This window comes from Xenopus laevis, chromosome 3S (assembly GCF_017654675.1).
Source record: "Xenopus laevis strain J_2021 chromosome 3S, Xenopus_laevis_v10.1, whole genome shotgun sequence".
Classification (NCBI taxonomy): domain Eukaryota; kingdom Metazoa; phylum Chordata; class Amphibia; order Anura; family Pipidae; genus Xenopus; species Xenopus laevis.
Genome location: NC_054376.1, coordinates 20,673,903 through 20,818,081, shown reverse-complemented (window position 1 = coordinate 20,818,081; position 144,179 = coordinate 20,673,903). Strand labels below are relative to the sequence as shown.

The window sequence follows — 144,179 nt, the reverse complement described above, 5'->3', positions numbered from 1 at the left end:
AGGAGCAGTGGCCAGCTCTATGTTGTAGCTCCCACCCTTCCCAGCTTTAGTCAGGTGTCTAATAAAAGGGCAGCCAAGTTTGGGAGTTTTACTTTGAAAGCAGCAAGTAAGTTGCAGATAAAACCTAGTCCCTTTTGTAAAATGTATAATGAAGCAATAGAATTCTTAATGAATCAGATGAAAATTGAGTTTAGGACTGGCCAGATATGGGATGACTTTGATGTAGTTGGCCAGCTTAAATATATTGCAATATATGGACAAACAATCCCTGTTTTGTTTAAAGGGTAAGACATTTTTTAGTAGCAGTATGCACAAAATGTCTGTTTATTAGTCAAAAATGAGAACTTCTTAGTTCTTATTTTTGAATAATAAACACCGTTATTTCTTTGTAAGACTTGTGAGTGCAAGCCTCCTTCTGGTATATACTTATCTTTTTGGGCTTTATTTGCACCCAGGCAACTTACACCTCCAGGGCCGGACTGGGAGTAAAAAGTAGCCCGGGCAAAAACATCAAAGCAGCCCACGTGTAAAGTTATGATCATCTTGTACACATCCACTCATTTATTGGGATAAAACTGCAAAGAATTATGTGCATAAAGGGCTGCCTTTCTCACTTAAGTGTAATACATGTAAAATATGTTAAATATTCTGCAGCCTTGTGTCTTTATATGGTACAGAACCCCTTCTAATATCCTTATTATACTGTAGGGTATCTGTTACTATAGGCACCATCTCTCCCTACTATACCTGCTATCCCACAGTCACACTCCCTTCCCAGAGACTATTATCCACTGTTACTATAGGCACATCTCTCCCTACTATACCTGCTATCCCACAGTCACACTCCCTTCCCAGAGACTATTATCCACTGTTACTATAGGCACATCTCTCCCTACTATACCTGCTATCCCACAGTCACACTCCCTTCCCAGAGACTATTATCCACTGTTAATATAGGCACCATCTCTCCCTACTATACCTGCTATCCCACAGTCACACTCCCTTCCCAGAGACTATTATCCACTGTTACTATAGGCACATCTCTCCCTACTATACCTGCTATCCCACAGTCACACTCCCTTCCCAGAGACTATTATCCACTGTTACTATAGACACATCTCTCCCTACTATACCTGCTATCCCACAGTCACACTCCCTTCCCAGAGACTATTATCCACTGTTACTATAGGCACCATCTCTCCCTACTATACCTGCTATCCCACAGTCACACTCCCTTCCCAGAGACTATTATCCCACTGTTACTATAGACACCATCTCTCCCTACTATACCTGCTATCCCACAGTCACACTCCCTTCCCAGAGACTATTATCCACTGTTACTATAGACACATCTCTCCCTACTATACCTGCTATCCCACAGTCACACTCCCTTCCCAGAGACTATTATCCACTGTTACTATAGACACCATCTCTCCCTACTATACCTGCTATCCCACAGTCACACTCCCTTCCCAGGGACTATTATCCCACTGTTACTATAGACACCATCTCTCCCTACTATACCTGCTATCCCACAGTCACACTCCCTTCCCAGAGAGTATTATCCACTGTTACTATAGACACATCTCTCCCTACTATACCTGCTATCCCACAGTCACACTCCCTTCCCAGAGACTATTATCCACTGTTACTATAGGCACCATCTCTCCCTACTATACCTGCTATCCCACAGTCACACTCCCTTCCCAGAGACTATTATCCACTGTTACTATAGACACCATCTCTCCCTACTATACCTGCTATCCCACAGTCACACTCCCTTCCCAGAGACTATTATCCACTGTTACTATAGACACCATCTCTCCCTACTATACCTACTATCCCACAGTCACACTCCCTTCCCAGAGACTATTATCCCACTGTTACTATAGACACATCTCTCCCTACTATACCTGCTATCCCACAGTTACACTCCCTTCCCAGAGACTATTATCCACTGTTACTATAGGCACCATCTCTCCCTACTATACCTGCTATCCCACAGTCACACTCCCTTCCCAGAGACTATTATCCACTGTTACTATAGGCACCATCTCTCCCTACTATACCTGCTATCCCACAGTCACACTCCCTTCCCAGAGACTATTATCCCACTGTTACTATAGGCACCATCTCTCCCTACTATACCTGCTATCCCACAGTCACACTCCCTTCCCAGAGACTATTATCCACTGTTACTATAGACACCATCTCTCCCTACTATACCTGCTATCCCACAGTCACACTCCCTTCCCAGAGACTATTATCCACTGTTACTATAGGTACCATCTCTCCCTACTATACCTGCTATCCCACAGTCACACTCCCTTCCCAGAGACTATTATCCACTGTTACTATAGACACATCTCTCCCTACTATACCTGCTATCCCACAGTCACACTCCCTTCCCAGAGACTATTATCCACTGTTACTATAGGCACCATCTCTCCCTACTATACCTGCTATCCCACAGTCACACTCCCTCCCCAGAGACTATTATCCCACTGTTACTATAGGCACCATCTCTCCCTACTATACCTGCTATCCCACAGTCACACTCCCTTCCCAGAGACTATTATCCACTGTTACTATAGGCACAATTTCTCCCTGTTATAGAGAAAAATGCAGGCTTCTGTCATGGCCTTTCTCCTCCAGTAACTCTCCCCAAACTCAATGTGGCACATTCCCCCTAGCTGATTTTCACATGCCCAGGGGAACATTATGCCAGTAGCTTGCTATTAATCCCTCACCTAGGTACCTGAAGGCCCCACAAAGCTTGTTCCCATAGTGCTTATTGCTCTCCCTCCATCCTGGCCATTGCTACCAGGGAGGCCAGGATGTGTCCTGGGTGAAGGTGGACAGCCCCTAGTAGGATCTGCGGAAACGGGGGCCTCACTGTGCAGTTGTAAAAAGCCTGAGCTAAGCAGCATCTGTTAGCCTCCCCCCCACACTTAACTAAAACCTGCTCCTTTGCTGTTATTTCACATTTTATTTTTTTCTCTGGCCTAGGACAGTAAAGTTATTTTGTTCCCATAGATTTAACTGACAGATGGCACTGGCATACTAGCAGAACCTTTCTGAATCACATCCAGCTTTGAATACCGAGAAATCAATATTATCTGTACAGGCACAGAATTGTTCTATTAACTTAATGCAACTGCCATTTTATTTCATTAATAACAAGCAATATAAGGTTAAATAAGCATTGATTTTACAAGATGGACCACTGTTAATAAAGTTATTGGTTGCACCTCCCAATAGAATCTTTGGCTGGATCCCCAGACTGAACTTATGTGGCTTTTATTATTGTGCTCTGATTTCCCCAATAGAACTGACTGTACAATGGAAATGATTCTATGCATAGCTTTATTACTAAAACTGGATTTAATGTACATGGTTACAGTTAAAATAAAAGGTAATGCCAGACACTGGTTGCTCTTCAGATAAGAAATATAAATACTGTGGGGCCTTACTTACACCAACGTGTACTCCATTCTGAGCTGCTGGGACACACACAGCACGGCAGCAGCAGCAGCGTGAGACCAGAGAGGAGTGGGAGGGGCAGAGCCATGAGAGAGATTGGATGGCGCAGCGGTCCTAGAGCCCATCGGCTGAATTGAAAGAGCTTCTGCGCAATCAATGCTGTTTTCCAGGTAAGGAGCGGCCCACTTAAATAAAATATAGAGCGGCCCCTAGGGCAAATGCCCGAAGAGACAGATTCTCAGTCCGGGCCTGTACACCTCTACATGAATTGTGCCGCCATCCAGACAGCAATATATATATATATATATACATATATATAGAGGTCACTAGGCTACATATATATTTGCAATAATTGCCCACTAGCCAAAGGGATGATTTCTCTACTTTATACTCAACTGCTCGAAGTTACTCTTTCTTCACAACCTGCATATTGTGCAGCATGGGAACGGGATTTGTTGATTCCATTACAAGGAGATGGCTGGCGTAAGATTTGGGCATCCACCAAAGGAGTCTCTGAAAATGTGGCGACTAAGGAGTTATCTTATAAACTTCTTACTAGATGGTACATGACCCCACAAAGGAAACACAAAATCTCTGCAGTACACTCCCCTTTGTGCTTTAGAGGTTGTCCAGACATTGGTACTTTAGTACATGTTTGGTGGGATTGCCCTATTGCACAAGCTCACTGGATTACAGTACATTTGTTGCTACAAGAGATGTTTTCGGTTTCATTTCCATTGAACCCCTGGGAACTGCTACATAATTCTCCAATCACGGATTTAAAAAAACGGTCCAGGCAGTTAGCTAAGCATGTTTTTTCAGCTGCTAAATGGAGTTTGGCTATTAGTTGGTTGTCCCCAACCATAACATGGCAACAGACTTTGCACAAAATACAGGCTATCTATATTATGGAAAAACTTTCAGCTCGTATTCAGGGAACCTTGGACAGCTTTTTGGAAATTTGGGCCCCGTGGATTGGCTATGTGGCAAGCAAACAGCTCCTTTTATAGCATTGTATGCATATTGTGTCTGTGACAGATATTTTGTGTACATCACTGTGTTTTCTGTTGCATACGTGGGGGACCCTACTCTCTGAACTCTTTCTCTCTTTCCTATTCCTCTTTCGACTTGTTTTATTTATTTTTTTTCTTTTCTTCTCTAATTGGAGATTATTGTGGCATTGTTTAATCTCATGTTCATTATGTGATAATTTATGTCATTCTTATTGTATTGCGTACAATATTATGTGATGCAATGTCCACTGTGTAATTGTGCACTGTTTTGCTTTGTTTATTTTTTTTTGTTTTGTAAAACTAATAAAAAATTTCTGAGTAAAAAAAAAAAAAAAAGATATGTGGAAAACATTGGGGATCGGGAGGAAGTTGAAGACGAAAAGCCACTGGATTGATAACTTCAACAATGGGAAAGGGACCAAAAACTTTAGGACCCAATTTGGGAGATGGTTTTTTGAGATGAATATTCCTTGTGGAAAGCCAGCCTTTATCTCCAATAGAATATCGTGGAAGGGATTTATGGGTTTTTTTATAAGCAAAAGTCTTTTGTGACAAAGAACTTCTTTCCAGATTTTGTTTTGTAGCATGCCAGATGGCCGACATATGGGCTACTTGGTCATTGGCTGCAGGTACGTCAGAAAGAAGAATGTCCTGGAGAAAAGCCAAAGGATGTTGACCGTATACATAAAGGAATGGTGAAATCCTGGAAGAAGTGTGAGTAGAATTGTTACAAGCGAATTCAGCCCAGGGAAGGAGGTCAGACCAATTTCTTGACATAACGAGATATGAAATCTCAAAAAATTTTCCAGTCACTGATTTACAAGTTCTGCAGCTCCAATCGACTGAGGATGGTAAGCGGAGGAAAAGTGAAGAGAGATGTCCAGAAATTGAAACGGGAGAAGAAGAGTGCCCAATGGGCCTGCCACGGATTCAATTGGCGGAGAGCTTGGATATACTCCACATTCCTATGAAAAGTAACAATCATAACAGGGATAGTAGATCCTTCCAATAGATGTCTCCATTCTTCCAAAGCCAATTTTACAGCAAGTAACTCCAATTTACCAATATCATAGTTCTGTTCAGGAGGGGTAAATTTCTTGGAGAAGAATGCACACGGATGAAGTTTCTCGTCACAACTTTGCCTCTGAGATAAAACAGCCCCAGCACCGAAGTCAGACGCAAACAATCCAATGACAAAAGGCACGAGAGGATCAGGGTGTCTGAGAACAGAAGGGAGACAAATAACTGCTTAAATGACTCAAAGGCATCTAAGGCATCAGACGACCAACAATTGGGCTTCCCTCATTTTCGAATAAGAGCCAGGATAGAAGTGATCCGAGCAGAGAATCCCTTATAATGAATTGTCTATAGTAATTGGCGAATACGATGAATCTCTGTATGGCCTTAGTACTGGTGGGAAGAGGTCAGTTCTGAATTGGCGCTGCCTTCCCAGGATCCATTTCAAACCCTTCCTGCGAGATTATGTATCTCAGAAAGGGAATCTTGGGAACTTCAAATGTACATTTCTCCAATTTGGCATACAGAGTGTTTTCCCTTAACCAAGATAGAACTTTTCAGACATGAAGTTTATGCTCATATAAATTTTTAGAGAATACCATCCCAATAAACTATAACACTTCTACCCAATACATTTTGGAAAATGTCATTCACAAATTCCTGGAAGAGGGCTGGTGCATTACAGAGGCTAAAGAACATCACCAAATACTCATATTGGCCACCACCGCACAGCAGAATCGAGGCATGAACTTTAACCACTCCAGAAGGTAGGTGAAGCTGTGCAGGAAGCAGAAATATGTTACATAGTTACAAAGTTAAATCGGCTTGAAAAAAGAAAAAGTTCATCAAGTTCAACTCCTCTAAATGAAAACCCAGCATCCATATATATAACCCTCCATACTTTTTACACATAAATTATATATACCCATATCTAAACTAACTATAATATCACAATAGCCTTTGATATTATGTCTGTCCAAGAAATCATCCAAGCCACTCTTAAAGGCATTAACAAAATCAGCCATCACAACATCACCCGGCAATGCATTCCAGAACCTCACTGTCCTCACTTTGAAGAACCCCCTACGTTGCTTCAAATGAAAGTTCTTTTTTTCTAGTCTGAAGGGATGGCCTCTGGTATGGTGATAATCTTTATGGGTATTGCTATTTGTTTATAATGTCCTCTAATGTACTTGTAAAGTGTAATCATGTCCCCTCGCAAATGCTTTTTTTCAAGAGAAAACAACCACAACCATGACAGTCTACCATCATAATTTAAGTCTTCCATCCCTCTAACCAGTTTAGTAGCAAGTCTCTGCACTCTCTCCAGCTCATTTATATCCTTCTTAAGGACTGGAGTCCAAAACTGCACTGCATACTCCAGATGAGTCCTTACCTATAAAGAGGCATAATTATGTTTTCATCCTTTGAGTTTATTTATGCAAGACAGAACTTTATTTGCTTTAGTAGCCACAGAATGGCTCTGCCTAGAATTAGACAACTGTTAACTACAAAAACCCCTAGATCCTTCTCATTTAAGGAAACTCCCAACACATTGCCATTTAGTGTATAACTTGCATTCATATTATTTTATTATTATTTTTTATGTGAAAAAGAATCAATGCTGCCTAGGTAAGCTTCCCCCAACTTACCTAGGCGTTGGCGTTTCCCGGTTTCAATGGGCGAAATGAGCCTTGCCACGCAAAGTCCAGCAGAGCGTCTATGGGGTTCCGAAAGATGGGCTCCTCCCACTTGCATAGGTTCCTCTGAGGAGATTGTGTGGGAGGATTAGGAAGAAAAGGTCGCTGGAAGTGAGGAGCCAATATCAGTTGAAACGTCTTTCCCCTTTCCTTATCAGACTGGTGCTCCCATAAACATGTGTTAACCTTGATTACGAGAGTGATTAAATCTTCCAATTGCTCAGGAAGTTCTCTAGATCACCAGATCATCCTTCATTCTATTAGACAGTCCTTGATAGAATGCAGCCGTGTGTGCCTCCTTATTCCAGTTAGTCTCCACTGCCCTTGGCGAATGTGTAGCAGACGAGAGGAAGCAGTAGGGACTTGTCCAGGAGCATCGAAGACTATCCGAAAAGACCTTCGCGTCATGAACAATTGGTAAATTCTTCTCCCAATAGGGGGATGCCCACTCCAGTGCCTTGCCCTACAATCGTGAGATGACATAACCCACCATAACTTGTTTCAAAGCGTAATGAGAGGGTTGCAGTTCAAATTGGATAAGGCATTGATTAACAAATTCATGGCACGACTAGGGGTCACCACTGATGCGCGAAGGAGGATGAATTTGATGTTCATTCATTGAGCTGTGAAGCGGCCGTAGTAGGAGGCACTAGTGGGGCAGGAGAGCCAGATAATTTTGATATCAGTGTGTCAATCACCTGCCTAATACAAGCCTGCTGGGCCTCGTAGGTCTCCATATGGGAAGCCATATTATGAAGCACCTTTATGATGTCAGACTGGACTTCCTCGGAAGGGTCCATGGCCCGAAAATACTGTCAGGGCCAACGGCTCCAGAATGGTAGTGGGGACCAAGGAGGAAGCTAGTAGTGACAAAGTCTGAGTGCGAGGTATCCAAGGGGTTAAGAAAGTTCAAGGTAGGCAATAAGGTCAATCCAGGCAGAAGAGATTTGTAGTCAGGAAACAAGCTGAGGTCAGGATCAGGGGATCAGTATCAGAAGCAGTATAACAGCACACCCAGGAACATACAAAGTGAGTCCTATTTTCGGCCAAGCAACCTGGCACTCCGGCGTTCTTTTAAATTCAAATTTAGCGCCACTTACAGATGCGCCATCTCACGCTGACGTCACGTCGCTGCGCATTGGCGCGTGTGGCTCATGGGCGCCACCATCTTCTCCGTGGGGGCGCTGATGGATGCTCCCCACAATAGTACATGTCCAGCTTTAATCCTTATACAAACTGGGGTTTATAATGAAGGCTTGGGGATGCTAAGCCAGAAGTAGCGTTGCATCTCTACTTAGGGTAGCTAGAGACAACCTGTATTGCTGCAGCCACGATGGATAGACTCAGGGGCAATCCGTGGGCTGCTGCCACCTGAGGCAGCAACCCCGATGCCGCCACCCTCTCATGCTCTGTGCTTAAAAGTTTAGTGTCGGAGCGGGTCAAAAGGGGCTGCATTGCTTGCACAACAAAAGCATACTGCTCTTTCTGCACTAGCAGAGCAGGAGGCGGCTTTTTGCAGCCCCTTGTAACTGGCCATTCACTGCCGCCTTGCCGCATGGCAGGAACAGCCCTGGATAGACTACTAGAAAAGAAAGTTTGGTGCAACTTGTATTGGCCACCAGTAGTTTATTCATCATCATCATCATTTATTTATATAGTGCTGTCAAGATACGCAGTGCTTTACTGCAGTTATAGCAAACAGGGAATAAATGGTGGATAACAAACGAGGATTATAGAGTACAATAGGGTTAGAAGGACCTAGAGATTAGAGTTTACAAACTAAAAGGTTAGGGTACAATTGAGACATTAGGATTATATAAACCCTTTGTCATTTTTGATACAGCAATGATTATTAAAGGTACATCGAAAAAGCCTCTTTAAACAGATGGGTCTTTAAGGAGCGCTTGAAAGTTTGGAAAGAAGGAGAAAGTCTGACAGCTTGTGGCAGAGAGTTTCAGAGAAAAGCAGAAGCCCGAGAGAAATCTTGTAGACGAGAATGGGCAGAAGTGATCAGAGGAGAAGTGAGGCGAAGATCAGAAGCAGAGCGTAGGTTTCGTGAAGGAGTGTATTTGGAGATTAGAGATGAAATATAGGGAGGGGTTGCATTATTAATGGCCTTAAATGTGAGTGTAAATAATTTGAATTTGATTCTAGAAGAGATTGGGAGCCAGTGAAGGGACATACATATAGGAGCAGCTGATGTTGAGCGGCGAGCTAGATGAATGAGTCTAGCGGCCTCGTTTAGAACAGATTGGAGTTGTGAAAGGTGATTTGTTGGGATACCTGTGAGCAGGCCCGGACTGGCAATTGGCCTGTTCGGGCATTTTCCCGACGGGCCGCTCTTTATTTAGTGTCAGTGGGCTGCTGCTCCTGATTGATCCAGCGGGCTCTAGGACCGCTCCTCCATCCTTTTTCACACTGTGGCTCTGCCCCTCCCACTCCTCTCTGCTGGGACGCTGCTGCCTCTGCCGGCTGTTTGTATGTCCCAGCACTCTCAGCATGAGCATGGAAGCCGGATGAATAGGAGATACTGCAGCTGCTGCCCTGCCTGCCTGTGCTGAGCCTGCACATAATGCTCCCTGCCTGTGAACACACCACATCAGTTACAGTAACATCAGGTTGGTGTGGATTTCTGTAGAGCAGGCAAAATCACTATGGTGTAGGAAGAGTCAACTGTGCTGAAAGTATCAGGTACTGACTAAATCTGTCTTTTTTTAAAATTTAACCTGGACTGTCTGTTTGTTTTCAACAATTTTTTTTTTTATAACAATGAATAAAATAGTAAAAAAAATGTTTTGTTGTCCAATGTATCCGTGTTACTAGGGTGGGCCCTGCTGGCCCAGACCCAGTCCGTTCACTTCCCCCTTACCTCCCAGACCCTGGTCGCACCGGCAAAAGGTAGGTACACCCGGTGGGGCCCCTGCCAGCCCAGACCCACTCCCTGTACTTACTCCTAACCTCCCGGACCCCAGTCGCGCAAGGAAAAGGTGTGCACACTCACAGAGCTGGTTTCCCGGCAGATTGGACTTAGCGGCTGGGGGGCCCCTCAGTCCAACGCTGCTTGGCCCAGTCATGGTTCTTGTGCCGTACAGTGGACAGCCCACTATATTTATCAAGGAATATAAAGGCACAAGGCTACAGAATCTTAAACATATTTTACAAGGCAGCTCTTTACGCACATATTTTTTTTGCAGTTTTACCCCAATATATGAGTGGATGTGTACAAAAACCATTACAAGTGGGCTGCTTTGATTTTTTTTGCCCGGGCTGCTTTTTACCCCCAGTCCGACCCTGCCTGTGAGGAGTAAGTTGCAGTAATCAAGGCGGGAGATTATGAGAGACTGAATCAGTGTTTTAGTTGATTCTGAACTTAGATATGGTCGTATTCGAGCAATGTTGCGCAGAATACGGCAAGATTTTGCAAGTGTTTGAATGTGTGGTGAAAAAGACAGATGAGAGTCTAAGATAGTTTATTGTTTTTGGTTGAACAGAATTTATCTCTGCCAAATAGTTGCCACTACAAGACCAAGCCACATATAGTCATATGCACTCCACAGAACAGTGCTACAGCCCACTGCAATTGTCACACAAATGTATTATTCACCTGCCATTTATATGGGGCTTATAAATCAATTCATGCCTGGGAGCTGTGCTGTTGTGCTGTTTTGCCCCCACAGCTCTGCCTTTCCCTAGGACAGCTGAACCATTTATTAATGAAACGCCTAAGTAAAACTTTACAAGATATTTTGTTTTATTACTTTATTTGGCTTTTTTAATAATATACTTTTAGTATCTGTTCTGGGAGTCCTATTACTGTAGCCAAGTGTAAAGAAGGACATTTTTAACTGCCGAGTTATGGCCACCCTGACATTTTCTAAATTAGGTTGACCTAGAATTCTGACACCAACCTATAGCTGAAAGGCTGCAGGATTTGAGAGTTATAGTGAACTGAACTATGTTATGTTTTGGTAGCCGAGGATTAGTAGAGTGCTTTATTAGCAGGCTCATGCAGCCATTACACAACAGTAAGCAACTCTAACACCACAAGCTGTATAGAAAGTATGCACAGTATGAGTCTTGCGCACAGTGACATCTACAGGCCATTTGTAGAAACACCACATATTCCCCCTATAGTAGGAAAGCATTTGGACAACTATAATAAACAGCAACAAATAAACAATACTATACATTCTTTACATCACAAAGTCCTTGGTCCATGCAGGTAGTTTTCTGATTCTCTCAGTACGCCTTATAGGCTCACTTTCTTCAGGCCTATTGCAGTTGACATCAGGAGTAGGAAAATGTCCTTCATCAAATGGAGCTTCTCCAAAGCCATATCTAACAGGAGCAAGATGACTTGCATTCCATATGCATATATCAGACAGTTCATATATGTATGGTCCTCGCTGGCATCTCACTTCAAGTGGTGTAGTACATTTAGATTGTCCTTGTTTTAGTATTCCTGGTTTCTTAATTTTGACTAAAGATCCAGGCTGAAAATGCACTTCTCTTGCACCACAAGAACATCTTTAGCAGAACTACGGCAGATCTTATCAAAATGTCCTACTTTTTTGTGGCACTGCACAGCTTTTGCAGGATATGTAGCATAATTTGCAGTGTGTTGTGTTGAACCACAGCAAAAGCAGTATCTTTTATTTGTATTGGCTGCACAGTTTTGCAGTGAATCCCTTTCATTAGCACTGTATTTTGCCTATGACTATGCATTATTAGGTCACAGTGCTGAATTCATAGTCTGTACATTCCCAGCAGTTTCCTGACTGAGAGTTTTAGCCTCTGCCACTGCCGTTTCAATTTGGCTAGCAACTGTAATAGCCTTTGCAAGGGTTAAATCTTGCTCCAGGAGCAGTCTCTCTCTAATGCGAGGTGAGTTTGTTTTTTCCACTATTTGATCTCTTAGCATTTCATCTGTTCTCACAGGTAGCAACCAGCTCTCTCAAAGCTGCTACAAATTGTTCTGTGGATTTGCCATTACATTGTCCACGTTGGCGGAATATATATCTTTCAGCAACAACAATTTACTTTTGGCACGAAAAAGTTCTTTATAGCAGTAAGAGCAGTTTCATAAGTATCATCAGCTAATGGTAAAAAGTCTTGCGTACAGTGACATCTACAGACCATTTGTAAAAAAACCACAAACTAAAAAGGGTGAAAGGCAGATCAGAGAAAGTAAAGGGAATTGCAAAATGTCTCTGAAAACATTAATTTATTTATTTATTTATGTGTTTTATTGTTGTTGTAGATGTATTATATTTATGATTCACACAGTGTTTTCTTCAGCAGTGCAGTTTTGGACGAAGTGCAACTAAATTGTTTAGAGGGATGGAAGACTTAAATTATGAGGGTAGAATGTCAAGGTTGGGGTTGTTTTCTCTGGAAAAAAGGTGCTTGCGAGGGGAAATGATTACACTTTACAAGTACATTAGAGGACATTATAGACAAATAGCAGGGGACCTTTTTACCCATAAAGAGGATCACCGTACCAGAGGCCACCCCTAGACTAGAAGAAAAGAGCTTTCATTTGAAGCAATGTAGGGGGTTCTTCACAGTCAGGACAGTGAGGTTGCGGAATGCACTGCCGGGTAATGCTGTGATGGCTGATTCAGTTAATGCCTTTAAAAATGGCTTGGATGATTTTTTGGACAGACATAATATCAAAGGCTATTGTGATACTAAACTCTATAGTTAGTATAGGTATGGTTATATATAATTTATGTGAAAATAGGGAGGGGTGTGTGTGTGTGTATGGATGCTGGGTTTTCATTTGGAGGGGTTGAACTTGATGTATTTTGTCTTTTTTCAACCCAATTTAACTATGTAATTATGTAACTATGAGTTCTAAGGGGCATTATACACAGAATTGGCTCTGTATTTATTCATATTCTAAGGTATAATACAATAAATACATTGAATTGGCACTTAATTTCTCATATGCTCTAATGCCATTATGCATGGAATTGGTATTGTATTTTTTCTGCTATGTGCCATAGGTATAATATTCAATATATGGTTTTGATGGTCTTATTCCTAAAGTTTAAAGGGGTTGTTCGCATTTAAATTAACTTTTAGTATGATGTAGAGTGATAGTGATATTCTGAGACAATTTGCAGTTGATTTTGATTTTTTATTATTAATAGTTTTTAACCTTTTCCCTGCCAACAACGTAGCTCCTACGTTCTTTTAAAAAAAAGCTTTAAGTGCCAAGAACATAGGAGCTATGTTCTTTACTAAAACATTGCTCTCTCTGCACGTACGGCAAAATCAGCATACAGAGAGGAGCTATGAGCGGCAGAACCCCCTAGGTAACGAGCTTACCTGCAGCAGATTGCAGATCCTCTCCTCCACTACGCCACAGAAGCAACAGAGACGCACCAACGACTTCCTTGTCGCAGGACCTGGACCTCACGTGTTCCAGCGCCGCCCACGCACTTCCTGCTGCACTGCACTGCGATCCTGGACCCTCCGTCACTGAAAAGGACCCCCCTTCATCTAGATTCGGTAAGTGCCCCCTTTTTTTTTACTTATTTACAGACATTTACAAGCATTTACATATACTCAGTACACATACTAGTAAAAGTTTTTTGTTTTTTTTTTGCTTTTTTGCTTTTCTGATTTTTTTGATTTTTCACACTCTTGCACTTATTTACACACTCACATACACATATGCACAAATGTATACACTTTTTATCCACAAACACCCACTTATAGGGGTTTTTTTTACTTTTTTTTTTTTTTTAGTTTTTAATCTTCTCTCTTGTTATTTCCCTAAAAACTTTAGATTTCACAGCATGACTACTGGATCAAGCATTCTGACCACTAACCACGCTGTCGGATCAGTTATTTTGTTATTTCGTTGATTTTCCTGGTATAGCTATGCAGATTGGGCATCAAACAGTTCAGTAGACCTTTGGCGTCAATATTTAGGGTGCTTTCCAATTGTATGTAAGAAATTGGGTGAGATAAATGCGATCAACTGCAATATTTGTAGGCGATTTCCAGAAATATCATAAAAACCACTGCCTTTATCGTTGCTTTGCAGTATGTACATTTGGAGTAGAGAGACAGTTTTAGCAAATTTTTATTTGGCAGAAGGTGTACTTTCCAAAAATATATGGTTTTGGGGGGTCTTTGTACTGTTAGGGGGTCTTACCACCAGGCCCGCCATTAGAAATTACGGGGCCCCGTACAACAACATTTTTGGGGCGCCAGGGCCCCCCTTACAAGTTAAAAAAAATTGGGGCTCCAAAGAATATTTTTTAAAAAAACATTGGTGGCGGGGGCATATAGAGGGGCATTGAGGCTGTCAAGGATGGTTCAGCTCTTTCGAAAGTGCCGGGCCCCCCTTCAGGCCCAGGACACTCGTATCCAAAACATTGGTGGCGGGGGCATATAGAATATGAACATAATACATTGGTGGCCAGGGGTTTAAAAAAAATAAAAAACACACAAATTGGTATTCAGTAGAATTGAACTTGTGGCTTCAGGACTTCAACTACGCCTCCTTTTGTGAATTTGGGTCTTTACGTCTCTACAGGACTTCAATTTCGGCTGTTTTCGTGACTTTGAGTCTTTTTGCAGCTTCGGGAGGTTGGCTTTGGCTATTTTCGTGGCTTCGGGTCTTTTCGTCACTCCGGGACTTCGGCTGTTCAGCTTTTCGGCCCCTCCGCATTGAGGCTGTTTGGGACTTCGGAAATGGCTGCAGGCTTTGGCCCTGTCAAGGGTGGTTCAGCTCTTTCGAAAGTGCAGCGGTGCCGGGCCCCCCTTCAAACTGTTCAGCGGACCCCAGACTTTCATTTTTATCTTGTTTTATCTTGGTATATAATGATATGTGGGAGATAAGATGCTTCAGAGTTGCAAAATTTAGGTGATTTTCAGAAATGTCATAAAAAATTGCCAAATTTAGGAAAGCTTTGCGGCTTGGTACTTTGGAGTAGAAAGACGTGCATACCCATTTTAGATTCATCAGAATGTGTACTTTCCAAAAATATATGGTTTTCTGGGGTGAACATACATTTTTGTACTTTTCCCCTTGAAAAATGTTGTAAATGTGCTGATTTTGCAGTATTTGGAATATTATTCAAATTACAGGAGAGTGATTGCTCACCAAAATTAATTACACCTCAAAGGAGATGTTGACGATTAATATAATAGATCTGTCACTTAAATTAAATTGTTTTAACAGAAACCAAATCTGGGGATACTGAGCAAAGCAACCCATCTATTGCCCACTGGTCAGCAGATTCACTCAACCGCCCAGTAAACACTGCCTAGATGTACTCTGCTCGGATGCGGGAACGCACCAGCACCCGGAACAAAGCCTCTACCTGTAGAGGATTCCCATCTTCCAAACATTGCATTCTAGACTTATGAATGGCTAGTTTGGCTAAAGCTAGGAGCAAGTTGAAGAGAAGGTCTTTCTCTCGATTGTCCCGGGATACTGGGCGTCCAAAAATAAAAACGTGAGGGAAAAAATTTAACCAGAACTGCAGGTGAAGTTTCCTCAAAAGAGCCAAAAGAGGTTGCAGTCTGGCACATGAAAAATAAGCATGAAACACGGACTCCCCTTTGCCACAGAATGGGCAAGCAGCTGAGGAGTCTGTAAAATGGACCAAGTACTCTCCTGTGCTCAAAGCACCATGGAGCACTCTCCAACTCAAGTCTCCAGTGGTTCTGGGCACAAGGCTGGAATAAAGGGCTTGCCTCCAGATGGTATCATAGCGAGAGACAAGAGCAAGAAAGTGTACAATGTGGAGCATGAGGGAGTACAATAGCTTCCTTGTCATATCATAAAAGCACTTCAAGGTAAAATTCTCCAACTGGCTCAAGTTGGGGGAAGGAGGTGTGTCAGGGGATTGACGGGTCTTGGGTGCTATTATTATGGCTGGAGGTGGAGAGTTCCAGGGTGGATGTGGTTCTCCACCACGTAAAACCCATTAATAAATGTGTGAGAGTCAGGAGAGAGGTTATTCTTGATCTCCTGGAGCAGACGATGTGGAATCCAAGTGGTGAGGTACCCCATGCGTGGCATAACTGCCTGAGCTTCCACCCAATCTAACCTCTCTAAATCCAGGAGATCCTCAACTCTGGTTAGCTGAGCCCTGCAAAGGCGGTGGCAGATGCTGGTGGACTCCAACATCCTAGTCTTCAAAGATGGATTGTAAAGTAGGGGCTCAGTTAGAATGTCCTCTCCCTTAATGCCTCCTTGCCTTAGAACAGTTACCATGCTCCAGGTCTTTAGAGTCTCTTGGTAGTAAGCCGGCAATGGTGAGAAGCTTCTTAAGAATCCTTCAGGTTCGATGACAAACAATTGCCGGTCATACACCATGTTGCGTACCTGATGATAAAAGCTGGATGCTAGGGTACACCACTGTGGAGAAGGCTCTGCATACAAGTATCTCTGTATCTGCTGAAGATGGAAAGTATGTACTTGAGAGCGTATGCATACAACTCCCTGTCCTCCCTCTCTCAAGGGTAGGCTTGAAACACCTGCAGAGACCCAGTGCTTTCACATCCAGAGAAAGTTCAGCAACCTTCTCTGGATTTTAGCAATGAATTCTTGGGTTGGGCTAAGACATGTCAGCCTATACCAGAGTTGAGAGGCCAACATCTGGTTAATCACCAAAGCCCTCCCCCCTCATAGAAATCATTTTAGCAAGACCCTTCCACTTTCCCAGGCGGGTAATAACATGCTCCTCGAGTTCAATGAAATTCTGTGGAACAGGACGCTCTTCAGCTGACAGAAAGACACCTAAATATTTGATGACTTTAGAAGGCAAAGAATCTACATGTAGAGGACCTTCCAGAAGGCCTGAGCTCTTGGTCCAGTTGATCCGAGCTGATGAGGCAGCAGTGTAAATCTCTTGGCATTCTTGTGCTCGCTCAAGATCAACTAGGTCCTGGGCTCAAGGATGACATTATCAGCATATGCTGAAAGAACTACCCTCATGTTAGGTTCCCTAAGCACCAGTCCTGTAAGCCTCTTCCTTAGTAGACACAGGAAAGGCTCAATGGCCAGTGCATACAGCTGTCCCGACAAAGGACATCCTTGTCGAACTCCTCGTTTGAAGGCCAGAGGTGCAGTCAGAGACCAGTTGATTTTAAATAGACACTCTGCAGAGGCGTACAGTGTTTTCAGATAGCTCACAAACTGTGGGCCAAAGCAAAAGGCTTGCAGAGTGCCTAAAAGCTATTGGTGATCTACTCTGTCAAATGCCTTCTCTTGATCCAGGGAGAGGAAGCGAGAGAGAGACCAGCCTTCCGGACAAAATGTAGTAAATCCAGAACCAGAAAGACATTGTCAAAAATTGTCCGGCCTGGGACTGTATAGGACTGGTCAGGATGAACCACCTCTACCAGCACAGACTTGAGCCTGAGTGATATAGCTTTGGCTACAATTTTATAGTTTGTGCTGAGCAATGAGACCGGTCACCAATTCTTAATAAGGCGGAGATCCCCCTTCTTAGGTAGCAGTGATAACACTGCTCGACGACAAGAAAGTGACATCTCACCAGTCTTAAGGGCCTCTTTTAGAACCCTATTGAAATTATGTCCCAGAGTATCCCAGTAGAACTGGAAGAACTCCACAGTCAATCCATCCAGCCCTGGAGATTTATTATGATGCATTAAGTGGAGTGCTTGAGAGAGTTCATTCAGAGTGATTGTTTTTTCCAACCTCTCTCTTCTCCCCTCGCTGACCACTGGAAGCCCATTCCATAACTCCCTGCAGACATCTGGAGAGATGGGATCCGGAGAAAAAAGGTTCTGATAGAAGGACCGGGCTCTGTCCCGGATAGCCTCCGGATCTTCAAGGGGGGTGCCATCCTCCGTAAGAAGGCATGTTATTTGTTTTCGATTCCCCTTCTTCTTCTCCAGAGCATATAAGAATCGTGAGCCACAATCCATATCACAGAGTAACTGCATGCGGCTTTGTACATAAGCACCACGAGCCTGTCGCTGTTCCATGTTACGCAGAGCAGGGCCGGAACTAGGGGTAGGCAGAGTAGGCGGTTGCCTAGGGTGCCATCAGTGATGGGCGCATTTTAAAGAGGATTTTTTGTTTTTGTTTTTAATTTCGTTTTAATTGCTTATTTAAAATTTATTTATATAATCATAGCACTCAGAGTCGGAATCCACATCCCACCTCACCTCCCTCGCCTTATCCCTCTTGCCGGCAAGTACTAGACAGCTGCTTCTGTCCAGTGGAGCAGACGACGTCCGTACGCATGTCACTAATGTCAATGACGCGGTGATGCCATTGGGTTTTCTCTGACGTAGCTGACGAACAGTTCACGCAAAAGAACTCTTTCTCCTGTCATTTCCCGCGAGCGGCTTGTCCGTAGAGGTTTGTTTGAGAAGGGATAGGCCCGGGCTGGAGCAGGGCATTTAATATTTGTTATTGGAGTGGTTGCTGGTTTGTGCAGTGGAAGGCGGTTGTGGGGACAGGTATGGGTTGATGCCTTTGCGCTTTATTCCTGCCGTTATGTTTAAATGGTTGGTGCCATTGTTCTGCTGATAGTAACACTTGGTTTTCTCTGGTTATACACACACACAAAGGGGTCTCTATTATATCAACATACAGAGTATGATTCTATAAGTCCTTCCAAATCCCTCTGTTGCCAGCAAATGCCCAACAGCAAGGGGTTAAAAGGGTTGTACCTTTAAATTAAAGGGGAACTATCGTGAAATGAAAATTTAAAATAAGCTTCCTCATACTGAAATAAGAAACAAAATACAATCAATTAAATATTCTGTACCGTTTCTGAAATAATCAAGTTTATCTTCACTATTTCTCTCTCAGCATCTGTTTCTCTCAGATATTCATTGACAGTTAGATCTAATATATCTTATAGGGGGGCTCCTTTCCTAGCAGATGTATGAAAGCTTACCAGGGCTGGAAATAGGGGTAGGCAGAGTAGGCGGTTGCCTAAGGCGCCATCATTGAGGGGCGCATTTTAAAACGAAATTTTTTTTTGTTTTTCATTTTGTTTTATTTTTTAAGTGCTTATTTATTTATATAATAATGCCACTTATCGCCTCACCTCCCTCACCTTATACCTCTTGCTGGCAAGTGCTAGACAGCTTAAGAGCTGCTTCTGTCCGGTGTGGTGGAGCAGCGCAATGTGCGTACACATGTCACTGACGTCAATGAGGCACCAGAGAGAGGCAGAGAGCTGTCGGCCTGGCGTGTTGGTGTGGCTCAGTGCTCGCAGCCTTGCACAGTTGCACTGAAGAATCACATTAAATATATTCTTTCTGTACTGTGAAGCTTCCTGCTGGCACAGCCAGGTACAAATTTGGGGGTCATATTTTTATATTTTTTAATGTTGCTGCTGGGCTGGCAGTGTGATTTTGATTTATTGGGGTGGGGGCAGTATGATTTGATTTATTTATGGCTGCTGCTGCTGGCACAGGTAAAGATTGGGGGGCAATATAATGACTGCTGGGCTTGTGTGCCAGGTACAGGGGGCAGTATGATGGATGGCTGTTGGGCTTGCTGGCAGAGGTACGGGGGGGCTGTATGATGGATTCTTTATTTAAATAACATCATGGTAAGGTGAGAAATGGCAATGCTCGACGGGGGGCGCGGATTCAAGCTCTCCTAGGGTGCCAAACTACCTTGACCCGGCCCTGACGCAGAGTCTCTTTGTTTTCTACATATTCACACTGTATGGCTTGGTCTTCAGAGCCTGACAGCCCTTGCTCAAGATCAAGCACCTCCCTATTCAGAGCCTCAATCTCTGCATTTTTCTGTCTGCTCAAACATTTTGTATACTCTTGACACAAGAGCTTTAGGTGAACCTTGCCTACATCCCACCATTGACTTAGTGTGGCAAATTCATCCTGATAACCCTTCCAGTCTGTCCAGATTTCCCGGACTGCCTTTGCAAATCCTTTGTCCTTTAATAAGCTGTTGTTAAAGTGCCAATAGGCTGCTTTGGGCAGAGATGGTGCAACTGCCACTATCAAAGAAGCACAATTGTGGTCCGAGAAAGGTGCCAAGCTAATATTACTGGACCAAACTCGTGACATAATATGGCTTGATATATAAAGCCTATCAATCCGGGACTGAGACACACGGCCATCCCTCACCCTAGCATAGGTGAAAGCATCTGTTTCTGGGTGTTGTTCTCTCCAGATGTTTACCAAGGACAAATGGGCAATGAGTTCCCGCAAAGCTAATTCAGATCCATCCCTTTTCTGGGGAACATTTCGGTCCCGAGCCTCAAGGGTGTAATTGAAATCACCCCCCTATAATCACAGCTTCATCTGAGTCAATTGTCTCCATATAGGCTGATAAACTTTCAAAAAAATGCTTTCTCCCTGGTCCAGTAGTTGGGGCATACAAGTTTATCAGATTGTATATTCCACTAGACTCCCGGACCCGGAGATGTAACAGACGGCCTGGGATGACAGAATTAATGCTCAGTACCTCTGTCTGGAAGGATTCTGAGAACAAGGCCACCACCCCACATGACGTCCATGTGAGGTGATTAAAAAACACTCTGCCCTTCCATTCCAGATGCCAGGTCGCTTCAAGCTCCTGAGTGATATGGGTCTCTTGAAGGAAACTCACAGAGTACACTCCTTGGCGAAGAAAGGAGAGTACTTGAAACATTCGAAAAGGCTCCCGACAGCCATTTGTATTAAGAGTACATTATTGTGTGTTAGTAAATGCTTTAGCCCTCACAGAGGTCTGGTGAAACAAACACTTTTTGTTGAACTTAACAACACGGAGATATTCTGCAGTTCCATAGTTTTTGGCCTCTTTTATGGCCTTGATGTATTGTCTCACAGAACTGATCACCAAAGTCAAATCCTGCCACTTCTCTAGAGCCATATGTAGTTTCTTCTCCAATTTAACACCAAGGTGCTCTCAAGAAACATCTTGAGTTCATCAGCCGGGATGATTGGTGTAGAAGGATTTAGGACAACTGTGTGAAAATAGTGAAATACCCTGAGGCACTAAACCCTGAGGCTGGTTTTAGTTCCCAAAGCTCAAAACCTCAGGAACACTTATGGCCCACTCTGCAGGGGTCTCATTAGGTGTCCCTTTATACTCCAGGGGAAGATCCTCTGTTGGAGACAGATGCAGCACCTCTTATTCTGTGGGGAGACCCATAATCCCCTGTTCAAGTTTCTCCAGACCATTTATCTCATCTTCCCCAACTGGGTCTATAAGTGCATGGTCTGGCACCAGTTGACTGCATCCAACAATTGGACCAGACAATATCACTGCATGAGGAGCAGATGTTTTGCTGGCCTTTTTGCCCTTGGATGAGGGTGCTCCATCATTGACCACTGAAACCCATTCCTCAGGTATCAGCCAGTTGGATTTAAATTCCCTCTTTTTCTTGTCATTTGAAGAGGAAATGCTACCCTCTCTGCTCCCACCACGACAGGTGTTACAACCCCTGGCATCCCCACACCCTTTGGAGTGCTCATAACAGGGTTAAGTTGGTTTTTGGCAAGAACAACTGCAGCACTGGGGGATGCATTGACATTCCTTCCCCCCTTCTCTTTTGCTGAAGTTGAAATGCAGGCTGCAGCCTTAGATAACTTGAGTAAAGAAGGAGGAGGTTTGGAGGTTTCAGAGGTGTTTTGTGTAACAACCACCTTGAGGTTCTTTACTGAAGGGGATTTCTCCTTTGAGGAGCCTGCAGCAATAGCTGTAGCAGGGTATGATGTTGCATTAGAGGTACTGGGGGCAGGAACAGGGACATCTAACCCCATGCTTCCTTGTAAGCTGCTCTACCCCAGCATTGATTTGGATAGGGTTGTTGCCGGTAGCTACTGCCTGTGCAAATGTTTTTGCAGGGGTCACATTGGCTGCAACAGCAGAAATAGAAACAGTGGAGCTTTTTGACAAAGGCTGTGATTGGTGTTTTTTAGCAGAGCTACAGCCGGGTCTTTCAGCTCCTTTCCTTTAGGAGCCTGAGGTATTTTTTTTATAATTTTGTTTTTTATTCTCTCCCATTATTAACAAAACAATCCACAAAAAAGGAAGCTTAATTCTATTAATCAACAAAATGTAAATGCAACAATGAGAGCAGGGCCGGACTGGGGGTAAAAAGCAGCCCGGGCAAAAAAATCAAAGCAGCCCACACATAAACATGCAATGGTTTTATACACATCCACTCATTGGTAAAACTGCAACCAATAATGTGTATAAAGTGCTGTCTTTCTAACTTAAAGGAAAACCAAACCCTTGCTAATAAAAACCCCTATCCCCAAAGATCCCCCTTTCCTGCTCCCCCCCAGCCTAGGTGGTACCTTTGGTAAATGTCCCTAACTCTTTACTTACCCCTTGGTGCAGATTCAGGGCATCAGAGTTCACGGGCGCCATCTTTTTCTCTTCGGGAAGAGAGTGGCATAATGGTACATGCGCAGTTGGAGCAATCTTCTGTTTCACGACAAGTGCGCATGCGCCGAAAGTCACGGAAATTGCCAAATCGCCGGAAGACCCGTAGATTACGGAAGAGAAGAAGACGGAGCCTGTGAACTCTGATGCCCTGAATCTGCACCAAGGGCTAAGTAAAGAGTTAGGTTAGGGACCTTTACCAAAGGTACCACCTAGACTGGTACTTTTTTTTCTATCTCTAAAATGACTCTAAATAGTGCATAGAATAATATACCTTTCTCTCTCAGTTCAGCTGATTCTTGCTCTAGGGTGAAGCCCTATGAAAGTAGTCGGAGAGGAGCCAGCTGCACGGACACCTACGATTAACAGTAAAGCAGGAGCCACTGTGCAGGAGCATTTTTTTTAAGCTTGATCCTGTCAGTCTACCGGACTCGGACTCACTGCGCAGCAAGAAGAGGATTATCAGGAAAAGCTCTTTAAGACTTCTCCAGCTCATTATATGTCTTTAACCGGTTGCTGATCATTAACTACTTGCAAACTCTACCAAACTAGTCAAAATTCTTTTTTTAAGCAGCTTCTATTAGTGTGTGTGACTAGCTTTGAATTGTATATTCCTTCTTTCACATGCTCTGTTTAGTTAAAATCTCCTTACAATCCAAAGCCAGGCACATTTCGAATTCGGGCAATACTGTGTTAATTTTCAGAGCAGCAGCGCATTCCAGGAGGCAGACCAGAAGTTATGAGGGGGGAGCATTGACCTGGCCAGCAACTATCTTCCTTCAAAGACAGAGCAGCCTGTGCAGGAAGAAAAGAAGGAAGTTATTTCGAGTAGCGTGTCTCCTACACGGTATGCGCGTCTGTTAGTGTTTGCGCGCTCCCAGGGAGTGAATGGATCCTCACAACTGCTTCCTCCGACGCACCGTGACACAGTTTTCCACGCCCCCTCTTCTCTGGACGGTGGAGGCATCCCTGGGTTAAGGTGTCAGCCACGTCCATTTGCGTGTATGCAGGATTACTCACGGGCAAGTGCAGCGCAGTTTCTAATTAGTATTAACTATCCGGTGCGGCCCACATGAATGAAATATAGAGCGGCCCCTCGGGCATTTGCCCGACCAGAGACATTGCCAGTCCGGGCCTGAATGAGAGACTTAATGTGAACAAGTGCCTGGGAGTTGCACTGCTACTAGAAAATATTTTTTCTTAAATCCTTCTCCCTATAGCTTTCTCTCCTTACAAAACAAGGATAAGAATAAAAGCACACACACAATCTGTGCAAATAGTGATAGATTTCAGCTGAAACTAAATAAAAAGACAAGTGAAACTGACACCCAGGTGCGGGGGAGGGGATCTGTCAGTGAGTTTATAGCCCACAGGAAGTGAAGGAAACTGGTCTGGCAATCACTCACCTTCTGGGTCAAAATAAAAATCGATTTTAAATAAAGTAAATCAACTCAAAACTCCCCAAAATGCACACACCAAGTAGCTAACACTTTCACACACCAAATGAGAACAAAAAATCCTGCCTTAAGGTGGCCATACACGGGCCGATAAAAGCTGCCAACAGACCGAGTCGGCAGCTTATTGGCCCGTCTACGGGGCCCCCCGACTGGCTTCCCCGATCGAGATCTGGCCGAAAGTCGGCCAGATCTCGATCGGATGGGACAAAAAATCCTGTTGGATCGCGGCCGCATCTGTTCATTGATGTAATCCGACCTCCCGTTCCCATTCGTTAGGATCCTATCGTTGGGCCCTAGGGCCCACAATCGGATCAGCCAGATATTGACCACCTCAAGGTGGGCATATCGGAGAGAGATCCGCTCGTTTGGCGCCATCGCCAAACCAGTGGATCTCTCCGTGTATGGCCACCTTTAGACAGGGATTTCTCTGCTTAATTTGGAATCAAATTTTTGTGGCTTCTCCAGTATTTGGAATTCCAGAACTGATAACTCGTATGGGGTGTCTTCGTTCTGGGGCCCCTATACACCACATACTTAGGTGTATTGGGCATCAAACTGTTCAGCGGACCCTGGGCTTTCATATTTAGGGTGTTTTATCTTGGTATATAATGATATGTGGGAGATACGATGCTTCAGAGTTGCAATATTGAGGTGATTTTCGGTAAATGTCATAAAAATTGTGAATTGTAGGAAAGCTTTGCGGCTTGATCCTTTTGAGTAGAAAGACTTGCATAGCCATTTTAGATTCGTCAGAATGTGTACTTTCCAAAAGTATATGGTTTTCTGGGGTGAACATACATTTTTGTACTTTTGCCCCTTGAAAACTGCTGTAAATGTGCTGATTTTGCAGTATTTGGAATTCCAGAACTGATAACTTGTATGGGGTGTCTTCGTTCTGGGGCCCTTATATGTCACATACCTATGCATATTGGGCATCAAACTGTTCATCGGACCCGGGCTTTCATATTTAAGGTGCTTTATCTTGGTATATAATGATATGTAGGAGATACAATGCTGTAGACTGGACACTTTGAGGTAATTTTTCAAAAATGTAACACATTTTTATAAAAACTGCTAAATTTAGGAAAGAATTGAACTTGGTAGTTTGCAGTACAAATATATATTTACCCATTCTGAACTCGTTAGAAACTGTTCTTTCCAATAAGGTATAGTTTTTTTAGGGTAAACCTACTGTTAGTGGAATGTTTGGCCTTGAAATCAGATGTATGCAGTTTTGTGGAGCTGTGCTTTGGAAATTTGGTAGTTTACTGCTTCAGAGTTTTTGATCTATAGAAGTGAGAAATCTCCATAAAACTATATATATATGGTGAGGGGTCAACACTTTCTACACGTCACATGGATGTTCTAATCAGGGGTGAGGGGTTAACACTTTCTACACGTCATTTCACATTGGTGAGGTCACTGGAGGTTCGCGCCAATACTGTGTATTTATTTTGGTTGTTGTATTTGTTTTTTGTGCTTTGAGAAAAGCTGCAGCAGCAGCCAAAACGTCAGTATGTGCCATTATAAGACCTGAGTAGTGGTTTTTTGGACTTTGGACTTTGGACTTTCGTGAGTGCCAATATTTCTATGTATATATATATATATATATATACATATATATATATATAGATATAGATATATATAGATATATATATGGTATTGGCACTTTCAGGAGACACAGAACTTTCAAAATCTGCCATGTTCTCGTGCTTAAAATAAATTATGCTTCTGATATATGCGTTTGTATCATGTGAAAATGTTTTTTTTTTTGGATTTAAAAACTGGCCACCCCAAGGCCAGCTCCGCTCATTGCACCCCTCCTGCCCCATCCCAGCAACGTCCCCTTACTCTTACCCCTGCCCTGCACCATCCCCTTGTTCTTTCTCCCACCTTTTGCCAGTGCTGTCCCCTTCCTCTTACCCCTGCCCTGTGCCATCCCCTTCCACACCCCTTCCTAGCACCATCCCCTTCCTCTTACCCCTGCCCTGCACCATTCCCTTCTTCTTCACCACCCTTTCCCACCTCCTTGCCTTTCCTCTTACCCCTGCCCTGCACTGTCCCCATCTTCTTCCCCCCACCCTTTCCAAGTGCTGTACCCTTCCTCTTACTCCTGCCCTGCACCGTCCCCTTCCAAACCCCCTGCCCTTTCCCAGTACCATCCCCTTCCTCTTACCCCTGACCTACATGGCCAGTGACGGACTGGCCCTTCGGGATACCAACAAAACTCCCGGTGGGCCCAGGGATCACTAGGTTTGATATGCGCTTCCGTTTATAGAATATAACGGAATATAAAAATATATAAAAAATATACATTGCCAGTGAATTTGTAATACCAGCCCAGGCCTTGGCAGGTGTTTTACCAGCTAGGCCAGTAAAATACTGTCCTGATGGCAACCCTATCCGAACCCCTCCAAAACTGCCCAGTAACCGTGTCACTTTCCAGTAAGGCTCCATCCCTTTTGGAGGTCAATGAAATAGAAAACTATACCTTCATAACATATACTTAACCAACAGACAATTGATATCATGTCACGTAGGAAATGAAGATTTCACTGGAGAGCTTTTTTAGTGAAACAGTGAAGACGTTTATTCAAGATGCATTAAAGCACTACATGTTTCGGACCTCTGGGGTCCTTCTTCTGGTGCAGTTACAACACACTGAGTGAATGGGGCCTTTTAAAGCCCACAAACCCATCCCACAACCATCATGTGATCAAACAATTTCAATTAGAACATGGATACTACCAATTAGGTCTATCCTAAAAACTGACCTTCAGTACACATTTAGTTTAAACAGTGTAACAGTGTAAATAAAGTATCTCCTACCATCTGGTTGTTAGTAGTTCACAGTTTATCAGTCCATTTGTATTGATTTGACCAGATGGTAGTGAAGTCTGCAACAAATGTAACAATTAGTGGATCATATTTTAAGATGCAACAATAAACTTATAAAAAACACTTAAGGCTCCAAGCTTCATTCATTCCTTTTGGCTGTATTGTGTTTAATAGTTCAATCCATTTGGCTTCCTGTTGCAAAAGCATAGTTTTCCTGTCGCCCCCTCTACTGGGCATATTAACCTTCTGTAGCACCATCCATTTCAAACTTGTCGAGCTGTGTCTTTCATTAAAGAAATGTCTGCCAACTGGTGTGTGCGTTTTACTATTGTTAGGGTCAAAAGAGGTTATTGATCTTTTGTGTTCCCCTATCCTGACTTTGACTGCCCGTGTCGTTTGCCCTACATATAGTTTGCCACATGGGCATTTCAGGGCATAAATAACATAGTCAGAATTACATGTGTGGTATTGTTTGATAGGGACTTTATTTCCTTGGTATGGATGTGTAATATAATCTCCTTTTATTATAGAATTACATTTCCAGCAATTTAGACATGGGAAGGTCCCATTTTTTGGTTTACTCAAGTACCTGGTTTTATTGTTATGGTCAGGTGTGTTCAGTTCTGCCCTTACTAAAGAATTGGCAATGTTTTTACCTCTCTTATATGAGAATATGGGACGATCTTTGAACAGTTTTCCAAAGGTATGGTCCTGTCCTAACAAGGACCAATGTTTTTTGATGATGTATTCAATTTTTCTACTTAAAGGACCATATTCTGTAACAAATGGGATCCTGTTTTTGGTGTTTCTCTCTTTTGTGTTCAGCAAAAGGCTCTCACGTGGCTGTAAAAGGACCTCATCCCTTGTTTTAGTTAGTGTTTTTGTCATAGCCACGATCTACAAATTTTTTTATAAGGGTATTGGATGCTTCCAAATATTTAGTGTCGTCAGAGGAAATTCTTCTTACCCGTAAAAATTGTCCCTTGGGTATACCTCTCATTGTATTTGGGGTGTGGAAGCTGTCATGTAGTAGGATGTTATTTCTTTCGAGTGGTTTACTGTAAAGTTCAGTGGTTAATTCCCCTTTCTCAATATTGATCTTAACATCAAGATAATTAATGCTCTTGGGACCGTGTTCAGCTGTGAATTTAATAGTATGGTGCTGTGTGTTTATAAAGGATAGGAAGGATTCCAGTTCCTCTATGGTTGAGTCCCAAATTAAGAAGATGTCGTCCACAAATCGAAAGTAACAGGCAATTTTGTTACTGTATAGGGGATTCTGGAGAATGAGTTTTTGTTCAATGGCATTCATAAAGATATTAGCATAACTTGGAGCTAAATGTGTACTGAAGGTCAGTTTTTAGGATAGACCTAATTGGTAGTATCCATGTTCTAATTGAAATTATAACTTATATACTTGGCCTGAAGATGGAGCTAGTATACAATTGTTTGATCACATGATGGTTGTGGGATGGGTTTGTGGGCTTTAAAAGGCCCCATTCACTCAGTGTGTTGTAACTGCACCAGAAGAAGGACCCCAGAGGTCCGAAACATGTAGTGCTTTAATGCATCTTGAATAAACGTCTTCACTGTTTCACTAAAAAAGCTCTCCAGTGAAATCTTCATTTCCTACATGATATCGCTTTTCTGGACGTGGCAAACCCAGATCACTGTTGGATTGAGCTATCACTGACTGATACGGTTTGTGGCAACAAGTTATTTGTATTTTTTGATATCATGTCACCTAGCATATAGTCTTACCATACTGGCACATACATATCTTTTTCACCTTGAGCCACCATATTGTATCAGTCACTGATCATGTGACAAGATATAATGCAGGTTATTTCTGTAACAGGAAGAAGTGCATCAGTAAAAGACAGAGCTCTGTCATATATGCATATATGTGTGCCCTTGGTTTGTGTGTGAGCACAGTGCCTCATACAGAGACATCAACCCAATAGGAGGCTTAAGCCTGCACAACAAGCAGTGTATTCCACAACCTCACTGCCATTTAAAATTAAATTCAGTCCCTCAAGTCCAAAGGGGTGGCCTCTAGTTCTTTGTCCTTTCTAAGTGAAAGAAGAGCACCCCCATCAGTCTATAATGTCCTCCAATGTCTTTGTAAAAAGTCATGTAGGGACTTTATTCCAGAGACAACAATCCCAATCTGCAAACACTGATACATTACTTACAATACCCTAAGTCATTAATAAACAAGTTAAATAAAAGTGGACCCATATAAACAAATATGTTTCAGAACAGCATGTGCAGAACTCCCAATGAATTTCAGTTAGGCAGCGTTCATACCCTTCAGGGCAGTTAAGTGCAAGCTCTGTTGGTTTCCTTCAGAGGTGTTATTAATAAATTAAACTGGCAGTTCTGAAGGTTTTGAAGTTAAGATTTTAAGATTGGCAGGTGGTCAATATGAAGATCAGAATCCCACCCCACTTATTGTTATGGAATTTGCTTCAGCCAGAGAGCTATGATCAAAACTTCATTATAATGCTCTAGCAAAGGCCTTGTTGCTAGGTCAGTTAGCCTAGCAACATGATAGCAGTTTAAAACGGCAAATTGGAAAGCTGCCAAACAAAAAAAAATTTATGAGTTGGACGTGCATAATTATAATAAGCAAGTCAGCTCCAGGCTGATGTATTTAAATATTCACACCAATCACACTCAGCTCCAGGCTTAAATAAATAAATCACACAAGCACAATCGGGTCCCAGCATAGCTGAACCCATACGGGGAGGCACATTTATCAAGGGTCAAATTTCAAATTCATGTGAGCTTTTTAAAAACTCCCATAAACTCAAATTCGACCAATTGAAATTTATCAATTTCAAGGTAGAAAACAGTATATTTTAATTACTCTAAAGAACATCATGAAAGGGGCCATGTCTGCACGAATATACTGTATAAAAAGGTGCATGCAGAGGCGGAAGTAGGGCAGTAGAAGGCTGCGGGCAGGGAGTATGGAGTCTAAATTTCAGCCTGAACCCTACCACAGTACGAGGACGTACTATGGAAGTCGGCCTGAACCCGCACGACCCGCAGCCTTCGGGCTGGCCTGCACATCACTATTTGGGATTATCCACTGGCACACAGTAGCCTCATAGCATAACACATAACACAAAGATGAGACTGGAAGACTCTTTTATGACTGTCGTTAAACGTGCAAAGTGTCACATTTGGACTGAAATAACCATGTTTTTTTACCCACAGAATTCTAGCTTAATAGGGTTTCTGCTAGGTAGCATCTAGCACAACATGTACCAGTTATTAAAATTGTAACAAAACCTGTAAGAAAAACAAGGTGACATTTGTGCGCAAATATAATTGCATAATGGTGCATTATAGTACCATAGTAAGTTAGGTTTAAAAAAGACACACGTACATCAAGTTCAGCCTATGAACTCTATTTTAACCTGCCTAACTGCTAGTTGATCCAGAGGAAGGCAAAAAATCCCATCTGAAGCCTCTCTAATTTGCTTCAGACGGGGACAAAATTCCTTCCTGATTTCAAAATGGAAATCGGACTAGTCCCTGGATCAACTTGTACTGAGCTTCCATAACCCTGTATTTCCTCACTTGCTAAAAAGCCATCCAACCCCTTTTTAAAATGATCTAATATATCAGCCTGTATGACTGATTTAGGGGGAGAATTCAACATCTTCGCAGCTCTCACTGTAAAAAACCCCTTCCGAATATATAGGCGGAACCTTTTTCTAATAATCAGAATGGGTGACCTTGTGTCAGCTGGAAAGACCTACTGGTAAATAAAGCATAAGTGAGATTATTATATGATCCCCTGATATATTTATACATAATTATCATATCACCCCTTAAGCGCCTCTTCTCCAGCATGAACATCCCCAATTTGGCCAGTCTTTCCTCATAGCTAAGATTTTCCATACCTTTTACCAGCTTAGTCGCCCTTCTCTGGACCGTCTCTAATTCAGTAATGTCCTGTTTGAGCCCTGGAGACCAAAACTGCAAGGCATATTCTAGATGGGGCCTTACCAGTGCTCTATAAAGTGGAAGAATGACCCCCTTCTCCTGTGAATCTATGCCCCTTAATACAGCTCAAGACCTTATTTGCCCTTGATGCTGCTGACTGGCATGGCTTGCTACAGCCAAGTTTATTATCTACAAAGACTCCAATGTCCTTTTTCATAATGGATTTGCCTAGTGCAGTCCCGTTAAGGGTATAAGTGGCTTGGATATTTTTACATCCCAGGTGCATGACTACATTTATCAACATTGAATCTCATTTGCCACTTAGCTGCCCAGTTTGACAGTTTATCAAGATCCTGTTGCAAGGACACCACATCCTAGCTGGAATTAATTGGGCTGGATAGTTTTGTGTCATCTGCAAACACTGATACATTACTTACAATACCCTCCCCTAAGTCATTAATAAACAAGTTAAATAAAAGTGGACCCAATACCGAGCCCTGAGGGACCCCACTAAGAACCTTACTCCAAGCAGAGAATGTATCATTACTTATCATGTGCTGGATGTTACTTAGCACCACTATTAAGCCTATAAATGAATCCGGATCATATAAATGAGTTAAAGAAAGACGCAGGCCTATATGAATTAAGGCATCATTTAATCAGTCTGGATATTATATTAACACATATATACAAAAATAAGATCTGGCAGTTGTCCTACAACCCCTGGCTTTTACAACTCCCCCCACGCAGATAAAACAAAACAAGAAACTACATTTATCCCCATATAAACAAATATGTTTCAGAACAGCGTGTGCAGTACTCCCAATGAATTTCAGTTAGGCAGCCTTCATAGCCTACAGGGCAGTTAAGTGCAAGCTCTGTTGGTTTCCTTCAAAGGTGTTAGGAATACATGAAACTGGCAGTTCTGAAGATTTTGAAGTGATTTTAAGCTTGGCAGGTGGTCAACATGAAGATCAGAATCCCACCCCACTCATTATTATGGGATTTGCCTGCACCTGACTATTAATAAATTGGGTGCAATTCCTGCCTGCTGGTGCATCAACTGCCCACTGAGCTAGAAATTGCTAGGAATCTTCCCCAGATCAGTAAGGAAGGCTAGATTGTTTTACTGTTATTTAAATTCCTGCCCTCTCCTGTACAGCATTATGAATTCAGAGATCCTGGTTATTGTTCTCAAGGACCTGCACTTTTTCTCATAAATGCAGGCAGCTATGTGCATGGGGGGTCACACTTGAGACCCCTAGCTTGCGCATCATTATATTATTAGGAGAAACATGTCATTTTTTTATAAATAACATGTTAAAATCTTTAAAAAGTGGGTGTGGACTTAAGTGGGTGGAGCCATATTTTTCCTCGCCACCCCACTCCTTAGCATTCCCCTTTTTATTTGCTTCAGTCAGAGAGCTATGATCAAAACTTCATTATAATGCTCTAGCAAAGGCCTTGTTGCTAGGTCAGTTAGCCTAGCAACAGGATAGCAGTTTAAAACGGCAAATTGGAAAGCTGCCAAACAAACAAAAATTATCTAAAAAAAACCCAGAAAAACTGCAAAACCCCTTAGAATCTCATTGGTTGCATTATTTGTGAGTTTGACGTGCATAATTATAATAAGCAAGTCAGCTCCAGGCTGATGTATTTAAATATTCACACCAATCACCATCAGCTCCAGGCTTAAATAAATAAATAAATCACACAAGCACAATCAGGTCCCAGCATAGCTGAACCCATACAGGGAGGCACATTTATCAAGAGTCAAATTTCAAATTCATTTGAGCTTTTTAAAAACTCCCATAAACTCGAAATTTATCAATAAAATCTAATTTTTTAAAGTCGGGTGAATAGAATCGACCTGCAACCTTGAATCAAATTTGATTCAAATTTCAAAAACTCGATTCAGGAAGGCTACAAACAACTCCAAATTGATCCCTGGATGTCTCCCATTGATTTAAACAGCAATTAGTCTTTAGTTTTAGGAGGTGGTGAATCGTTGAATTTGAATTCTTATAGGGCCAGAGTATGATAAATCTCAAAGATCGAATTCGATTTTTTTTAAAAAAACTCGAATCGAATTTGAATAACTGCCTGGTCTCTAATGACAGTTTTGACCATAAAAAACTCCAAAATTTGAATTTTGAATTTGACCCTTGATTAATCTGCCCCATAGTATTCATATGCCCATTAGAGTGTCAGTTCCTATGCAAAAGGAAATCTTCATTCAGGAAGTCCCTGATGATCCTGTTGACTTCCTGTGGTCTGTCCTGTTGCAGCCAATGGCTGGCGTTGGCTATGATTTCTGCTCTGAACGGTGCATGGACATACTGCTGCATCTCTGGCACCATTGCAGCCTCCAGAAATGCGTCGTGTTCCCCCCATAGAAGCAGAGTTGGAACAAGGACATCCTGGGCCTTCAACGGGAAAAATCTGCAGAATTAAAAGAACAGAAAAAAAGAAGACAATTTGCAAGTTGTTTAGACTTCCGGGGGGGGGGGGGGGTTGCTGTACTTTAACAATATATAGAGGTTGTCTACTTGCCCTTGCCTGGTCTATATCATACTTACAGCTCATTTAAAATTCACTTCCCTTTTTATTGGGCCGCCAGATGCTTTTTGGATACTCAAGGTCAAAAGGCTACTAAATGTGCACTCCATGAAAATGAGAGAAGGATCCACTTTTGTGCCATAGTAGGTGGTCCCAGGGATTAACCCCTTCCACATTGCCTTACTTTAAATATATGACTAATGCAGTGCTTTCTATTTTCTCACTGAGCACCAAAGACCACCCACCCAAGTGCCAGATGCCTTTGTACTTTGGGCTCTTTTCTGTATCCAGTCTCTCCATTCACTCCCAGCCCTTCCACAGCCCCCCTCCCTGTGCTTTTGTCTCCTGTCATTCCTTTCCTAATGGACCTTGGAAAGTCTGTAGGGCACAAAATTATCTGTAGTACAAAGTGCAGAGAGTCCCATATTTTACAGCATAGGAGGAAAAACCTGACAAGAATCAAATCCACCTTAACTAAGACTTGAATAACACAGTGACATGTTGTGCCCCATAACTGCTATATTGTTTACTAATTAAAATCCTGTCTAGTACTGGTTGTGGTGATCAAACTGCACTTGACTTGTGGTTGGAATTATTGCCCTAAAAAGCACCTGTTTTTGGGTTGTAATTGAAAGTAAAACAAAGCTCAAATGTGAGATTCTTCAAAAAAATGATATATACTGAGATTGGTAAAAGTAAAAAAACATTTATTATATAACACTGATCAGTGGAAACCAAGAGAGCTGCAAAGCAGGAAGTAGTGTTCTGTTATGTTAGACATCCAGTCACTCCAGCATTTATACATTAAATTTTTGGCTAATTAACTATATTAGAAACATGTTTTATTTTGCAGAGCCTATCTATTTACCCAGTTTTTATACTGAACAATTCCTTTAAGCTGGGCATACACTGCTCTGCTCATTTGGTAAGCTTGGGCTCCATGACAAATAGTCAGATTATAATGAGGGCCGACAGAGACCCTGTTGGATAGAACTGCACAGGGCCGGACCAAGGCAGTTTGGCACCCTAGGCAAGAGCTTGAATCAGCGCCCCCCGTCGAGCATTGCCATTTCCCACCTTACCATGATGATATTTAAATAAAGAATCCATCATACAGCCCCCCGTACCTCTGCCAGCAAGCCCAGCAGCCATCCATCATACTGCCCCCTGTACCCGGCACACAAGCCCAGCAGTCATTATATTGCCCCCAAGCTTTACCTGTGCCAGCAGCAGCAGCCATAAATAAATCAACTCATACTGCCCCCACCCCAAGTATCTATGTACCTGTGCCAGCCCAGCAGCAACATTAAAAAATATAAAAATATGACCCCCAAATCTGTACCTGGCTGTGCCAGCAGGAAGCTTCACAGTACAGAAAGAATATCTTTAATGTGATTCTTCAATGCAACTGTACAAGGCTGCGAGCACTGAGCCACACCAACGCGCCAGGCCGAAAGCTCTCTGCCTCCCTCTGGTGCGTCATTGACATCATCATCGACATCAGTGACATGTGTACGCACATTGCGCTGCTCCACCACACCAGACAGAAGCAGCTCTTAAGCTGTCTAGCACTTGCCAGCAAGAGGTATAAGGTGAGGGAGGTGAGGCGATAGGTGGCATTATTATATAAATAAATAAGCACTTAAAAACAAAACAAAAAAAAATTTCGCTTTAAAATGCGCCCCTCAATGATGGAGCCTTAGGCAACCGCCTACTCTGCCTACCCCTAGTTCCGGCCCTGGTAAGCTTTCATACATCTGCTAGGAAAGGAGCCCCCCTATAAGATATATTAGATCTAACTGTCAATGAATATCTGACACCCAACTGCTGCATGAAGACAGAATGAAGAGAAACAGATGCTGAGAGAGAAATAGTGAAGATAAACTTGATTGTTTCAGAAACGGTACAGAATATTTAATTGATTGTATTTTGTTTCTTATTTCAGTATGAGGAAGCTTATATTAAATTTTCATTTCACGATAGTTCCCCTTTAATTTAAAGGTACAACCCTTTTAACCCCTTGCTGTTGGGCATTTGCTGGCAGCAGAGGGAGTTGGAAGGACTTATAGAATCATACGCTGCATGTTGATATAATAGAGACCCCTTTGTGTGTGTGTGTTTATTAGTATTTGTGGGGGTCGCTTACCAACCCCTCTGTTACAGAGAAACCAAGTGTTACTATCAGCAGAACAATGGCACCAACCATTTAAACATAACGGCAGGAATAGAGCGCAAAGGCATCAACCCATACCTGTCCCCGCAGCCGCCTTCCACTGCACAAACCCGCAACCACTCCAATAACAAATATTAAATGCCCTGCTCCAGCCCCGGGCCTATCCCTTCTCAAACAAACCTCTACGGACAAGCCGCTCGTGGGAAATGACAGGAGAAAGAGTTCTTTTGCGTGAACTGTTTGTCAGCTACGTCAGAGAAAACCCAATGGCATCACCGCGTCATTGACATTAGTGACATGCGTACGGACGTCGTCTGCTCCACTGGACAGAAGCAGCTGTCTAGTACTTGCCGGCAAGAGGGATAAGGCGAGGGAGGTGAGGTGGGAGGTGGATTCTGCCAGACTCTGAGTGCCATGATTATATAAATAAATTTTAAACAAGCGATTAAAAAAACCAAAATGAAAAACCAAAAAAAATCCTCTTTAAAATGCGCCCATCACTGATGGCGCCCTAGGCAACCGCCTACTCTGCCTACCCCTAGTTCCAGCCCTGGAACTGCTTGAGTGTACTAGTGTAGTCCTTGTCTGATATGCCGGATAGATATCTAGCCAGATGTTGGGGTGTTGAAACGCCCCCGTACACAAGCCAATGAACTGCTTACAACAAAAATAGTAGCACTTCTCAACAGGTAAAGCTACATCCATGAGAGTCAATTGTTAGTACACTAAGGGGGTTATTTATTAAAATACGAATGACAAAAACCCCAAAAAATTGTTTTTTTACTGTAAAATACAATTTTTTTCTAAAAAAAAACAACACATTTTTAGGGATTTATTATATCATGAGGATGGAAAAGGAAGATTTTAGTACTTACCGTTAAATCCTTTTCTCTCATCCTATAATGGAGGACACAGGCACCATGGGGATGAAGAGACTGCAGTTTAGAGAGCGGACAATAAGATGTTAACGGTAACTCCTCCTCTTGCTCTGAGCTTCATTCCCTGCCTCCTCCTACCATATCCAGTTTCTCACCGAAGAAGGAGTAAGCTCACCCAGATAACCCAAAACAGAGGAGTCTCCCCACCCCATAACCAAAACTATTCTAACTAGAAAAAAACGCCAACGTGGAGAATTGTAACATACTTGGGCACCCTAGGATGGCCCAACCTTGGTAAACCAACCTTTGTATATCATCTAACAGGGAGGGAAGGCCTGTGTCCCCCAATATAGGATGAGAGAAAAGCATTCAACTATGAGTACTAAAATCTTCCTTTCTCTTACTTAAATTGGGGGACACAGGCACCATGGGGATGTCCCAAAGCAACACCTGAGGGCGGGACTTGTATCTCTTGTCAGGTGCTCAGTCTGTAACACCTTCCTGTTGGAGACTGTAGAAGCGTGTGGTGAAAGTGTGTAGGGAGTACCAGGTAGCGGCTCGACACACACCTGCTCGGCCGAGGCTTGATGTCGAACTGCCCAGGAGGTACTGATTGAGCGTGTAGCGTGAGCTTGGACTCGAAAGGTAGGCAGTCTGCCTTTCACTGTATAGTCTCGGATGATGGTGGAACGAATCCATTCGGCTATGGTTGACTTAGTGGCTCTCGTAGTGCCGGCGCCCAAGGCAACCCGGCCGACTACATCGCCCCTTCTGAAGGGTGCGCGTGCTCTAGGGAGCTGAAGAGCACAAGTTGAGCTTCCGTGCGCACATGCGCAGAAGAGCGCACACGTCTAGGAAGTGCTGATTGCTCTCACAGGCGGGGAAAGAAGCGTCTTACTAGGGGTAAGGTGGCAAAAGAGGTACGGTGCCTGGCGCCCTCCCACATTTGCGCCCTAGGCACGTGCCTCTTCTGCCTACCCCTAGTTCCGGCTCTGGGCTCTCGTACCTCTTTTTTGGCCTTCTGGAAGAATGAAAAGTGATTTTGTTTTTCTGATCAATTTAGTAGCCTCCAAGTAGGACTTGATTGCACGTACCACGTCCAATTTGTTTAGACACCTCTCTAGTGGATTCTTCGGCTCTCGGCATAGTGATGGGACCATCGGATATTGATTGACTTGGAATTGTGATACTACCTTAGGAAGAAACTCCGGTGTCGGTCTGAGAATCACTTTATCATAATGGATAATGATGACTGGCATGATAGTGCCGCCAGTTCTGAAATTCTGCAGGCCGATGTAATTGCCAAAAGGAACACTACATTTCCTGTCAGTATGGCTAGTGGAATAGAATCCAGTGGTTCATAAGGTTCTTCTTGTAGGACTGAGAGAACCAAGTTCAGGTCCCATGGGGGAACAGGATACTTATATGGGGGAACTAGTCTAGTCGCCCCCTGTAGAAAAGTCTTAATATAGTTGCTCATCGCCAGATTTTCCTGAAAGAGTATGGAAAGTGCTGATACTTGTCCTTTCAGAGAGCTCAATGCTATCCCCTGGGTGAGACCATCCTGGAGAAAGGAGAGAATGTCTCCCTCCCCTGCCGTCTGCAGATTTGTATTTCTGGCTTCGCACCATCCGATAAACGGTTTCCACACACTGTGGTAAATCTTTGCCGATACTGGCTTTCGCGCTCGTAGCATGGTAGGGATTGCCTCCTTGGGGGCTTCAGATGCCTCCAGTATTAGGGCCTCAAGAGCCACACCATTAAAGCCCCGGTACAGTTAGGCCCATAAATCTTTGGACAGAGACAACTTTTTTCTAATTTTGGTTCTATATATTACCACAATGAATTTTAAATGAACCAAATCAGATGCAGTTGAACTGCAGACTTTCATCTTTAATTCAGTGGGTTGAACAAAAAGATTGCATAAAAATGTGAGGAACTAAAGCCTTTTTTTTAACACAATCACTTCATTTCAGGGGCTCAAAAGCAATTGGACAATTGATTCAAAGGCTATTTTATAGGCAGGTGTGGGCAATTCCTTCATTATGTCATTATCAATGAAGCAGATAAAAGCCCTGGAGTTGATTTGAGGGGGGTGCTTGTATGTGGAAGATTTTGCTGTGAACAGACAACATGTGGTCAAAGGAAGTCTCCATGCAGGTGAAACAAGCCATCATTGAGCTGCAAAAACCCATCCAAGAAAATGCTACAATATTAAGAGTGGCAAAATCTACAGTTTGGTACATCCTGAGAAAGAAAGCTCTGATAAACTCAGCAACGTAAAAAGACCTCGACGTCCACAGAAGACAACAGTGGTTGATGATCGCAGAATCATTTCCATGGTAAAGAAAAACCCCTTCACAACAGCCAAACAAGTGAACAACACTCTCCAGGAGGTAGGCGTATCGATATACAAGCCTTCCATAAAGTGAAGACTGCATGAAAGTAAATACAGAGGGCGCACTGCAAGGTGCAAGCAACTCATAAGCATCAAGAATAGAAAGGCTAGACTTGAATTTGCTAAAAAAAAAAACCCATCTAAAAAAGCCAGCAGAGTTTTGGAAAAACATACTTTGGACAGATGAAACCAAGATCAACCTCTACCAGAATTATGGCAAGAAAAAAAGAGAAGAGTGGAACAGCTCATGATCCAAAGCATGCCACATCATATGTAAAACATGGTGGAGGCAGTGTGATGGCTTGGGTGTGCATGGCTGCCAGTAGCACTGGGACACTAGTGTATCGATGATGTGACACAGGCTGTCCTTTGTCAAATCATCGATAAAAACTAGTGTCCCAGTGCCAAATGAAGCAGCCGAATGAATTCTGAGGTGTTCAGAGACAATACTGTCTGCTAAATCCAGCTGATCCAGTCAAATTGATTGGGAGGCGTTTCATAATACAGATGGACAATGACCCAAAACATACAGCCAAAGCAACCCAGGAGTTTATTAAAGCGAGGAAGTGGAATATTCTTAAATGGCCAAGTCAGTCACCTGATCTGAACCCAATTGAGAATGCATTTCACTTGTTGAAGACTAAGCTTTGAACAGAAAGGCCCACAAACAAACAGCAACAGCTGCAGTAAAGGCCTGGCAGAGCATTAAAAAGGAGGAAACCCAGAATCTGGTGATGTCCATGAGTTCAACACTTCTGGCTGTCATTGCCAGTAAAGGGTTTTCAACCAAGTATTAGAAATGGACATTTTATTTTCAGTTTTTTAATTCATCCAATTGCTTTTGAGTCCCACTGTGGCAATGTACAGAACAAAAATTAGAAAAAAAGTCTCTGTCCAAAGATTTATAGGCCTAACTGTATGTGAATTCGGGTGGACAATCGGTCCTTGTGTGAGTAGGTCTTCTCTCAATGGCAGCCTTTGTCGCCATGTCTACTATCTCTGCAAACCACGCTCTGCGGGGCCACAAGGATGGTTATCTTCTTGGTGACCCGTGGTAGAAGACCCAAGGGTGGAAAGAAGTAGGCTAGGGAGAATATCCAAGGAATCACTAGGGCGTCTACTGCTTGTGGGTCGACACTTCTTGCTACGAACCTTGGAACCTTTTGGTTGTATTGAGATACCATCAAGTCCACCTCTGGGAGGCCTCATTTGTTCACTATAATTTGGAACACGTCTGGGTGTAGGCTCCATTCTCCTTGATCTAGTGTTTCTTTGCTCAGATAATCCGCTATCCAGTTGTCTACTCCTGGCAGATATAGGGCTGATATCGCTGCAACTTTTTTTTCTGCCCACGTTAGGATTCCTTTTGCTTCTGCCAGCTTGACTTCTGGTGCCTCCTTAGTGGGTTATGTAGGCTACTGCTGTCACATTGCCTGATTGTATCAGCACTGGTCTTCCTTGTAAAAGAGCTGTCCAATGTTCTAGTGAGATTGATCGGGAGACATTTCTCCAATTGTTTCCAAAGGCCTTGGACTGTTTTCTGGTTCAGCACTCCTCCCAAGCCATGTAGACTGGCATCTGTTGTTACCACCGTCCATGAGTGGTTGGGAAATGGTTTTCTGTGCTGGGATCAGATTGGATTTGTGGTAGTTGATTAACCACCCCAAGTGAATCAGTGTCTGTAGCACCTGAGATGTGCAGCTGTTGGCTATCTCTAATGAAGGGGCGTTCACTAGAATTTCGTCCAAATAGGTGATAACCCTTATGCCCCTCAATCCCAGTTCCGATAATGCTGCCACCATTACCTTTGTGAAGATGCGGGGCGCTGACGATAGGCCAAACTGCCAGTGGTTCCCTGCTACATAGAACCTCAGGAATCTGTGGTGATTTGGGTGAATGGGGATGTGCAGGTATACATACTTTATGTCTATCACCGTCACCATTTTATGGTCCTCCATGGACATCAGCACTGATTGGATTGATTCCATCTTGAAGTGGTAAGTTTTGACGAAAAGGTTGAGGGTCTTAAGGTCTAGCACCGGTCTGTAGGAACGGTAATTCTTGGATACGATGAAAAAGTTTGAATAATACCCTTTCCTTCTGTCTGACCTTGGGACGGGTTGGATGACCTCTGCATTTGATAGGTCTTGGACGACTCCTAGGAAAACCAACAGAAAAGGCCGTAAGCTGGGGATGGGGGGTTGGAAAAATCCTTACCAGTTCAGACAGAGTGCTTGTGCCCAGAAAAGGAACGTTCCCTGTGTATCAGGTGTGTCAGGCTTTGCCTGCAGCCTCCATAGAGCTGGAAGGCATCTCTTTCTTTTTTTTTTATTAAAGTTGCTGAAAACTATCTGGCTGATGAGGCATGATCTCCATCGAAGTTCAGATCAATTGCTCCTGCCACCAATTTTCTGTGTCTTCTTCTGAGGACACAAAGAAACTGGAGATGGTAGGAGGAGGCAGGGTATGAAGCCCAGAGCAGGAGGGGGAGTCACCGTTAACATCTTTGTGTCTACTCTCCAAGCTGCAGGATCTTCATCCCCATGGTACCTGTGTCCCCCAATTTAGATGAGACAAAAGTCAGAATCTGAAAATTCGGCATCTCAGACCTTCCGAAGCTATATATAAGTCAAAGGGAGAAGTCCCAAAGATATCTTGATCTGCACTGATCTTCCAATAATCCAAAGATTTTGTGGTTTTCGGCCAAAAATTTGTTTTCGGGGGAAAAATCTGAAAAATTTGTACAATTCGTTTTTTTTCACTATTTTTTCTGGGGTTTTTTGTACAAAGAAAATTTTCGGGAAACTGTATTGATAAATAAGAAAAAAAACCTGTGCGCATTTGGTCAGAGTAGTTTTCAGAAAATATTGACTTTGACGTCAGGTTTGGTTACCTGACAGCACATATGGTGCTTCTCCCTCACCGTGGGCCATGGCCCTTAAAGGTATCTTAAAATCCCCCTGCCGTGAGATTGCTTTCAGATTATGAGTGACAGACCCAATTTCACTTTTCACCTGCAGGTTGATCCCCTGAATGGAGCACACCCGTTATTGACATCATTCTGTATCATACCAGTCTCAATCAACTGCAGGGGACCATTCTAAACCTTATTCAAAATCTCAAATGGGCAACACTGTATCCCCTGCTGGGAAAATCTTCTCATCTAATTCAATGGATAACAGTTAACCTCTCTCATCCAGAGCAGTGTAAAAAGGAAAGTATTGTACAAGGCTCTCCTGCGGCTAATAAACTTTTGTCCATGGGTAATGGAAGTGTACAGCCCCACCTGCTATACACTGGATGAAGCCCGGGGGGGGGGGAATTACAAAATACAATCTCCATGGGCATCATGTGTGGACCTGCTGCTCTCACCCAAAAAGGTTCCTGTAGTAGTTAAGTGGAGGTGTCAGGGCTCCTTTCTGGGATGGGTAGTATACATAGGACTCTATCTCTTCATTACTCAGCTTGCACTCCACATTCTGTATCCCAAGAGTGGCATCCGTCATTGGTTTCCTTATGTGCTGCAAGGAGATTGGAAGAACATATTAATGTATGGCTATGACTGCAATTAGATAGCCAGGTATTAGCACAGAACAAATAAGGCATAAATGACACTATCCTGCACACATAATCCCTTGCCTCCGGAAATAAAACCAACCTAATGAAAAGATCGTTATTTAAAAATGAGGTGGGTTGGAAGTTCAGGTGGTCCTTAAACTCTTATGGATCATAATATAGGTAGCACTTTGTATATGGACAATGTATAATTGTTTGGTACAATATCCCTTTAAACTGGGATGCCAGTAGCACGATAAAGGGGAACTATGGCAAAAATTAAAATTTTATATAAGCTTCATCATACTGAAATAAAAAAACGTACTAAATTCTGCACCATTTCTGAAATGATTAATTAATCTTCACTCCCTACTACCATAGCATTTTGTCTCTCTCCATGCAGGTGTCAGGACTCAGATTTGACTGACAGTTAGGTACAGCCTTTGGGGAGGGGACACCCTTTGTCGAGATATATTTGAGGAAACATTTTCAAAATAACTAACTAACTGAAATCCAGTCTCTCTACGTGCAAGGTTTGTGCTGGAGACATATATTGTGTTAGATGTCACTAGATGTCCCCCAAAAGATTTATAAGATCGGTCAATCAAAATCAGACTCTGATTCCTGGTTTTCACAATAGACCTCAATAAAACATTGCCTTCTAGTGGTCAAAACAAGTGTCATACGACTGGTATACTCCTTACCTCAAAATCTCGCAAAGAGAGAAGGATTTCAGGAATTATGGGGAGCTGGAAGAGGAAGACATAACGGGAGGAGAACAGCTGAGAAGGATGAGAGAGCACATAATCTGAGAAGAGAAGAACAATCCATTATTAAATGTCAATAGTAGAACAGACTTTCACTTACAGCCCACAACATTCTATACCCTTGTACTAGATGGCACTACCGGACTTACATTGCTTCTTGTAAAATCTTATTTTAGTGATCCCCAATCTGTGGCTTTCTAGTTTGGAACCAAGTTTTGGTTGCATAAAAATCAGGTGTACTGCCAAACAGACCCTCCTGTTGGCCTATCAAACCACTTATTTTGCACCCCCAGGGACATTTCCATGCTTGTGTTGCTCCCCAACTCTTTTTACATCTGAATGTTGCTCAGTAATAAAAGATTGAGGATCCTGTCTTAGCTTAAGTAGCAACTACTTTGTTTAGAAGACAAGTTAAAGTTCAAACTCAATCAGATTTTCTTGTTCCAGGTGCCAATATTACTACAAAGACTATTAAAGGAGAACTAAAGCTTAACTAAATAAGTAGGCTATAAATGTTGTATATTATGGTTTGAGCTTCTGTACCAGCCCACAGCAACCGCAGAACTTTAGCAGTAAAGATCTGTGTCTCCATAGATGCCCCAGTAGCTCCCCATCTTATTTTCTGCTGATTCACTGCACATGCTCTGTGCTGCTGTCCCTTACTGAGCTTAGGGACTCACTCACAATATACAGTACACATTATAAGGCTGATTAGTAATTAATACAGATAATTACTACATGGCAGCACAGAAACCAGTGCAATTAGCATCAGAATTTAATAATCAGCCCTGTAGCATCAGCTTATATTACAAACAAACCTCATTTTCAGCATGATCATTTGTGACATCCCTTAGCTTTTTAACAGCTGCTCAGAGCACACTGAGCATGTGAGTGTCACAGACACTTTCCAAGATGGTGACCCCCTGCGACAAGTTTAAAGTCCTGGATCATTGCTGAAGAAGCTGACACTTTAGGCTGGTGCAATAAGTTCTGTATATAAATATGGCATTTTTAACCATATTCATTTCTGTCCTATAAAAGTGGTAGCTAAGTCTGAGAGGATGCTCTGTGTTCTAGGATTAGGAGTATTTTAAGGCAGTGCATGTCCTAGTGCTACCCTGTGTATTGTATGGGTCATAGGATCACCATGGAAAGCCGAAGGATGAGGTGCATTCATGACGATGAGGTGGGTGACCATATCACGGTGTCGAACAGCAAAAGTCCAAGCTAAAGTGCCTCCCCAGTCGTGGCCAACCAGCACGCAGCATGAGTAACCTGAATTTAAAAGCAGAGTATTATAAACAGTCCTTTACAATGTGATATGTGTGCCAGCACCAAGCACCCAATCTGTCTACTGGGAATGTGTGTAGTCACTCTGTGTTCAGGCATGAAATACACCCGGTCAATGTTCCAGACAAATTACCCACCAGCCTAACTCCATCTGTCAGCTGCAGTCATGTGACTTTAAAGGAATTGTTCGATGTAAAAACAAGAAACTGGGTAAATAGATAGGCTGTGCAAAATAAAAAATGTTTCTAATATAGTCAAAAATGTAATATATAAAGGCTGGGGTGACGGGATGTGAAACAAAACAGAACAGAACACTACTTCCTGCTTTGCAGCTCTCTTTGTTTCCACTGATTGCTTACCAGGAAGTAACCAATCAGTGACTTGAGGGGGGGGGCACATGGGTCATAACTGTTTTGAATCTGAGCTGCATGCTGAGGGCCAATTGCAAACTCACTGAACATTTATGTCCCATGTGGCCCCTTAAAGTCACTGACTAACTAAGAGTTAGAGAGCTGAAAGCATTTTGGATAACTAAATATATTAGAAACATTTTTTATTTTGCAAAATCTATCTATTTACCCAGTTTTTATTTTTACACTGAACTGTTCCTTTAAGGCTGCTGCATACACTCTCATTCAGGGGCAGGAGCATGGGGAGACAAAGCAATGAGGAGAACATCATAACACTCACATATCTATGTATTTAGCAAATGAAACTCCCACCACCAGTAGCTGCAGCCCCTGTAAATATGCCGCTGGCAGTCACTCTCATGTGATAGGCTGCTCTAGCACACCTACTTCACTACTTACATCCCACAATGAAATAATATGAAGTCTGGTTCTACCATTGCTGCAGCACCTTGTTAAATGAGTGCCAGAAGCTGACCATAGGGAATCCTTACCAAGTCCTCTGATAAGTTCCTTTAAGTCTTGAAGTAGGATCTCCATTTTGTAATCTTCCAGCCTGGAGGGGGCGTCGGATCCTCCAAATCCCCTGAGGTCTATGGCGACTGTCCGATATGCATTAGAGAACTCATCCAGCTGGTACCTCCAAGAGTACCTTTCCCACATGAAAGGAGCGATAATAATATTAAAGGAGAACTACAGCCTAACTAAAAAAGTAGGGCAGAAATGTTGTGCTTGTGTACCAGCCCAACGCAACCACAGCCCTTTAGCAAGGAAGATCTGTGTCTCCAAAGATGCCCCAGTAGCTCTCCATCTTATTTTCTGCTGATTCACTGCACATGCTCTGTGCTGCTGTCACTTACTGAGCAAAATATACTGTATATATAGAATATTAATATCACAATATAGTAGGGATGCACCAAATCCAGGATTTGGTTCGGGATTCCGCCAGGATTCGGCCTTTTTCAGCAGGATTCGGCCAAATCCTTCTGCATGGCTGAACCGAATCCTAATTTGCATATGCAAATTAGGGCTGGGGAGGGAAATTGCGTGACTTCTTGTCACAAAACAAGGAAGTAAAAAGTGTTTTCCCTTTTCCACCCCTAATTTACATATGCAAATTAGGATTTGGATTTGGTTCGGTATTCGGCCGAATCTTTTCAGAAGGATTCGGGGGTTCGGCCGAATCCAAAATAGTGGATTCGGTGCATACCTACAATATAACATAGTAACATAGTAAGTTAGGTTGAAGAAAAGACACACATACATTAAGTTCAAACATTTAACTTTTATAACCTGCCTAACTGCCAGTTGATCCAGAGGAAGGCAAAAAAAAGAAAACATCTGAAGTCTTTCCAATTTGCCTCAGAGGAAGGCAAAAAATCCCATCTGAAGCCTCTCTAATTTGCTTCAGACGGGGACAAAATTCCTTCCTGATTTCAAAATGGAAATCTGACTAGTCCCTGGATCAACTTGTACTATGACTTCCATAACCCTTTATTCCCTCATTGCTAAAAAGCTAACCAACCCTTTCTTAAAGCTATATAATGTATCAGCCAGTACAACTGATTCAGGGAGAGAATTCCACATTTTCACAGCTATCACTGTAAAAAAAACCTGAATATTTAGGTGGAACCACTTTTCTTCTAAACGAAATGGTTGACCTTGTGTCAGCTGGAAAGACCTACTGGTAAATAAATATGATTATCATATCACCCCTTCTCCAGTGTGAACAACCCCAACTTGGCCAGTCTTTCCTCATAGCGAAGATTTTCCATACCTTTTACCAGTTTAATTGCCTTCTCTGTACCCTCTCTAGTACAATAATGTCCTGTTTGAGGGCTGGAGACCAAAACTGTACACTATATTCTAGATGGGGCCTTACCCGTGCTCTATACAGTGGAAGAATGACCCCTTCCTGCCGTGAATCCATGCCCCTTTTAATACAGCTCAAGACCTTATTTGCCCTTGATGCTGACTGACATTGCTGACTGACATTGACTGACATGACCTATCCTTCATAAAGCCATGCTAATTGCTGCTTATGATACCATTTACTAGGACAAAATTTTGAGTGTGTTCCCTTAACAAGCCTTCAAATAATTTGCCCACCACAGATGTCAAACTTACTGGTCTATAATTGCTAGGCTGAGATCCGAATCCCTTTTTAATTATTAGAATCAGCTTTTCTCCAATCCATAGATACCATCCCAGATGAAAGCGAATCTGAGAAAATAGGGGCCGGTCTAAAACTGAACTTAGTTGTCTTAGAACCAGGGGGTGTATGCCATCTAGCCCTGATGCCTAGTTTACATTTTTATTAAGGCATTTTGAATCATATCCTGAGTCAGCCACTGAGTACATTGAGCTGAGCCATCAGTGCAGCTATGAAGTGAAAAAAGGGGGGTTGTGGGTGCACTCCTAAGGCCATATAAAAACATATTTAAGTACAAAAATCCCCTTTCTAAATAATTCAATGAATATGCAAGTGCATGTATTTAAAAAAGAAAAACAGGGTTTTTTGTTACAAAGTTATGATCATAAAGTTGATAAGCCACCATACCAAGTCAGGGTAAACCCCATACGGTGGTCCCTAACTTGTTTACTCAAAATATAAAAGGTCATATACCTCTCTGCTTAACAGCATTACTTGGAGTAAAAATCTCCTGAGGCTTGGTTTCAATCTGTGGACTAGATCCTCCCCCGCCACCTGTGTATGCGGCTTTTAAAAGAGAGACTGCCCAAACCAACGCCCATTTTTAAAAAAAATGTGATAATGAAGAGACTATAATAAAGGCAAAGTAAAGTTGTGTATATATATATATATATATATAGGTGCACACTTGTGCGTGTATGTGTGTGATTATAGGTATAAGTACAGGTGTGGGTATAGATGTGAACAGAAATGAAAAAGGAAAAGCATACATGCACTTGCCTATTCATTGAATCATTTAGACAGGGGATTATTGTGCTTAAATATGTTTTTATATGGCCTTAGGAGTGCACCCACAACCCGAACTTACGGTCACGTCTTTCTGAGTTCCCGGGTGAACCACTCTGCTCTTGGGAACTAGCTATGCAGTTGCACTAAGTTCTGGACAGGTTCCCTGGTCCCAGTTATGCATGCCCAAAGGGACTTACAGCTAGAGTTGCCACATGGCCAGTAAAAATAACGGTTGATCCCGTTAGGGAAAAAAAGATAAATATAAAGGAAGGTCGGTATTAATATACAGCTTTACTTTGCGTTTATTATAGTCTCTTCATTATCAAATTTTTTTTAAAAATGGGCATTGGTTTGGGCAGTCTCCCTTTTAAAAGCCGCATATGCAGGTGACGGGGGAGGATCTAGTCCACAAATTGAAACCAAGCTTCAGGAGATTTTTACTCCAAGTAATGCTGTTAAGCAGAGAGGTATATGACCTTTTATATTTTGATTACAGGTAAACAAGTTAAGCCACCATACCACGTCAAGGTAAACCCCCATACGGTGGTCCCTATCAACTTTATGATCATAAACCCTGTTTTTCTTTTTAAATACATGCACTTGCATTTTCATTGCATTATTTAGACAGGGGATTATTGTACTTAAATATGTTCTTATATGGCCTTAGGAGTGCACCCACAACCCCCCTTTTTTGTACTTCAGCTATGAAGTGAGTCTGGGAACTCAGACTCCTCTATTGTATACACTGAATAAAAGAATTGATTTAGCACATTTGCCTTTTCTGTATATGTTACAACCATATAACGCTGATTAGTAATTAATACAGATAATTACAGCACATAAACCAGTGCAATTAGCATCAAAATTAAATGATCAGCCTTGTAGCATCAGCTTATATTACAGGCCAACCTCATTTTCTGCTTGATAATTTGCAACGACCCTTAAGCTTAGCTTCTCAACAGCTGCTCAGAGCCCACTGAGCATGTGAGTGTCACAGACACTTTCCAAGATGGTGACCCTCTGTTACAAGTTTTAAGTCCTGGATCATTGCTGCTATTAGGAAGCTGAAACTTTAGGCCGGTGCAGTATATAAAATATGACATTTTTAGCCATATTCATTTTTAAGGTTTAGTTCTCCTTTAAAGACTATTTACTTATTGACAGAAATAATAGTGACTGTATTGAAAATAGACTATTGAAAAGTAGAAAGGCACAATATGAGTCTTCATATCCAGGCCCGGACTGGCAATCTGTGGGTTCTGGCAAATGCCAGAGGGGCTGCTGTATAGTTCCATAGAAAGTTACCATATAGTGGGCTGGTAGGAAGCTGTTTTGGGCTGGTAGGGGGCTGTTTGGGCCTCTGTGTACTTGGAATGGCAGGGCCTATTTTGACTCCCAGTCCAGGCCTGTTCATCTAAAATCAAGGAATGACTTATGTTACGTTTCTCAGGGCACATGTGCTGTTTACCTGCATTTGTAGTAGTTTCTGAGATATTAGCAGTTTTACACTCCTAATACCAGGCTTTTTGCTCATTAGCTCTCTTTAAAGGGCAGAGTGTCAAAACTGCTAACTGGCTGTGCCCTTCCTGGAATCAGTTAACCCTAAGGTGGTGACCACTAAAAGGTAATGTATATTGCAAAAGTGCTCAGAGAACCAGTCTGCGTAAGATCATATCAGTTCATTTCTGGGGTTAAAATAGGACTTGAAGGGGTGGTTCAACTTTAAGTTTACCTTTAGTATGTTATAGAATGGACATTTCTAAGCAACTTTTCCACTGATCTTCATTATTTATTTTTTATAGTTTTTTAATGATTTGTCTTCTTTTCTGGCTCTTTCCAGCTTTCAAATGAGGGGTCACTGAACCCACCTGAAAACAAATACTATGTAAATCTACAAATGTATTGTTATTGCTAATTTTTATTTCTTCTCTTTCTATTCAAGTCTTCTCCAATTCACATGCCAGTCCCTTATTCAAATCAATGCATGGTTGCTAGGGTAATTTGAACCTTTGCAACCAAATTGCTGAAATTGCTGGAGAACTACTGAATAAAAAGCTAAATAACTCAAAAACCACAAATAATAAAAAATGAAAACCAACTATAAATTATTTCAGAATATCCCTCTCTACATCATACTAACATTTAATTCCAATGTGAACAACCACTTTAACCTTCCTACAATTCTATCCCTGGCAGAGCACCTCATTAATAGACTGTCTTTACTCTGAAGCCCAGTTCCCCTTATAGAAACCTCCTGGGTAGCCCCACTGTAAACTGTAACTGTACAGCAGGTAAATAAAGCAATGTTAAATTACCAGTTCTCAGGGAAGCCATGAAGGAGCAACATTAAGGGGTTCCTCTTATCTCCTGAAGCAACATAATGGAAGCGAATTCCAGAATCCTATAGGAGATAAAAAGAGCTACAAATAACCAGTGGAAAACCAGTGATTCCATTCACTACAGCAGCCGTATTCTCACACACTGGCCTTAAACAGGTAGATCTGCTCATTTTTAGCAAGGTACCCAGAGAAGCAAATATTTGCCAAAATGGTGGGTGGGACAAAAAGGGCTGATTCAACCTTGGGCCAACCCAACAATCAGATCATGGGGGCCATGTGCAATTCTTTGGGAAAGGACCATATCCACTGTATAATGAGGTCCTCACCCAACAGCATTTAGTCTTCCTGATGAATACGAGTTCCGGACAGATATTGGTGGAGGGGGGAAGCATTTTAGGTCCATGAATAGACCAACAACCTGCTGGCAAGACTAGCCCATTAGCAACCTGGGTACGGTCAAATCTTCCTAGCCTTGAACATTAAAGTCAGGGCTAGTTATAGGGTATTTGCCCTGGGCTCCCAGTATCACAGGAGAGAAAATAGCGTGGGAACAGAGTAATAATTTGAACAGACGTTGGATACTTTTTACTTACGAATCAAAGTAGCAACCAATCAGTCACCCTTAAAGGACCAGTAACATAAAAAAATGTTTAAAAAATTTTTTTGTACTTAACGAAAAAAAACACATCAAGACACTTTTAACTTTATTAAGAATTAACTTACCGATTCTCCGCTTGCGTTCCTCTTCAAAAACGGCGACAGGGCGACTATCCATCGTGCAACGGTCGATTTCTCCTCCCTGGCTATCTCCTATAGAAGGCAGGCAGGAGAAATTGATTGCCGAACGATGGATCGTCGCCCTGTCGTCGTTTCTGAAGAGGAGCGCAAGTGGAGAATTGGTACGTTTATTTCTTAATAAAGACTTTGCGAATTTAAATTCCACACAGAAATTAGAGCGCTCACCTGTTACTCCACAGACCTTTTCAGGTGTCTGGTGCTAAACAGCACATAAGGCCCCCTGCTAACAGCCAGCACAGTTACAACAAAGTTCAAAGTTGCTGTAGCACACAAATCCGTTTTAGTGATGCAAAAAGTGATTTTTATTGGCTCATTGCAGACTTCAAAACATGGCAACGTTTCGGGCCACACAGGGCCCTTTATCAAGCCTTTGCAAATTTAAATGTGACTTGGTGGTTTTTTTTCGTTATGTAGAAACGATTTTTTAAAAAAAAAACAAAAAAAAACTTTTGATGTCACTGGTTTTAAGCCTCCTGATGGTGGGTTTCAAGTTGGACATCCCTGATTTATGTAAATTCCCCAATTAGATAGGAGGCTCCCATTCCCTTGTTATGAGGGCATTTATTTACTAACTCCAGGCTTGATTATGGTCCGTGGTTTCAATATTAATGAGCATAGCAGGGGCCATTTTTCCACCCTGGGTAGTAACCCATAGCATCCAATCAATTGTTAGCTTTTTCAGCCAGCTGGAGGAAGAATAGTGAAAGCAAAAATCTGATTGGTTACTATGGGTTACTGTCCAGGTGCAACTTTGACCAGTGCTGGTAAAGAAGCCCCAGTAACTCTGACATTTCTACTAAGCATTTGGCATCATGGGTCTTATTCCAAGAATAACTCAATTATCTGAGCCTCCCCTCTCTACTAGGCATCCATACCTTTATCCTGATGTATCCGTGCTGCCCATGAACGTTGTTTGTCAGACATGGAGGAGCAGCCTGGCGGGGTCCCCAGCAAAATGCGCTAAGTGGGCCCCGAGTCAGTAGCCGTAAGGCATCAGGCAGATAGGAGACAGCTGCCAGCAGCGCTGCGAAATATACCAGGACCCAGAACAAGACTCCAGTCACCCGCAAGGCAGTCCTTGTCACGATCAGGAGAAGGCGGGACAGATAAAGCTGCATGGCTTCACCTCCAAGTTCTCCACATGGACCTGGAGAGAAAGAGTTACATTTGTTAGAATGTCTTGGCCTTTGCATGACAAAATCAGTATATGGATGTAAATCATTCGCCATTGTATTTCTGTATTCCTAAATAGAATGATGTCCATAGGCACAAAGCACCAGAATGCCCTGCAGAACAATGATTTCATTGCAGTTGAACGGACTGTGCATTTAACCATAGTTTTCCACACTGCAACGTCAACAACTCTACATCTTTTGCTGAACTATTCCATCCATCATTAATCCTGGAGCAGCTGGAGCTTGTAGTTCCAGCTGGTGGGAAAAATCACATGTAAAGCAAATGATCTCATGATCTGCACAAGATTAAGGGCATTATTAGCAATACACATACAGTCAATCCCATACAGGATTAGAAAGCCTGAAGCTATGCACAGGTTAGACTCTTTCCTCCACCAATACATCACCTGTTACCGCCTCTCCTTCAGCACAGAGGACAACAAACAATCTCCGCCCCGTGTCCTTTCTTTCGAGTGTTATCATTGGCCAAACGTAGTGTCTGTCCGTCATGTATAACGCATTCCCGCATTCCATTGGCTCTTTTATATACCCCATCACGTTTGTTTGAGCTCCATAGGTGTCAGCGCTAGGTCGCGCAGTAGAGTAAAGTTCACATGTGGGGGGGGGTCAAGCGAATCAGAAGCTGATTGGCTTGAAGGCGGGGGTCAGGCTTTTTGTTCGAATATACGGGCTTAGCATTGATTGACAGCAAGAGTAGCCTATGAAAAGACTTTATTTTTCCGGTAACATCCCTTGGGAATACTAACCAATCCGGCACTTCTCAGAGCTACTTAGATTGGCTATTGTTTTTTTATTTGCTATCTTCGTATTTAGATATTTTACTTTGATGTTGTTATAGCTAGTACCAGTAAAAGACTACATACTTGTCAATGCTATGTGAATTGTGCACAAATGACTAGGGAGGCTGCCTATTGCCTATTAGCTGTGCTCAATATTAAACAATTAGTACTTCGTCTGCGGGATAGCAGGTATAGTAGGGACGGGAGAGATGATGCCTGTAGTAGCAGTGGGATAGTAGTCTCTCTGGGATGGGACTGTGACTGTGGAATAGCAGGTAAAATAGGAAGAGATGATGCTTATATAGTAACAGTGGAATGATAGTCTTTGGGAAGGGACCATGGCTGTTGGATAGCAGGTAAAGTCGGGAGAGATGGTGCCTATAGTAACAGTGGGATAATAGTCTCTGGGAAGGGAGTGTGACTGTGGGATAGCAGGTAAACAGGGCCGGGCCAGGGTAGTTTGGCACCCTAGGCAAGAGCTTGAATCAGCGCCCCCTGTCGAGCATTGCCATTTCCCACCTTACCATGACGATATTTAAATAAAGAATCCATCATACAGCCCCCCTGTACCTCTGCCAGCAAGCCCAGCAGCCATCCATCATACTGCCCCCTGTACCTGGCACACAAGCCCAGCAGTCATTATATTGCCCCCAATCTTTACCTGTGCCAGCTGCAGCAGCCATAAATAAATCAAATCATACTGCCCCACCCCAAGTATCTATGTACCTGCCCAGCAGCAACATTAAAAAATATAAAAATATGACCCCCAAATCTGTACCTGGCTGTGCCAGCAGGAAGCTTCACAGTACAGAAAGAATATCTTTAATGTGATTCTTCAATGCAACTGTGCAAGGCTGCGAGCACTGAGCCACACCAACACGCCAGGCCAACAGCTCTCTGCCTCTCTCTGGTGCGTCATTGACGTCAGTGACATGTGTACGCACATTGCGCTGCTCCACCACACCGGACAGAAGCAGCTCTTAAGCTGTCTAGCACTTGCCAGCAAGAGGTATAAGGTGAGGGAGGTGAGGCTATAGGTGGCATTATTATATATATAAATAAGCACTCAAAAAACAAAACAAAATGAAAAACAAAAAAAATTTTTGCTTTAAAATGCGCCCCTCAATGATGGCGCCTTAGGCAACCGCCTACTCTGCCAACCCCTAGTTCTGGCCCTGGTAAGCTTTAATACATCTGCTAGGAAAGGAGCCCCCTATAAGATATATTAGATCTAACTGTCAATGAATATCTGACACCCAACTGCTGCATGAAGACAGAATGAAGAGAAACAGATGCTGAGAGAGAAATAGTGAAGATAAACTTGAATATTTCAGAAACGGTACAGAATATTTAATTGATTGTATTTCGTTTCTTATTTCAGTATGAGGAAGCTTATATTAAATTTTCATTTCACGATAGTTCCCCTTTAATTTAAAGGTACAACCCTTTTAACCCCTTGTTGTTGGGCATTTGCTGGCAGCAGAGGGAGTTGGAAGGACTTATAGAATCATACGCTGTATGTTGATATAATAGAGACCCCTTTGTGTGTGTGTTTATTAGCATTTGTGGGGGTCACTTACCAACCCCTCAGTTACAGAGAAACCAAGTGTTACTATCAGCAGAACAATGGCACCAACCATTTAAACATAACGGCAGGAATAAAGCGCAAAGGCATCAACCCATACCTGTCCCCGCAGCCGCCTTCCACTGCACAAACCCGCAACCACTCCAATAACAAATATTAAATGCCTTGCTCCAGCCCCGGGCCTATCCCTTCTCAAACAAACCTCTACGGACAAGCCGCTCGCGGGAAATGACAGGAGAAAGAGTTCTTTTGCGTGAACTGTTCGTCAGCTATGTCAGAGAAAACCCAATGGCATCACCGCGTCATTGACATTAGTGACATGCGTACGGACATCATCTGCTCCACTGGACAGAAGCAGCTGTCTAGTACTTGCCGGCAAGAGGGATAAGACGAGGGAGGTGAGGTGGGAGGTAGATTCCGCCCGACTCTGAGTGCCATGATTATATAAATAAATTTTAAATAAGCGATTAAAAAAAACAAAATGAAAAACAAAAAAAAAAATCCTCTTTAAAATGCACCCATCACTGGTGGCACCCTAGGCAACCGCCTACTCTGCCTACCCCTAGTTCCGGCCCTGCAGGTAAAGTAGGAAGAGATGGTGCCTATAGTAACAGTGGGATAATAGTCTCTGGGAAGGGACTGTGGGATAACAGGTATAGTAGGGGGAGATGGTGCCTGGGAAGGGAGTGTGGCTGTGGGATAGCAGGTATAGTAGGGAGAGACGGTGCCTATAGTAGCAGTTGAGATAATAGTCTCTGGGAAGGGACTGTGGCTGTGGGGAAGCAGGTATAGTAGGGAGAGATGGTGCCTATAGTAACAGTGGGATAATAGTCTCTGGAAAGGGATTGTGGCTGTGGGATAGCAGGTATAGTAGGGAGAGATGGTGCCTAAAGTAACAGTGGGATAATAGTCTCTAGGAAGGGACTATGGCTGTCGGATAGCAGGTATAGTAGGGAGAGATGGTGCCTATAGGGAAGGGACTATGGCTGTCGGATAGCAGGTATAGTAGGGAGAGATGGTGCCTCTGGGAAGGGAGTGTGGCTGTGGGATAGCAGGTATAGTAGGGAGAGACTGTGCCTATAGTAGCAGTTGACATAATAGTCTCTGGGAAGGGACTGTGGCTGTGGGGAAGCAGGTATAGTAGGGAGAGATGGTGCCTATAGTAACAGTGGGATAATAGTAGCAGGAAGGGAAGGGACTGTGGCTGTGGGATAGCAGGTATAGTAGGGAGAGATGGTGCCTAAAGTAACAGTGGGATAATAGTCTCTAGGAAGGGACTATGGCTGTCGGATAGCAGGTATAGTAGGGAGAGATGGTGCCTATAGTAACAGTGGGATAATAGTCACTGGGAAGGGACTGTGACTGTGGGATAGCAGGTATAGTAGGGAGAGATGGAGCCTTTAGTAATATTGGGATAATAGTCTCTGGGAAGGGAGTGTGGCTGTGGGATAGCAGGTATAGTAGGGAGAGATGGTGCCTATAGTAACAGTGGGGATAATAGTCTCTGGGAAGTGGCTGTGACTCTGCCCCCCCCTGGCTTACCTATTCCTTTGTGCGGCTGCGACAGGGGATCAGGGAGGGAGGTAAGGTTTTTTCCCGTGCCCCGTCGGCCCAGTCCACCTCTGGAGGAGTATACCCCCTTTGTTTCAGTTGAGTGCAACGAATAAGGCTCAAGCTGAATATTTAGTTTAGTAAAACAAAACAGAGTGAAGAGGGGGTTGTTTTACAGAGCTCACTATCTTACTTAGCTGATTACAGAGGAGATAGTAAGTGTGAAAGGAAAACAATGCTCTAGTACTGCTACATAATAAAAATAACTGGATTTTTCTGATACCACAGAAATAAAGGGGTGGTTCACCTTTAAGGTAACTTGTATTATGTCATATAACGGCCAATTCTTTGCAACTTTTCAATTGGTTTTCATTATTTAATTTTTTATAGTTTTATAGTTATTTGCCTTTTTCTTCTGACTCTTTGCAGCTTTCAAGTGGGCGTCACTGATTCCCTTCTAAAAAAAAAGCTCTGTAAGGCTAAAAATGTATTGTTATTGTTACTTTTTTTATTACTGATCCTTCTATACAGGCCCTCTCCTATTCATACTCCAATCTCTTATTCAAATCAATGCATAGGTGCTAGGGTAATTTGGACCCTAGGTATCAGATTGCTAAAGATGCAAATTGAAGAGTTGCTGATTAAAATGCTAAATAACTAAAAAACCTTCAATAATAAAAAATTAAAACAAAATGCAAATTGTCTCAATATCAATCTCTCCATCATCATAAAAGTTATCTCAAAGGTGAACAATACCTTTACGGAGTCTGTGGGGGTGGGTATAATACTAAAGGTGGTCTGGGCATTTACCCTAAATCTCCATGCATGGGAATGAGTAGCGACAGTATCTTTTCAACAATATTCTCTTCTTATGTATCCTGCAGGGCAACAACCCTTTTCCAAAGGCCACAGACAAAGAAGCGCCAGAGGATCTAGTGTCCAGGGAAAATATTCCTGTAAAGGATGCCCATTCAAATGATGGAGGAGACTGCCAGGTGCCAGTGCAACAGCACAGCGATAAGGAAAAAAAACTGTAGCAGGACCTTATATGTCTCTGCACACATAGTGATGAAGATGACAGTGATGAAGTAGCTGCACGATTACTGTGTAGCCACAGATTGGTGTGTGGATTAAGGCTCTATCACAGTCGATATCCAGCACACTTCAATACACTCCAAGTCATTAACTCTTCAGGGTGCACGCAACAAACGTATGTTCACCTCCACATACCTCCAATTCAAGTGTATATAAATTGCAGCACTCCAGGTTTTTCCATTAAAACCGCTTTTATTTCAATATAGCATAGCGACGTTTCGGATACAAATGATCCTTTATCAAGCTAACAAAAACATCACCATAACTTCCTTATATACCCAAAACCTCTAGTGGCCATCACCCAGAATTACACATATTTGGCAGAACAGTATCTAACCCACATTACATTGAGCAGGGTTGTATTTTACATACATTGTATCACATCAAGAGTTTAAACAATGTTATTAAAAATTGTATCATATCACTTATCTATCTTGTTTCATGTCTTGTTCATTATCTCCCCTCAGTAGATCCTGCTGATGTTCTATAGAAGGTAAAGGGTACACAGTAATTATGAGCAATTAAAAACAGAGAATAAAAACTTTTTGTTATTTTTAAATATATAATAAAAACTTATTAAAAACAACTATCAAATCTATATCACTGCACTTAATTCATATTCCTTGTTCATGCCTCTAGGGGTCATAGTATCCAATCTACGGATCCAGCCTGCTTCACATTTAAGTAGTAGTTTAACTCTATCTCCCCCTCTTCTAGGTCTAGGGATATGTTGTAAAACCTGAAAGCGTAATTGGGAGACAGAATGACCAGCTTCAACAAAGTGTTCTGCTACAGGGCTTTGTCGTACCCCTCTCCTAATATCAGATTTATGTTCACCCAATCTGTCCTTAAGTTGTCTGGTCGTCTGTCCCACATGCATAAGTCCACAAGGACATTTTAAAGCATACACCACATATGTGGAAAGACAGGTATGATACCCCTTTATCTTAATAGCCGTACCTCTATGTGGATGATAAATCGTATCCCCTTTTAGACAACTATTACAGTGTTTGCATGACAAACACGGAAATGTACCGTTTTTTTGGGCCCCAATAGTATCCTGTCGCATAGTTTATCCTTTTGTCCTGATGCTTACCCAAATTTCCTTGAAATTGACTTAGAGCTGGCACGGTTTTTTAGGCTGATTAAGCTAAAAGCCTTCTTTAGGACCCAACCAAGTATACAAAATACAAAGGAATTGGTGGACAATGAGAATACCTATGAAAACACCTTTACTCTATCTATGGTGGATTTACACTTGAAAAGTGATTTTACACCTAATAAGAACTCTAAAGGCATTGATACTTATATAAATATGGTGAAAAGTGATATTAATAATCTGAAATTACAATATGAACAAGGGGGTTTCAAATGCAATACCTTGAATTTAACTAAAAGTGAGAATCTAGCCCTAAGAAAATTACAGGAAAACAAAAATATTATAATCAAGCCAGCAGATAAGGGAGGGGCAGTAGTGGTAATGGATAAAATGTATTATATTGATACTATTAAAGGCATGTTAGCTGACGACAGCACATATATTCCATTACACTCTGATCCCCTCCCTTGTATTCAAAAGGTGATTCAACGTTTATTAGGAGAAGCACTGGACAATAGGGTAATAGAACCGAAATTGGCAAAATTTTTAAAGCAATCCAATCCGGTGACTCCGGTGTTGTACACTTTGCCAAAAATCCACAAAAATGTACAGCGTCCACCGGGACGCCCGATTGTGGCAGGTGTACAATCGGTGTTTAATCCTATAGCTATATTTCTAGATAGGATTTTACGCCCTTATGTGGAAAAACAAACATCTTTTATCCTAGATACTTCTGACTTTTTGAATAAGCTGAGGAGCTTGGGAAAGATAGGTGAGGAGACATATCTGGTTACACTAGATATAGAGAGCCTCTATACTAATATACCTCACGAAGGAGGCTTGGAGGCTGTAAAATATTGTATTGAGAATGATCCATGTTGGGATGGTGCACAAAGAAGGTTTATCATTAATATGCTTAGTATTATACTCGAAAGGAATTATTTTCTATTTCAGGACACTTTCTACGAACAACGATGCGGTACCGCGATGGGATCGAATGTGGCCCCCACATATGCTAATATATTTGTCAATTTATTTGAGGAAACTTTTGTCTATAAAAATTCAATATTTCAGCGATACTGTAAAGTATGGTATCGCTATATAGACGATATATTTATGCTGTGGGAAGGGCCACATTCGATCCTCATGGATTTTATGATGAATTGAATAGCTATTTACCAGCCTTGAAATTTACCATACAGTCGGATTTTTTAAGTATAAATTTTTTGGATGTCCTGATTTATAAGCAGGAGGGGGGACTAGCAACAGACCTATATGTAAAACCAACCGACAAAAACACCTTGTTACTGTATTCTTCATTTCATCCACCCCATATCAAACGATCGGTACCAAAATCGCAATTTTCGCAAGTTAAACGAATTGTATCAGAGAAATCAAAGGTAACAGAGAGGTTGGATGAAATGGAGAATAAATTTGTGGCCCGAGGTTACCCTAGAAAAACCCTTGATAAATATAAGAGGGATGTGATGTCCGGACAGGTGAATAAAAATAAGAAAAATAAGAAAACAAAGAAGGATGATAGGCTAACTTTTATTAGTGGTTATAACAAGTCTATCTAGACAGATTGGTAAAATTGTCTGTAATCACTGGAGAATATTGGGAGTGGAATTTTCAGGTCTGAGCCCCTTCGATAGGCCGCCAAGGATTGCGTACAAAAAGGCCCAATCAATAAGGGATAGGCTGGTCAAAGCTGATCCAGAAAAAACTATGCGACAGGATACTATTGGGGCCCAAAAAAACGGTACATTTCCGTGTTTGTCATGCAAACACTGTAATAGTTGTCTAAAAGGGGATACGATTTATCATCCACATAGAGGTACGGCTATTAAGATAAAGGGGTATCATACCTGTCTTTCCACATATGTGGTGTATGCTTTAAAATGTCCTTGTGGACTTATGTATGTGGGACAGACGACCAGACAACTTAAGGACAGAGTGGGTGAACATAAATCTGATATTAGGAGAGGGGTACGACAAAGCCCTGTAGCAGAACACTTTGTTGAAGCTGGTCATTCTGTCTCCCAATTACGCTTTCAGGTTTTACAACATATCCCTAGACCTAGAAGAGGGGGAGATAGAGTTAAACTACTACTTAAATGTGAAGCAGGCTGGATCCGTAGATTGGATACTATGACCCCTAGAGGCATGAACAAGGAATATGAATTAAGTGCAGTGATATAGATTTGATAGTTGTTTTTAATAAGTTTTTATTATATATTTAAAAATAACAAAAAGTTTTTATTCTCTGTTTTTAATTGCTCATAATTACTGTGTACCCTTTACCTTCTATAGAACATCAGCAGGATCTACTGAGGGTGAAACAAGATAGATAAGTGATATGATACACAATTTTTAATAACATTGTTTAAACTCTTGATGTGATACAATGTATGTAAAATACAACCCTGCTCAATGTAATGTGGGTTAGATACTGTTCTGCCAAATATGTGTAATTCTGGGTGATGGCCACTAGAGGTTTTGGGTATATAAGGAAGTTATGGTGATGTCTTTGTTAGCTTGATAAAGGATCATTTGTATCCGAAACGTCGCTATGCTATATTGAAATAAAAGCGGTTTTAATGGAAAAACCTGGAGTGCTGCAATTTATATACACTTGGATTAAGGCTCTAGCCATTAAATCTTCTACAGCCAACGGTCTCTTCTGTCTCAACACACAGCCCTCATGAAGGACGAGTACGGTTTCCTTCCCAGCCTTTTGTAAAGAAGGTTTACCAATAAGCAAATCTGCTGCTTGGTTTAGAACAAGGTGCTTGCAATCATGCATCAGGGACTTCAGAGGCTTATTTCTCTAATAAACTGGTGAACCCAAGAGAACATGGGGAAATGGCAGCCTGTTTGACTGAGACACTTTTAAACTATAGAAGTTCAATATAAGCAATGGAGAAATTACAGACCTACAGCTTCAACCTCTCCTATTATCAGTTATCATAAGACAATGGGAGATTTAACTGAAGGTGGCTATACACAACAAGATCCACTCGCTTGGTGGTCACCAAACAAGCGGATCTTTCCCTGATATGCCCAACGGCAGGTCGATATCAGGTTAATCCCTAAGGCCAAACGATCGAATTGTACAAAGGAAATTGGTGCCGATGTGATCCTCGATTGAAGGAAAAATCAAACCTGCCCAATCAATATCAGGCCGATTTTTGGCCAGAATCGATCAGGGAGACCCGTCTCACGCCCGACACACGCACCAATATAGGCAGCTTTAATCTGCCCCTGTATGGCCACCTTTACATCTGCCCAATCGTCCTACTGGCTTGTCATCCATGACATTATGTTGACATCCATTGTTGCTACTGCCATTGTTTTCTAACACAGACACAGTAGTGAAGGCCCCAATCGGGATGTCTCCTATATAGTAGGTTGGTGGGCCCGTTTATTTTACGTTCTAGAATTCTGTATCTGTTAAAAATATGAATTTGTGTAAATATTTGTGATTTTATTTGCATTTCCTGATCCTCACATGGAAGTGGTCACTCATGGATTAAACCCCGTTGACATGAGAGGACAGGAAGTAGCAAGCTAATAAAACTCCCCCCCAATACTCCCACCTTGTCTTTTTTAATCCTGTTGTTGTGAGGCAGGAGTGTCTTCAGATTATACCAGCAGCTGCCTCCATTGCTGAAGTCCTTGTGCAAAGCTGATTGTAACTGGTCCTAGGAGCCCATGGTGACCAGGGCATTCAGTGCTATCACACTTGGGCTTGCCACCTTTTCTGGAAAAAAATACTGGCATTCCTATATATTTATCTTTTTCCCCTATTTATAACATTGGGATCAACCATTATTTTTACTGGCAACCCTAGCTGTAAGTCCCTTTGGGCATGCATAACTGGGACCAGGGAACCTGTCCAGAACTTGGCGCCTACTAGCTATACAACTGCATAGCTAGTTCCGGAGAGCAGAGCGGTTCACGCTGGAACTCAGGAAGACGTGACCCTAACTCCGGGTTTGGGAGCCGGAAGTCATTTAAACTGAAACCGCGTGTAGCTCAGATGCTGCAGATAGTGTCTTCTCTGCTCTAGCCAGTGTTGGGATATGACGAAAAAAAGGAGGGTTGTGGGTGCACTCCTAAGGCCATATAAAAACATATTTACGTACAATAATCCCCTGTCTAAATGATTCAATGAATATGCATATGCATGTATGCTTTTCCATTTCTGTTCACATCTATACCCACACCTGTACTTATACCTATAATCACACACATACACGCACAAGTGTGCACCTATATATACAACTTTACTTTGCCTTTATTATAGTCTGTTCATTATCACATTTTTTTTTAAAATGGGCGTTGGTTTGGGCAGTCTCTCTTTTAAAAACCGCATATTCAGGTGGCGGGGGAGGATCTAGTCCACAGATTGAAACCAAACTTCAGGAGATTTTACTCCAAGTAATGCTGTTAAGCAGAGAGGTATATGACCTTTTAAATTTTGATCACAAGTAAACAAGTTAGGGACCACCGTATGGGGTTTACCTTGATGTGGTGTGGTGGCTTATTAACTTTATGATCATAACTTTGTAACAAAAACCCTGTTTTTCTTTTCTTTTTTAAATACATGCACTTACATATACATTGGCTTGTATTACTTTGGCTCTCATGTTTCATGCCATTCATACTGTGATTTATATAGCAGCCATGAGTTCCCACAGAAGGTCACATTCCTCGCACAGGGGGTGAGTGTTGGTTTTCCTGTGCATATGTTATATTTTGTTTGGAGGCTTATCCTTATTTTACTAAGGACACACAAATGAAGTGAAATACTGGGAAGAAGCCCCAAAGGTTGATGCGGCTATAACGAGAGTTGCACGCAGAACTACGTTCCCTGTTGATGAAGGTATATAGCTTAGGGACGTGATGGAAAGAAGGCAGGATAATACTTTGAAGAAAGCAAAAGTATGGGATTAACGGTTACTGCAAGAAGATCTTTATGGGTCAAACATTAGCAAGCAGATAATCCAATCAAACACAATCTCTGCAAACTTCCATTTCGCACAATCTTCCTGTTTCGAAAATTGTATCCCTTTCGTTCCTTCAAAAGAGATGACAAAAACAACATAAAAAAACATGGAGTTACGCTGGCCCAATCTGTGTCAATGGGAGGAAGGCTATCAACTTTTTAACAGGTTTGGACTAGTACTACATCAGACAAATGGGTAATGAAGATTATTTCGGGGGCATACTCTTGGAATTCAAGCATCCACCAAGAGAATTTCTTCATAGAATCAACTTCTCCAAAAAATCCAAAGATAAAGTCACAGTTGAAGAAAATATTAAAAGACTTACAAGAAAAACAAATTATAGAGAAGCTTGAAAAGCCTCAACCTTTCACCTCATGGCTACAGCAAAAAATACAAAAGTAAACAATTTCTGCTCCAGATTCCTACAGAAAGGAGCTCTGTTTGTGGATGCCTTCTCAAAAATATAGAGTTTTCCTCTGGTTTTTAGCTTCCTTCCTATTCTGTAATTGAGAAAGTGCTAAAGAAGATCCACCAGGACAATGTGGATGTGATCATTGTATTACCGTGGTGGCTGAGGGGACCGTGGTTTCCTCAATTGCTCATAATAGCGATGGCTCAACCTATCAAACTACCTATGATTCCCAATCTCATATCTCAAGGACCTCTCCTACACCCCAACCTGCAAAAACTAGCTTTGACTTCTTGGATGTTGAAAGTCAGATGATGAAACAGAAGGGCCTCTCAGATAATGTAATTGACACACTTCTGGCTTCCAAGAACCTCTACATTCAATACATATTATAGAATATGGAATATATGGTGCAGTACTCATGAGGGTAACTTTCTTAATCCGACATCAGAAACCATAATATAATTTCTTCAACAAGGATTGGAGAAAGGGGTAAATTTAAACACTCTCAAAAGTCATATTTCAGCTTTGTTTGCTCTTTCCTCGGTTCGATGGGCAAGTCACCCTCTGGTAATAGATTTATTCAAGCTGCCCAACACCTTAAACCATTTATCAGAGACAAAATACATCCTTGGGACCTGCCTCTAGTCCTTAAAGCACTAATGTTGGATTCATTTCAGCCTATTGAAGATATTCCATCAAAGGAACAGTAATGTCAAAAAATAAAAGTGTTTTAAAGTAATGAAAATATAATGCAGTGTTGCCCTGCACTGGTAAAACTGCTGTTTGCTTAAGAAACACTACTATTGTTTATAATTAAGCTGCTGTGTAGCAATGGGGGCAGCCATTCAAAGGAGAAAAGGCTCAGGTTACACAGCAGATAGCAAATAAGCTCTGTCTGTCTAATGGTGTTGTTATCTTTTATCCATTAGTTAACCTGTGCCATATAGCCATTTTTCAATTGCTGCCATGCGGCACAGCAGCTTGTTTATATGAACTATAGTAGTGTTTCTGAAGTAAACAGGTCAGTGTTACCAGTGCAGGGCAACATTATATGATATTTTCATTACTTTAAAACACTTACATATTTTGGTGTTACTGTTTCTTTAAACTTCTTAACCTTGAAAATTGTATTCTTAATGGCTATAACATCAGCTAAAGGAGTTGGTGAGCTCCAAACTCTTTCCATATCAGAAAAACATCTCTCTATATTTCTGGATAAGGCAATTTTAGAACTGAGTAACAATTTCCTTCCCAAAGTCGTATCTAACTTCCACATTAGTCAATTAGTAGTGTTACCTACGTTCTAAACTAATTCTCAAAATGAGGAGACACTTTTATGGCTTATGCTTAAGTTATCTTGGATGTAGTGTGTCTTAAATGCTACCTTAAAGGGATACTGTCATGGGAAAAAACATTTTTTGTAAAATGAATCCGTTAATAGTGCTGTGTCAGCAGAATTCTGCAGTGAAATCCATTTCTCAAAAGAGCAAACAGATTTTTTTATATTTAACTTTGAAATCTGACATGGGGCTAGACATATTGTCAATTTCCCAGCTGCCCCAAGTCATGTGACTTGTGCTCTGCTAAACTTCAATCACTCTTTACTGCTGTACTGCAAGTTGGAGTGATATCACCCCCTCCCTTTTTCCCTCCAGCAGCCAAACAAAAGAACAATGGGAAGGTAACCAGTTAACAGCTCCCTAGCACAAGATAACAGCTGCCTGGTAGATCTAAGAACAGCAGTCAATAGTAAAAACCCATGTCCCACTGAGACACATTCAGTTACACTGAGAAGAAAAAAACAGCAGCCTGCCAGAAAGCATTTCTCTCCTAAAGTGCAGGCACAAGTCACATGACTGGGGGCAGCTGGGAAATTGACAAAATGTCTAGCCCCATGTCAGATTTCAAAATTGAATATAAAAAAATCGGTTTGCTCTTTTGAGAAATGGATTTCACTGCAGAATTCTGCTGACACAGCACTATTAACTGATTCATTTTGAAAAAATTTTTTTTCCCATGACAGTATCCCTTTAAGAGAACAGAAAACTTCAGAAGCACTTTACGCACTTTTTGTATTTCAGGAGTGAAAAAGGGTAAAAAAAAAAAAAAGTCTCCAAAAACTTCTTGGCTAAATGGATTTAAGATTGCATCAGCTTACTCTCTAAGTGCTATGGTTAGTCCTCAAGTTCTAAGGGCTCACTCTACCAGAGCGGTGTAAGTGTCCTGGGCATTCAGGGTTCAGGCTACTCAAGAAGAAATCTGCAAAGCAGCTGCTTGGTCCTCATTCAATACTTTTATATCACATTATAAAGTTGATGTATTTTCGGCAGCACTGGCTAATTTTGGACAGTCCTGGAAGATGTGTCAGCTGTCTAATACATTTTTTGCATTAATCCGTCCCTTGTGTTTTGCTTGATATGTCCCATGAATGACACTGCCATGAGGATCAGGAAAATTGAAAATTTAAATTCATACTTACTGTTATTTTCCTTTCCTGAGATTTCCCTCCCTAAGTAGTTCCTTCAACTGTATAACAGACGAGGTGGTGGTGGGGGGGGGGTTATTAGCTTGCTACTTCCTGTCCTCTCGTCAACGGGGTTTAACCCATGAGTGACAACTGCCATGTTACGTCTCAGCAGGGGCGCGCCGCCAATGAGGCGAGCTGAGCCGCTCGCCTAAGTGGCAGCGCCTGAAAGGATTCCAGGGGCGGCAAAAAGCCGCTCCTGCACCTTTAAGAGACGAATTTCCGGTTTTTGAACCAGAAATTCGGCTGTACTATTGCGAGAGAGCGCAATTGCGCTCTCCGCAATAGTATTTCTGCCTCCCCTCCCGACACGTAAGTTGGTGAGGGGGGGCGGCATTGCAGGAGCCGCCTCAGGCGGCTCCTTAGTCAGAATCGGTGCTGCGTCTCAGGAAAGGAAAATTACAGTAAGTATGAAATTAAATTTTCAATTATTTGCTTTCTTAGGAATAAAATAATGTGTTACAGAGCAAATAGAGTGGCCTCTCAGTTGTCCTTGTATAAATGGGAAATTTCATTACATAGTTGCACGGGATCCATGTTGAAACGCCTAATAATGGCACTGGCGTATCAACAAGGCAACCAAAGACCAGCTTTCTGCTCTGCACTCTCCAAAATGTATTTTCTTTCTCCCCTCATACTTTTTCAGAGAAAACCATAGGGTCACACTACCTTTGGTAATGGTTTTATAGTAGTTGGTTTGGGGGGAGCACCGATTTATCCATGAATTTGTTTGCGTTTTTTAGTAATATCCCATTAAAAAAAATATGATCAGAATATTTTTAACCCCCCAAAAAAACTGTTTTACAAGAAAGCACAAAGAAAAAAAAGTTTATTACAAGTAAAATGTCACTGTTTTAGAGTAAAAATTCTATTTATTTCTTAAATTCACAGACAGTCTTTATAAGAACATGGTAATACAAGCCTGTGATACATTTGTGGTTTGATATAAATTTGGTATTTTTTTCTTATTTTTTTTTTTATCTGTTTAGTGATGCTCTGCAGGTTCTGTTAGCCAACCAAGTAATAATCGAGTGGCGATAACCTGGCCAGTGACAAACACTGTACCGAATATCTAACCTTAAGGCTACGGTTATTTAATTCAGGAGGCAAAAATGTCTGACACTGAACCAAATGCCATCTGAGAACTACACTCTTGTTTTTCAATATATCCCTTTTGATAGATCTGATAGATATCACCTATTAAGCAAGGAACATTCTATGTGTTTGATTTGTGGGAATGTAATATGTAAATATCTTACCTGTTACTGAATGAAATCACCCATTAACCAAAGAATATTCTACCTTTTTGAAGTGGGGGATGTAATATGTAAAGTTCTACCTGTTTTTGATTGATTTCACCCATTAATAAGAGATGGTTCTTCATGTTTGATGTACGAGATTTCATGATCACCCATTAACAAGAGAAGGTTCTACCTGTTTGATATACGAGATCTGATGAATATCACCCATTAACAAGAGAAGGTTCTACCTGTTTGATGTGAGATCTGATTAATGTCACCCATTAGCAAGAGTTGGTTCTACATGTTTGTTGTATGTGATCTGATGAATATCGCCTATTAACAAGAGAAGGTTCTACATGTTTGATGTGAGATCTGATGAATATCACCCATTAACAAGAGCAGGTTCTACCGGTTTGAATATGCTGGAAAATGGTAAGTTAGTTCAGATGTATACATCTGACCCAGAACCTAATGCCCTCTGAGAAATCTACTATTTTTCTTAAACTATACTGTTTGATGTATATGATTGGACATCACCTATTAACCAGAGGTTAGTCCTGTTTGATGTTTTTGGAAATGGTTCTTTAAGCACAAAAAAAGTTTCCCCATTTATATCTCAAAGAAATCCAGTAATTTGCTTTTCTGCTGATAAGTTCATCCATTATAGGGCAGATGGGCCAAGTCTTCACACAGTATATCAAATACAGAATAGATGTGTATAACACTGTCAAAGCTTTCTCTCTCATCTGCTCTAGAACATTTTTGTTCACTGGTGAGGTCAGAATTCTGGGATGTTGGTCTCCTCTATTATGCTTATCACAGCAAGCTTGGTGGCCAGCTGAGAAAGAACATGGATGGAGCAACAGCCACCGTTGTACCACCAATAGGATAGAGGGTGATTAACGAATATAATCACTCTTAATAATAGAAGTAAATGCTTTAAAAAGTTCTTTGGTTTCTGGCCTGTTGTGTCAGAGAGGTTGTTACAGACACCACTAACTTTTCTATTACTAAAGAAAGTTATTGATGGAGCTGAATTAAAATATCATTGGAACCAAAGCTTGAAACTTCTCTAGTTGAAAAATGCCACTTAGGATCAGTTATGGCATCAAAAAAGAAATTAAGATTTTCCTTCATAATATTGCCATGGGTTTAAGAGAAGTTCTATTTGATGAAATACAGCCATGATTGCTCCGCCTGTAGTGGGAGGAGTTATGGTTTCTGTAATGAGGAATTATGCTCTTCCAAACCAGCAGGAAAGATGTAAAAGGGGCCAGCTATAGCTAACAGCCGTTTTAAATGCATAATTTTTCATGCCACGTCTGACCCTAAACATTTCTGTATATAATCTTTAAATAAATGCACTTCCAAGGCAAAGTGTAGCACTGCTGCAAGCTCTCCTAAGCAAGCTACCTTTCACTTGAGTCTAGGAGATCGTTGACAAGGCAAACAGTCAACGCAACTTGAAAGGTTGACAGTTTGCAAATCCTATGTACAAAGCTGGGCAGGCTCACTTTTGTCAGTCACCCATTAAGGGTTTCCTGATTTTTTAAGAAATGAAAAGTTATACTGTGTAGAATGAATTTAAATATTAATGCTGTTGTATGCAATGCTGCTGTACATATGGTGGTGTGATTGATGCATGGTAACCCTCACTAATAACACTGATATCTGAGGTCTCTCATACACGTAAAACTGGAAAATGAAATGCGAGTACTTTGCCTAAACATGTGTAGGCCTTCCTTTTGCAGCTGGCCTAATGAATGAGTTGCCAGGGTGCGGGCCTCTTACTCAGGGCCAGCGGATCTGAACCTTATTAGATCTGGGTATAAATTGCTCTAAAGGTGGCCACACACTACACCTGGAAAAGATCATTCGTTTCAATGCACACGTATAGAGCTGAATCGTCAGATATACAGGAAGAAACAATAGAATTCTACCTGTATCTGATGATTCAGCACTAATAATGGCCAATATTCATGTGCCTTCAAAGGCACCAAATTAAAATTTTCCAGCTGTCCTGATCAATGAGCCAACCAATATCCAAGTCTTCTGCCAATATTGGTTGGCTGGTCCCCTACCATACACGCACCGAATATTGTACGGAAATTTGTTTCATACGATAGGTACCTGTATGGCAAACTTTAAGCTTTGATTCCCAGATCACAAGGGTCAAAAACATTTGGGGTTCTGCATGTCTTTCATGTCGGAGGAGCCAATTAAGCATAAACCTGTGTATTCTGCATGTATTTATATAGATGTATGGAGGAAAGGGGTCTCCTGTGCAACCAATCTCCAGTTTGACTGCAATGCTTGATTCATTGAGCCCTATTCTATAGGGAAATGGATTGGATTATTGCCATTACTGTTCTTCTAAAGCCCTTGCGGGGGACACACATATTCCGTCACTATCCATACAAATGTTTAAAGTCTTAATGGTGAGGAGGGGGAATATGGTTCCTGCAGAGCATCACTGTTCCACCTAGAAAATACTGCAGAAATATCAATCCCTGATGCCTTTCTCTCTTTTCGAAAGTCTTTGCAGAGAAAATCACCACCACACCCAACACATGAAGGAGTCAGCCGCTCCGATACAAAGAGGGAATTAAGGGGGCCCTTGGGAGTTTTAACTAAAACATAAAATAAAAATGCAACCAAGGTAAAATAAAATGAAAATATAATAAAAAAAGACTTTATTGCATGAAATCAGTTACAACACAGACTTCCGTGCCTGTTACTCAGGGAAAGGGGGCGGGGACGGGAGAGACAGGCCACTAGCTAAAAATAAAAAATAAAGGATTGGGGGAGGGGTCGTTGGAGTGGGGGGAGGATGGAAAAAGTTTATGGCACAAAGGATTTGTTTTAGTTTTTTTTGTTTTTTTTATCTTTAAACAGTTCAAATTATATATATATTCATATATAAAAAACAAAAAAACAAAACAAAATGAAACCGGAGGATAAAATTACAGAGAGACTAGAGAGGGCAATAAGGACCGTTAGAACAGAAAGTAAATTTTGTTTCAAATTAATGGGGCTTGAACCCAAAATCATGACAAAGAACACGCCCCCCCCCCCCCAACACACAATCTACACTACAAATAGGGATAGTGCAACCGCTCACACCTTACTGCGGCTCTCGGGATGAGGGGGGTTCAGGGAGACTGCGGAGTATTGGGGGTGTGTGCAGAAAATTGCACTAAATCAAGCTGCAGTGTGCTGGCTGTAGGCAAGCAAATTGTGGCCACATCATTGGATTCAATGGTAGCATGATCTGTGGCCAATGAATCTGTATCTGCTGGTAGCCAATGAATGAGCAGAGCAGTCTCCTCTGGATACACGGGTCACACACCTACTGTATATTGCAATGATGTCCACAGATATGCAGAGAACCCAAACCAACCGCTCTGAACTGGAAAACACATGGAAAAGTGGAGTTCCATGGAGCACATGATCATGCACGATATCCTGATTCGCAAAGCAACACAGACACGTGTAAAATAAATCTGTAAAGATACATGCAGGTATATGATCTTCCATGTCCATGAAAGGGCATGTACACATCGCCACCATACATATATATGCATGTCACTAGCATGTGCATGTATGTGCTGCGAGAGAAAGGATAACATGTGTGTCTGTAGATCTAGCTTGCATAGTCAGTTATAAAACTCCTGCTGTGTTACACGTGCCGTCAGGACATGTCAAGAACATACAAGACATAAAAACAAACATTAATGGCAAGCACATAGAAATGCACTAAAAACATTATGTGCACGGGGCTAGGGGAGGAAATTGCGCGTTTGCATTCATTGTATGTACATGTCAGTTATGGGCAAAGCCGGCACAGAACTACATGCGTAACGGGAAATGGGTGTGGCTTACCACTGAAGATGATGACACAGTGCACTTTCCACACTGCCGTCCTAAAGTGCACTTGTAAAACGCATGTTGGCCGCAATTCCCCCTGAGCACGTGTGAAACAACCTCCAGTCAGAAGTGCATTCAATTCCTTGCCGATGCATTCTGTAAGCGTACGTCCGGAGCATTCAGGGGATTGCACACAAATAGCTCAAGTGAACACTTAGATGCTGCACACAGATTAGAATGTGAAGGATAAATGTTGCTCTGCATACTCACTGCTCTGCAGGTCTTCACGTATTCATAAATCGCACTACATCCAATAATTAATACAATTAATTTCTGAACAGGGGTCAGAAGCAGCTAGTTAAAAACATGGTTGCAGATGCTCCAGCAAACACTGCATTAGCAAAGCTTTCCAGATTCGTGATTATAATATGAACACACAGAGCAAAGTTCTGCAGCCACACCACACCCCCATCCCAAGACACTCCGTCATTATTTGTCTAGCACCCCCATCCATCTCATAATACCAGAGCACCCAATAATACAGAGGAAGGGGGGGTTGGTGGGAAACAGATTCACAATGCCCCCACTTGAGAGTCTCTGGTCTTTCACATGTTACTGCACAATGATTGGAGACAGGGGAAGGGGGGTATCATCCCTATTTTCCACTACCGCTTTTGGAGACTCTGCATCTCGACATACAGTGGGGGGCTGGGATAAAAATACAGAAAGGGGGGTAAAATTCTGAATCTCTAGTGGGGTGTTGCCCCATGCTTCTTAAAGGTGACATTAAAAAAAAAAACATGTGATACGGTGGGTAAGGGGGGAGGAGCTGCCGGGAGTACAGTGGTGAAGGAGGTGGTGGTGTTGGTGAAGAGGCTGGAGTCTTAGGAGAACAGGTTCTGTTCAAATATCTCCATCAGTTCACTCTGAAAATTCATATCTATAGAGGGGGCCATCTGTGTGGGGAAAAGGGGAGAATTAGTGATTCAGGCAAAAGTAATCAACTAAAAACATGGGTGAGACTCAGGACATAACGATACCCACCGCCTGCCTTCGTCTCCTCTCCTGTTCCCGCTTTCTAGCCATTTCTCGCTGATCCATCATTGGCTGAGAGCTTTGTGCAGGTGAAGGAGCAGTAGGGAGGTTGCTTTGCACATGTTGTTGTTGTTGTTGCTGTTCTTGCCGCCTGCGTGCCTCTTCGTGGGCTTTCCTAGCCTGATCCTGCACTTCATCATCTTCCCGGGTCCTACTGCACAGATGTTGTAGGTTTCAACCACTAACAATGTTCTATAAGCAATACTACTATATACACAACCATGTCATGGACCCCCACCCTGCTTCCCAGTCCTCTCTGCTCTTAAAGGAGATGGAAAGCTACCAAAGCAGTTTATTGCCAATAGATGAGCCACAATAGTGCAAGCTATAACATTATTTACTCTGCAGAATGCTTTTCCATACAGCTCTAGAAGCTCTGTTTGTTTAGGATAGCAGCTACCATATTAGCTTGCTGTGACATCACTTCCTGCCTGAGTCTCTCCCTGCTTACTCATAGCTATGAGCTCAGATTACAGCAGAGAGAGGAGGAGGGAGAGGAGCACTGAGCATGCTCAAGCCGAAGCCCTGGAGGTTTATGCTGAAAACAGGAAGTCTTATACAGAAGCCCATGTGTACACAATAGAAGGAAGGAAATGCTGTGTTTCTTTTGACAGAGGACTCAGAGCAGCATTAATTTGAGGGTTTACTGGTATATTGATACAGACCTTTTTGATAAAGCTTACAAAGTTTTAGCCTTTCCTTCTCCTTTAATAAAGACAATACCTCATTCTATCTTGCTCCCTGCGCACTCTCTCTGCTTGCTCGGCCTGAAGTTTGAGGGCCCTCTCACGTTCCTCTTTCTCACGGGCCTGCCTCCGGAACAGTTCAAAACTGTCACTTGTTGACTTGCCGGCAGAAGTTGGGGTCACTGGTGGCTTCTGCATCAGACCTGCCCACGAACCCATGTTTTTAATCTTTATGTCCTGAAAGAGAAAGGTAATGCTCATCTTTATATGTGTGAGTCACAGGAGCAACATTTCCATCAGAAGGGCCCACAAACACAACACACGGGGTAACAACTGCTGTTATTGGGTGATGGAAGATTCAGGGCCACAATATGCCACTTTGGGGGATGTATTCCAAATTAACAAGTGAAATGTAACGACTAAAGATAACAGCGTAATTATTTCAGTCATTTCAGTTCAGTGACAGTCATGCACATTATATTCACCTTTTTAGGAGCAACGGGTGTCTTCGGTTCTTGCTTTTGTTTCTCTTTTTCTGGCATCCCTTGAGGTGGGAGACTCTGGTCAGGCAGTCGTATGGGACGCCCACCATCCATTTTCTTCAAATCTGGCCCTAAGGACAAGAAAATGAACAGGAGAATTTTAAAAATGGGAGTTTTATGGCACAAAAATCGTGAACACAATTATTGGTTATGGTATAGCAACAGAAGTCCAGCAACGTGTAACAGAGCAGTATTGACTTCATCACCAACAAGCAACTAATAAATGGGCAGGAAAGACAAAATAACTAGACTGACGTGGTTGGATGTGACTAGGTCCTTTTAGAACCTCTGGAACTTTCTGAGGCTCAGGGCGCATTCCTGGAGAAAAGCCCTCTGGGCGAATTGAAGGTGAATGTCGTTTATCTTCTTTCATGACAACTGGCTGAGGCTGCAGCACCGATGCTCCTCTAATCTCCTAGAGGACAGAGGCAATTAAGGAGTTGAGCAAGCAAAATTTCAAGCAGGGAAATGAGTGACAGAGCTGCAAGGGTGGGTGGTGGGGGGATTGACATGAAAGGGACCATTGCACGGTTTATATGAAAAAGAAAGGACAAATGAAAAGTCAAGACAATAAAACATGGAGTTTTTTTAGTATTCTTAAAAAGATGGGGGAGTCTATGCTATCAGTCCAAAAAAGGTAGCATGGTAACTGGGACGTGCCCCAATTCCCAAGGCACCATTAAATAATCATTAAAACATATGTCCCATAGACCATGATTTATAAAATTCAAAAGTTTATTCAATTTAACAGCATAGCATATTAAAATTAGTACATATTGACCGAATATGACCCACCTTAAGGAGCAACAATGCTTGCTGGAACATTACCTGCTTTTTAGGTTGTACAGACTGTGGGGAAGGTGGATGAGTCAGACCTGGATAGGGAGGAACTGGAGGCGAATGCAGGAGTAGAGGGGACGGAGCATCACGCAAGTGACCTGAAAACAAACAGGACAGGGTATTACACTCCCAATATATAGAAAGGTTTCCCATCTATACTCCAGACACGATTATTTATCCTCTAATTCCCCCTTTTATGGTGAATTCTGATATCCTCAGCCTTCCTACCTCCAGGATAAGTCTCTTGCTTCTGCTGCCGTGGTGAAGGATGATGATGATGATGCTGGATCACTTGTTGTTGTTTGGCATGTTGGTGCTGCACATGCTGCTGATGTGAAGAAACTAATGTGCCTTGCAGAGCTGGATGCTGTTGTTGCTGCTGGGGGGGTGGTGGTGCCTGCCCAGCTGGCAGTTGCTGGGGGACTACAGGGGAAGACTGCAGTTGGTGTATGTGAGAAGAGGCAGGAGGAGGTGCTGTGGTAGCGGTAGAGGGTGGAGGAGGGTAAACCAAAGGCTGGAGGTGCCTCATGGATTGGGGAGGAGCAGCCATTGGTGTTTGGGACTGCACCTTGACAGATGTGAGAAGTGAATGAATAGGAGACTGAGTAGGAGGTTGCTGTGACTTCTGCAACGGCTGCAGGTATGGAGGGAGACCTGTGAGAGGAGAGGGAGGCTCATCATCTTCCAGAAGAACATGAGGGGGTTGTGCATGGTGGTGATGATGATGATGGACATGAGGCTGTTGGGGAGGCTGCGGAGCAGGAGGAGGTGGAGAGGCAGAGGGAGGCATAGCAGGTTTTGTAGGGAGGGCAGCAGCGCGGTTGGATGGCCGGGAAGGCTGCTGGGGCATTGCGTTGTGTAGGGCTGGGGGGGAAAAAAATAATGTGAATAGAATAGCATGATAAAATATCAGCATTTCAGTGTTAAAATACTGCCCTTTAATAGCAGCCACATACAAGATCGACATGTTGCGTGAACAATTATGTTGTATGAACGGTTATTAATTTGTTCCAACATCTGCTCCAGGCCTGTCTGAAAAGCATATAGTAAGCAGCCTCTGTTCTAACATACTGCTCATTAAACTTTAACATGTGTTGTTTTATATGTGGGTAACATTAAACAGATGAGCAAAACAGGGACACTGAAGCGGCTCCATGTTTGGTCCTTGCTAGGCTGATAATTTTAATCACCAACAAAACAGTCACAACAAACAAATAAAGAAACAAGCTTGTATAATTATCTACAAGGACTAAACATGCAGCTTCAATTTGCCCTGTTTAGCTCATGAATTAACAAAAGATATACATGTCTGTCATTTAAACAGACAAAAAACAGGATTTTTTGATACTCACCGTTAAATCCTTTTCTCTGTAGTCGATAGGGGGACACAGGGACTCTTGGGGTTTAAGCTCCACCCTCCAGGAGGCAGGACACTATTAATAAAATTAAAATTAAGGGGGCGTGCCCATATAGTGGCTTAACCCCACATGCTGTAGCATTCCTTCAGTTGGTACCAAAGAGACTGCTGAAAGATAAACTGTATTAAAACTTAACTTGCAAAACCGGTAAACCAGAAAGACTTTTCCATAAGACCAAGTGGTCAACATTTCGCTCAGGGTTGGGAAGCCCTGTGTCCCCCTATCGACTACAGAGAAAAGGATTTAACGGTGAGTATCAAAAAATCCTGTTTTCTCTGTCGTCTAAAGGGGGACACAGGGACTCTTGGGGACTTAACAAAGCAGCCCCAGACAGCAGGGAGGGAGCGAATTCAGATAAGGTAGGGACACGTTACCGTACCACAGAGTGCAGTACTTTGCGGCCGAAGGCGGCTTCCGCTGATGAGAACGTGTCCAGGCTGTAGAATTTAGTGAATGTATGAACCGAAGACCAGGTGGCTGCTCTGCAGATCTGGTCCAAGGAGGCAGAGTTGTGCCAAGCCCAGGAAGTTCCCAAGGATCGTGTGGAGTGAGCTCGAATCGTTGTAGGAGGAAATCTGCCCCTAGCTAGGTAGGCTTGTTTGATGGTTTCTCTGATCCAACGTGCGATGGTAGTCTTGGAAGCTGACAAGCCCCTCCGAGGCCCGGACGGAATGACAAAAAGGGCTTGAGAGCGCCGATATGACTTAGAGCGGTCAAGGTACCAGCGAAGTGCTCTGACCACATCCAGACTGTGAAGTCTCCATCCTTGTCATTCTTGGGTTCAGGGCAGAGAGATGGAACCACAATCTCCTGGTTCACGTGAAACGATGACACAGGCAGGAAGGAAGGCACAGTCCGCAGGACTGACTTGTCCCTATGGAAAACCAGCAGAGATGGATCACAAGATAAGGCACTTATTTCCGATACCCTACGAGCAGATGATATGGCAACAAGGAAGGCAGTTTTCCAGGTAAGCCACTGTTCAGAGATGACTCCCAGAGGTTCGAAGGGAGGGTCAAGGAGAGCCTCCAAAACGAGGTTGAGATCCCATCCAGGGATTGGTGAGCGATAAGGTGGAACGATATGTGTCACTCCCTGCAGGAAGGTGCGGACCGAATCGTCTAGGGCTAAGCGAGACTGGAAAAGGACCGATAGGGCAGAAACTTGGACCTTCAGTGAACTGAGCTTCAGCCCGAGTTGAAAACCTCGCTGTAGGAAGGATAAGATCCTGGGAACATCGTATTCATGGAAGGAAAACTCTTGACTCCTTGCACCAGTTCCAGTAGCTGCGCCAGACCCTGTGATAGGCCTTAGAAGATGTCGCTTTGCGTGACTTCAGCATGGTGGCAATCACGTCATCCGCTATACCCTTACGTCTCCAGATGGCTGCCTCAACAGCCATCCCGTCAAAGCGAACAGTCCCGGATTGTGGTGTACTATGGGACCCTGCTGGAGAAGATCGCTCCTGGGAGGGAGGCGAACTGGTTGTGCTATGGACATTTCCTGAAGATCCGTAAACCACGTTCTCCTGGGCCAATATGGAGCTATCACTATGACCGTCATGCAGGATTGCTTGATTTTCTTCAGAACCCGAGGAAGCATGGGAAACGGAGGAAAGACGTAAGCCAGATTGAACCTCCAGACTTGTGTCATGGCATCCACTCCCATCGCCGTCGGATCCCGAAAACGGGCGAAAAAGGCTGGAACTTTGCGGTTGGTTTTGGATGCCATGAGGTCGATTTGAGGACGTCCCCACCTTTTCACTAGGTCTGTGAACACTTCGGGATGAAGTTCCCATTCTCCCGGATCCAGCTGGTTCCGACTGAGAAAGTCTGCTTGCGTGTTGTCTACGCCCGGAATGTGGATGGTAGGATATCCTCATGGAGCCGAGTTCCGCCCAGGCTAGAATTTGTACTACCTCCGCTAGGGATGCTTTGCTGCGGGTACCTCCTTGTCTGTTTATGTACGCGACAGTGGTGGAGTTGTCGCTTTGTACTCGAACGGATTTGTCTTTGAGTAGGGGAGACCAATGTCTGAGGGCAAGCTTGACTGCCCGAAGTTCCAGGACGTTGATGGGTAGCCTCGTTTCTTCGGGAGACCAACGGCCCTGTACTGACGAGTTGTTCCACGTTGCGCCCCACCCTAGAAGACTTGCGTCTGTAGTTATCACGGTCCAGTCCGGAGTTGCCCAGGACTGGCCCGTCGTTAGATTGTGGTGATTCAGCCACCAGAGGAGAGACTCTCGTGTTGCTGGCTGTAGATGAATCCGTTGGGACAGAGGACCCCCCTTCCATCCCGACAGAACGTTGGCCTGTAGTGGTCTCAAATGTATTTCAGCGAAGGGAACCGCTTCTATGGACGAGACCATCAGACCGAGTACCTTCATTGCGAGATGGACTGTGGGGCGTCGGTCTTGAAGGAGGAGATTGACTTGTGCTCTGATCTTCCTCTGCTTGTCATGGGGCAGCGAGACACGTTGAGTCAGTGTATCGAATTGGAGACCCAGGAATAGCATCTGGTGACTGGGCGTCATGCTGGATTTGTTCCAGTTGATGGTCCACCCGAAACTCTGAAGCAGCGAAATCGCTTGTTGTATGTCCCGTCTGCTCTTCTCTAGTGTGGAGGCCTTCAGCAAAAGGTCGTCTAGGTAAGGAGTGATCGAGATTCCGTGAAGTCGTAGAGTTGCCGCCGTCACTGCCATGAGTTTGGTGAACACCCTGGGGGCAGATGATAGGCCGAATGGGAGTGCCACAAATTGGTAATGGAGATTTCGGAATGCGAATCTGAGAAACCGGTGGTGAGGGGGCCAGATAGGACCGTGGAGATACGCGTCCTTGATGTCGAGGGACATCATCAGTTGACCTGGTTCCATTCCTCGGATGACTGACCTGAGAGTCTCCATCTTGAATCGGACTGATCGTATGTGTTTGTTGAGGAATTTCAGGTCCAATACAGGTCGGAAGGACCCGTCTTTCTTTGGAACCAGGAACAGATTGGAGTAAAAACCGCAAAATGTTTCTGACGGGGGAACTGGAATGATCACTCCATTCTGTTCCATGTTTGTGATGCAGTCCAAGAAGGCACGGGCCTTGGCTGGGTTTGAGGGGACTCTGGACATGAGGAATTTTCTGGGAGGAAGAGAGGCGAAATCCAGGTGGTAACCCTCGGAAATGATTTCGGTTACCCAAGCGTCTGACGAGTAACGTGTCCACACCTCCCGGAATCTCAGCAATCTTCCCCATAATGGTTGCAGTGACCCCGGAGGGGGTGACCCGTCATCCCAAAGTGGCTTTGTCGGCTGTGGACTTGTTGTGGAATTTGTTGTTCTTCCACGATGTCCGTCCCTTGTCGTTTGGTTTGGAGCGAAACTGAGAACGGTGGGGAGGACTGTGTCGTCTGGAAAAACGTCCGGTGTGGCCACGAAAGGACCGACCTCGTCTGGAGGAAGTTGTGGGTCTTGACTTATTCTGGGGGAGGAAGGTGCTCTTCCCTCCCGTGGCCTGTGAGATGATCTTTTCGAGCTCCTCACCAAAAAGTCGCTGTCCCTTGAAGGGTAGTGAGGTAAGGGATTTCTTGGAACTGACATCCGCAGACCAGTTCTTCAGCCAAAGTGTTCTGCGTGCTGCGACGGAGAGCGCTGATGTGCGGGCGGTAATCTGTGCTGTATCCAGAGAAGCGTCGCACAAGTAAACTGCCGCCTCTGCGATGGACTGTGCAGAGGACAGTATGTCTGTTCTGGGAAAGCCATCTTGAATATCAGTAACGAGGGATTCTGCCCATGCCTGAATGGCTCTCGCTACCCAGGCCGAGGCAAGAGCTGGACGAAGGGTTGAGCCAGCGGATGATCGGATGGATCCTTGAAGGCTGCGGTGTCCGTGACTGGTAAAGCTGTGGATTTGGATAATCTCGAAACGGGTGCGTCCACAGTTGGAGGCAGGGACCATTTCTCTACCAGGTCCTTGGGAAATGGGTACGATTTCGAAAATTTCCGTGTAGCTTGGAACTTGCGCTCCGGCGAATTCCATTCTTCTTGTGTTATGTTAAGTAGTTGGTCATGCGAAGGAAAGCATGCAGAAGATTTGTGTTTTCTCTTAAACAGGTCAGAAGATGAAGCCTGTTGTTCAGGTGTCTGTGTGATTTTTAGCACGTCCATGACCCCCTTGATAATACCCTCTACATCATGAGGGAGTTCTTTGTTTCTGGAATCTTCCTCATTTTCATCTTCTGCTTCTGAGGAAGCCTCAGAAGGTGGGAGTTCCCCCTCTGAATGAGAAAAATCCTCTCCAGCTGACGAGACGTCAGAGGAGGTATGGGTGTCACCTTTGGAGCTGGGAAGCCGTTTGCGCTTTCCACTGGATTTATAACCTAGTTTGGCTAGGGCTTTCCCCAAATTGGTGGCAATGGAAGGAAGGCCCTGCAGGGATGCCAGAGATTGGGAAAGCTGTATGGCCCATAGGGGGGCAGGAGGTTCTGAAGAAGTGCCCGCTACCCCATCCATCGCAGTTAAAACCTGTGCGGGTTCCCCAGGTTCAGGGACCGTTGGGATGGACCCCTGGGTGGGTGCTGGTCCCTGCCCCTTTGAGCAAGATCTGCAGAGCGGGTCAGCCTGGCCCCCGGGGATTTTTAGTTGGCAGTTTTTGCAGGTAAAATAGGTCACCTGTGCTGCTGGTGCTCTCCCCCCAGCCCTGGGAAAAAGTCCCCCTGACTTACCTTCTGCCATGCGAACAGTGAGGTACCTGCTGAAGGGATGGCCGTCAGGAGGGGTGCTTGTATAAGGGACCCAGAGGTAACCCAAGACTGCTGCCTGAAAAGGAGAAGCCTAATCCCCAAGGACTGTGTGACTCCCGTGTCTCCGGTTCAATAATCAAAGCTGCTGGTAGAGTGAAGCAGGAGAGGAGGATGCGTCAGCTAAATGTGGCTGTGGGAAGTGGCGGGAGAAAGTTCCGCGCCTGCTGGAGCCTCCTCTATGCTTCGCGCCGAAAAACAAAATGGCGCCTGGAACGCATCAGCGCGATGCTTTCCACTGCGCGCAGGAGAAGGGCGCACAACGCACAAACAGCTTGCTGGTGGAAGACCGTCGGAGGAATGTGTCCCCATCTTATGCGGGTTCTCACACCTCCTGGATGCAGCTAGGTCAGGTCTGGAGGGGGGGTGGGGGGAGAGCATGCCAGACCCGAGTAGAATACAAAATCATACTCACTGCTGGCGCCTCACCGCTCAGAACATCTGCTGGCCCCAGTGGGTTGCAGGGATTTTTTCTGTACAGGTCGGTTATAGCCTAGAGGGCTAGAATATGACCCCGGTGAGAGATCCCTCGAGGGGGGGTTCACTCAAAGGAACAGGCAGACCTGCCCTGGTGACACCCCATAGACATGCTTCTGTCTTGAAGCTGGTATCCATCCTCCTTGAAGCAGGACACTTTAAAACTGAAGGAATGCTACAGCATGTGGGGTTAAGCCACTATATGGGCACGCCCCCTTAATTTTATTAATAGTGTCCTGCCTCCTGGAGGGTGGAGCTTAAACCCCAAGAGTCCCTGTGTCCTCCTTTAGACGACGAGAAAGTACAGTATGTACAGCACCCGCCCTATTCATTACACACATTTTCAACAAGGGGAATTCTGCCCCTTAAAGGAGACAGTTCCAGTACATTATACTCTTTAAACATAGAAGAAAAGTGCTCAAAAATATAAGTAACCCCCCCCCCCCCACCCCATCTTATAGGCAATAATGAGTAATGTTTGGGGCTGGTTTTACTCTGGGCAAAAAAATTGATCTTCAAAAAATGTCCCCTTTATAGACATGCTATGGTCCTTGTTAGTGTTTCAAATGAGGAGTGTGCATGGCCTAACCTTCCCAGCCAGAAGCACTGTGGGATAGAAACCAATCAGAAGCTAATCTGACCTGATAGGGAACTGAAGGCTGCCTTGCTTGTGTAACTGGCTATGCTCCTCCTACTGTGCTTCTGGCAGCAGAAATTGAAATCGAACATGTATCCCACCCCAACTTCTATGCCACAACAAAGACTGCACCATCAATGTACAGGACACTTACCTGGAGGGCTTGTCAGGGCATGTTGGTTGAGGTGTGGGGGTGAGCAGTGTTCTGTCTGTCCAGTAAGGTGAGGAGGCAGATCAGGAGGAAGTTGCATGACTGCATCAAAAACATTGGCAGGGTGGAGAGGGTGGTGGAGAGAAATATGAGAGGAGTCCAGGCTGGAAGGCAGAGGGTAAGAAGGAGCTATTGTGGGAGAAGGAGGCTTCATGACAGGGAGTTGTGCAGCAAGAGGCTGTTGCATAGGGTGATGATGCTGAAGAATAGGGGTAAACAACACAAGAAAGGGCGAAAGAGAATGAGAAGAGGCATGAGCCAAAAGGCCAATGAGTATTGAAAAAGAGACGGCACATAAAATGGGAGAGAAAGGAGAGAAAAATCAATTAATTTCACATTAAACAGAGCATACTCAAGAGGGCACACACCTGGGTATTCCATATACAAATTGTATGCCATTTAAGTGATATCATCCCTATTAAACTAGGAGGCAAAATTCTTTTAGGAATATTTATATATCCCTGCTTTTATTCTGTAGTCAGTAACGGCAAAGCACAAAAATTAACATGAGGCATTCAAAAATGGGTGGAGTCAAAAATCTCAACTTGGTACAGGATTGTGTGTTCATACAAATAAAGTCTCCCTACATGGGTCTATAAAAATATTACAACTTTAAATTGAGTTTACAATTTCTGATTTAATGTTACCTTTCTAGACTCTCTCCCAGAGTGACCCTTTTTCTTCTGATTTGGGGCCGTTTCTGCAAGACACAGGAGGATGAGAAGAGGCATTAGAAAAGGAGATTTTGTGTACTCACTGTTAAATCTATTCCTCTTCAGTCACTTGGGGGAAACAGGGACATATAGCTAGTATCACTATACCCCTGTATACACAGGGGTATAGCTAGTATCACTTGGAGGCATGACACAACAATAAAAAAAATAGAACTGGCTGCTCCCTCACTAGCTATAGCCCCCAATAGGCGGAGCCCTAATCAGTTTGTACCAAAGGAATCAAAAACATTTTTAAACATAACTTTGCAACAGATAGAAGCTGAGGTTACCAGACCACATCTGACAAGTAGATAACCCCTATCCAGGGAGGGAAGCCCTGTGTCCCCCAAGCAGATGATGGAGAAAGTACATGTGATGCTTCTCACACAGCAATCTGCTGGAAAAGACACACATATGCACACACCTAATCAAAATTCAATGTACAGTTAGGTCCATAAATATTTGGGCAGACAACTTTTTTCTAATTTTGACTCTGTACGTTACCACAATGATTTTAAATATCACTTCATTTCAGGGGTTCAAAAGTAATTGGACAAATTAAAAAGAAAATATCTGAACACCTCAGAATTAATTTGGCTGCTTCTGTCCTGTGTCAGATCATCAATAAACACTAGTGTCCCAGTGCCACTGGCAGCCATGCATGCCCAAGCCATCACACTGCCTCCACCATGTTTTACAGATGATGTGGTATGCTTTGGATTATGAACTGTTCCACGGCTTCTCCATACTTTTTCTTGCCATTGTTCTGGTAAAGGTTGCTCTTCGTTTCATCTGTCCAAAGAATGTTTTGCCAGAACTGTGCTGGCTTTTTTAGATTTTTTTTTAGCAAAGTCCAATCTATTCTTGAGCTTATGAGGCTTGCAGTGCACCCTCTGTATTTGCTTTCATGCAGTCTTCTCTTTATGGTACACTTGGATATCAATACACCTACCTCCTGGAGAGTGTTGTTCACTTGTTTGGCTGTTGTGGAGGGGTTTCTCTTCACCATGGAAATGATTCTGCGTTCATCCACCTCTGTTGTCTTCAGTGGACATCCAGGTCTTTTTGTGGTGCTCAGTTCACCAGTGCTTTCTTTCTCAGGATGTACCAAAATGTAGATTTTGCCACTCTTAATATTGTAGCAATTTCTCGGATGGGTTTTCACCTGCATGGAGAGCTCCTTTGACCGCATATTGTCTGTTCACATCAAAATCTTCCGCATACTAGCACTCCCCTCAAATCAACTCCAGGGCTTTTATCTGCTTAATTGATAATGACATAAAGGAATTGCCCACACCTGCCCATGAAATAGCCTTTACATCAATTGTCTTTTTGTTCAACTCACTGAATTAAAGCTGAAAGTCTGCAACTGCATCAGAGTTGTTCTATTTAAAATTCATTGTGGTAATGTACAGAACAAAAATGAGAAAAATGTTGTCTCTGTCCAAAGATTTATGGACCTAACTGTATATCATCCCTGAGAAATCTGACCCTGTGTCTAAGTAACGCAGTACACATTGGTATCTGACCTGAGTCGGACTCCTCGCTGTCTGACGTGCTGGACTCACTTGAGCTTTCAGACTCTGAAGAGGAATAGCCTTTAACTTTAACAGTGCCAGATGTGGGAGCTTCTATTTTATCTGCAACCAGGAGAATAAACATTTAGAAAAGTGTCAGAAAAGCAAAGAAGATCTGAACCTAGAACTGATTATCTTCACATATCTACTACTTTTTCATACTAAATTAAGTCATACACTAGCATACATTACTTACTGTAACAGACACTCAAGAGAGCAGTATACCGGCCAATGTATGGGGGCAAAATTATAATTTTATCCAACCTAGATTGACCAGATATCTACTAATCAAGTAAAAAAAAAAAAAAAATTAAAAAAACACATCAGCAGAGAGAGAAAGGGTGGGTGGGTGAGTTGTTAATGGAAAGGTTTAGAGTAAAAATAAAAACTGGGTAAATAAATAGGCTGCGCAAAATAAAAAATGTTTCTAATATAGTTAGTCAGCCAAAAATGTAATGTATAAAGGCTGGAGTGACTGGAAATCTAACATAACAGAACACTACTTCCTGCTTTTCAGCTCTCTTGCATTCCACTGTTTGGTTACCAGGCAGTAACCAGAGACTTAAGGTGAGCACATGGGTCATAACTGGTTGCTTTCAATCTGAGCTGCATGATCAATTTCAAACTCACTGAACAGTTACGTCCCATGTGGGCCTCCCTTAAAGTCGCAAACTAACTCTGTCTGTTGTTAACATATGTGGTCAACTTTACTCTCAGAAGTTACTCTTAATATTAAGTTCTCCCACTCTCACCCTGTGATTTTCGCTTCTTTCTCAAACAAGAGGTAACGTATCTTTCCAATTCTCGTAGCGTGGACGGTTTGAGTGTCTCAAAGTCTATCTCAATCTCATCCGGATTGGAGTTCTTAAGGGAAGGTTCCCGAGACTGGATAATGTGCACGACACGGCCCAGCTTCTCGCCTGGCAGCTTATTAATATCCAGGCTAAGTTGTCGTTTCTCTTCATATGACATTGGCCGACATCGCTGTGTTTCCTCCTCAGAGGACTCACACGGGGCTGAAGGTGGAGCTGGGCGAGCAGGGCGTGGCGCGGGGGGTGGGGCTTCTTTCTTGATGCTGGAGATATGTAAAATACAGGATATGAGAAGCAGAATCATTTACCAACCCTATAGAGATTTTGCTGTGCGGTTTATGAAATTCAAGCACTCCGGATTCTGTTAATTTCTACAGAAAATAAATAAGAATTGATTTATGGTTAATTACTACCAGCAGCACTGACCTTGGTGTACCTCCAGAGCCTTGAACACTTTTCTTGGGTTTCTTGGCTGGTGGCTCTCGGATTCGGCCCTTACGAGGCTCCTCCACCTCTTCTTTTCTTTTGTGCTTTTCCTTGCGTTTTTCACGTTCTTTCTTCTTTGGTTTGTTCGGCTGTGGCTGAGATAGAGCTGCCAACTGCTCATGGACAGCTTTTAACTGGATAGAACCAAATAAAGCAACTTGTCAGACAAAAGCCTGGTAACCCTTAAATTAAAGGGTTCAGCGTAAAACTAAAAACTGGTTAAATAAATAGGCTGTGCAAAATAAAAAAAATGTAATGTATAAAGGCTGGATTGAGTGGATGTCTAAAATAACAGAACACTACTTCCTGCTTTTCAACTCTCTAACACTGAGTTAGTCAGTGACTTTAAGGGGGGCCACGAGAGACATAACTGTTCAGTGGGTTTGCAACTGATCCTCAGCATTCAGATCAGATTCAAAAGCTATGACCCATGTGTCCCACCCCCCCTTAAGTCACTGATTGGATACTGCCTGGTAACCAATTGGTGGAAAGCAAGAGAGCTGCAAAGCAGGAAGTATTATTCTGTTCTATTAGACATCCAGTCACTCAAGCCTTTATACATTTTTGTATAAAAAAAGAAAAAAAATCTATTTACCCAGTTTTTATTTTTATACCAAACTTTTCCTTTAACAGATTCTCAGCTTTCCCCCCATTCTTTCCCGTAAATCACCAATAAACTCATCAATAAATGTCATTCACCTGTTCCTGAAGCTCTGCCAGTCTTTGTGCCCGCTCTTCTTCACTATCTGAACTGCTTTCACTATCAGAAGTGCTATCGCTGCTGCTGTCACTGGAGGTTGGTGGAGGACCTTTTATGGATGGGGCCGGGGGTCCTGGAGCAAGAGATGGTACGGGAGCTGGTGCCTCCTCAGGTTCATCTGGCATTTTGGCAAAGCGCATTTCAAAAACGTCCTAAGAGCAAAACAAAATGAAACCATGCAGCAACCATAACAGGGACATTTACAACCATAACAAGGAAAGATACAACCATTACAGAGACAGATGCAACCACAAGGACAAATACCACGCTTTGTTTTTACATGCCAAGCATGGGTCTTACTTATTTACATGTGACACAAGTACAAGGATGAGCATATGAACAGGTCACTCTCTGGGCCAGACACTGTTTCACTATGTTTGCTATGAACTGCTCAGTTTCAGCTAAAAGTTTCTCATGGTACCTGTCGAACCAGGCAAAAATACAGTGTACTTACATCCACTCATATTTAAATGCTCTCATGTGAACGGAAAGGGAAGGTACAAGAGTTAAAGGGGTGGTTCGCCTTATGTTAACTTTTAGTTTCAAATCTTTCTTTATTGTTTTTTCTAACAAAGAAATAAACTGGGCAAGACAGTATACTTTCCCATGTTGTACATAGTTTCTTAAACACTTTCTAGTATACCGTTTGAGGAAGTGGGGGATATTAGTATGGGAAGGGATCGGGATAAAGGGAGAAGGCACTTCATTTATGACCTGTTGCAGCATTTAACTTTATGTTGACCCAATTCAGTTAGTTTGTGTTACACTGTTTTTTATGTTAACTTTTAGTTATTAGAATGGTTTATTCTAAGCAACTTTTCAATTGGTCTTAATTATTTATTTTATATAATGTTTTATTTGCCTTCTCTTTCCAGCTTTCAAATGGGGGTCACAGATTTTTTTATATTTACTTTTGAAATCTGACATGGGGCTAGACATATTGTCAGTTTCTCAGTTGCTCCCAGTCATGTGACTTGTGCTCTGATAAACTTCAGTCACTCTTTGCTGCTGTACTGCAGGTTGGAGTGATATCACCCCAAGGTCTTCGTATATCTAATTCTTAAACAACTGGACTTGCTGAGTAAACATTGAAGATGTTTCACTACTCATCCGAGCAGCTTCTTCAGTTCAACTAACTGGTGTGGGAAGTCCTCGGCATATAAACTCTTCCACTAATCCAATCACAATGGCACATTGTAACTCTTCAGAGAGGTGACATCTGAAATTCACAGTTGATTCTGTGTAGTTACTGGGATATGATTACCGATGTGTCATGCAACTCCTAGAAACAGGTGTTACTTGTGAGCGAGTTGCATGAATGGATGTAGGAAGTGTTCTGAAACTGCCAGGGTACAGATGAAGATACACAAAGAAGGAGCCCCACTAAGGCCCATTGTCAGCATCATCAATTCAGTGACATGCACCATTGCAAAATTCTTGGCCCAACATCTTAGCCCCGTTGGTAGGCAATACAGTGCATCATGCCAGAATGCCAAAGAGTTTGTAACCAAGATTCATTGCATTACACTAGAAGCAGAAGAAACAATGCTTTCATATGATGCCAATTTGTGTTTACATGTATACTTACGACAGAGGCAATTGAGACTGTCAGACATTGACTGCAGCAAGATAACACTCTCAGCAGCAGAATGAAGCTCAGTCCTAACTAAGCATGTTTGTTGCTCTATTTGTGCCTTAACACCGTACTTCAAGTACAAGGACCTTTTTTATAGACAGAAACATGGCTATGCAATGGGTTCTCCAGTCTCTCCCATTGTAGCTAACTTGTACATGGAGGGTCTTACTTACAATCCAGGGAACTACACAGAGTCTCTGGTTCAGATATGTGGATGACACTTCGGTTAAAATCAGATCCAATGAAGTGGCAGCCTTTACAGAACACATTAACTCAGTGGACAATAACATCAAGTTCACAAGGAAAGATGTCCACGGAAACAAACTTGCATTTTTAGACATGCATCCAAGAGGGGGGTAACTTGAAAACAGAAGCATACAGAAAACCCACTCATATGGATCAATATCTGTTTGATTCCCACCATCCGCTAGAACACAAACTGGGTGTTATTAGAACTCACACAGGGCGGAATGTGTGGCAACTGATACAGAGTCCAAGGAAAAGAAGCATAAACATCTCAGAGGAGCTTTGAAAGCGTGTGGCTACGCAGACTGGGCCTTTGTCAAAACAGCAGCAACCAAGCCCAACAGGAACACCAAAAGAAATGACCGCCCGGAGACACATAGTAGGCGGAACAGTCACCCCATATGTAACATAGTTACATAGTTAAATTGGGTTAACTTCAACCCCTCCAAATGATAACCCAGCATCCATACACACACCTCTCCCTACTTTCACATAAATTCTATATACCCATACCATGCCTATACTAACTATAGAGCTTAGTATCACAATAGCCTTTGATATCTCTGTCCAAAAAATCCTCCAAGCCATTCTTAAAGGCATTAACTGAATCAGCCATCACAACATCACCCGGCAGTGCATTCCACAACCTCCCTGTCCTGACTGTGAAGAACCCCCTACGTTGCTTCAAATGAAAGTTCTTTTCTTCTAGTCTAAAGGGGTGGGCCTCTGGTACGGTGATCCACTTTATGGGTAAAAAGGTCCCCTGCTATTTGTCTATAATGTCCTCTAATGTACTTGTAAAGTGTAATCATGTCCCCTCACAAGCGCCTTTTTTCCCAGAGAAAACAACCTCAACCATGACAGTCTACAGTACACTCATAAAAGTCTTTCACCCCTCTAACCAGTTTAGTTGCATGTCTCTGCACTCTCTCCAGCTCATTTATATCCCTCTTAAGGACTGGAGTCCAAAACTGCATACTCCAGATGAGGCCTCACCAGGGACCTATAAAGAGGCATAATTATGTTTTCATCCCTTGAGTTAATGCACTTTTTATGCAAGACAGAACTTTATTTGCTGTAGTAGCCATAGAATGATACTGCCCAGAATTAGACAACTTGTTAACTACAAAAACCCCTAGATCCTTCTCATTTAAATAAACTCCCAACACATTTATATTATTTTTGCCAAAGTGCATAACCTTGCATTTATCAACACTGACCCTCATTTTCCAGTTTGCTGCCCAGTTTTCCAACTTAGACAAATCACTCTGCAAATTGGCAGCATCCTGCATGGAACCTATAGTTCTGCACAATTTAGTATCATCTGCAAAAATGAAAAAAGAAACAGTACTTTCAATGCCCACCTCCAGGTCATTAATAAACAAGTTGAAAAGCAATGGACCTAGTACAGAGCCCTGCGGTACTCCACTAACAACACTGGTCCAATTATAAAACATTTTCTAATTGGACCAGTGTTGTTAGTGGAGTACCGCAGGGCTCTGTACTAGGTCCCTAGCTTTTCAATAGGAAAAACTTTGTAGTCTATCTTTTAGCCAGTTCTCTATCCAAATACAAATACTAAGTGCCAGGCCAACATTCCTTAAGTTAACCATTAACCTTTTGTGTGGCACTGTATTTTGCTGCTTTAGCAACTTCTAAGTAAATCACATCCACTGCCATCCCAGAATCGAGGTCTCTACTTACCTTCTCATAAAAAGAAATTAATTAAGTCTGGCAAGATCTATTACGCATAAAACCATGCTGGCACAAACTCATAGTATTACGATTTGCTATGAAGTCCAGTATCTTATCTTTTATTAACCCTTCGAAAAGCTTTGCTAACACTGACGTCAGACTAACTGGCCTATAGTTTTGAGGCTGAGAACGGGATCCTTTTTTGAATAGAGGCACCACATTAGAAATTCGCCAGTCTCTCTGCACCATGCCAGATCTCAATGAATCCTGAAAAATCAAGCAAAATGGTTTGGCAATCACAGAGCTAAGATCGCCAAGTACCCTGGGATGAATACCATCTGGCCCCGGACCTTTGCTAATCTTAACATGTTCTAGTCTCTTTTTGAATTTCCTCATGTGTGAACCATGCATCATTAGTTGTATTACTAGAATTGGGACTATTAAGAAGGAAACCTTCTCAGAATCTGCGCTTTTATTTTGTTTTCATCATTTTTTCCTGCTTCATTTTTTACTATTAACATATTTAAAAAATAATTTGCGATTTTTTTTACTGCTTGCTGCAATATCCTTTTCTATATCAATTTTAGCTTGCCTTATAGCTTCTTTGCATGATTTATTGGCCCCCTTGTAACTTATAAATGATTCGGCTGTCCCAGCTAATTTGAAAGCCTTAAAAGCACGTATTTTCTTACCCACCTCAACACCAACGCTTCTCTTGAACCAAAAAGGTTTTGCTTTGCAACAACGTTCCTTGCTTACAAGTGGAATATACTGACAAGTATATTTATTAAGCAGCATTTTAAAGACTTCCCATTTTTGTTCTGTGTTTAACCCTGTGAAAAGCATTTCCCACTTAATATTTTGCAGAGATGCCCTTATACTGTCAAAGTTTGCACGTCTAAAATTCAGTGTTTTAGTTACTCCCTTATAGAATTGCTTCTGCAACAGAATCTCAAAGGAGACCATGTTATGATCACTATTCCCTAAATGCTCACCCACACAAATGTTAGAGATGAGTTCAGCATTATTAGTTATCACAAGGTCCAAAAGAGAGTTATTCCTAGTAGGTTCTTGACAAGCTGGAATAAAAAGTTGTCATTCAGCATATTTACAAACCTACTAGCTTTTTCTGTCTTAACAACCCTATTACCCCAGTCAATGTCTGGATAATTGAAGTCACCCATAGCAACAACTTGACCCAGCTGTGAAGCCACTTGTATCTGCAGGAGTAGCTAGAGCGTTGGAGAAACTCAGGAGGATTTTCACCAAACACCAGGTCCCTGTGATTTTCAAACCTAGCAACACACTAAGACAAAAACTGGTACACCAAAGGATCCAACACCAAAATAAAAACAAAGCAATGTGGTATACGCAGTCCAGTGTAGTGAGGAGTGCCCTGATCTATACATTGGGGAGACAAAACAACAGCTCACCAAGCGAATGGCTAAGCATAGGAGGGCCAACTCTACAGGGCAAGATTCAGCTGTCTTTCCACACCTAAAATACAAGGGGCACTTCTTGGAAGATAGCAATGTCCAAATCTTGGATAAAGAAGACTGCTGGCTTGAAAGGGGCGAATTATGTCAAGGTGGAGAAACCGTCCATGAACAGAGGCCATGAACAGAGTAACACCTGTTCCTAGGAGTTGCATGACACATTGGTAATCGTATCACATTAACTACACAGAATCAACTGTGAATTTCAGATGTCACCTCTCTGAAGAGTTACAATGTGCCATTGTGATTGAATTAGTGGAAGAGTTTATGAACCAAGAGATTGTTGCTCCATTAAATAATGGTACCAGTATAGTTGTAACAGATACAGAAAAGGCAAATGTGTTTAATCAGTTCTTTTCTTCAGTGTATACAATAGAGGAGTCTGAGTTCCCAGGCTCACTTTATAGCTGCACCAATGGCTCGGTTCAATCTAGTCAGTGGCTGACTCAGGATATGATTCATAAAGCTTTAATAAAAATTAATGTAAACAAGGCTCCAGGGCCTGATGGCATACACCACCGGGTTCTAAGCTTAGTTCAGTTTTAGACCAGCCACTATTTCTGATTTTCTCAGATTCACTTTCATCTGGTATGGTGCCTATGGATTGGAGAAAAGCTGATGTTATTCCAATATTTAAAAGGGATTACGATCTCAGCCTGGCAATTATAGGCCAGTAAGCTTGATATCTGTGGTGGGCAAATTATTTGAAGGCTTGTTAAGGGATCACATTCAAAATTTTGTCCTAGTGAATGGCATTATGAGCAGCAATCAGCATGGCTTTATGAAGGATAGGTCATGTCAGACAAATTTTTTATGATGAGGTAAGTAAGATGCTGGACAGTGGGGGGGGGGCAGTAGATGTGATCTATTTGGATTTTGCCAAAGCGTTTGATACTGTGCCCCACAAATGACTGCTTTCTAAACTAAGGTCTGTTGGGCTTAATGAAGTCCTTTGCACATGGATAGGAAACTGGCTACAGGATCGGGTACAGAGAGTGGTTGTTAATGATACATTCTCTATTGGAGTAAGGTTCTTAGTGGGGTCCCCCAGGGCTCGGTATTAGGTCCAATTTTATTTAACTTGTTCATTATTGACTTAGGTGAGGGTGTTGTAAGTAATGTATCAGTGTTTGCAGATGACACAAAACTATCCAGCCCAATTAATTTTATCCAGGATGTGGCATCCTTGCAACACGATCTTGACAAACTGGCAATCTGGGCTGCTAAGTGGCAAATGAGATTCAATGTTGATAACTGTAAATTCCTGCACCTGGGATGTAAAAATATCCAAGCCACTTATGCCCTTAATGGGACTGTACTAGGCAAATCCATTATGGAAAAGGACCTTGGAGTCCTTGTTGATGATAAACTTGGCTGTAGCAAGCAATGCCAGACAGCAGCATCAAGGGTAAATAACGTCTGGAGCTGTAATAAAAGGGGTCACGGGAGGAGGGGGTCATTCTTCCACTGTATAGAGCACTTGTAAGGCCCCATCTAGAATATGCCGTTCAGTTTTGGTCTCCATCACTCAAACAGGACATTATAGTATTAGAGAGGGTACAGAGAAGGGCAACTAAGCTGGTGAACAGTATGGAAAATCTTAGCTATGAGGTAAGACTGGCCAAATTGGGGATGTTCACGCTGGAGAAAAGGCGCTTAAGGGGTGATATGATAACTATGTATAAATTTATAAGGGGATCATATAATAATCTCTCTAATGCTTTATTTACCAGTAGGTCTTTCCAGCTGACACAAGGTCACCCATTCCGATTAGAAGAAAAGAGGTTCCGCCTAAATATTCAGAAGGGTTTTTTTTTTTTACAGTGAGTTGTGAAGATATGGAATTCTCTCCCTGAATCATCAGATAGCTTTAAGAAGGGGTTGGATAGCTTTTTAGCAAGTGAGGGAATACAGTGTTATGGGAAATAGCTCATAGTACAAGTTGATTCAGGGATTTTGCCATTTTGGAGACAGGAAGGAATTTTTTCCCCCTCTGAGGCAAATTGGTGAGGCTTCAGATGGTTTTTTTTGCCTTCCTCTGGATCAACTTGCAGTTAGGCAGATATAAAAAAAAAAAAAAAAAAAAAAAAAAAGGTTGAACTTGAAAAAAGGTGTGTCTTTTTTCAACCTTACTTACTATGTGTGTGTGTGTGTAAAGCCAACCTTCCCTCTTTAGACCCAAACATCACAACATTGTGTTCTTACTTGAACAGACTGCATTACCTGCAGCTTGCGAGCCATTATCACAACTTCATGGTCAGGGGGATTGTACTTGTAACAGTTGGAGAACATAAGCCGCACATCAGATGCAAATTCCTGTGCTTCCTTGTAGTCCCGATTCTCCATCTTTACCTGGGGGCAACAAATAAGAAGGTCTCCACTCAAAGCTGTTCATGGGGCAGAAATTAGTTACAGGAACAATGTAGCGCTTTAAACATTAAAGGGATACTGTCATGGGAAACCATGTTTTTTTTTTTCAAAACATATCAGTTAATAGTGCTGCTCCAGCAGACTTCTGCAGTGTAATCCATTTTTCAAATGAGCAACAGATTTTTTTTTTATATTTAATTTTGAAATCTGACATGGGGTTAGACATATTGTCAGTTTCCTAGCTGCACATGTGACTTATGCTCTGATAAACTTCAGTCACACTTTGCTGCTGTACTGCAGGTTGGAGTGATATCACCCCCCTCCCTTTTTCCCCCAGCAGCCAACAACAGAAGAATGGGAAGGTAACCAGATAACAGCTCCCTGGTAGATATAAGAACAGCACTCAATAGTAAAAATCCAGGTCCCACTGAGACATTAAGTTACATTGAGTAGGAGAAGTGCTGGCTCTTTCTGAAAGCGCATGACCAGGCAAAATGATCTGAAAATGGCTGCCTACACACCAATATTTCAAAAACAAAAAAAATCAACTTGTTGGTTCAGGAATGAAATTTTATATTGTATAATGAATTATTTGCAGAGTAAACAGTGAAATTTAGAAAAAAAAACCTATATCATAAAAATCATGACAGAAACCCTTTAAGATTATAAATAAATATCAAGTGCTTGATTCTAGGTCACAACTGGTTTATTCCGTTAAAGAGCCAAGTTAATCACAGTTCACAACACAAACACATTTCAACATTCCTTTAAGTAAACACTAGACAGCCCTGTTATAACTCAGGCAACATATCTGCTGAACCCTTGTCTGCCCATGTAACAATTCTCTACTCACCTATAAACCAATGAGGATATTGATTGACCCTTTAACTGCCTCTAAATCTGGCCACAGATGCAAAGATAAAGTTGCCATTTGTCGTACCATGGCTATCGGACAGGTTAGAAGATTTCGGTCTGCTAACCATAATTTCTCTGCATGTATTGCATATCTGAGGATATCAATGGGTGACTGTCACTTGTATTTGTCGGACATAACTTTCATACAATTGCTGTCATGGCCAGAACATCATCTGAATTGTTCTTTTACTGCTGTATTTAATCTGAATGGTTAGTGGCAGGTTGGGAGATAAGTGTTGTACAATTTGCACGTCTATGGCCATCTTAACTCTGAACATTTAAACATAACCCATGATAAATAATTAACCCATTACTTTGCTGCAGCCACCAACTCCATGTGTTCACATCTGTCTAGTAGTACAACTCTAGTAATACTATCTAGTAGTACAACTCCCGGCACTTTAATAGCTTGAGTAGGTTTTATTCATGTGCATCATGCAACTGATAACATTTTCTATATAAAATAGTTGTTGAGTACAGCCATGGAACCAATGCCTTTTTAGCATGTCTGTCTATTTACAAAGTTGCCATTGCTGTAAACAATATTAAAGGGGTGATTTACATTTATGTTAACTTTTAGTATGTTATAGAATGGCCATTTGTATACAACTTTTCAGTTGGTCTTGAGTATTTATTTTCAATAGTTTTTAAAGTTATTTGGCTTCTTCTGTCTCTTTACAGCTTTCAAATGGGGGTCACCGACCCCATCTAAAAACAGATGCTCTGTAAGGTTACATATGTATTGTTATTGGCACTTTTTATTACTCATCCTTCTAGTCAGACCTCTCCTGTACATATTTCAGTCTCTTATTCAAATCAATGCAGGGTTGCTAGGGTAATTTGGACACTAGCAACCAGATTGCTGTAATAGCAAATTGAAGAGTTGCTGAATAAAAAGCTAAATAACTCAAAACCCACAAATAATAAAAAAAACTAAAACCAATTGCAAATTGTCTCAGAATATCACTCTCTACATCATAACAAAAATTAACTCAACAAAACAACCCCTTTAAACCACACAGTACTGAAGGGCTATGGACTTGTGCTTTTATTTTTATTTTTTTATCTGCTAGATCTGAGGTGGAATCTAGCTGAAAAAGACAGAAACACTGCCCAAATTCTCTTTCTAGTCAATCATTTTGAAGTGAGGTTAATCTTAATGTTTGAGGGTTGTTTTCTAAATGTACTAAATGTCTGTTGGAAGATTACTGTAACCATAACAACTGTCCACAGGCTTTTGTAACTTACAGAGAACAATAAGAATGGTTAGGAACAAATCGCTTACCTTAATGGTACCCAGATCCATTGGGTGCTTGATAATTTCGCAGTAGTCGTGTAACCCAAGGGCTTCCACATCCACTGGCTTGTAAAATGGCCAGGCATATGCCTGATGCTTCTTAGAAAACATTTCCCGGATGATGCTTGCACAATACCGTAATTGCTCGCTTGTCTTGGTGTCCCTCTCTGCATTTGGTGCAGGTTGGGGGTGCAAAACAGGGGGGGCAGGAAGTTGAGAGTCAGGCACCTCGGTCTTCTTAGTTGGTCGAATCTGCCGCCCATTCTCCTTTCGAGGGACAGCCCTTGGAGGCTTGGGATCACTAGGGAGTGGGGAGGACTCGTGGAGTGGGTCATGGGTAGTGGGTGTTGTGGTGTCTGCTTTCCGCTTCACTCCTTTCTTTGTCTAGGGAGTTGGGAAAGTATAGCATCAACAATGGTGCCAGCTTCCCACCTTTATTTCTCCATAAAAAAAGAGCATACACATTCATAGTAATGCACAGCAACAGTATGGACATTATTAAAAATAAAAGGTATTAGCCTCATGAAATTAGAAAAACGCGGCCACTTGACCTCACCTTTGCAGGCTGAGCAGCAGTGTGGATGACTGCAGGATGATTTGAAAGCGGTGGAGGAACTAGAGTAGGGGCTACTGTTGTAGGAACCACCACATCCTGACTGATGGTGGGAGAGAAACGGATAGGAGCTTGAGCGATAGCTGGAGGGCGGCCTTGTTGGGGTCTGGTTTGAGGAGGGGTGGGTGCCCTGGTCACAGTAGGGGGTGTGGGGGTCGAAGGCTTGGACACAGCTGAAAACATAAGGAAAAAATGTCTATTTGAATAACAACATCTCAAAATGTATTGAAGGAATTGTGCCATTTTAAATGTTTTACACTGTGCAGTATATATTGTTTGCTTGCACACTGCTTTTATATATGTACTACAGGGGGAAATTCTGGAACAATAACACTTAAAAGGAGAACAAAACCCTTTCTCCCACACAATTGCACAGCTGAACCAATCTGGACCTAAGTTCAAGTGTGCAGGCTCTAGCTGGCCAGGATCAGATGCAGCATGAGATGGCACCTGTCAACCCTGCTGTGCAAATCTTCAACCTTATAGCAGGTACAGAAAAAAAGACACGTAAAGGAGAAGGAAATGATAAAATTAAAGGTCTATATAAATACAACTGTAAACCCACAAAGTAATGCTGCTCTGAGTCCTCTGCCAACAGAAACACAGCATCTCTTTCCATTATTGTGTACACATGGGCTTCTGTATCAGACTTCCTGTTTTCAACATAAACCTCAGGGCTTGAACATGCTCAGTTTGCTCCTCTCTCCCTACATCCCTCCTCCCCTCCCTGCAGTAATCTGAGCCCAGAGCTATGAGTGAGCAGGGAGAGACTCATGCAGGAAGTGATGTAAAATCAAGCTAATAGGGCAGCTGCTATCCTAAACAAAGAGAGCTTCTAGAGCTGTTTACTCAGGTATGGTAAAGCATTAAGCAGAATAAGTAGTGTTATAGCTCGCACTATTGTGGCTAATCGATTGGCAATAAACGCTACTTTAAAGGGTTTGTTCAACTTCAAACAACTAGTTATTTTCTGATAGATTACCAGAAATAATTTTTATAACTTTCTATTTTCTGTGTGTCACCATTTTTCTAATATTGAAGTGCAAAGTGTCTTTTTTCACCTTCTAAAGCAGCTGTGTGTGTGTGTGGGGGGGGGTGTCGCTGACCCCTAAACTGTTCTAAATTGATACATTTATTTGATACATTTGTTATCTTTGTCCCCACTGAGCAGAATCGTTGGGTTTTAAAACAGGCAGCTGTTAGAATTGATACAATAGTTGTTAATACTCCAGAGATGCTGGTGAGAAATGTATCAACTAAATGTTGTAAAATTGAAACAGTTCAGAGTCTGCACCTGAGCTGCCAGGCTCAAACGCCACAGACAGGAACATTCAACTTTAAACTTAGATTTTGGAAAAACAGTAAAAAAATAATGGAAAGTATTCAAAAAAAAAATCAATTTCTTGGGGACAATCTGAAAATAACTGAACTGAAAAAAGTGTTTGGAAGGTGAACAACCCCTTTAAGGGGTGTGCAAGGAGGGGGGGGGGTTTGTTCTCCTTTAATGAGAAGTTTGGAACGTTTACATAGGAGTCAAACGTATGCACATAGAAAATAAAAGCACAGAATTGTACTTACGTGTAACAGGAGGTTTGACAGTGCTCTTGTCTTCTAGCGACCCAGACAGGACTCTAGTTCTCATGGGGGTGATTGAAGCATCTGGGGGGAAGCACACAATCAGCAAAAAATTACATTTTCCACCACTCATTGCTGACTTCCAGCATGCTTCCTAGTCATCCTGAATACAGTTAACCCCAACTAACAAAAGCACCTGTCATTTTGCAAGTCACTTTATACAGCAGTGATCCCCAACCAGTAGCTCGTGAGCAACATGTTGCTCTCCAACCCCTTGGATGTTGCTCCCAGTGGCCGCAAAGCAGGAGCTTATTTTTGAATTTCTGTGTTGGGAGCAAGTTTTAGTTGCATAAAAACAAGGTGCACTGCCAAACATAGCCTTAATGTAGGTTGACAATCCACATAGGGGCTACTAAATGGCCAATCGCAGCCGTTATTTGGCACCCCATGAACATTTTCATGCTAGTGTTGCTCCCCAACTCTTTTTACTTTTGAATGTTGCTCACAGGTTCTAAAGGTTGGGGATCACTGTTATACAGTCACCCTTTTCTTGCTCTCAGTTTTAAGGCAGCACAATACACCTTGAGAGAAACAAAATTTAAAAGGTTTAACATTTATTCTGAGTATATTTTTATTTATTTTTTAAATCAGTCAACAACTAACCATTGCTTCTAATCAGCTGAGCTAGTTCCAATAGAGAGAATGAGTCCGGTATAAAAACTACTTTCTCTCACAAATGCTTATAGGTAAAGTTGGATGAACAAAACTAGTTTCCGTCTGCCTGTTAAAGCCATATATTTTTCTTAAAGGAGGAACTATTGCGAACATTAGATTCAGCATACTGAAATAAGAAACGTTACAAATAGAGTTGATTAAAAATGCTGTACCGTTGGAATTATCAAGTTTATCTTCACTATTCCTCTCTCAGCATCTGTTTCTCCTCATTCTGTCTTCATGCAGGAGTTGGGTGTCAGATGAATGATCCAATATGTTTTATAGGAGGGCTCCTTTTGCCTAGATACATTAGAGCTCACTATTTTAAAGGGGACATTTTATGTAACGCTCATCTTCAGTTATGTTATTCTTCTTTCATTACAATATATAATGATGTAGAAAAAAACATTTTTAAAGCATTTTACCTTGTAAAAATGTCATATCAGAGCTGCACTGAGATGTTTATTGGTCTGCGTCTATGCTGAAATGAGGAGTGGGCGTGTCTCTTCTTTCTCCCACAGGAAATTGTTATAGCACTGACCGACAGGCTAAACAAATAGCACACATAGCAGGGAAAGCACCTCCCACGTTCCTGCCTGTGACTGTGTCTCTCACCAGCCTGCACATAAGAGTTATGCGGATATTCCCTGTGTCTAACCATATACTGATCCTGAAAGACATCTACAGGTTTGGTTTAAGTAGAGAATCAGAATATTATTTGATGCAAATCTTTCGTTTTCTGCAATTATGTACCACACTCATTTTATAAATTGCACCCATTAAAAAAATCAAAAGGCTTTGACTTATTTTCTATGTGCTATAAATATGGGAGGACACTAGCCGATTGTGTAGGTGGTGATTGGGGGAGGTGAATGGGCAGGCAGCAGAGTTGGCGATCGATCGTGTTAGGTGGACAGGGAAGACAGCCGGATGCAACCGGGGGAAGGTGAAAGCAACAGTGTAGGAGAGCGATGTGGGGAAGTGAACGGGAAAGCAGCTAGGAGGAGATAATGGGAAAAAGAAGGGGGGAGGGCAGCAGGGAGCTGAATAGGGAAGCAGCAGTCCAATCAGCAGGGAAGCGATCAGATTAGGTGAGCCATGAAGACAGCAGGAATGGCATTGGGAGAAGACTGGGGAGGGGAGAGGCAGAAAGCAGGCAATCGAGAAGGCAGCAGAAATGCCATTGGGAAGGCGATCGGGGAAGAGAGTGGGGAAAATGTTCTGCAGTGGGGAGGTGAATGTGGAAGGCAGCAGGGAAGAGATCAGGGAACGCAGTCAGGAGAAGAACATAGCAAATGAACAGGGGAGGCAAGCGGGTAGGCAATTAGGACACATGATGACAAGGCAGTCAGGGCAGGACTAAGAGGGACTGACTTAAGCAAAAAAGTGCCTCCCACATCTGCCCGCCCAGTCCTGCCTAAGTGAATATGCTGTTGCTTCTGGCTTTGGAAGAGCCGATGGCTGCTGAGAGATATGGAGAGGAGACTTGGACCGGAAGTATGTGAAAGGGGTGGGTTGAGTGGTTTTTTAAATTTTTCATATAAATTTGACCTGAAATGTGTAAAAATAAACATGTATTCTTCTATTTCATGTTCATTAGCATATTTTAGTGCACTGTGAAATTGTATGGTATATGGTAAAATCACCAGAAATCCTGTCCCTCTTACAAGCAGAATTTGTGCAAAAGGCAGTTTTTTTGTTTGTACTGGAATAAGGTATTTGAGTGAGCTCTAATACATCGGCTAGGAAAGGAAGCCCCCTATAAGATATTTTGTATCTACCTGTAAATGAATATCGGACACCCAACTGCTGCATGAAGACAGAATGAAGAGAAACAAATGCCGAGAAAGGAATAGTGAACATAAACTTGATTATTTCAGAATTGAATTGATTGTATTTAGAAAGTTTCCTACTTTAGTATGAGGAAGCTTATATTAAATTTTCATTTTCGCGATAATTAATTAAAGCAATAGAGCACGAGCCCTATTCATTGAGCTCATGTAAAAGGGGACCTGTCACCTGAAAAAATTATTTAAAATTCTATTTTATCACGTTAGTCAAGCAAAATACACTTAATTAAACTATATGAATTATTTGAATCTTGTTTCCTTAAGTCTGGGAAATAATAATTATAGCAAGAAGACATGTGCCATTTTGTGGACACAGTTATTAAGGCAAGCCTTGCATCATCTCAAAATGTTGTTTGAGCACCAGAATGGGGGACCTGATGTCCATCCACATGCACTGGTTACACAATTAAATGGTGAAAGAGAGGGGGAATGTGGGGAGAGCAGTGACATCAAGTAAGTGCTGAATGGAAAGTGAAAGTAGTTGCCTGCCCCATCCCTATGCCTAAGGCATAGAGGAAGGACCAGCAATATTTGATTGACAGCTGAGATTTTTAAATGAGTTTACAACATCTATGAATGCTTTAATGAAAAAAAGAATTTGGAGTTCATGTTTAATTTTAAAAGGAATTTTAATATACAGCTTTTTATGTCTGGGTGACAGGTTTTCTTTAAACAAGGTGTATTCAACCCCTTTAAACTCAACCTCACCTTAACAAGACCATTATAACATGTTAAGAACTGGGTTTTTTGCTTTTAACTCACAGCTAAAACACAGTATAAATATATATTTATCTCACCTTGCTCCTTTCTTCCCCGGCCACGTCCTTTGCTCTGCACAACTGTCAGCTCTGTCTCTTCCTGGGGCATCTCGGAGATCTTCTGCAGAAAAAGCTTCTCAAGGGCTTCGGCCATCAGCACTATGTCATCTCCAGGCTAGAAAAAGAAACAAAATGTGAATGCACAAATTGCTATTTTACGTTTTATTGGGTTTTCTTTTGCCCTAAATATTCACAAAGGCTGTACTCTGATTCACCTATCTCACCTTGTTATAGATATAGCAGTTTGTAAACATTGTGTTAAAGTCCTGGATACATTCTTGGGCGTTCCAGTAATAATGGTTCTCCAGGCGCTTTTTAATGGTGCCCATGTCCATTGGGGTCTTAATTATTTTATGATAATCCTACAAGAGAAGAAACAAAACATAAGTCATGAAAGTGTCCCTACTGAAAGGCATTTTGATGGGTGTGGATTTCACTCAGTTACCAAATCATGTGGGATATGGTGTTACAATTCAAAACAAAGAAACAAAACTTTCTACTACTTTTTGGGACAACCCCATAGACGCAGATATTGCGTGGCTGTGGCTCCGTTTATGTGCGGCTTCCCAAAATCAGCTGTTGTATGCCAAACAAAATAGAGCTCAATAGTGCAGCCCATTTTGCCCATAGCCACTGGGCTTCCCCATGGTGCAGGGTACTCTAGAAGCATGCACTTCAGTACTTTCTAACACTTGTATAAAGTGTTAACAGGTGAACAATGTGGGCAGTTTCAGTCTGGGTCTCAGGTGTGAACAGTACAGGGCTTTAGGATGTGAACAAAAGAGGTGTCACAAGTATGAACAATGCAGGGGGATCACAGGTGTGAACAATACTGGGGATTAGTCTAAATGAGGTTTAAACAATGCAGTTATTACAAAACAAAGGCCTGTTAATCTCTGTAGTGATAATATTTAAACCTTACACATGGTAAACACACACAGCAGGTAGGTAGGGGGCCACAGAAGAAGGGTTCGCGGGCCACGGCCGCCAGTTGGACAGCTCTGGTTCATATAAAAAAGCTGCTGTGTAGCCATGGGGGCAGCCATTGAAAGCTGAAGAAGAAAAGGCACAGGATACACAGCAAAAAAAAGATAAAATATGTAGTATACAATGGGATTTGTCTTATCTAGTTATTATTTATAATTTATCTATTATCTACTGTTGTATCCCATGCTTGAATGGCTGCCCCATGGCTACACAGCAGCTTGTTTATATAAACTATAGTAGTACTTATCTGTGATCTATGGTGTATCCTGTGCTTAAATGGCTGCCCCCATGGCTACACAGCAGCTTGTTTATATAAACTATAGTAGTACTTATCTGTTATCTACTGTGTATCCTGTGCTTGAATGGCTGCCCTCATGGCTACACAGCAGCTTGTTTATATAAACTATAGTAGTACTTATCCGTTATCTACTGTGTATCCTGTGCTTGAATGGCTGCAAAGCAGCTTGTTTATATGAACTATAGTTGTGTTTCTGAAACACACCAGTTTTACCAGTGCAGGGCAATAGTGCATTACATTGCCATCCCTTTCAAACACTTAAATTTTTTGGTGTTACTGTTCCTTTAAGTCTCTCACTAGGCACATTCTCTTTCTAGTTGCTTTTTCCCCCTTCTTGATCAGTGATGTGTGCAGTTAAGTAGAAGGGCTTTTAATGCATGGCAAATTGACTGCAAGTCGAACAGCTAGAAGTTATTTATGAGGTACTGAATGCCTTTAGAGCAATAAAAACCTAGTGACTGGCTACACTATCAGGAGGACTCACATTCCAGCAAACAACATAAGGGAAGTTTTCTCTCTCTTTTAAGTGCTTTCCTTCCGCAGCCCTTCATCTTTCCATACCATGGGTTGTGTGACATAGTTCATAGAGAAATCGCTTAAAGGGGACGTTGAACTGTAAAATCTAAATATAAAAGTGTTTTTTAAAAAATTACAATATAGTCAATTCAATTCAAGTGGATTTTATTGTCATTTCAGCCATATACATTAAATAAAGTACATAGTAGAAACGAAATGACGTTCCTCCAGAACCCCTCGGTGCTAAAATATATACTGTAGGGTTTCCCTGCACTGGTAAAACTGGTGTGTTAACTTCAGAAACTCTACTAAAGTTTTTATAAAAAAGCAGCTGTGTAGCCATGGGGCAGCCATAGTTTATATAAACAGATAAGTTCTGAAGAATCCCATTGTATATTAAAGAGCTTATCGGTCATCTGAACCCCCTTTACTACTTCCCCCTTACTTCTTTTTTTGTCTCAGGTCAGTTTATTTGTATACAAGAATACACACAGCGAGAAACATCTCATTACAGTTTAAAGGAGCAGGAAAGGCTAAAATTAAGTAAGCTTTATCAGAAAGGTATATATAAATACACTAGTAAACCCTCAGCGTAATGTTGCTCTGAGTCCTCTGTCAAAAGAAACACCACATTTCTTTCCTTCTATTGTGTACACATGGGCTTCTGTATCAGACTTCCTGTTTTCATCTTAAACCTCTAGGGCAGGGCTTGAGCATGCTCAGTTTGCTCCTCTCCCCCTCCCATCCCTGCTGTAATCTGAGCTCAGAGCTGTATGTGAGCAGGGAGAGACTCAGGCAGGAAGTGATGTCACACCAAGGTTATATGGCAGCTTCTATCCTAAACAAACAAGAGACAGTGTCTAGAGCTGTTTACTCAGGTATGGTTAAGCATTCTGCAGAATAAATATAGTATTCTAGCTTGCACTATTGTGGCTAATATGTTGGCAATAAACTGTCTTGGAGCTTTTCTTTTCCTTTAAGTAACAGGATCAAGAGGCATATGGAACTTTCCTTAGACTTCTTTACAGTGTCATTTAGTTACATATTTTCTAAAATCCACAGTTGCCAGATTTTCATACATTGTACTGTTGCGCCATGCAATTAACTGTTCTACCTATTGTACATATTGTGTACAGATTTTTCCCAGTCAGCATGGGTTTGGTGGGTCCATAAACAAGAGGTACCATCTGGGGTCACGAGTAACTTTGAATCCCAGGAGTTTGGTAATACAATCATGTATAACGGCCCAGTATGCATTCAGTTCTGGACAGGTCCAGAATGTGTACTAGAGATCCTTCGGCTGTTTTACATCTCTTACATTTCTTGCTGGGATCTCTGGGTTGATTTTATGTAACCTAGTTCTTTTATAATAGGCTCTGTGTATAATGTATTGGTGCAACAATCAGTATCTATAAATAGGGGAGATATTCAAAGGAGACTGTAGCACTTGTGCCCATTGCTAGTCTGTCATTATGTCTATGGCTTGTTCCCATTCAGACCTTACTTTACTTAGTTTTCTGAAGTAAAAGTTTTTGAATTTCTTTGTAGAAAAGGGAAATTGAGTGTCTGGTACAATCTGATAGTATTATCTCCATTATAGGAGAGGTGACGTTCTGCAGATGCTTAGTCTTGATGCTTAGTATGTTTGCTTCAGTTCATTGAACTGCACTATCCCCTGCTCTGTCCATATTTGGCCCACCATCAACACTCCTGCCTGGAGCCACTCTTTTGGGGGGAACAGTTTTGTCAAGAGGGGCCAGTTTGTAGTTATGCCAGAGGAGTGTTTGGGATTCAATGGCAGCGGGAATTCACCAGCACACAGGTAATACAAGCAGGATATACCTTGCTAGAAGTTTATTGCAGCATGCAACGTTTCGGGGTTACCCCCTTTATCAAGCATACAGATACAGACGTATGCAGTCTGTATCTGTATGCTTGATAAAGGGGGTAACCCCGAAACGTTGCATGCTGCAATAAACTTCTAGCAAGGTATATCCTGCTTGTATTACCTGTGTGCTGGTGAATTCCCGCTGCCATTGATTCGTGAGGTTGCCGTTTCCTCATTTTCGCTGTGCACCAGGGATCTCTTATACTCGTTGGGCCAGGGTGTGCTGGTACTCACTCGACTGTTCTCCCATTGGTGTTTGGGATTCAATCATAGCAGGTTGGGCCAGCTGTGTGGTCCAGTTTAGAATACGTTTTTGCGAGACCATAATTGGGTTGTTGTATGCAATCAGCATATTCATGTTCAAGGCCAGTAATGCATAGAATGGGGGGAGCCCGGTTCGTAAAATAAATTGCCATAACTGGAATAAGGCATCACTGGGCTGAGTGTTTTTCAATATAAGGGGCTGCAATATAGTACAGGTGCATATCGGGAAGAGCCATGCCCAATTTTCCTTTGGATCTCTGCAGAATTTTTAGAGACAGCGTACTTCTGGCTTTGCCCCATATAAATTGTCGGAATGCCAGATTTAAAAAAAAAAAAACTTTTGTGCGCATGCCATAAAACAGTGCTGTCTAACTTCTGTGGTACAGAGGGCTTAAATTTTTCTGGCCTACGTGGTTGAGGGCCAATGAAGTCAGTGTTGATCACTCCCCCTTTTAAACCACACCCATGTTACCACAAGAACTTTTAAGATGATATCCACATTATAGTTGGTGCTCACTGCAGGGATATCACACATAACTCATACATGAAAAATGTAATTAAAACATACCCTTAAATGCATATGCCTCCTCCTCCTGATTAAACACTTTAGGGGCCGCTAACAACCATTTCCAAATGCTAACAAACCCCTACAAGGCTTACATCCCACAGGTAGCGTAGGGCAAGCAGAGAATGGTACACACAAGCAGCACTGGTCAAGCAGAGAACGGCACACACAAGCAGCACCTTGTGAGAGCGGAATTGGGGGTTAGTGAGGCGTTAAAGGGGTTGTTCACCTTCCAAACACTTTTTTAAATTCAGTTATTAGATAGTTCCCCAGAAATAAAAAGACTTTTTTTCAATTACTTTCCATTATTTATTTTTTACTGTTTTTCCAAAATCTAAGTTTAAAGTTGAATGTCCCTGTCTCTGGTGTTTAGTCTGGCAGCTTAAGTATTTTAGGTGCAGATTCTGAACTGTTAGAATGTTGCAACATTTAGTTGATACATTTCTCAGCAGCATCTCTGGACTATTTGCAACTATTTTATCAATTCAATATATACAGCTGCCTGTAATGAAATCCAGAGATTCTGCTCAGCAGGGACAAAGATAAGAAATGTAACAAATAAATGTATCCATTAAAAACAGTTTACAGGGTCGGCGACCACCCCTCTCCGAGCTGCTTCAAAGGTGAAAAATTACACTTTACACTTAAATATTAGAAAAACAGTCACACATCGAAAATAGAAAGTCATTGGAAAAAGTTGTTATTTCTGGTGATCTTTCTGAAAACAACTAGTTTGAAGGTGAACAGCCCCTTTAAGTCTTAGAAATGGCACTGGGACTCTGTATAGTAATTTGGTAAGTAATATGAATTGGGGGCCCACTCAAAAGGCCTTCATAACCTTTCATAGGTATGCCCATTCAACCCTATTGAAGGCTTTGGCTATGTCCAATGAGGCCACTGCCCTCTGCCCTATATTATTGTGGTCAATTGATAGGTTAAGCAAGTCTTCTGACATTGTTCGCTGTGGTTTTGTGTGGAATGAACCCAGTTTGGTCCTCTGTGATTATCTGGGTCAGGGCTGTCCAACTGGAGACCTGCGACCCCCCCCCCTTGTGTGCCCCCCACCTACCTGCTGTGTTTGCTTACCATGTGTAAGATTTAAATGGTATCACTACAGAGATTAACTGGCCCCTGCATGGTTTAAACCTCAAATTCAGACTAATCCCCTGCATTGTTCACACCCGTGACCCCCCTGCATTGTTCACACTTGTGACACCTCTACTGTTCACATCCCTAAAGCCCTGTACTGTTCACTCCTGAGACCCAGACTGAAACTGCCCACATTGTTCACCAGTTCACACTTTATATAAAATGCTATGGGCACCAGCACTGTGTCACTGTATGTAGTACATATTAGAGTGGTCCTAATAGGTTTCCCTGTCTCCTTCTCTGTTTTACCTTCCCTATGTTCTCTGTGTGTGCCATGCTCTGCCTGCCCTATGCTCCCTGTGTGTGCCCTGCCTGCCTGTCCTCTCTGCCTGTATGTGCCCTGTTCTGCCTGTGGAACATAAGCCTGGTATTTGTTCTGGGGGTTTGTTAGCATTTGAAAATAAATTATTGTTAGGGGCCCCTAAGGTGTTTAATCATGTGCTGGGGTGCTGTGTTATCATACCTCTCAACATTTTGGAAATTAAAGAGGGACTACGCCCATTTTGTGGCCACACCCCCTAATTATCATGTTCATTTTATGAAATTTCACAGGTTATAAAAGTTTGAACATATTTCTGTGTTTTTTTTCAGTTATCACAGTTTTGCTAATGAAGATGAATTACCCTTTAAGCTGTGAGTCTAACTTTTCCTAAGGAACCTGTTATCTTATATTGTTACAATTACTTATCTAGATACATTTGAATTGTTACAAATGTATCTTTTGTTGTGGCTGTTCTGGGCTCTGCCAAAAGCCAAATAAGTTAGAAACTTTGTTTCTTTTTCTGGCTATTCAGTGCAGAGAAAAAAAGGACTTTCCAGTACAAATGAGGGACTACAGATTGAGTTGTCAAAAGAGGGACTGTCCCTCTAAAAACGGGACAGTTGGGAGGTATGTGTTACATAGTTAAATCGCATTGAAAACCGACAAAGTCCATCAAGTTCAACCCCTCCAAATGAAAACCCAGCATCCATACACACACCTCTCCATACTTTCACATAAATTATATATATATACCCATACTAACTATAGAGTTTAGTATCACAATAGCCTTTGATATTATGTCTGTCCAAAAAATCATCTAAGCCATTCTTAAAGTCATTAACTGAATCAGCCATCACAACATAACCTGGCAGTGCATTCCACAACCTCACTGTCCTCATTGTGAAGAACCACCTACGTTGCTTCAAATGAAATTTGTTTTCTTCTAGTCTAAGGGGGGGGGCTCTGGTAGGGTGATTCACTTTATGGTTAAAAAGGTCCCCTGCTATTTGTCTATAATGTCCTTTAATGTACATGTAAAGTGTAATGTACTTGTAAAGTGTAATCATGTCCCCTTCGCAAGCACCTATCAAAGAGGAAGAGGAGGCAAAAGGATTTAAAGGGAACCCGTCACCCAAAAAAAAATTATTCAAAATTCTATTTTATCACACTAGTCAAGCAAAATGAACTTAACTTACACTATATAAATTATTTGAATCTTGTTTCCTTCAGTCTGGAAATTCATTGTTATAGCAGTCAGGCAGGAGCCATTTTGTGGACACTTATTAAGGCAAGCCTTACATCATCTCAGAATCCTGTTTGTTCACGAGAATGGGGGACCCAATGTCCATTCCTATGCACTGGCTACACAATTAAAGGGTGAAGAGAAGAGGCAATGTGGTGAGACCCGTGACATTTAGGAAGTGCTGAATGGAAAGTTAAAGTAATTGTCTGCCCCACCTCTATGCCTAAGGCATTGAGGAGGGGCAGACTATATTTGATTGACAGCTGAGATTTTTAAATGAGCTTACAATAGCTATGAATGCTTTAATAAAAAATAGAAATTGGATTTCATGTTCAATTTGAAAAGGACTTTCATTATACAGATTTGTGTGTCTGGGTGACAGGTCCACTTTAAGGGTATGTCTTAATATGACTTTTTTTTTTACATATGAGTGATATCCCTGCAGTGAGCACCAACCATTTGGTTTTTTGATGTGCTACCACAATTAATGTGGACATGATCTTGTGGTAATGTGGGTGTGGTTTCAAGTGGGTGTGGTTTAAAAACAGGGAGTGGTCAGCACTGGCTTCTATTATCGGCCCTCCACTATGTAGGCCAGAAAAATGTTGGTCCTCGGTACCACAGAAGTTGGACAGCACTGATCTGGGTTATAACCTTACTCAGCCTCCTTGCTAATATTTTTAGCTAGGATTTTGACATTGGATGTTAAAGATATTGGCCAGTATGATTTGGGCGTTTGGTCTTTATGGGGCTTTGGCAACAGAATAATCGTGGTTTCACACATTGAGGCAGGAAGTATTTGGTTCTTAAGTGAATTATTAAGGGTTGTGGGACTAGTAAGGTCGTGCTTTTTGTACAGTTCTATTGGTATACCATTGTATCCTGCCGCCTCACCATGGATGGAAAGGAGGCTATTGCTTCCTGTATTTCAATTACTGTTAAGGGTTGCTTTAAATAGTTTTTATATTCCTCTGTTAGGGTAGGAAACTTCAAGTGATCAAGAAATTTTCTAGTGCTATCCCCGCAGGCTCTAGTTTAGAGCTGTACAGTTCAGTGTAAAAGGTTGTCATGATTTGCCTGATTTCTGGGCACAGATTACAGAGAAGGGAGGAGGGGGGGGGGGAGAGTAGCAAACTGAGCATGCTCACGCCCGCGGCAAGGAGGTTTAAACTGAAGGCAGAAAGTCTGATACAGATGCCCATTTGTACACAACAGAAGGTAAGAAATGCAGCGTTTCTTTTGACAGAGGACTCATGGTCTCTCTACTCCTAACTACCAAACATCAAAGCTTGTCTGAACGTAGTGGCTTTTATAAAAATTCATCAAAATAAAGAAAAATAAATTCAAAAGGTTTTATTTTGCTGCTCTGCATATCCCACACTGTATTAGGTACCAAGAAAAAGCACCCTGAATATGATTGCCAGGGGTCCACTGAACAGTTTGATGCCCATTGTGCATAGGTTTACCAAAGCACCTGGCATTTAGAGACCCCCATATAGCAGACAAAATTTCCATGGGAAAAAACGAAGTAACAAAGAACAGAGCCAAATGGTATAAAAACAGTCAAATCCAACAAAACCACAAAAATCTTTGTTTTTTGCCTAATGTAATCAGCAGTCAGAATCAAAGTTTGATTATTTTAGCATGGCTAAATAGGTTTTACGGATAGAAATAAGCGACCACCACCTACGCAAAGCTGAAAATAAACGGCTAAACATACAATAAAATGGCTAAAAATGCACGAATATCACTGAAATTGCAATATAATCACCAAAATAACATACAAAAGGCATTGCGCAGTGCAATTAGCAAATAGGCAAAAAAACTTGACTGCCATAAAAGGAAAAAACAATTGAATGTGTGTGTAAGTGTGAATGTAAGTGTGTATTAGTACATTAAGTGTGTGTTTATGTGGGGGCACTAACCTGGGGTGGCAGGCTGCAGGTCGTCCAGGAGGGCTGCATTTAGAGCAGGAACAGTTGGAGACTGTCTTCTTTTTTGGATCTGGTGAGTGCGTGGAGCTGGAGGGCCAAGAAGTGCAGGCAGCAGCAGGGCACCTAGATTTCATTGTGCCTGCTGCTGCCTTGGGACCCCTGGGCGATGCATCAGAGGGGCCACTCGTTCCCCACTTCTGCTCGTTGCCTAGGGGCTGGGAAACGAAGAGATTGGCTTTAAAAAACGCTCCTCCGTTCAGAAAATGCAGGCAGCAGCAGAGCACATAGATTTCACGTGCCTGCTGCTGCCTTCGGGCCTCTGGGTGATCACGACCCAGGGGCCCCTTGTTCCTCGCCTAGGCTCGTTGCCTGGGGCTGGGGAACACTAAGAACGAAGCAAGCGGCTTGTAAAGTCGCTCCTCCGTTCAGAAAGTGCAGGCAGCAGCAGGGCACATATATTGCACGTGCCTGCTGCTGCATTGGGGCCCCTGGGCAAACGTGTCTGCGTGAGCTCCATGTAATATAGAGTGATTAGACAGTCCCTTGGCACCGGAAAGGAGTACAACCGGTACACTTCTCTAACCTACTACGTATGTGAACTGAACTGAGGTTGTGCTGGACTCACGCCAGACACCAATGACAACGACGCCATTGTGGCCTATGGTAACCTGCGCACATTGAAACAAGCCACATTGTCCAGAGAACACTGCAGCGGAGGTGACTGGAGAAAGAGAGGTTGACCAAATCACATAATGACTGGTGTTCAACAAAAGCAATCCATCACGGGAACTGAATGGCGGCTATAATTGACCAGTGTTGGACAACTATACCAATGGCGTCATTGAGGCCTAAAGTAAATTGAGCATATTGATACCAGCTGTGTGGCCTTGGGAAACTTGCAACAGTTGTCACTAAAGATGTGGAAATCGTTTAAACGACAGAACAACGGATACTGGTATGGAGACTTTTACAATATCAAAGCAATTGCAAAATCTTTTTGGATATTTCACAACACGCAGCTCCGCACAAAAAATACTTCTGCTCCCTCCACACTTAATCCTGTCATCCACTTGACTACTTTACTAGTTGAAATACCTTAAAGGGGAACTATCGCGAAATTAAAAATTGGTAAAAAGAATCATAAGATGAAGTTATTAAAATGTCTACATATAATGTATTAAAAAAATTTTAGTTTTTAAAATATCAAAGTTATTATACTGAACCCATGCCAAGCCGCTTCTCTCCTACCTGCCTCTGCATAACAGCTCTGTCCTCTCTTTCATTGGCTGTCAGTGCTGTCAATCCTAAAATGTGTGAAGCCAGCACCAGTTGCTCAATGGCTTCAAAGGCTCCGTTTTTCGTGCACTGCTGGATTGATACTTTTCTCTACTGAGCTCCAACACCCCTGCAGCCAGCATCAGTATTTCTCTGACTTTTAAAACATCGTTTCACACAAAGGTGTTCTCCTTCAGCAGCTCCCCTTTCCCAGAAAGGCATGTGGAAAAAAAAAAAAAGTAGACTCCAACAAGCTCCTTCTCTTGAGATTCAGCCTCCTCCACCCCTGCAGCCAGCATTGTAGTTTTACAAGTCCATTCTCAGTTTCATGAAGACTTTCTCTCCTTCTGAAACTCACTCACCCCTCCCTCCCAGAAATAAGTCATTTGGAAATAAAGGTGGGCTTGTTAACAGTGGCTCAATCTCTGCAGCACGTTAGTTTGTATGTTCTCTTGATGAATTGGGCATGAAAATATTCATCCTTCAGGTCTATGTTCGTGAGCCAGTCCCCAACTGTAACTGCTTGGATGACTGATGCCAATGACTCCATCTTGAACTCGAAATGGAGGGCCTACAAAATGAATGCCTGGTGCTCGGTGATGGAGAGATCAGCACCCTCCTATTATACAGTAGAAACAGGATTTGCTGGCACTCGAAGGCAGGTGCAAGCAGGGACAAGCCCTTGCGTGTTTATTAAGCAGAAAATGCAACGATTCGGGGTTAAACCCCTGCTTGACAAAGGGGTTTAAACCCAAAACGTTGCATTTTCTGCTTAATAAACACACAAGGGCTTGTCCCTGCTTGCACCTGCCTTCGAGTGTCAGGATTCCTGTTTCCATCTTGAACTTCCTTTTGCCCAGGAACTTATTCAGGCCTCTCATTTCCAAAACTGGCCTCATAGCCCCTGAGGCTTTCTTTACTAGAAACAGCCTTGAAAATAAGCCCCTCAGGATTATATTGTTTAGATGACCTGAAAGCCCTTTCCTTGTCTCTGGGAAATGGTGTATCATATCTTATCTTATTCTTCCCCTCTTGAGGCAGAAAAACACTGTTCCCACCAGAGACTTTTTTTAATAATTGAATCCACTTTCTCACCAAAAAGCATCTCCCCTTCAAATGGAAGTTGGCATAGATTGCTTTTTGAGGCTACATCTGCTGCCCAAGGCTTCAGCCACAATGCCCTTCTTGCAGCCAATGACAATGCCATGGATTTTGCCGTAAAATGCACTTCAATTGATGCTTCAGACATGAAATCTGCTGCTATCGTACAGTCAGACAACATCAACAACTTAGTTCTCTTTGTGTTGAATGAGACTGCTTCTTCTAATTCTGAAAGCCTCACTTTCAAAGATTGTGAAACTGAAGTCTGGGCTACTGCCTGTCTGCAGAATGCACCTGCCGCTCCAAAGGATTTTTTGAGAGTGAACTCCATCCTTTTCTCCATAGGTTCTCTGAATACTGCCGCATCGTCTACTGGCAGAGTAGTTTTTCTCGCTAGCTTCGCAACTGCCACTTCCAGCTTAGGTGGAACAATCCTGGTCTAAGTTGCAAATATCGTGGTTTGGTAAGAAATGCGGTAAACATGGTGCTTTTGCCTAAAATATTATATTACTTCAGGGTTTTGCCAATAGAGGTCCCAAAATATGAATTAAAATGCAGAAAAAAAATTCACTAAATTTATTTTGGGAAGTAAAAAATCACGGTTATCACAGAAAACTCTAACAGCTAAAAATAAGGGAGGGCTGAGTGTTTCTAACTTACTTTATTATTACCAAGCAGCTCAAATTATGCCAATAATTAATTTTTCATAATCTCCACTTATGGGCCCAAATCAAAACAGAACAGACAAAACCGATAAATCTGGCAGGGTTACCATGGATTTCTAAGCAAGAAAGGCCCAACACTTCTATTCCAGTAATAAAAATGGCATTAGCCATTTGGGATACAAAAACAGCCTTGAAGTCACCTCACTGCCAAGCCATGCCTATATTTGGAAATCTCATTTTTAAATTATATATTAGATTATAAGAGAGAGATTTTCAATGGTGGCAAATAAATAATATGAGATATGTAAACCAACTTTTGGGATTGCAAGGTGTCAAGAAATGGACATCTATAGTTGCACAAAACAATTCCCCAAAAACAGAATGTAAGATATATACAAATTCAACATTTTCTTAAAAAATGGTTAAAGGGTATAATAATAGTCTAACATCATCTGCTTGGGAACAAATGTGCATTAAATTTCCATATAGTAGAGGAATAATAACTATACTTAACGGAAATGTTAAACTTAACAACCCCTCCCCTCCCCTCCCGCCCTATACTAAGCAATGGGAAAAAGATCTCAACAAAACTATAGATGAAACATCGTGGCAACAAACTTGGGAAAATACAGCTAAGAGTTCAATAAATATTTTGGCGCAAGAAAAACTATATAAGGTAATATCTGGATGGTATATTGTCCCTGCTAAGCTACATAAATATTAGCCTAACTCTAGCTCACTTTGTTTTAGAAATTGTGTGGTATGGAAGGATCAGTGTTACATATTTGGTGGCAATGTAGAAATGTGTTAAGATTTTGGTCCAGGATATTTATATTAATTGACTTAATAATGGGAATCAAACTTTGGAAAGATCACTTACAAGTATTACTTAATAAAACAAACCCAATACTGAATAAATACCATTGTAAATTGGTACAATTTATTTTTATAGTAGCAAAAGAGATTACTATATTGCTTCCTGGAAAAAAACATTCAATTCCTATAATTGTGTTTCGAACTGGATAATGGTAAATGAGAGAATGTGGAGTATAACTGCAGATAAATATAATATTTGGGCACCTTAGATAACATACACTACATTATAATAAAGGCATTTTGAGTGGAACTTATGCTATGTCTGATAAATAGGAATGTAAACTAAATAGAAATGTTAGAAGAGAGCTGAAACCCAAAAGAAAATGGCAATTATAAATAAAAACAGCTTAAATTGGAATCTTAAGTGATTTAAAGAATTATTTTAGGAGAAAACATTGAATAAAGATAAAAAAACATGGATATAGATGGTTAAGTTTATTAGTTACATTTTTATTGGTATATCATTTTCCATCATTGAAATGTTTTGATGTATAATGTGAACACGTTGAGAGATAGAGTTTTTTTTCTGTAATGTAACTGAATGTGACAAAAGCGCTCCCCTCTGTGTAGGAGAGCATAACCTGAAAGCAAAATGTGCAAAAAATAAAAAAAAACCATTAAGCTATGATGAAAGTAAATACTGTATTGATAACCAATAAAAAAAAGTAAAGAAAGGGTAGCTGCTTAGATACCAAAGTTGCGACTCCTGATGAGTGTTAGCTATATGTGGCGTGGTAATGCCCCCCAAACAAGGTTTTTAAGGTCTAATATCCTACTGCCCTCCATGTGGGTTTCTAGGAGCAGTATAACGTCCGAGCCTCTGTTTCACATAATTCGAAACCAGTATACGCTTAATGGGTTTGTTGAGGCCACGGACCTTCAGTTTAAGTGTCATGGGGTTTTTGGTTTCCATAGGGGACTAGAGTGTGCTTTCCTTCTTAGCATATAAATATCCACATACCTGAGCATAACATGTACCAACTTAAAAACCTTAAATAGTTTAAACATTCTAATCCCTCTTCCACCCCTTCTACCTTCATCCTCAACTGTGGGGACAATTTTGCACATAATTAACCACATACCTGAGCATAACATGTACCAACTTAAAAACCTTAAATAGTTTAAACATTCTAATCCCTCTTCCACCCCTTCTACCTTCATCCTCAACTGTGGGGACAATTTTGCACATAATTAAAACAGCCGGTCTTAGGGGGATGACTAGCACAACCACTCTCTTGGAGCTGTGAGTGATGTGCTCCGCCCACTGCTCATATGTCCATGCCCTCTCTCGTTGAATACGCAATAAACTAAGGTCAGGTAAACCGCAGCATAGTTCACAATCTGTAATACCACAAGTCTATCCCCACTACGCAAATGAGTGTTACCCGTGGAGGTTATAGTTGAACTATGATTCAATCTTGCCAGGGCAGGCCGGGAAATCCAATGTCTGGGTTGCAAAGAGGTTATAATAGGGCCTCACAGTGCAAGGTCAGTGTTTAGATCAACACTGTTTCTCTCTGGATTAGCAAACCACAGGCCCAGGCTTAGATCAATAGAGTAGGTGAAGGGTAGGTTGCATTGGATGGTCTTTCACTTTGGTAGCTTTACTGGCGTTGTTGATGGTTGATGGTCGCTGCCTGCTTCCTCTCCACTTTGCACCTTACGGTCTAGCCAGTCTTCCAGATCTTTAGGTGAAGTGAAGAAATGTGTATTGTATATTCATTTGCCGCATTTGTTTCTTGCTTTCTATGAATTGAGCGCTCTGTTTCTGTACCTCTGCCGAAAGGCTGCGTATATGGATACAGTGCTGCCTTGGAAATAAATTGACCCTGTCTGGCTAACTTGAGAAGCCCATCCCGGTCGCGTGCATTTAGTATTCTTGCTAAAAGTTTGAGTAAGGGATTGTTGACCGAAGGTGTCCTTTAGCCAGGTTTCCAGGAATTGCTCCAGGGTCTCTCCCTCTGCATTTTCAGGAAAGCCAACAAACCGCCGATTATTTCTCCTGAGCCTATTCATTTGCAGAGATTTTTGCAGTTCTTGTCCTCCCCCCGGCAGAGGAAAGCAGGTATCCTCTAGTGTGCTTATTCTTTGCGCTGCTGCTATGGCTCTCTCGCACATTGTTTTTGCATGTCATGCCTAATAATAGAGAGATCCACCTTGATCTCTTCTGTTTTGGTACTGATAAGTGGAGAGTATATCTTTTAGCAGGTCTATGAGTGTAGGTTACTAAGACTCTTGGGGTATAGAGTAGTTTCCCGCTAGTCGAGAGCTTGGGCCTGGGGAAGATGCAACATTTTGTGCGTGGTTTTGTCAGCGGACCAAGACCAAACTTTCTTTCCACCTTCCCTTGGTGTTGGATTATTAAAGGTTAATTGGCAAAGAAAAGTTTGGCCTTGGTCCGCTGAAAGAATGAGACGGAGTTATATAGTGTTCACACACAGAAGTGGTACAGAAAATGTATTTTTATATTTTTTCTTGCTGTCTTTTCCTAAGCTTCCTTGAGAAGCGCTGTTTCAAAGTGTTTGGATTTGCATCATTCCTAGTGTGCAAAGGAGTCACTACAAAATAGTCCAATGTGCATATGGAAAACATGCAAAATAAAAAAAAAATAAAAAAGTATGTGTGTGCTTTGAAAGAGAAACATTTCCGAGAATGACATTTCAATGGAAGAATTGTTACGGAGTAAAATTTAGAAACACAACTATTGTTTATATAAATAAGCTGCTGTGTAGCAACGGGGGCAGCCATTCAAAGGAGAAATGGCTCAGGTTACACAGCAGATAGCAGATAAACTCTTTAGCACTTAATGGTGTTATCTGGTATGCACTGACTATTTAATGCCATATAGCTTTTTTTATTTTATTTCCGCCATTGTTACACAGCAGCTTGTTTATATAAACTATAATTGTGTTTCTGAAGCAAACAGCAGTTTTACCAATGTAGGGCAACAGTACATGATGTTTTTATTACTTTAAAACAAATTTTTTGCTAATAATAAAAATAAATACTGTTCCTTTAAAAACATACTGGCTTATGTATGGGTCCATAATAGCCTGTCAGACAGAAATCTACTAGGCATGTATGCATCTTTTGTCAAGCAAATATCACAACAAGTAATGTGAATGTTACTGAACCTTGAATAAATATCGGGAGCACCCAAGTTCTGAAATAATATATAAATAATAAATAATAGTATTGCCATTAGAAGATATCAGGGAGGATATTAAAGGGGCTGTTCACTTTCCCCACACATTTTTCAGTTCAGTTTTCTGAAAAATTTATTTCAGATAAAATCTTTTTCAACCACTTTATTTTCTTACCGTTTTTCCAAAATTGAAGTTTAAAATGTAATGTTCTCTAGTGTCAGCCTAGCAGCTCAGTGATCCAGGAGCAGATTCTGAACGGTTATAAATTTGTTAAATTTTTTGATACAATAAATCTTGGGACAAAGACTTTTTTTCTAGTTTTGGTTCTGTACATTACCACAACGAATTTTAAATAAAAACTCAGATGCAGTTGTAGACTTTCAGCTTTAATTCAGTGGGTTGAACAAAAAAGATTGCATAAAAATGTGAATAATAATAATGCGATATTTAACACAATCACTTTATTTCAGGGGTACAAAGGTAATTGGACAATTGACTCAAAGGGTATTTCATGGGTGCACTTCCGTCATTATTTCATTATAAATGAAGCAGATAAAAGTAGAAATTATGGAAAAATCAGATGGCACTCACAAAGCAAATGAGCTAATATTTTCAGTGCTTTATTGAGATCTCCACACAACGTTTCAGGGGTTCCTACCCGCTTCCTCAGAAGTGCAAACCTGAGGATGTGGGAGGAGCCCCCAAAAAGGTGTGTGGAGATCTCAATAAGGCACTGAAAATATTAGCACATCTGCTATGCGAGTGCCATCTGATTTTTCCATAATTCCTAAGGTTGAATGAAGCTGTCCTTTGCAACAGAGCTTCCAGATAGAGCACCACATCATTTACCACACGGAAATTGGGACTATATTATAGTGTGAAGCAGATAAAAAGCCCTGGAGTTGATTTGAGCGGGTGCTTGTATGTGGAAGAATTTGCTGTGAACATACATGAGGTCAAAGGAGCTCTCCATGCAGACGAAACTAACCATCCTTAAGCTGCAAAAACAGAAAAAACCCATCCGAGATATTGCTACAATATTAGGAGTGGCAAAACCTAGTTTGGTACATCCTGAGAAAGAAAGCACTGGTGAACTCAACAACGCAAAAACACCTGCACAGTGGTGGATGATTGCAGAATCATTTCCATGGTGAAGAGAAACCCTTCACAACAGCCAAACAAGTGAACAACACTCTGCAGGAGGTAGGTGTATCAATACCCAAGTCTACCATAAAGAGAAGACGGTATGAAAGTAAATACAGAGGGTGTAAGCCACTCATAAGCCTCAAGAATAGAAAGGCTAGATTGAATTTTGCTAAAAAAAAAAAACAAAAAAAAAACATCAACAAAAAGGCAGCACAGTTCTGGAAAAACATTCTTTGGACAGATGAAACCAAGATCAACCTCTACCAGAATGATGGCAAGAAAAAAGTAAGGAGAAGGCGTGGGCTCATGATTCAAAGCATACCACATCATCTTTAAAACATGGTGGAGGCAGTGTGATGGCTTGGGCGTTCATGGCTGCCAGTGGCACAAGGACACTAGTGTTTATCTATGATGTGACACAAGGCAGAAGCAGCTGAATGAATTCTGAGGTGTTCAGAGACATACTGTCGGATGAAATCCAGCTAAATGCAGTCAAATTGATTGGGAAGTGTTTCATAATACAGATGGACAATGACCCAAAACATACAGACAAAGCAACCAGGAGTTTATTAAAACAAAGAAGTGAAATATTCTTGAATGGCCAAGTTAGTCACCTGATCTGAACCCAATTGAGCATGCATTTCACTTGTTGACTAAACTTCGGACAGAAAGGCCCACAAACAAACATCATCTGAAAGCCGCTGCAGTAAAGGCCTGGCAGAGCATCAAAAAGGAGGAAACCCAGAATCTGGTGATGTCCATGAGTTCAAGACTTCAGGTTGTGATTGCTAGCAAAGGGGTTTCAACCAAGTATTACAAATTGAACATTTTATTTTCAGTTTTTTTAATTTGTTCAATTACTTTTAAACCCCTGAAATTAAGTGATTGTGTTAAAAAACGGCTTTAGTTCCTCACACTTTTATGCAATCTTTTTGTTCAATCCACTGAATTAAAGCAGTTGAACTGCACCTGAGTTGTTTCATTAAAAAAATTAATTGTGGTAATATACAGAACCAAAATTAGAAAAAAGTTCTCTTTCCAAAGATTTATGAACCTAACTGTACATTTCTCATCAGCATCTGTGGAATATTAGCAACTATTGTATCAATTCTAACAGCTGCCTTTAATGAAACTAAGGGATTCTGCTCAGCAGGGACAAAGATAAATTATCAATTTAGAACAGTTAAGGGGATGACAACCCCCCTCCCAGAGCTGTTTTAGAAGGTGAAAAATTCAACTTTACACTTAAATATTAGAAAAAAAATAGAAAAGAAAATAGAAAGTAATTGGAAAAAGTCTATTTCTTGTGATCTATCTGAAACCAACTGAAATGAAAAAAGTTTTTGAAGGTGAAAAACCCCTTTAAATAAACTTTTTTTAACATGACAATATAGGACACATCAAGTGAACCAAGAAGCTGAACACACCAATAGGCGCCATTTACATGATCACAACAGTAGTGATTTATGTCATGTGAAAGAGTCAGCTAGCCAGTAGAGTTAAGAGTGTATGGCATATCACACTAGACAAGTGAGAAAATCACCTCATGCACAATATCTTGTAATCCCATTGCGTAAAAGTGCAGTCAAATCAATGTAGGACACTCATAACAGTGGGAAAAAAAAACAAAAAAAAAACATCAGCACATAATCATGACCTTTCCTCCTAAAGCTAACCATTTGCCAACTCCCATCAAAAAGTCAATAAGACTTTTTGAAGCAATATCATAAGACTTTCTTTACCTTTAATATAGTGTCTACTGAACAGGCTTTCTCTAGGAAATACTATATTAAAGGGGTGGTTCACCTTTAACTTAACTTTTGGAATGTTATAGAATGGCCAATTCTAAGCAACTTTTCAATTGGTCATATTTTTTTTTTCTAGAGCTGCTGAATAAAAAGCTAAATAACTTAAAAAACACCAATAATAAAAAATGAAAACCAATTGCAAATTATCTCAGAATATCACTCTCAATGTCATACTAAGTCAATCTAAAGGTGAATAACCCCTTAAAAATATTCACAAGGCTTCGAAATTCGACCTTTGATAACTCTGCCCCTTAGTGTACATATCTCTTTCATGTTAATGTCGGACCCAATGAATATACCAATTGAAAAACAAAGTTGTCTTGAGCCCAGTGTTGCAGGTGTATGATTTTGTACTTACAGGCAGATTGAGCTTGACCACGTCAACTGGCAGTTGGAAGGGCCATGCAAACTGGTGCTTCCACAATGTCTTGAGCACTGCCTTAAGTAAGTACTGCAGCTGGTTGGTCTGGCGCTTAGGTTGGTTGGGTCTTGTGATTTCAGGAGGATCGGGGTTGTTCATCACTGTGGCCTGTGGCTGGGGTAGGGCAGGCTGATGTTGGCCCAACATCTGAGCCCCTTCTATTCCGTCACCCATCCCAGATGTGGCTCTTAGACGTGTACCAAGCCCAGTCTCGGATGACATAGCGTAGCTCCCATTGCACGGAGAGCCAGGTGACCTGGAAATGTGCAGAATAGATGTCAGTATGCTTGCATGGAACACAAAATACTTTCACAAAGAAAAACACCCCCATTTTAAATTTTACAGGGGACCAGAAAAAAAAAATGGTGTAAAATGTAAAACCAGGGAAATGTTGTATGCATAATATATAGGTGGGACCACAAAACAACAATGTAAATGAGGGAAAGCGTAAAGGGATACAATGTTTTTCAAAATGAATTAGTTAATAGTGCTGCTGCAGCAGAATTATGCACTGAAATAAATTTCTCAAAAGAGCAAAGTTTTTTTTAGCCTGACTTGGGGCTAGACATATTGTCTGTTTCCCAGCTGCCCCAGTCATGTGACTTGTGCTCTGATAAACTTCAGTCACTCTTTACTGCAAGTTGGAGTGATATCAACCCTCTCCCTTTCCCTCCCAGCAGCCTAACAATGGGAAGGTAACCAGATAGCAGCTCCCTAACACAAAATAACAGCTACCTGGTAGATCTAAGAACAGCACTCAATAGTAAAATCCAGGTCCCACTGCGACATATTCAGTTAGATTGAATAGGAGAAACAATAGAATGCCAGAAAGCAGTTCCATCCTAAAGTGTTAGATCTTTCTGAAAACACCTGAACGCTTGCTGGTTCAGGAATGAAATTTTATATTGTAGAGTAAATTATTTGCAGGGTAAACACTGTGATTTAGAAATAAAAACAACATAATAAAAATCATGACACAATCCAATTAAAATCAGGGTATGTAAAATTGAGGTTCCACTGTATTTGTCTTACAGCCCTATGGCCACCCATACTCGTCTCATATCAGTGTTCTAATATATTTTTGTTTATATAGCAATGTCACATTCTGCAGCACTTTATAGAGATTATACACCCTTCCTATCAGTTCCTGCCCCAGCAGAGCTTACACTCTAAGATCTCTATCAAATTCACTCACACTATGGTCATCAGGAGCCAATTAAACTGCCTGTGCAAATTATATGCCTTGTCAATGACAAACGAGGAAAAGAGAAAGCAAGTACAGGTATATAGTAACTATTATTTAGTAATCAAAATTAAAGTGATAGCGACACTAAAAATTGTTATTCAAATATTAATGTACATCAAAAGTTACCTATATCTCATGTTTTTCACTCATAGGGCTGCTTTTGTAAGTATTTGTTACTTGAAGTTCTTAAACCTAACTGTTTTGCCAACCTGACTGTCCCTTCTCAACATGTCAGTTAGAATTTCTAATGCTAACAGACTGCTGAAGCTCAAATATGTCATCACCCTCGGAGAGGAATGTGGGGGATCAGTTGGGTAATGTAAAACCATCTGTAAATAATTTTATGGCAAAATTATAGATAGCATGCAAAGACAATATTATGATAGATGTAAAAAAAAGTTTAATTTCTGGTGTCAGTATCTCTTTAAATACCTGATCCTTATGTCACATGATATGTTTGATTTCCCAGTTATCTGCTTGCTGGGGCTTAATTATATTAGTAACCAGGTAGCACTTTGGGGATGAGTATGGGAAATGTATATTAGAGGGATTGAAGAGAAAGATAAACTATAAAAAATAATAATAATGCTATAAATGCATCCTTGTGGGGTCAGTGATCCGGACAACCAAATAGCAATGTCACTTAGCATTTTTTTTTATTAAATATACACCTGCACAAAATACATATTAAGTAGCAATAAAGGTTGCACCTCTATACAAACACCACCAATATTACATTTAATATTGACAAAATCACCAAAATACTGCGCAGCTGTACAACAGATACAGTGATAATGTATATAAGGGGGTAGTACAGGACAAAATATTTTAACACACAGAAAAAAAGTGTTTTGAAAAATTTTCAGAACACAAAACAAAACTAAGTATATCAAAATCATTACTTTAAAATTAAAACTAATGAATGGGTAAAAGGAAAGGGAAATGGGATGAGCAGCTGGGTTGAACTAAAATCCCCAGCATGTTCAGGTTGACAAACATACAGAAATATGATCACCATGGAAAACCTATTGCAAATCTGTGCAATAGACACTGGACTGCTGAGAACAAAAATTTATAGTATCGGCTATTTTTTTCTCCATTATTGTGAACCCCCACATTACGACATATATGCCATCATTTTGACTGTCACCCTGCAGTTTTATGATGTTTTGATACAGGTATGAGACCTGTTATCCAGAATGTTCAGGCCTGACTTTTCTGGATAACTTACCGTAATTTAGCTCTTCATATCTTAAGTCTACTAGAACATAATAATAATAAATAAACCCAATATGCTGGTTTTATCGAACTTGAATCAAGTGCAAGGTACTGTTTTATTATTACAGAGAAAGAGAAATTATTGTTCATTATTTTATTAAAATGATCTATGAGAGAACTTTTCCATAGGTATGCTGGAGGCTACACAGTCAATTACTCACAATCATATTCTTTAGCACTGGTTATGTGCACGTTACAATATAGCGTTCTGCGTATCTGCTGCATTGTATCTGCGTGCATAGAAAGAGAGAGATAGAAAAGATAGATGATAGAGACAGTTTGACGATAGCTATAGAGATAGATATATAATTGAAAGATAATAGAGAGATAGACAGATACATAGATATAAATAGATAGAGATATGATAGAGAGCAAGAGAGATAGATGATTGAGAGATGGATGGATAGGGAGATAAGATAAATGATAGAGCGATTGATGATAGATATATAGAGCAATCGAGAGATAGATAGGATACATAGATAAAAGATAGAGAGATAGGTATGATTGGGCACACTAGCAATGGTGAGAGCAGGCGATCGGGTAGATATTGTGTGCCTAGGAAACATGAAGCAGTACGGTACCTCACATGAGCGAATTAGCCTGAAAGAGTGGGCTGTAGCAGTTTAATGGTTACAGGAGGATTCCCCTGAAAGGAGGTGGAAATGAAGGACGCCGAGCGGGGAGAGAGAGGCAGTGCGATGACTGGGAGGCTGCAATCGGAGAGCTGTGGCGGCTGCACGGACATGCACAGACTGCTATTAACACAACTAAACCGCGCTCATACACCTCCACCCGGGCATCCTCTCCCAGAAAATGGCGCCGTCGCAAGGCTTCTCTTCAGGCACCGGGCTCCTCCTTCCCCGTACAGATCCCTTTAACCAACCCGGGGGAGTGTACATGTATACGCACGCAGAGCGCCCGCCAGCTCTCTAAATGCCCATATACACACACCCGGACGCGTCACCACTAGCGGACTCACCGTCCGACACAGGGCCCGCCAAGGAGACACGGCGATACGCAAACTGCGCAGTTCCTTCGATCATCCACACACAGTGTGCTTAAGTGACAGATTCCCAAACGGTCCACCCACGCCTGTGGCGTAAAATCCCCCCCGCCGCTATGGATAAGCGAATAGGATTCCCACGATTTACGCTGCACAGAAAAAAAAATAGATGCCGGAAAGTGGGCACAGGGGCGATAACGTCACGCAAGGGGCGTAAACTACTCAATTCACAGCCGCGCTGCGGAAGTGACGAAACCCGCGCAGGAGCGTGGTGATGAAACGCTCTGTAATGGAAGCAAAACGAAAAGCGCGTACCAGGCAGATACACAAGGAAGCGACGTACACAAAACACCGAACGTATCACTGTGCAGGTCTCTTATCTGCCGACTGCGCTGAGTGAGTGAGTGTGAAAGCTCCGTTTTAAAGTGACGTAGCGCCCAAATGGAAAGGTTTCTGCAAGAAGTGGAAGTTGAATGTAATACCACAAATTACAAGAAATGAAAACCAATTGCAAATTGTCTCAGAATATCACTCTCTTCATCATACTAAAAGTTAACGCACAGGTGAACAACCCATTTATAATCCATCCTCTGCAAGTTACACAGCACAACAGTCACCCTTTAAAATGTGACTTCTGCTAGCTGTTCCAGACTTGCCATTGGCCGATATGCCCACACACAAGGGATACTGTCATGGGAAAACATGTTTTTTCCAAAACGCATCAGTCAATAGTGCTGCTCCAGCAGAATTCTGCACCGAAATCCATTTCTCGAAAGAGCCAACAGATTTTTTTTATATTCAATTTTGAAATCTGACATGGGACTAAACATATTGTCAGTTTCCCAGCTGCCCCAGTTATGTGACTTTTGCCTGCACTTGAGGATAGAACTACTTTCTGGTAGGCTGTTATTTCTCCTACTTAGGGTAAGGCCACACGAGGAGATTCAGGGAGATTGTCGCCTGGCGACTAATCACCACGTCTTTTGCGCGACTATCTCCCCGAACTGCCTCTGTGCGACTTTAGAAAACGCATCGCCGCGTGTGCATTAGCGCAGGCGACTTTGCGTTGTAGCCTATGGGGAAGAATGCGGAGGCAGTTCGGGGAGATAGTCGCGCAAAAGACGTTGCGATTAGTCGCCAGGCAACAAAATCTCCCCTAATCTCCTCGTGTGGCCTTACCCTTAATATAACTGAATCAGTCTCAGTGGGACTTGGCTTTTACTATTTAGTGCTGTTCTTAGATCTTCCAGGGAGCTGTTATCTTGTGTTAGGGAGCTGCTATCTCGTTACCTTCCCATTTTGTTATTAGGCTGCTGGGGGGGGGAAAAGGGATGGGATGATATCACTCGAACTTGGTACAGCAGTTAAGAGTGATTGAAGTTTATCAGAGCACAAGTCACATGACTGAGGGCAGCTGGGAAATTGTCAATATGTCTAGCCCCATGGCAGATTTCAAAATTGAATATAACAAAATCTGTTTGCTCTTTTGAAAAATGGATTTCAGAATTCTGCTGGAGCAGCACTATTAACTGATGCGTTTTGAAAAAAAAACATGTTTTCCCATGACCATATCCCTTTAAGTAATTTAATGTAATGAAAATATAATGTAGTGTTTCCTAGCACTGGTGCAAGTGGTGCATTTGCTTCAAAAACATTATTATAGTTTATAACAAGCTGCTGTGTAGCCACGGGGGCAGCCATTCAAAGATGAAAAAGGAGAAAAGGCACAGGATACACAGCAGATAACATAAGAACAAAGGGAGAAAACACGGGAGCACTCAGACCTTCTAGATCATCTTCCTGCTGTGCTATCACGTGTGAAAAAACACTCCCGACACGTACAACCTTCAAGTGGATATATTGAACACGGAGCACCAGCAGTCGTTAAAATCCATATTTTATTGAATCTTCATTAAAAAGATAAGCAGACCATGTATTCCAAAGGCACGCTTGACGCGTTTCATGGACTAAGCCACTTTCTCAAAAGCTATGCTCAGTCTGTCGAGGTGAACATTTAAAAAGGTAACACCACACAAAAACATTAACCCCTACATTACTGTTCCTCAGAACACTTAGAAGTTTAAGAATACATACTATGACAAGAGAAAAAGGGGCTTAGTCATATTAGCCATCTTATTCATATTATCCTTTACACCAGGGCTATCCAACTAGCGGCCCGCGGCCCCCCCTCATGTGGCCCTCCACATCAAAGTCTGCCTGCTGTGTCTTTTTACCATATGTAAGGTTTAAAAGGTATCACTACAGAGATTAACTGGCACCTGCATTGTCCCAACCTCAAATTCAGACTAATCCCCTGTATTGTTCACACCTGTGATCCCCCTGCATTGTTCAAATTTGTGACACCTCTATTGTTCACTCCCCTAAAGCCCTGTACTGTTCACACCTGAGACCCAGATTGAAACTGCCCACATTGTTCACCTGATACAAAATGCTAATGGGGCACCAGAACTGTGTCACTGTATGTAGTAAATATTAGACTGGTCCTGATTCCCGTCTCCTGATCTGTTCTGCCTTCCATATGCTCCCTTTGTGTGTCATACTTTGGTATATGTTCTGGGGGTTTGTTAGCATTTGAAAATTATTGTTAGTGGCCCCTAAAGTGTTTAATCATATGCTGGGGTACTGTATTATACACAGGGGAGGAGGAGGCATATGGATTTAAGGGTATGTCTTAATATGACTTAACTATTTTCACATATGAGTGGCATCCTTGCCAGGGCAGGCACAAGATAGTTCGGCACCCTAGACAAGAGCTTCACTCAGTGCCCCTTGTCCTGCATTACAATTTCCCTCCTTACCATGATGGTTTTTAAATAAAGAGAGCAAGAAAGTGTACAACACTTTTTCATTTATATTACTGCCCCCTGTACCTGTGCAAGCAAGCTCAGCAGCCATCCATCATACAGCCCTCCTGCAGCCATCATATTGCCCCCAATCTTTACCTGTGCCAGCAGCAGCCAAAAATAAATCTGATCACATCATATGTACCTGTGCCAGCGCCCAGCAGCAACAGCAAACATATGGGCCCCAAATCTGTGCCAGCAGGATGCTTCACACTTTACAGTAATAGAAAGAATATCTTCAGTTCAGTGCAACTGTGCAAGGCTGAGAGCAGCAAGAGCGAGCCACACCAAGCAGGCCACCAGCTCTCTGCCACCCAACACATCAGTGACGTCATTGACGCATGTATGCACGTCGCGGTGCACCGCACAGAAGGAGCTATTACTTGCTGGCAAGAGGGAGAAGGGGAAGGAGATGGATTCCACCCAACTGGGTGACCATGATTACTGAAACAAATTATTAAATAAAGCTTGAAAAGTGTGCCCCTCAACGATGGCGTCCTAGACAGCCACCTACTCTGTCTACCCCTAGTTCCGGCCCTGATCCCTGCAGTGAGCACCAACCATTTGGTTTTTTGGTGTGCTATTAATGTGGACATGATCTTGCAGTAACATGGGTGTGGTTTACAGTGGGTGTGGTCTAAAAACAGGGAGTGGCTAACACTGGCATTACAATTTCCCTCCTTACCATGATGGTTTTTAAATAAAGAGAGCAAGAAAGTGTACAACACTTTTTCATTTATATTACTGCCCCCTGTACCTGTGCAAGCAAGCTCAGCAGCCATCCATCATACAGCCCTCCTGCAGCCATCATATTGCCCCCAATCTTTACCTGTGCCAGCAGCAGCCAAAAATAAATCTGATCACATCATATGTACCTGTGCCAGCGCCCAGCAGCAACAGCAAACATATGGGCCCCAAATCTGTGCCAGCAGGATGCTTCACACTTTACAGTAATAGAAAGAATATCTTCAGTTCAGTGCAACTGTGCAAGGCTGAGAGCAGCAAGAGCGAGCCACACCAAGCAGGCCACCAGCTCTCTGCCACCCAACACATCAGTGACGTCATTGACGCATGTATGCACGTCGCGGTGCACCGCACAGAAGGAGCTATTACTTGCTGGCAAGAGGGAGAAGGGGAAGGAGATGGATTCCACCCAACTGGGTGACCATGATTACTGAAACAAATTATTAAATAAAGCTTGAAAAGTGTGCCCCTCAACGATGGCGTCCTAGACAGCCACCTACTCTGTCTACCCCTAGTTCCGGCCCTGATCCCTGCAGTGAGCACCAACCATTTGGTTTTTTGGTGTGCTATTAATGTGGACATGATCTTGCGGTAACATGGGTGTGGTTTACAGTGGGTGTGGTCTAAAAACAGGGAGTGGCTAACACTGGCTTCCGTTATCGGCCCTCCACCATGTAGATTGGAAAAATTCTGGCCCTCGGTACCAAAGAAGTTGGACAGCACTGCTTTACACTATCATATATCTTTCAGATTACCATTTAATTAGAGTGTCATGTCAGTGGAAATCTCCATCTATTCATTGATGAGTAATAAATTGATAAAGTTCATGGACATAATTAACAAAGGGAAATTATAAATAATATTTAAGTTAAGTAAATAAAACTAGGCATAAAGAAATTAATAAATCAATTAATGCAGGTATTAAAACAATTCATCCAAAATATCCCAAAAGGAGGTCCTTATTTGTTAATTTCCATAATCATTTACTTGGTTTACAGGTACATTTATTAACCTCTGCTAGCAACTTCGTGTGATGTTAAAACTAATAGAAACACGTCAGTTCACATTCACGATTGAGTCCACCATAAATGTCTATTGTTTTAAGTTGATACATCCAGTACACTTCCATCCTGGATAGAATTTTCTCTCAATCTCCTTGTCTCACATTATATTTAAGTTTATCAATTATCTGAAAAGTTGTTCTAGAAACACCGTCGTGCTGTTCTACAATATGTTTGGCAATAGCCGATTTTTTATCGCCTCTCTCGGCAGCCGATAGATGTTCCAAGAACCTAACTCCTGCAGCACGACTGGTTTTACCCACATATTGCGCACCGCAGGAGCAGGTGGCCAAGTAGATGATTCCCTTGGAACAGCAATTAAAGTATTGTTTAATACCAAAAGTCTCCCCTGTATGTGTGCTTGAAAAAGTGGTGGAAACATTAACTACAGCACAGGCTTTACACCTGGTGCGGCCACATTTATATGTGCCTTTATACCTCAACCAAACAGGTTCAGGATTAGTTCCTTTTGATATATATATATATATATAAGCTAGGTGACAAACGAGAGGCTAAAGATTTACCCTTCCTGAAAACAAAAGAAGGGAATTGGTCTAAAGATTGTTTTAAGATTGGATCTTGTAATAACACACCCCAGTGTCTACGGATACTCAGTTGTATAAAATAAGCATCTTTGGTGTAAACTGTACTGAAGCGTAGCTGTGGACTCTGTCCCTGAACTCTTAAACGTGCATCCGAAGCACCTTCACTGATGTCTTCATTTGAGTTTTCACTTCTATTTTTATTTTTTGTGTCTATTTTTACTAGCTTCTTTGGCATCATAACCCAGAAGGGCTGATCTATCTCTGGAAACTGTCTTTTCACATGCCAATTTGATATCTTTAGTGTCATATCCCAGATCCACAAATCTATCCCAGAGCTCCATAGCTTTTTCCTGAAAGGCATCCCACGTGGAGCATATCCGGTGTAACCGCAAAAACTGTCCCACGGGGATGCTACCGGGTGTCCACTTTGAGCATACAACAGAGTGTTACGTGTAATTGGTTTACGATACAGTGTAGTTTCCATATTACCTTGTTTCGCGGAAAACACATTATCCAAGAAGGGTGTAGAGTCCTCATGAGTGTCTTAAGTAAAGTATAGGAGGGTCTCCAATGCACACTTTCAAGCTTATTTATATACATTGTTGTGTCTTTTAAAAAGGTGGAAAGGTTCTCAACTAAAGGGATCAGCAACCTATCCACATATTTCGAGAGGCTTTCATTCAATGAATCGATGCTGGCGACAATGGGATGACCCTTCACATCTAATAAGGACTTGTGGACCTTGGGCAAGACATGAAATATCGGGATAACCGGATTAGGGCAAATCAAAAATTCGCACTCTGCTTTGTTTAAAACTCTAGTTTCATAACCAAAGTCCACAAGTTCTTGAATTGGTTTTTAAATTTAGCGGTGGGATCTGACTGTAACTTAATATATGTATCATTCTCTCCAAGTTGTCTCAGCACCTCCTTCTCATTTGTCGAGGTGTCCATGACAACCACTGCCCCACCTTTGTCGGCATTTTTGATAACTATCTTTGTTTCGACTAAGGGCAGTGAGTGCCATGGACTCCCCTCGGGTCAGATTTTTTTATCCCTCTCTTTTTTTTTTGTTTTTAGCTGATAATGTTTCTATATCCTTTTGGACAAGTTTTTGAAACAAATCTATATAGTTACTTTTAGATTGTATTGGATAATATTCTGATTTGTTCCTAAAACTTGTATGTGTAACAGCTGGTTCAGAATCTATAGCAAATTCATTCTCTCTCTGTACATCCTGTAATACATGCAGTGTACATAGATCATCAAAATCATGAGAGGAACAATGCAAGTCATTATCTATTGGTATAAAGGAACCGCTATCAATGTTTCCAAGATTTGTATCATCAATGTTATCTACAGTAGGAGTTACAGTGGAATAGTGTTGTCTCAAGGTAAGCAATCTAAAAAATTTATTCAAATCCAAGATGGTGGAAAAAATATCACTATAACCATCTGGTACATAATTCAAACCTCGTGACAAAAGTCTCAGTTCATCTTGTGAGAGTTCATAATTAGACAAATTGATTACATTACCAGAGTCCGAAAAATCTTCACTTCCTCTGTCTTTTTCTCCTTGTATAACAGAGGAATATAGTATAGTAGTATATAATGGGATTCTTCAGAGCTTATCTGTTATGTACTGCGTATCCTGTACTGGAATGGCTGCCCCCATGGCTTCAAGTATAGTAGAGTTACTGAAGCTAAAATTTAAATTTGAGTCTTTTTTTATGGCCAAAACGGTAAAATTAGACGGGGGAATTATTAAAATTAGATTTTTTTTTAGAATTCGATTTCCGAGATTTATCATACATTGGCCCTTTAAGAACTGGAATTCGCCTATTCACCACCTAAAACCTGCCGAATTGCGGTTTTAGTCAATGGGAGACATCCTGGGCTCAATTTGGAGTTGTTTGCAGCCTTCCTGACATTCAAGGTTTTTTCAGAGAAAAAACTTGAATCGAGTTTTTAAAACGCAAATTCAATTCGAGGTTTCGAGGCGATACTAGAGTTTGGAAAATTAGATTTTTTAAATAAATTTAGATTGGTTCAATTTTGAGTTCACAGCAGCTTCAGAAAACTCCCATGAATTTGACCCAATAAATGTGCCCCTAAGACCCATGCTAAAATACAAAAATCTAAACAGGACTATTAATACAGTAAATGTATTCAGTGTATGTGACCTAACCCTCTAATGCACGGTTGTTCCCAAAATGTTTGCCATTTATTCTGGCAAGGTAATAAAATCCTGAAATCACCTCAGAACGCCGCCTCCACCGAGTCCACACAGCTATCAAATGGTAGCTTAAATATGCAGCAAATTCTCGTAATTATCGGTACAGTATACTGGCATAGAGCAGCGGTCCCCAACCCTTTTCACCCGTGAGCCACATTCAAAAAGTTGGGGAGCAACACAAGCATGAAAAGTCCCGGGGGCTATTTGGTAGTAGAAGAAAAGTATTTCACCGGCACAACTTGGGTAATGCTAGCAGCAAAAACCCTTGCTAGTTTATTGTGGATGTAATGTTTTGGGACGTAACCCCTTTGTCAAGCATACCAGATATCAGTGCACATAGAATTTATACGTATAACAATTTAGCATAATTACCCGGCATGATACCACGTGTAAAAATTAATTGTAAAGGCCATAAATAAAATACATATCAAATAATACGAAAACTGTCCATAAATAATCCATATGTCCATCAGGTGAGAATCAGAATATTTAAAAAGTTTGAAGAAAAAATAAAATGTAAGATTAGTTCAAGCGTCCCATTCAATATGATTGCGGATAATAGGTTTCCATTCCAAAATACCTTGTCAACGGTTCAATTAAATAGTAATGAAAGTATTAGTAATACAAAATGGGCTAGTGTCCTGTGCAGTATAAAACAGTGAAAATAAAACATTTCCATTACAGAATGTATCTAAATGTATCATAAAGTAACAATCTTTGCAGAGAACTAAATAGATTTCAAAGTATCCAATTTCAATAGATAAATAGCAATGAAAATTGCTACAAAACAGTATTTTAAAGTCACAAATTAATTGAACTTAAGCTGTAAATTCAATTAATTTGAGTTTTTAACTTGACTCAATTTAGATTCATTCTAAAGGTCATTTCAGACCAATAGTCTATAATATCTGTGGCCAGCAGGAGGCACATTAAACCCAACGTGGAGGCATTAGAACACTTATTAAACATAAATCAGTCTTGGATTGTTAGAGTGGGGGCATTGCATAGTCCATACTCTCCTCTAACTGAAGTAGATAAGTCAGTGGCCAAAAAGGCCGATCTGCTCCAGTCAGCCCAATCTTGTGTATGTCAAATAGACATGGGATAGGAACATTGAAGTGTTGTGAGCACCATGGAATAAAGTTTGGGATTCACCCGTTTGTAGCAGACAAGGTATTGGCTTTCCATTTATTTTTGACTATTTCACTATCGAGTGGCTAGGCCAGAGCCTCTACCCAATTCCCCTATCTGGACTTTAATAAATAGACATGGGATCAGCAGATCAAGAGCACACACAGGGCAGATTTCAGCACAAAGTCACACTTTAGCAATTGTGCAATGAAATCCTTTCCTGCCTTTTCCCCCTCCACTGTAGATGATGCGTATGCTCTGCCCTTACAGCTTCTAAATGCTCATTAGAAATGCTCCATTGACCCTCTTCAATAGAATACAAATAATTATAACATAAGGGTTTCAAAATCAGTGCTTACAATAAACTGTATCCCCACAAAGTAAATGGCTGCATCTACTTGCTGTAGGGGGTGAACAGAAAATTACCCAGCAAGCCACTACTGTCCCCTACCTGATAGCCAAGAAACCATCTATCCACACAAAGACAAAGCTTGTGACTAGGGATGAGTACATTTTTTCACTGTGTTTCGCTGCGGAAATTACGCCCATAGACTTCAATGGGAGAAAAAAAAATGGTATGTGTCAAAAAAAAATTGTCGCCCAGACGTAAAAGCATTTCAGATTAAATTCACCCATCCCTACTTGTGACATCTACTCATTACTGCCCATTCTTGCAGAATGAAAAACACTCACCTGGAATATTTACAATTTTATTGACAGTATTAACCTTTTACCTCTGATCTACTGCAGTTGGGGCAGTTGGGATAAAATTAGTTACAAGTCCAATCGAATCACCAAAAGGAATGAATCACAAAGCATCATGTTATTTTGGAGCATATATACTTGGATCATTTTGGAGCAGCCTGTGAATCATACATTAAAAATTCCTTTATTGAGAGAAGGAAATAGCGCAGGTTTGAGGGCGCAGGGACTGAGAGCACGCATTGCCGGCAGTTGTGCACAACTCAATGCGTGTTCTCAGTCCCTGCTCCTGGGCGCTCACACCGGCGCTATTTCAGATTAGTTTGTTCACCAGCAAATTTGCGCCCATCTCCTTCTCCAGCTCTCTGCAATTTCTTTATTCGTGGGAACCGAAATTCGCCTATAGGATTCCGTGCTTGGGAATACAATACATAAGCGCTGTGAACGATTCTTCTCTGGAGTCTGGAGCAATGGAAATCCAGGAATGGGTTAGGTGGATTCAACAAAAAAACTATTGACTGAATGTCTGATGCTGGCTGCAAAGTTTAGTGAAGTGAAAAAGTTGATGGTTTGGGCCCTGGTTACAGTCATAGCAATGCACAGTGTACAAATATCAAGTTTCAAAAATTATACTCCAAAGAGTTCCATTCAGAGATAAAAATCAATATTTTTATTACATACAAAATTTAAAAAAAGTAGGCATACAGACCCATTGATGTTCCGCCTTACGCATTTCATACCAACTGGTACTTAAAGGGATACTGTCATGGGAAAAAACATTTTTTTTCAAAATGAATCAGTTAATAGTGCTGCTCCAGCAGAATTTTGCGCTGAAATCCATTTCTCAAAAGAGCAAACAGATTTTTTTATATTTAATTTTGAATCTGAGATGGGGCTAGACATACTGTCAATTTCCCAGCTGCCCCAAGTCATGTGACTTGTGCTCTGATAAACTTCAATCCCTCTTTACTGCTGTACTGCAAGTTGGAGTGATATCACCCCCTCCCTTTTCCCCCCCAGCAGCCAAACAAAAGAACAATGGGAAGGTAACCAGATAGCATCTCCCTAGCACAAGATAACAGCTGCCTGGTAGATCTAAGAACAGCACTCAATAGTAAAAACCCATGTCCCACTGAGACACATTCAGTTACATTGAGAAGGAAAAACAGCAGCCTGCCAGAAAGCATTTCTCTCCTAAAGTGCAGGCGCAAGTCACATGACTGGGGCAGCTGGGAAATTGACAAAATGTCTAGCACCATGTCAGATTTCAAAATTGAAAATAAAAAAAAATCTGTTTGCTCTTTTGAGAAATGGATTTCCGTGTAGAAGTCTGCTGGAGTAGCACTATTTACTGATGCATTATGAAAAAAAACATGTTTTCCGATGACAGGATCCCTTTAATCATAGGGACTTCATGTGAGTTTTTTAAAATTGCCATAAACTCCAATGTACTCGAAAATCTTTGATAGAATTGACCAGAAAACTTGAATCGAATTAGAATTTAAAAAACTCGATTCAAGTTTTTTTCTCTGAAAAAACTAAATGTGAGTGGCTGCAGACAACTCCAAATTGGTCCCTGGACGTCTCCCATTGACTTAATCAGCAAGGTGGCAGGTTTTAGGTGGCGAATAGTCGAATTTGAGTTATTAAAGGCGCAGAGTATGATAAATCTAGAAAATTTTTAATTTTAAAAGAAAACTTTAAAAAAAGTTTTAAAAAAAAACTAATTCAGAATTTCAATTTGACCCTTGATAAATCTGCCCCATAGAGATATAGTGTAGCTAGTTTTGCTGTAAACACAGCCTTCATAGTAGCACTCCTCATGATGCAACTACATGCAATTTACATGTGATCCGAAAACACAATCAGGATCATCCAAGCAAAACATCAAATCAGATCTGATCAGTAGCACATAAGAAATGCATGATAATGCAGCTCTATATAGGCAACCAGGGATGAAAGTGAAAGGAAAAGACTAAAGCAACATACTCCTTTCAGTCAGGCTGAGCAGGAGAAATTGCAAGAAAAACATAAGGACAACTATAAACATACAGACTCTGCTAGAACCGCAATAAAAAGATTAAAGGGAAGCTGACACCAAAAAAACTTCAAAAAATGATTCTTCATTTGAAGTTACCTATATGTCATGCTGACTGTTTTCTCCTTAAAGCTTTCTTTCACTTAATAAACTCAGTTCTGCATCCGACTGTGGCAGCCAGACTCCTGCTTCCTGTCAGAATGTGAGCTCGATGATGTCACAAAGGGGGCGGAGCTTCCTCCTCCTCTCCGCTATATCTCTCTGGCGTCTGTGAACCAGGTGTGCTTTAGTAACTGATTTGCTAAGTACTGTAACTTGGTCATCATTTATATAGTTTCTTTATTATTATATAATGAAGTATAAATGCATATTCATTCTCTTTCTCACAGTGTCACACTGTTTCGGTGACTTGCGGCTGCCGCTGCGGAACTGTTATGTCCTCCTCCTCCTGGGGCTTCTCCGATCCAGCCGGCAAGACTGTGGCAGCAGCTGAGGCCAAACACAGGCCCCTGTCCTGGAGTCGGAAGGGCTCTCCTCCTGACGGGCGAGTGTTGGCGCAGAGAAGATGCGCACGGAACTAGCACGTCTCTTAGCGCCGAAGACAGTCTGCTCGCCGGGCCTTGATACATCACGCGGTGCACTGGGTGGAGGGCGGATAGATTTGGTGACGTCATTTGCGCGCTGATGTAACAGCCGGTATGAGAAGAGAAGTCCCACATCTGTAGTTCGCACACTATTTCCATCTCGGGCTGTTTGCTGTCCTTATCATTTGAACACAGTATTCTTAGATCCTCTACCCAGTGCACCGCGGGATGTATCAAGGCCCAGCGAGCAGACTGTCTTCGGCGCTAAGAGACGTGCTAGTTCCGTGCGCATCTTCTCTGCGCCAACACTCGCCCGTCAGGAGGAGAGCCCCAGGAGGAGGAGGACATAACAGTTCCGCAGCGGCAGCCGCAAGTCACCGAAACAGTGTGACACTGTGAGAAAGAGAATGAATATGCATTTATACTTCATTATATAATAATAAAGAAACTATATAAATGATGACCAAGTTACAGTACTTAGCAAATCAGTTACTAAAGCACACCTGGTTCACAGACGCCAGAGAGATATAGCGGAGAGGAGGAGGAAGCTCCGCCCCCTTTGTGACATCATCGAGCTCACATTCTGACAGGAAGCAGGAGTCTGGCTGCCACAGTCGGCCACAGTCGGATGCAGAACTGGGTTTATTAAGTGAAAGAAAGCTTTAAGGAGAAAACAGTCAGCATGACATATAGGTAACTTCAAATGAAGAATCATTTTTTTTTAAAAGAAGTTTTTTTGGTGTCAGCTTCCCTTTAAAAAAAAAATAGAGAGCTTTAGGATCCTCAGCACAGTAGGGCATACTTACAAATGCTGGGGAAATGAGCAACAGAGCAGTAACTGCAACATCCAGACACTTACTTTCAAATTTTTTTTTGCAACAGACTGATGAAAGCAAACTGCTGATTCGTTGCCATGGTTTTGTGCCCTGGTGCAAAAGTGCCAAGTGTCTATAAATAAGCCCCAATATAGCAACCTAAATGGCCATGAACTAAAATGAACAAGATTAAAGGCAGCCATAAATACAGAGACCTGCGAAGTCGCCAAACTAGCAGATCTCTCCCCGGTAACCCACCTCAAGGAGGCAAATATTGGGCCGACAATCGGATCACAAGCAGAATACAGTCGGAACTGACACGTCCCTTGATCCAAAATGATTTTTAAACCTGCCCCATCGAGGCCAGATATTAATCAGCGATGCCCCATACACTGCCCAATAAGATGCTGACTTAATCAGTCGGCGACTTATATCGCCCAGTGTATGGGGGCCTTAAAGGGGTGGTTCACCTTTTAGTTAATTTCTAGTATGTTATAGAATGGCCAAATCTAAGCAAATTTTCAATACATGGTTGCTAAGGTAATTTGGACTCTAGCAACCAGACTGCTGAAACTGCAAACTGGAGAGCTACAGTAATGGATAACACTCAAAATGGGGCAAACAAATCATACCATCACTATTTAAAAGGGATCTCCACTCACAAAACTTTTTTGCATGATTAATTAAAATGTAAAGGTAAGCGACTTACCAATATATGTGAATGAGTTTAACTGTATTTCTAACTGTAATTGCTAATGAAAGCATTATGTGTATGTCACAGTCTGTTTTCTAGTTCTGGATCGTGAAATAATGGAGGAGTAATTTTCCTTCCCGTCTGTTAATCAGCTGGGCTTCAGGAGTGAAAATAAACATTGCAGCCAGTATAAACTGCCAGACAGATCCTGCTTTCAACAGTAATTAAACTTACAAAAACTTTAAAAAGGAAGGTATACCCCCATTTTCTACATCTGTTCTAGAACGGCTCACGTACTTTTTTTGCCTGTTCTTTAAAGAAAGGTCTATGGTTTTTGATATGTATTGCTCTGAATGGGGCAAAAAGTAACTTAGAGATACTGACATCAGAAAATAACTTTTTTTATATCTATAATATTGTCTTTGCATACTATTTATAATTTTGCTATATAAGTATTTGCCAGATGCTTTTACATTACCTTTCTTACCCCCATGTTCCTCTATGAGGGGGCTGCCATATTGTGCAGCAGGAGTCTGTTAGCATATAGATCTACATCATAGGAAGCATGAATTCTTTGAATTAGGGGACAAGCTTACTGCTTTCCACGGTGGGTGCTAATGCCCCCAGACCTTCAGCAAAGGGGAGCAACACCCGAAACACCAGAGTCAATCAATCAGTAGAATCCAGGAGCCCAAATTTTAAATAATCCAAAATCTTTATTTTACATTATGTATAAAAGATACGCGTTTTTGTCCCCCATGGACACTTAATGATAGGCTAACTTACTTATGATACATACACAATATGTAAACAGAAAAATTTTTTAGCCAGAGTTACAATTAACCAACAGATATCTGTATGTCATTGCCTCTAGTGGTTCGTTTATAAAATACACTATATATTGTTAAACTGTTTAAGGTACAACAAAACATTTCAACAATAGCACAAAGTACAAAATATCAGAATTGTTTAGTAGATATAGTTTCGTGAGGAGTCTGTTAGCATTAGAAAATATAACGGAAAAATTGAGAAGGGACAGTCAGGTTGGAAAAACAGTCAGGTTTAAGGAACGTCAAGTAACAATTACTTACAAAAGCAGAACGATCAACACGACCTATAGGTAACCTTGAATATAGATTAATATTTTGAAAAGAAAATTTTTAGTGTCAGTATTACTTTAAGCCACATTTTAGTTCATGCCCCCAAAGAGCTAAGTCATGCAAACCATCAGCCTACTGAGAAGTCTATGTACAATGATCTGCTTGGACTGCGAATGTTTGGCTTTGCTCTTTGGGAACAGGATGTAGAATGCAGCTTTAGTTTCACTTTCAAATGTTGCCCTGTTTAGTGCAAGAACAAATAACACATATTTCCTAATTAAAACAACAGGATAAAGAATGTTCCGTAGAGACTCTACTTGGTGAAAAGGAGAGCATACCGTCCCTTTCATGTGCATTTCCTTTTATTATAAACCCTTACGTTACCCACTATTTTTGTCTGACATCCTACTAAAAAGAACACAGCTGTGTTTTAACTGAAGCAAAAAAAAGCATCTAGAAATCCTACTATAAATTAAGACAACAGTGCAAGTGTCAGGAAAGCAATCAAAGAAAACTGGAAGATAGGCTGTGCAGCTATGTGGATACTTTTCAGATAAAATTAGCAATGATTGAAACAAACACAATGTGCCTGCTTTCCTGTTAAACAACTCCACATTATTATTTGTGTTACCATTATGCAGAAGGCATAGACAACTGCAGTTTTGAGTATGTACACAAATATATTATATACTTTGCTTTAGAGCAGTAAGGCTGGGAAAAATAAAAAAAAACATCAAATAGGTTTAATCTTTAAAAGCCCTAAGACAAAACTTTTCACTGCCCCACTGTAATATATGCACTCTTAATAAGCTTTTATAAAGTGAAAGGGCAGGCACAATCTATTAACATCTATACAAATAATACCCCACTGCCAATGCACTGGACAGACAGAAACATAAACAATCCAATATTGTGATGTGAGTTGCCCTTTAAGAGCGGTAACGTATTTGTACACACTCACAACACTTCTGGTTCCTGTTTACTCAAGTTGCGTAAAGTCACAATACAAGCGCACGGAAACACTCCGCATAACAAGCCTCGGATCACAGGCTTAAGTTACCCAAACAACGTAACCTAACCCCCGCCTACTCGAACAAGCTTTACGTTTATTACGTAGCGCTGCCCGCCCATTTCACATGATCTGTATTGGGTCAGAGCCTTGGCAGATACAAACGCCTCGAAAAGGAGGGGCCCATAAAGGGTTTGATCTGTGTAATGTCTGTAGCGTATAACACAAAAAATTGATGGAACCCGTTTGCTTCACGTAGAACGGGCGCAGTGTGTAAATCAGCAACGGACGACAAAGCATAGAATAAGCTATACGTACCTCTCTACATAAAACAGATGACAGGCTTACCCCTTCCCAAATACATTATTCTCCAACTCTTGCCAACCAACTGGCACAACCAGGATATCAGAACGCAAGCAGCTGGGGGTGGGTTCCCGCCTTTACGTATTTAGCGTAACCCCGCTTTAGCCAACCAAACGTTACGTAAACAACGTAAACATTTCAGTCAATGCTAATACAGCAACAAAAGGAAACCGTAACGCAAACAGAGTAGCCTCAGCAGGCAAATTCGGAAACTCCTCCCACCTTGTTCCTTTAGTTACGCAATGCGGGCCCAACGAAGCCCATGTTCGAGTATGTAGATGGAAAAATAGGCGGGCAGCGGCCCTGAGCTCACCTGTAAGGGCCCCTCCGGGCAGCGAGAGATCTGGCCGCTGTCAGTGCTTATACAGCCAACGATAACGGTGCGATCCCTGCCCGGGACTAATGGAGACTCACCGAGCGCTCGTTCCCAGGGCTCCTTCCTCGCTCAGCGCCAGCGCCGCCGCTACGTACCGTGATGTCATGCGCATAGGCTACACCCAACTTCTCTTTCCCTCCTCTCACACTTGCGCCGCAACGTAAAGCGTATCCTTCACGGGGGTGAGTACGTGATTCTGACCGGGGGCAGAATGGGGAGATGTCTTTGGTTGCACGGGGCAAATTGCAACCCTCAAATGGATTCTGTCATGATTTTTATGGTGTAGTTTTTATTTCTAAATGACACTTACACTGCAAATAATTCAATCTACATTATAAAATTTCATTGCTGAACCAACAAGTGTATTTTTTTCTTATTTGTATTATTGATGTATAGGCAGCCAACAAATTGTAGAAATCAGGTAGAAAAGATTTATTGTGTTCTCCGCCTTACGCGTTTCGTGTTACAAACACAATCATCGGCTAGTCCTACTCAATGTAACTGAATCTGTCTCGGTGGTACCTGGAGTTCAGTATTGAGTGATGTTCTTTTCCTGTTCCTTCCACATGGCAGTGGGCATACTATGGGTTAATCCCCCCTGCCACGTGATTGGATAGGTATTCTTCTATAAAAAGCTTACTTCCTGCCCTGGCCGCCATCTTTTTTTCCTCCTATCTCTCTTCTGCTGAAGCTCCTGAACCGAGGCTTGAGTCCTTGTGAGAGCTCTTGGAGAAGCCAACGGGCTTATGGCCCAAGTGTGCCTCCAGTGCAGTCAGATGCAATGCCGTGTACTCGGCACATGCGCAATAAGACGCTGATGTTCCCACTTCCAACTTGTGGCAGAGATTTTGTGCCGGCATGCAGACGCGGGTGCGATGGATTGAAGGTAGGGTTGCCACCTTTTTAAAATTTATTTACCGGCTGGTGGGGGGCGGGAACACAAAGGGGCGGACTGTGACGTCATAATGGGCGGGGCCGCACCACAGACACTAAAAGAACCACAAAGAAAAGCTAAGTTCAAGGGTATTGGGGGCAGGCCGAGGGCTCTTTTTAATTGTATTACAAATTTACTGGCAGCTGCATTGCCGGTAAATTTATAATACCGGCCTTGGCAGGTATTTTACCGGCTAGGCCGGTAAAATACCGGCCAGGTGGCAACCATAATTGAAGGGGGCACGCTGAATGAAAGCTGAGGCACACTGCGAATTGATGCAGATATATCAGAATAGATGCAGAAGTTACGCGGTTGGGCATGAAAATTTAAATGGTGACATTTTCCCCCTAAAGCTGCCAGATTGGTAAGACAAACTGTTTGCCTGCAGTTCAGAGAGTACAATAGTAAGTACACCTCTGCTTGTTACGTCAGTCCACAATGTATGAGTGGACACCCTGGATACATATGTTCCTCTCTTCCAGGTAGAGTTGCCACCCGGCCGATATTTTACCGGCCTAGCCGGTAAAACACCTGCCGGGGCCGGTATTACAAATTTACCGGCAATGCAGTTGCCGGTAATTTGTAATACCCTTTAAAAAAAAGCCCCTGGCCTGCCCCCAATTCGCACAGAACTTACCTTTTTCCCAGCGCTGTGGACATCTCTGCGATGTTGTTCTGCCCCTTTTGCGGCACGCCACGTAGCAACGCCCCCTTTTCCCATCACGGACCACCCCTTTTGGTGCCCGCCCCCCAATGGCTGGTAATATTTTTTAGTAAAGGTGGCAACCCTACTTCCAGGGTCAGCCTAAAGAGGCATCTATGAGTTCCAGACACTCTCATTTGGGCTCAAAGGAGTTAGTTATTATGAGAGGCGAAAAAAAAGGATGTTGTTTTCACTCAAGCAAGCAGGGAATAAACATATGCCTAGGAACTGAGTTAACTGTTTCTTTTTTCTACAGGAGTTCTTTGGGGGAAGGTCATAGAAGGAAAATCAAACAGGAAAGAATATGTATCCTGCAATGATCCAGCCTTGCCAGTTAGAAACTCCTGCGCTAAATGCCTACAAGATTCAGCAGAGTATTCCGATCAAATTAAGGAATTCATGACCTGGATGAAAGAATCCTTTAACAAATCCATGGCAGATATGGTAACACAAGTCACAGACCATGTGTTAAAAATTATCGATCGCCACCTAAGGGGAACTGAACCCTTGGCCCAAGGGACTATAACTAGATCCAGTCCAGAATACCCAGGTAATAGTTTGGACTCTGAGGGTAAATTGTGCTCAAACAGCTCCACCACAAAGGATTTATCCTTCAATCTGGACCTGGTAGAAACTTTTTAATATTGGCCTTACGAAAAACCTTGGATCTGGAAAAAAGAAAAGATTCAGTCCCCCACATGAAGTTATCAGGAAATGGTAGATTCAGAATGGGAAAGTCCGGACTAGAAACTTTGTTATATCCAGAGGGTTCAAGAGAATGTTGCCCTTTTTAACCAGACCAGTCCAAGACTTGGGATTTCACTCCTAAAGTAGACGCAGCAATCACTAGAGTGGCCAGGAGAACCACGCTCCCAGTGGATGAAGGAGTATCACTATGAGAGCCGATGGAGAGAAGGCAGGATGCCTCATTAAAAAGAGCCTACGTGGCTGGAGAAACTAGCTGCAATAGCCATCACCTCTGTCACCAAAGCCAACAATATCTGGCTACAAGAACTTGAGGAAACCATCAAAAGAGGTGAGGACAGAGGCAAACTCACCCACATGTTACAAGACACAAAGGTGGCCAATGACTTCGTAGCAAAAGCCTCTATCGATATTGTTAAAGATGTCAAACAATATAAACCAGGCAGACCATTTTCCAGGCAGCGGAAACCAAAAGACCAGTCCTTTCCTGGTAAGGGAGTACAAGAACAAGAGAAAAGAGCATGAAGGTTTGGAGGCCCTCTGTCCATTGTAGGAGGCAGAATATCTCTTTTTCAGACAGAGTGGGCTCGAGACACGTGGTTGATGGACATCATATCTAAATGATACAAACTGGAACTATGGAAAACCCCACCCACGCATTTTATTTCCTCAGACAGACCAAGATCTCCAGAAGGCTAACCAAGGTTATACAAGACCAATTAAAGAAAATAATTATCTTGTCATTCCCCCGAGACCAGAGACACAGAGGTTTGTACTCTCACCTTTTTCTTCGAAGAAAACAAACAGAGAATTCAAAGTAATCCTGAACTTGCAGAAGCTCAACGACAACCTTGTCAATCTCACAGTGAATAGAACAAGGGGATTGGCTAGTGAAGCTAGACTTGAAAGACACCTACCTGCATATTCCAAT

At 41.9% G+C, this 144,179-nt stretch overlaps 2 protein-coding genes across 11 annotated transcripts; both read right to left on the bottom strand.

Moving 5' to 3' along the window:
* Window positions 1-31,483: 31,483 nt before the first annotated feature.
* On the bottom strand, window positions 31,484-52,769 carry ephx3.S (epoxide hydrolase 3 S homeolog). 2 transcript variants are annotated; one of them, XM_018254986.2, is made up of 8 exons: window positions 52,532-52,769; window positions 51,825-52,096; window positions 50,128-50,213; window positions 45,366-45,523; window positions 44,321-44,449; window positions 43,112-43,215; window positions 42,225-42,373; window positions 31,484-33,286 (listed from the first exon to the last, which is right to left on the bottom strand). In XM_018254986.2, the coding sequence occupies exons 1-8, from the start codon at window positions 52,677-52,679 to the stop codon at window positions 33,052-33,054; spliced, it is 1,281 nt and encodes a 426-aa protein (XP_018110475.1). In that variant the 5' UTR covers window positions 52,680-52,769; the 3' UTR covers window positions 31,484-33,051. The 2 variants fall into 2 exon arrangements, with proteins under 2 accessions (XP_018110475.1, XP_018110476.1); XM_018254987.2 differs by lacking the exon at window positions 52,532-52,769 and adding an exon at window positions 52,459-52,528.
* A 17,350-nt stretch (window positions 52,770-70,119) lies between these two features.
* On the bottom strand, window positions 70,120-141,067 carry brd4.S (bromodomain containing 4 S homeolog). 9 transcript variants are annotated; one of them, XM_041587608.1, is made up of 21 exons: window positions 140,945-141,067; window positions 121,056-121,374; window positions 101,799-101,936; window positions 101,554-101,689; window positions 98,196-98,276; window positions 96,561-96,790; window positions 95,993-96,388; window positions 93,628-93,774; window positions 86,289-86,501; window positions 85,530-85,723; window positions 85,044-85,366; window positions 84,244-84,354; window positions 82,649-82,701; window positions 81,945-82,200; window positions 74,702-75,337; window positions 74,462-74,571; window positions 73,889-74,048; window positions 73,577-73,704; window positions 73,129-73,328; window positions 72,355-72,556; window positions 70,120-72,266 (listed from the first exon to the last, which is right to left on the bottom strand). In XM_041587608.1, exons 1-21 carry the CDS (start codon window positions 141,016-141,018, stop codon window positions 72,195-72,197), a joined length of 4,179 nt encoding a protein of 1,392 aa, XP_041443542.1. In that variant the 5' UTR covers window positions 141,019-141,067; the 3' UTR covers window positions 70,120-72,194.
* Between the last annotated feature and the right edge of the window lie 3,112 nt (window positions 141,068-144,179).

Excerpts from the sequence above, each read along its gene's own strand:
- ephx3.S (XM_018254986.2), bottom strand. The coding sequence starts at position 52,679 with ATGGGGTATATAAAAGAGCCAATGGAATGCGGGAATGCGTTATACATG. Across the intron at positions 45,524-50,127 it reads CATGGCTTCCCTGAGAACTG|GTACTCTTGGAGGTACCAGC; the intron begins GTAATTTAACAT and ends CATGTGGGAAAG. Across the intron at positions 43,216-44,320 it reads TCATCCTTCGGCTTTCCATG|ATTATGTGCTCTCTCATCCT; the intron begins GTGATCCTATGA and ends TTCTCTTCTCAG.
- brd4.S (XM_041587607.1), bottom strand. The coding sequence starts at position 141,018 with ATGCGCATGACATCACGGTACGTAGCGGCGGCGCTGGCGCTGAGCGAG. Across the intron at positions 93,775-95,992 it reads TGGATCTGGGTACCATTAAG|GTAAAGATGGAGAATCGGGA; the intron begins GTAAGCGATTTG and ends TGTTGCCCCCAG. Across the intron at positions 74,049-74,461 it reads CTGTACAACCTAAAAAGCAG|GAGATTAGAGGAGCATCGGT; the intron begins GTAATGTTCCAG and ends TCTGTCCTCTAG.